We start from the raw sequence: 126,221 nt of genomic DNA on the forward strand, positions 1-126,221 counted from the left end.
ATGTTCCTTTGTAAATGCTAATCCATTGTTAAACGGTTAAATAGAATTGGGGTACTAATCACTGGATTCCTAAAATTGAATGGGAATACAGTCAGTGAAAGTTCTAGGGAATACCCCTGAGGGTACTAGAGAAGAGAGGTTGGTGAAATAACAAAAAAAAAAAAATGACAGTTATCTCAGAACTAGCCTTGAGAGGGGTCGGGAAAGACTTCTTGTAGAAGGTGGGATTTTAGCTGAAACCTGAAAGAGGCCAGGGGGCCATAAACTAAGAGGAATAGAATTCGAAGCATGGGGACAGCTAGTGGAAATGTAACGAGTTGGGAGACACAGTGCCTTATTCAAGGAATAACCAGTAGGCCAGTATTCCTGGATAACAGAGTAAGTGCAAAGAAGTAGAAGAGTGGAAAGGTAGGATCAGGTTATGAAGCGCTTTAAAAGTCAAACAGAGGATTTTACATCTGGTTCTATAGATAAAAAGGAGTTTTTTTGGGTAAAGGGTGTGTATGGAGACTTGGTCAGAACACTAATTTAGGAAGATCACTTTGGCTATAGAATGAAGGATGGACTAGAGTGCAGACAAGGAGACCAACCAGAAGGTCACTGCGACAGTCCAGGCATGAGCTGATGGAGGACGTGTTAGATACAGTAAACACCTAGCATTTACACAGCTCTGGTGTGCAGGCTCGCCGAGCCCTTTTCAGAGCTGCACCAGCTTTGGTGTCTACCTTCACCCAACTTTCACTAGTCGCTCCAAGAAGCTGTAGCGTGTGCAGCAGCTGCTCCTTGGTTAAAATGGTCGTGGCACACGGGTTAAACCAGGTTGAGGGTAATGGACAGGCCTCAAACCCTTCAGTGAGTTAGGGGGGTGTCTACCCTACGCATGTGAAGACTTCCCTGGCAGAATGGGAGGGTGAGAACAATCTGTTCCAATGGCCGGGAAGGCCGCTGAAGCAGGTGTTAGTGGACACTAAGAGCTTGGTCACACATTGAAGACACTGAGGTCATCCACTGGATCCCGGGCCATAGCCCAGCCGCTAGACTTCGATGATTCTGAAAGAACGAGGCTGAAGACTTTGTGCTACTCTGGCTTACTTAAATCCAATTTACCCACAAGTCAAGACTATCCCATGATGTCATTGGTCTGCTTAGAAAATGAAAAAAAAAAAAAAAAGAAAGAAAATGAAAATTAAAAATGAACATTTCTTTGAGGTTTGCAAAGTGCTTCATAAATTCAACCCTAATCTATCCCCACAACAACCCTGTAAGGTAAATGCTATTATTATGTCCATCTTATAGATAAGAAAAGTGAGGCACAGAGGTTAGGGACTTACTCAGGATCACATAGTTATTAAGTGTCTGATGCAAGATTTGAACTTGTTTCATTCACACTAAATCCAGCACTTTTTCTTAACTATGGCTATGGGTAGGAAAGATGTTGAGAAGGTAGAATCAACAACAGATGGGTGTGGTGGTGAGAGCAGGAGAGATTTGTCTACTGAATTAGAATGGAAGATCCCTGAGGGCAGTACTTGAATTGTATCCCTAGTACAAAGTCTGGAATATAGTAAATATTTAATAAATGTTTGTTAAGTGATATTATGCATTTTCAGTTTATGTTAAATTGGTTTGGCCCTTAGGCAAAGCTAGAAAATAAAAGCTTCTAATCCACTGAATCTTACTGCATTTTCAAAAAAGTTTCTTTTAGGGCAAACCTAGAAGAAGAAGAAGAAGAAAAAAAACAGGTTTGGTTTTGCTAATTTACACATGACAATTTTTCAACGCTCCAGTCAACTTTCAAATATTTTTAATTCAGTCAATATGGAAATATTAGGAACTTTCAAGGTATAGAAATCTATTAATTCACCAAGCCACAAATTAACTTTTCAGTTTTCCTACAAATTCATTATAAGTACCCTCAATTATATGATAGTTGAAAACCTCTAGATTGTAACAGTATGAATCATGGTTTATTCCTCTCTCTCTCTCTCAGCTTATTGCATATTTGTTCTAGATTTCCACACAATCACATTAAAAAATACTCAACATGAAACATGCAAAAAATGGAAAGCAGTTTGTATGAATATCAAGTTGTAATGATAATGAGCTCACATTGATCTAAGCTTTGCAATCTAGAAAGTGCTTTCCTTGAAACAATCCAATGCAGTAGATAGTAAAAATATTATCACCTCCACGTCAAAGATCAAGAAATTGAGGTCCAGAAAGGGCAAAAGACTTTCCCAAAGTTTTAGAGCTACCAAGGACTGCTGTGAGGCCTCGGAGCCCAAATTAATGCAATGAAGCAGGAAGAGCTCTTTGGAGAGAAATTTGCAAAGAGATCACAAAATAAATCTCTGTCATATACAGCCATTCTTTTCATTGGAAAGGTTCTCAAAAGTTGAAAGATTACACTGAGTCTGATACCAGTATGCCTGTAGCACCTGAATATTCTTTCTAAGTCCAAAAATGATCTAACAGTAATGATCTAACAGAGCTCTAGATTTGAGTGAAAGGTCCCTATCGTATCAGATGAAATATCGATGACCCTTGATCCTCTGCCTCTATCTCTGGGGGGTTAACCGAGACCTCTCTGTGGTTTGGGGGGCCCCTATACATGGATAACTGACTAAGCCAAAGTTTACCACCTACTCACCTGAGATGACAACTTCTTTCTCATTGGCTCCTTCTAGTGATAGCGAAGCTGTGATAGCGCCATAGCGATAGCACCCCGCCAAAATCGATTGGCCCTCTCACCCACATCCCCAGGGGCCGTGCTCTGTTAGCAAAGTGGATTGGTCCTTCTAATTCTGTTTATGACATTATTGACTTAAGGCGACCAGAAGTCATGTGTTACTCCAGAAAGTTCAATATTCTAACTGGCCACCCCTTCCCACTAAATGCTGCCTTCGGTATGCTTCTGTTTCTTCCTTTTTTAGGATCTTTCTTTGACTAAAACAGACCCCTTTCCAGAAACATTTATGTTCCTCCCCCTGTCCAGGACTATGTCCTTTCTTGGCCCCAACAACCTTTTCTAGATGTATCTTAAATAAGAGAAATGAAACTGGTGTCTCTTAAGACATTAACCATCAGGCCTTGGCGAGCCAGCTCTAGCATTTTCAGTCATTTCCTAAGATCGAGCTCTGTTGCGGAAAATCAGATTCATGAAGTCATGCTTCTTTCTTTTTCCTGTTTTGCATCACCCTCTAGTGTTCAATACAATGTCCTGCACATAGGAGCTTTCAATAATTGTTTTTTAAAATCATTTGCTTCTGTTTCCATATCTCTCCTTGAGGAAGTTCATCCATCCTAATCCATTCCTTCAGCAAACATAACCTGAGATTGCATAGCAATGATCGGAACATTGACCCACCTTAGTACCTCTGTTTGTGCTATTTTCGATTTTTGCACTGCTCTTCTCCCTACCTTTGCTTATGGATCTCAACTCAAATGCTATCTCTTCTCTGATGGTTCATTTCCCCCAGATCCCCAAGTTCATTAATAACCCTTGCCCTCAGCCTTCATATAGTATGTTGATCTGTAACTTTTAATGCACTTGTAGCCTCCTCCTACGGTTCCAATCTTCTTATACCTTACTCCTCATCACACTCATCCATCCAGTGACACTGGTCTCTTGGCTGTTCCATGAACAAGACACTCCATCTCAGCTCTGGGCATTTTCTCTGGCTGTCTCTCAAGTCTGGAATGTTCTCCCTCCTCATCTCTGCCTACTTACCTCCTTGCCTTCCCTTGAGTCTCAACTAAATTCCCATCTCCTACAGGGACACTTTCTCAAACCCTCCTAATTATAGTGTCTTCCCTTTTTTAATTATTTCCTATTTCTCCTGTATATAGCTTATATACATATATATATACTTGTTGGCTTGTTGTTTCCCCCATTAGAGTAAGAACTCTTTGAGTAATACAGGGATTGTCTTTTGCCTCTTTTTTAAATCCCCCAAGTTTAGCACAGTGCCTGGTACACAGTAGGTGCTTAATAAATGTTTATTAACTGACTGATTTAGCTACTTACTAGACTGCAAGGTGCTTAAAGGTGAGAATCTTCTTTATGGATATTTTGTCTGTCCCTGACAGCACTCTACACACAACAGGCAGCTTTTGGGCACAGATCTTTAGGTCTTGTGTTTTATTATTGTACATTCTATCATTTCTACCATAATAATACTGATAATATAACTCTATGCTTAAGCAGTCAACTAGATCTGTGATCTCATAATTTTAGAAGTTCCCTCCATTCATACAGATTGCAGTTGACTCATGTCTGAAACTCTTATCCATATTCTTTCAAAAGTTTACAAGAGGTCTATCCAATGTGCCTGATGCCTTCTTTGTTTTCTTACAGCATCTCAAGAGTACACAGGTCATCCTTCAATCTCAAATGTGACCAGCCCATCTTATCTCTGCCAGACAATTCCTTGATGATCCCTCCACTCCTGTTTTTCCTCCTTGGTTATAGGTTGTAGCCTGCTCACACCCACCATATGCCTCTCTAGACCCTCTGTGTGATATTCACCTTTATTTCATTGAAGCTGGTGGTGTTTTATTTCATGCTGTCATATAGCAATGGTGGTAAAATGTTAGTGTTGAGAAGATGGGCCTTTGCTTTCCTGGAACGCATAGGTCAGTAAAAGAGCTTTACAAATTCCAGCCTCCTCTACTCTTCCTGTTCAACTCTGGACCCAGCTCATTGCTTATCTGTATTGTCTGTCTCAGATATACATACTGATGGATGAGCTCTGTGGGATGTCTACTCAGATGAAATCCAAGCAATAGACATCTTTCATATGCTTCATCTTTCCTGTGTGGATGGACAGGACAAGTTCCTTTGAAGGATTACAGATCTGGTCCAGGAGGTTCTGCAGCGTCTTGAGGCTTGATACAATCTGCACAATGTCAGGTATAAACAGGAGTATCTGGAGGATACTAACCACAGGGAATCCTGGACTTTGCCCTGGATCTCCTCCAATACATTAGGTGAGGCCCAAGTCAGCAAGATGTATGTTTGCCAAAGATAGTCCCCATTGTGATGACAAGATGCAGATTGTCTTCAGGTCTTTGGTATCTAACCCTCTCTTGGCTGTCTTGTATATGCTTATTCTGCATTAAAATCCTACTTGGAAGTATCGTGGTGTACTGGTAAAGTTCTAGCAACAGAACACATTTACTGGCAGGTCCCATAAAGCTGGAAAGGGTTTTCATACAAACCCAACAATGGACTGTGTGTCTTTTGTCTGCAGATCAGCCTAGCTAAGCTCTGAGAGGCTCACTATTAACCAGGAAGAGATCAATATTTTTGACTCTTTTTAATAGTTTAACTCTTATTTAGTTTTTAAACAAATAATAATTAAATATTTTAACTCTTTGAAAACCATCTACTAAAGCACAGAGGGATTGTGGTCTGTGTAGATGGGGATGTAGGCATCACAGGGGATGGTGCTCTAGACATTGGAATCAGAGAGAACAGAATTCAAATCCAGGCTCAGACACTTATAACCTTAAGTAAGTCATTTAACTTCTGTTTACCTCAGGATTGCTGTGAGGATCAAATGAGATATTATTTGTAAAGCGCTGGCACATAAAAGGCACCAAGTAAATGTTAGCTAGTATTTTTTTTAGAAGAACCAGTATTGTTATTCTAGATATTCCCTCCATCAGGACAGTTCATAGCCCGTCCATGCTTTGTGGTCCTATGCTACCTTGTTGAAGTCTTTCTGTAGAGAAGACAAAAGTCAAGCGGAATATGATTGACGATTTGGGGAGAGCAGATTTCAAATGATTCTGAGGAATGAGTCTAAAATTAAAATTCTAAAGGAGAAATCATCCCTGGTGCCATCCAAGAATGAAATTCTTTGTGCATGATAAGAAATGATGAGCTCGAAGATCTTAGAAAAACATGGAGAGAATTGTATGAAATAGCAAAGAGCGAAATGAGCAGACGCATGAGACCGCTGTAACAGCACTATTGTTTTAAGAATGACTTTGAGGGGCAGCTAGGTGGCACAGTGGATAGAACACCGGCCCTGAACCTGAGTTCAAATCCAGCCTTAAATCAAAACACTTATCACTTACTAGTTGTGTGACCCTGGGCAAGTCACTTAACCCCAATTGCCTTTTAAAAAAAAATGACTTTGAGCAACTAAGTCTTTCTGATGATTATAAATACCCAAATTAACTACAAAGGACTTAGGAATGAAGACGCTATCTGAATTCAGAGAAGGAACTGATAAACAGAAGCATGTATAAAATGATTTTACGTGTGTGTGTGTGTGTGTGTACACACATTTGTGTCTTGAATGGTAGCCATCTCTTGGGAGAGAAAGCAGAGGAAGAAAAAGGAAAAAAACTATGTTACATGATAACTTTATTATATGTTTAAAATACAAATAGATATTTAATATAAATTCATTTAATATATATATTTTTAAAGGAATAGCAAGTTGTACATAAGAGATACGCAGTTTCATGTGCAGTCATCTTTTTTCCTATTCTGTATTACGGAACTGCTTGCTTTATTTCTTAAGTTCTTAAGTTAAAAAGAGTGAAATTCTGAGAAAACAAAGAAAGACAGTTCTGAGGAGGAGGAAAAATAGGAATTATCTAAAGAGATTGATGTGAATACACAGGGAACTCACCAAACAACACAAAACCATGCCAACCTGGCACACTACCAATTTATGCTGCATAACTACAACTGGGTTCTCACTTTGTACCTCCCTAATCAATTCACTATCCTACTCACCATGGTTACTCTTCCAAACCTTTTCATCTCTTACCAAACCTCCCATGGTTCCCCCTACCCCTATTCTTTCAGCCAAGAACTTTGCCTCTTATTTTACTGAAAAAGTTGAGACCCTTTGCCATGAGCTCCCCTTTCTTCCCTTCTGCTCATATCACTTCACCCAGATGTCTTTTGCCACTATCTCTATCATCACCCCATCTCACATGAAGAGTCCTTCTCTTTGCCAAGGCAAACCCATCTACAATGCACAAAACAACCTCTCTACCAAATTCCCCCTTCCATCATCCTCACTCTTTCACTTCAATCTCTCCCTGTCTACTAGCTGCTTCCTTACTACCTACAAATATGTGTCTCCTCCATCCTCAAAATAGTTTTCCTTAAGCCATCAAATCTACTTGTCTAGTTATATGCTCTCTGCTGACCTCTAGATTCTCATCTCCAGCCACTTATTGGATATTTTGAACTGGATTACCAGACATCTTCAAAACTGAACTCCCTGGGACAGCTAGGTGGCGCAGTGGATAGAGTATTGGCCATGAAGTCAGGAGAACTTGAGTTCAAATTTGGCCTCAGACCAAACACTTGACACTTACTAGCTGTGTGACCCTGGGCAAATCACTTAACCCCAATTGCCAAAAAGAAAAAAAAAAAAAGAAAAAGAAAAAGAAAGAAAAGAAAAACTGAACTCCCTAAATCTTTGCCTCTGCCTAACTTTTTTAATACTGTACCCATCATCTTCCCAGTCACCCAGGTTTACAACCCAAGCGTCATCCTCAACTCCTCAATCTCTCTCAATCCCCATATCCAATCTGTTGCCATGGCTTATGGATTTTACCTTTGTAAAATCTCTTGCACATACCTCCTTCTCTCCTCTGACACTGTCACCACTTTGATGCAGGCTCTTATCACCTCACACCTGGACTATTGCAATAAATGCCTGAGTCTCTCCTAACTTACCTATCAAAGTGATCTTCTTAAATTGCAGGTCTGATTGTATTACCCCACCCCTTATTAAACTCTAGTGGCTGCCTATCACCTTCAATATAAAATATTAAAAATCCTCTGGTGTTCAAAGCCCTTCATCACCTGCCCTCCCCACCTCTCCAATTTTCTTATACCTTACCTCCCCCTCCCACCCTATTTATTCTCCCATCCAGTAACACTGACGTCTTTGCTGTTCTTTCAACAAGAAACTCCACATCCCCAGTCTTGAGTATTTTAACTTGCTTTCCCCTATGCCTAAAGTGTTCTCCCTCCTCATCTCTACCTTCTGGCTTCCCCAGCTTCCTTCAAGTGCCAGCAACTTACAAGAAGCCTTTCCTGATTCCCCTTAATTCTAGTGCCTTCTCTCTCTTATCTCCAATTTATCCCGTCCATTGCTTGTTTAAACAGATTTTTGCCTTTTTCTCCCCCATTAGACTATGGGAGCAGGAACCATCTTTTGCCTTTCTTTGTAGCCCTAGCACCTACCACAGCATTTTAAAAAAGAAGAAATTATTAAGGGATAGTGGTTGAAGTTGGAGATCCTACCAATGGCTTATACAGGCCAACTCTATCAGTCTATGGTTTATCATATTGCATAGCATATCAAATCCCATTGCTTGACCTAAACTAAGACATACATAATTAATAAACTTTGAAGATTACATAGTCACGTCACATATTCATATTAGCATATGGCTTATTAATATTTATGCAGCATTAATAATTGTGAAAATAAGTGGCCTGGTCATGCTGTAGGTGTGAAGGCTAACAAATGGACAGCCCAAGAACCACACTGATATTCATGTGTTACAGAAGTAGATCTAGACCAGGAGCCATTACAGTTTTCCTAGCTGGCAAGCATCACCCCAATCCTGGGAATATCCCTGATATTTGACTCTAGGGTAGAGAAAACACTCTGCAGGCTAAGCAGTTCCTGGACCAGACTGAGCTCCAAACAAGAACCCTCTACATGTGCTCCTTCGCTTGGAGGAAGAACTTGGTGTAATTAGCCTGGAAAAACAAGCTGAAGCCAGTTTGTAAAGTCCTTTAAATGTCAAATGGGAGAGTTTATATTTTAACCTAAAGGCAATGGGGAGCCACTGAATTTTCTTGAGCAGAGAAGCGATACACGGTCAGAATTGTGTTTTGGGAATAACAATTTGACATGACTTAGAGAAGCAAGAGACTGGATGCAGGGAGACCAATAGGGAGGGTTCTGGGTATTGCAATAGTCCAGATAAGAATGGATGAGAACCTGAACTAGGGTAGTTGTGATATAAGTAGAGAGGAGGACAGATACCAGAGATATTGGGGAAATAGAATCAACAATAATTGGCAACTACAAGGTGAGAGTAGAAGATTCTTTAGTTGTGATGTTGGGTAACTGGAAGAAATAGAAATAGAGAAGTTAGGAGGAAGAAAGCATTTAATAAGAAAGATAATGAATTTTGTTTTGGACTTAGGCAGCTAGGGGGCACAGTGGGTAGAGACTCAGGTTTGGAGTTAAGGAAGACAAGTCCTCAAAATCTGCCTCAGGCATTTACTTGCTATATAATACTGGGCAAGTCACTTAACCTTTCTCTGCCTGTTTCTTCATCCACCAAATGAGGGTAATACGATACCCTTGACCCTATCTAGACCCCACTCTCGACTGCCCAGTCACACCCATCAAGATCCTCCCTAGATCCCTCCCACAGTCTTTCTGTATATAAGGTCTACCTTGCCTCCATTAAGGTGTTCAGATTCTTATAATCTAGCCAACAGCTCACAAATGTTCAGATTCCTTAAGAGTTAGGCCAATATGGCGGATCTTTAATAAACCTTGTCTTTGGCTAAAAAAATAAATGGGGGTAATAGCACTACCTCTCAAGGTTTTTATGAGGATCAACATTTTGCAAACCTGAAAATGATATAAAATGCCAACTAGTGTTACTATTACGTGTTGAGTTTGAGATCTCTATGGCATATCCAGACAGAGATGTTAAGAGATGAGAGCTTCATTTGTGAGTGTGGAAGTCATCTGTCTAGAGATGATAGCTGAGTCCATGGAAGTTAATAAGATCACTAAGGAAATTGTAGAAAGAGGAGGGGACCCAGGGAAATGTTGCCACATACATGAGCGGGACATGGATGATGGAAGTGAGAATTGGTCCAACAAGTCAAAACAAAATCACAATAGAGCAGCGTCATGAAAATCCAGGAAGAGGAGAGTATCCAGAGGTAGTGGCCAACCATGTTAAATGTTGCTGAGGTTAAGAAAGATAAGACCTGACAATAAGTCACTGGATTTCATAAGAGGTCATTGCTGGCCATGAAGAATAGTTTATCCAGTGTTGTGGACAGAAGTCTAATTGAAAAGGGCTTAAAAAGTGGGAGGCAAGAACATAGACAGAGCTTCTTCTAGGCAAGAAATCATAAGGTCATGATGTAGGGGAGTATAAATATTTATATTTATATAAACATAAAGGAGTATAAATACTGTACAAAGAACAAAACAATCCTTACTGACAAGATTATATTCTAATGGGGGAACCAAGTTCATATACACACAACATATGTGCTTGTGTATCTCACGAATACAAAATGAATAAATACAATTACATATAAAGTAGTTAAAAACAAAGAAGTTTGGGAAGGCGGATCCTAATAGTTGGGCATGATCAGGAAGGGTTTCACAAAGAAGACGATGCGATGCTTGAGCCAAATCTTAAAGGGAGGGACTCTGAATCAGACGCAAGGATAAAGATTCCAGGTTTGGGGGACCTTCAAAGCCATGGACACAGGAAGTTTTCTATGAGATGAAGAGAGGCCAGGTTGGCCAGACCACAGAAGGGGAGTGATGTGCAATTAGGCTGGAATGAGAGATTAGAGCTTGTGTAAGACTCATGTAGCAGTTTGTTTATATTTTATTCTAGAGAAATAGGAAGCCACTGAAACTAGTTGAGGAGAGTCATAAGATCAGATCTTTATTTAAGGAAAATGGCTTTTGCAGTAGCACGTAAGGTGGACTGGTGACTCCCAGGATTACATCCAAGCCAGGCACATCTTCATTCCTCTCCAGGATGCCTTCATGAACCTGGACTTTCTCTCTCTGATTTGTTGGCTTTTCCCACAACTTCCATTTTAGGGAGGAGACCCAGGCCAGACATAGCTTCCTTTCCAGACTGTACCCTGAATTCTCCAGGCTTTCTCTACCCTACCCCCTGGGAGGGCAGCCTCCCCATCTTTTTTTGTGTTGTCTTCATCCATTAGGATGTTACCTCCTTGAGGGCAGGTACTACATTTCTGCTTCTATTTGTATTTTTAGGAATTAGCAAGGCCTAGGTATACAGTAAGCAGTTAAAAAATGTTTGTTGACAATTTGACTTGAAGCAGGGAAACTATTTAGGAGGTAATTGGAATACAGAACAGAAGTGATGAGGGCCTGAACTAAGGGGATAAGGTGTGAGTAGAGAAGGGATTGGATTCAAGAGATGTGAAAGTAGAAATAACAAAATTTGGCAATTTTTTGGCAATATGGGAAGAGGGAAGGTGAAGAGCCCAGGGTAATCCAAGGTTACAAAATGGGACACTACAAAGATGGTGACACTTTCAACAATAATAGAGAATCTGGAAGAGATGCGGACTGGAGGGAAAATAAGTTCAGTTTTGAACTTGTTGAACTAAAGATATCTCTGTAACACTCAGTTTAAAACATAGACAAATTGTACATTTGACAATCTCAGCATTATAAGAAATCTATGTATAATATGTATCTCTGAGTCATATGCAAGGCAAGTTAAACCCATGAGAAGTTACCAAAAGTGTACAGGAAGAAAGCCTATGACAAGTGTGAAATGGGCATTAAGTCACAAAGCAGACTGATGAGGAGGCAGGCAGCTAGGAGAAACAGATGAGAGCATTTTTAAGACCATAGATTTAGAGTTTGGAAGGAAGCCTAGAAGTGACCTGCCCAAGACCACAAAGGTAGTGAGCATCAAAGCTGGTAGTAGTCAACAAACAGATCCTCTGACTCCAAGTCCTGGGTTCTTTCCATTAACTACAATGTTACAGAAACCAAGAAAAGGAGTAAGCAGGAAGACACGGTATAAGCGAATAGAGGAGTGATAGCAATTAACATCAAAAGAAACCACTGACATCAAGAATGATGGTTTGAGAAAAGGCCATTGGTTTCACCAGTTGCTGACCTTGCAGGTGAGGTAAAAGTTAAGAATCCAGATTTTAAGGGGTAAAGTAAATAAGAGGCAAGGAAGTGGAGGTAATACTGGTTTTTTCTAGTTCATTAGTGAGATGACAACTGAATCAAATGAAGAACTGTGTCCTGAGCATGTAAGCATCAGTAGACTGAAGATGAAGATGATTAAAGGGCAAGCCCCTGAAAGGGAAGGGATAGAATCTGGGGTAGAGGGGTTGGCCTTGGCAGGACAACTGGAGTGCAGGAGTGTTGAACAGTAGTTTTAATGTATAAAGTTGGGGATTCTCAGGGTGTTCACTTTGATGGCGTGTTTTTTGGGTTGTTTTCTTTTTTTCAGTTAAGAAAACAAGATTCTTGTAAGAGAGTAGGGGAGGGTATCAGTGTAAAGAATTCTTAGGGGGAAGTCACAACTCCAAATGTTTCGTCTATAAAATAGAAGAGTTGGAATGGTTTGTAAACTCAGCACCTAGCTAGGTGATACAGAAGGTATTTAATGTTTACTGACTATTGACAAGCGGCCAGCTCTAAATTCTGTAATTTTAGGATGTGACCTAAGGCACTAATGAAAAATATTGAACACAAAAAGGCCAAAGGCAGATCCATGGAACACTCGTTTACTAAGTTCTAGATAGGTTGACATCTATTGAAGTAACTAACAAAATTTGGATCCATCTCCACCTTGTTCATGAGGATATAACAACTTTGTCAAATGCCTTTTTGTAATCTAGGTGTATACTATAGCCTCCCAAAGGCACAGCAAGCTTGTCAAAAGAAATCAGGCTAGTCGAGCAGCCTAACCAGTTTTTGGTAAATCCATGCTAGCTCCTATTAGTGCTCATCATCAATTCCCTTCCCAAATGCTAACAAAGCCTAAATTGCAAATTCACTCATCTGCAATACTGTGGCACTTGTCCTCCTTTCTATTTTTCAAAGATCTGTGAAAATTCAGCAGCCACATGTGCCAGTTAGAGATTGAATGTCTCCTATTTTTATTTCCCCAGTAGTAAAAGTAGCTAATTTTCCCAAATGAATTTTAAAAACTATCCAGTAGGCCTAACAAGTTATATTTAAAACAAAATTACAAATGTACTGTTATTTGCATGTACGTGTGTGTGTGTGTGTGTGTGTGTATAGGAATGGTTTTCTTATTATATTATTTCATATTATATAAGGGAAACTAATTATATTGAAATAAAGATGTAATTTTACCATGTTTACCAAGTTCATGGACCCCCTGAACATCCAAAGACCCTAGGATACAAGCCTGTACTTTAACTTCATCTGTTAAGAAAAATGTTGTTTCCTTCAACTCTTATAGACAAATGATTTTAACAAATCAGTTGTAGAATACTAAAGAACACTGGGCTCAGAACTGAGACTTAATATTAATGTTAATATATGGCGCCCTCAGATTTACAAAGCACTTTACAAATAACATTGTAGTTTGTGATGACCGTCCAACTCTCCAATGCATGTTTAATTATTGTGATTCTCTGTATAGGTTGGTCCTTTCTCTCCAATCACCAAATTCCATGAGAAAACAGAACCATGTATTTCCACCACCTTCAACCCCAGCTTAATTTAAACACTTACTCTGTACTAACCAAATATTTGCAAACAAATTATGAATAGGTTCAAAGAATGACTATTAAGAACCAAAGTGATTTTTAGTCCATAAATTAACACATTTATTGTTGGACTATGGGCTACAGATATTTGACAAGAAGATTTTACTGGTCTTTCAATTCCTTCAGTCTTCTGATGGCAGATTTGACTGTGACTGCAGAGGTGGTACTGGAAAGGAAAGCAACAAAGTCAGATTTTCCAACATAAACAGCTACCTTAACATAAGAAAGAACATTATGAAATCCCAACTAGAAATCTTGGAAGAAATTCTGGCTTTGCTAGTCTCATCTTAAGTTAAGATTTCTTGTGGGAGATGCAAAATTACACTCAGAAATAATCCGTTCCTGGAGACTACATCTTTAAAAGCACTTTGCAGAAAGGTGAAATCTTGACCATGCAGCATAGGCTACTATTACTTCTGATGGTTTAGATACCAGCAGAAAACAAATCAAGAAACAGGTAAAAGGGAGACATCAATTTTATGAGCTAATGCTGAAAGAGCACTGTGGTAAAAAAGTCTGCCTTTAATATTTTATTGTTAGTTTGACTCTTATAACAGTACCCTATAAAAGCAATTCATTTACATCTTGACCCCTGTTGTAGTGCCCAGGTTATGTCCTGTTGTGTTGAATATACATGAATGCTAAGAGAACTGAAGTGGGACAAGGCCATTCCCAACAGAGCTTAAAAAAATTTCTAGTGTTCAGCAGTCACAAAAAGCTTTCTCATTCACACCTCAATGTTTCCTAATTTCTGAGCAATTTAAACAATCCTGGGCATCTTATTTATCAGACCAGAATAGAGAAGTGGCAAATTGGAATGAAAAGAGCGTAAGAGAGGCAGGTCTGCATACAGAAGAGGAAGAATTGTTAGTGCATGGCATTAGCAATCACTTTTAAATGTTTTGTCTAAAAAAAACCAATTTAAAAAATTCTCAACAGTTTAACTAAGGAAGACTTCATTTTCCATACACTATCAGCCTTACTCTGACAGTTGTCAGCTTAGAAAGCTTCAACACTAAGCTGGCAAAAAAGTGTTGAATGTCTCTGAAAATGTTTTAAAACTGCCCAAATTTACATGTTATTGACACACATTCTTAAGAAAATGGTCATGCTGATCCCTCAGTTACCAAAACTTAAGTTACGTAACTATGTAATAAGTTTGACAGATATTTCCAACAAAAAAATGGTTAGAATTAAGTTTTTCCAGTTTAAAATGGCTTGTCTTACTTATCAAGGACTCCACTCCATATGAATATATAACCTATTTCCACTGATGTGCCAACTGTCTCCAGCGTTCTTTTCCCTGCTATGTAACCAGCAGAGGGGGCACCTTTCTCCTTTCCTTTCCACTTAAATGGAGTCCCCCAAAATTTCTCAGTCATTAAATTGTGATCAACTCTAAATCTTTCACAAGTGTTCTTATTTAAAGATTAACAAAACTGCCAACAACATATATTCTGTATGTCATAAGAATTCTGACTTGCTGGGATTTCAGGATTCAACTGAATCCTATTAAAGTTAGTACTGTCTCAGTCCCCTGACCTCTTGATTTCTTAATATAACTAAAACATGAGAGCTAAAGACCAAGCTTCCTACACCAACGTGCATGGCAATCTATCTGTAATTTAAAGGCTTCAAGGCCTGTCTAGCATAAATTGTCTACTGTCATAATGCTGATATGGATCCTGACAGGCTACTTAAGAGACAATCAACAAGCATGTGTTACTAATGCGTTAATATAGGTGCTAAGGATACAAAAACAAAAGTATCTTTACCCTGAAAAGAACATATGAAATACAATACATACACATTTAAGTAACATACAAAACATTTACCAAGCAAATAAAGGTAATTTCAGGCAGTGAACAGTACAGAAACCAATAAAGGCCTCATGTAACAGGTGAAGACGGGAAGGAAGCGCATTGCAGACACAGACAGCCTATACAAAACAATTTCCAAAGGAGTCTAGGTTCTGACCCATGTAAACTCTCCTACAGCTTCCCATCTACAGCCCTCCACAACAGCCTCCTTACATTCACAATGATGACATCCTTCTTCTCAGGGCCCAAAGCATGTATATGTATGTGAATAAGTGCAATCTCGGAAAAACACCGCCTGACTGCTGGCTGTGTAATCTGTGGCCACTGAACATAGTAGGTACAAATGACTTTTGTGGGTATCAAAACTGGACTAACCTTAGCACTGCCCACTACAGACACACTATACACACACACACACACACACACACACACACACACACACACACACACACACACTCCTCCCCTGGGCAAACTGACTTACTTGTAGGTCCATGCACCACCAGCTACTGTCTTCATACAGGATCCACAATGCCAGATACCCACAGCCCGTCTCTTCATTTTGGTCTACAAAAAAGAAATTTCCCACATGAACTAACCTCTACCCTTAAACAATTAAGACACTGAATTTAACTGTTTCAGACCTCTAAAAGTTGTCAGGTGTAATGCTCAGTTCACGGCAACACTGCATGTCCTTTAGAATGTTTCTTCTTCCCACACCTCCAAATTAAGTATCTTGTTTTTCTAAACTTCTAGTCAACAAATGTTTATTATTATAACTTCTCTGCAAATATTTTTTTTGCTATTTTCCATTTAAGTCTTTAGGCAGGTAGCATCATTATGTCCACTTTACAGAAGAAACTGAAGCTTTACCCAATGACTTTATCCAAGGCCACATATATGGCAAGGACAGAGCTGGAATTTAAGAACAGCAAACTTTCTTATACACTGCCTCACCTTTCACATCTGGCAATTAAAAGACACAGAGAACTAAGAGCAAAAAAGCTCTAACCTAGGCAACCCTGGCCATTTGCTCGTGCCCCTTTATCACGTTCCACCTCCCACTTCCATGCCTTTGCTCAGTGCCCCTGCCCTCGGTGCTCCCTCCTGTTCACCACCCCACTTCCCCCCAAATTCCTAGTCCCTATCAAGGTTCTGTACAAATGTTACCACAGGATCTTTCCTAATTCCCCCAAGTAATTTGTGATCCTTCCCCAAATTCATATTTATTTTTCTCTGCCCTAGAATGTAAGTTCCTTCAGGGCAAGGACTATTTAGGGCAAGAATTTTTCCTTCTATCCCTAGGGCTTAGTACAATGTCAGGCACCAAGAAGGCATTGATAACTTAGTTTTAAGGATTAAAAACAAGGAGGGCAAAACACAGGGCAGGAAAACAATACTTTGGGAAAAGTCCTAAGGACAGTTAAGACAGCTACTCACCTTGCCACAGAAGGAGCAGGTATACTTGGCATGCTGGCTAATTTCAATTTTCTTCACCATTTTTCTGAGGGATGCACCATAACGTGTTCCATATTTACCAACAATTCCGACCTTCTTGGTACGTTTAGCCTGTGATGGTCCAATTTCAATAAAATATTTAAACAGTGAACATACTAACCACTGGGTACAGAAATGAACATTTCTCTCCTCAAGAAATTTATAATTTAATGAGATTAAGACAATTCAACAATCCTGTGTAATCTAGGGCTGAGAACCATGTTCTAGGTGTCACCCTAAGTTAAAAGTGATGCATCTAGAATCAGGAAGATCTGAGGTCAAACACAGCCTCAAGCACTTAAATGGCAGACCCTGGGCGAGTCTCTTAATCTGTTTGCCTCAATCTCCTTAGCAAAATGGGAATAGCACCTACCTCCCAGGTTACCGTAAGGATCAAATAAAGTATTTGTAATAAGCTTTATAAACCTTAAAGCACTGTAAGTGCTGGCTATTATTTCATTTCATTAGCAACCAGAATAAAGCATGACATAGTGGAAAGTAACAATGGAAAGTGGGTCAGTCAGCAGAGACTTCAGTTCAAATTCTGCCTTTGATCCATACTGGGCTATGTGACCCTAGTAGGCTAGTCATTTTGACCTCTCAGTGCCCCCACCTAACTCTACTAGTAACAAAAGTAGAAATCTGAATTGAAGGGAAAGTTCAGGAGCTAATCAATCAATCAATCAACACTTATTAAGCACCAAAGCATCAGGCACTTAACTAAGTGCTATGACGATACAAGCAAAAAAAACCAGTCCCTGCCCTCAAGGAGCTTACATTCACAGCTGAAATCAAAAGCTACTCATGTCACAGGAGTTCTTGGGAGGGTCAAATGAATGTAATATACTTTGTACACCTTAAACTAGCACTAAGTATGAGTATTACCTGATCCTAAAAGGGACCCAGAAAAGACAAGCGTGCCACAACTCTAAGGAATCTAGTGATAGACTTTTTTTTTAAAGAGCTCCAAATGTTAACAACTTTTACATTTCATATAATCATTCTTATATTTACATAAACAATGTATTTATGTAAACTTATAAAAAACAATTTATATAAACAACCCATAACAATTTATATAATCGTTTATGGTTTAGTCAGTCAAGGCCCAAAGCAGTACCTGTCAATTATCTCCAATTCTATGGTGTATGTATGCATATAGTTGGTGGCATAGTCTCCTCTATTAGTCCGTGGGCTCCTTGAGAAGACGGTTTTTCCTAGCCCCGGTGCAGCTCTTTTACAAATATCTCATTTGATCCTAACAACTCTGGGAGGTCAGTGCTATTATCACCCCCATTTCTATTGTTCACCATGTCCCACCCTTCATGAACTCATTTGTGGTTTTCCTGCCGTAGGAAATCGGCTCATTTTAAAGATGAGGAAACTGAGGCAGAATCAAACGACTTCGCCCAGGGTCACACAGATAATAAAAGTGTCTGGGGGCTGATTTAAACTCGGGAAGAGGAGTCTTCCTGACCCCTGGCCCGGCACTTTATCCACTTCACCTATCATTCCCATTTTACAGATGGGTAAACTGAGGCTGACAGGGAAGAGACTCGCCCAGCATCGAAAAACTCAGGTTCTCTCTTTTTCACTCGGGGCCTCTTAACACGGCGCAGCTACAAACGCCTCTAGACCGGCAGACGCTGGCACACGGACCTGCCCACGCAGGGGCCGGGGCCGGGCTCCCTTCCGCTCCCCCACCCGCCCCCGGACGCCGGGGTCCGCTCCCCGCCGCTGCCACTGCCCCCAAAGCCCACCAGGGCCCCGCGCGCTCCGCGGACGCCCCCCTCCCTCCCCTTCTCCTCCCTCCCGGAGGCGCACGCGCAGGCCTCCCTCCTTCCAGGCTGTGCAGGCCGCGCGCGCCTCCCCGAGCCCGGCCCCCGCGCCAGGTCCCGGGGCAAAGGCCACCCCGGCGGCAGAGGGCCCGGTAGGGGAAACGCGAGTGAGGCAGAGGCCAAAGAATTAGGACGGGGGTGTTCTGGGTCAGAAAGGGGCCAGTGATGGGGTAGATGGCGGCGGATGCAGGGAGGCCTAAGGGCAGGAGGGGGCCAGCTTACCATGTTGCCAGTTGCGGGCCCAGAGCTCGGAGAGGAAAGAAGGCAGTGCGCATGCGCGCTTTCAGGGCCTGAGACCGGAAGTGAAAGTCGTGGGGGTGGGGCTAGATAGCAAAAGAACTCTATGGTTGGGAGGTAAAGTCTAAACATGAGTCCTCCAGGATGCTCTTCAGTTCCCTGTGGAGAAGGCTGGGAGTGTTTGGAATACAATCACAGAATGTTATATCTGGAAGAGTTTTCATAGGAATATAGGATTTAAAAGGAGGAGGAGACTATACAGTCACACAATACTAGATCTGGAATAGATTTCATAGGAATATAGGATTTAAAAGTAGGAAGGTACTTTTAAGTCCATCTGTATTTTACAGATCATAGGATCATAGATATAGATCAAGAGTTCTTAACTTTTTTGTGTGTCGTGGGCACCTTTGACGGTCTTGTCGAGGCTATGGACCTCTTTTTAGAATAATATTTTAAAATGCATAAAATAAAATACATAGGATTACAAAACAAATCAATAACATTGAAATACACTTATCAAAATATTAAACAATAATAATAATAGCAGACATTTACATAGCTAAAATGCAGGTCCATTGCTCTGTTCACTGCTTCATCTTGGTGTTAGGGAGTTTTAAACCTACATCAAGTTTAAATTTACCTCATTGAAACTTTTACCATTGTTTTTGGTTCTGTCCTGTGGAGCAAGTAGTAATTCCACTTCTTTGGAGATCCTCAAGCAAATTCTGGATGGATGATCTTTTGTTAGGGGTGTTGCAGAGAGGATTCTTTTTCACAAATAGGCTGAGATCCTTTTCAGCTCTGAACTTCTGTGATTCTTTAATTCTGCTCAGAGGACAGTTTTTTCCCTCTGTGTCGTTTTCATTCACTCTCATGCATTCAATTTACTACCTTTATATGCAGATGATGCCCAAATCCAGCCTTATTTAAATCCAACTCCAGAATTCTAGACCCATATCACCAACTGCCCATTGACTACCTCCATTTGGATATATTGTTGGCATTTAAACTTAGAGTGTCTAAAATGAAAGTGATCAACTTTCTCCCTAAACTTGTCCCTCCTTCAAGCTTATCTTTTCAGCCTGAAACATCAAGATAATTTTGACTCCTCTTACCCCTCCTCTGCCACTTATATCCAAGTCTTAGAGACTCTAGCTCCATAAGAGCTTTGGTATTCATCTTCTTGTCTCTACTCACACTATCACTAACTGCCTTAGTTCAGACTCTTCTAATCTCTCAGTTGGGCTATTGTATTGTAACTAGTATCTCCAACTCTAGTATCTCTCCTCTCTAATCCATCCTTCACACAACTGTCTTTCCAAATAATAATTCCTAGCTTTTGTTATTCACCTGTTTTTCAGTCATGTCCGACTCTTCATGATCCCATTTGGGGTTTTCTTGGCAAAGATACTGGAGTGGTTTGCTATTTCTTTCTCCAGCTCATTTTACAGATGAGGAAACTGAGGCAAACTGGGTGAAGTGACTTTCCCAGGGTCACATAGCTACTAAGTGTCTGAGGCCATATTTGAATTCATGAAAATAAGTCTTCCTGACTCCAGGCCTGGCACTCTATCCACTGTGTTACCTAACAGGTCTTCTTAAACTTTTTCCACTCTTGACCCCTAAGTGCTTCTTAAATTGTGGGTCGAAATCCCATGAAGAGCAATTGATGGGGAGCAACCCTTGTGAAAAATGGGCCTACCTTTCCTGTTACTGACCCACTGCAACCATTGGGCTGATAAGTCCAAGAACCCAGGGAATAGCAGTGTCCCCTAGACCAGTGGCATCAAATTCAAACAGAAACAGGGACCACTAATTCATACATAAGGATCCCTGTGGGCTGCCTACTGAAGCAACTTTAAATGTGGTATTACTTAGGTTTTATTGTATTTTTGTTTGTTTTGTTAAACATTTCCCAATTACATTTTAATCTAGTTTGGTCCAACTTTCCAGCACTGTTGTGAGCTGCATGCAGGCCATTTTGACATTTCTGACTTAGACCGCCAAACTTGCTATCGTATTTTACTTTCCCCCATCTAGAAGAAGAAATATCTTTGGTATTGCACATGGTTCAATAACAGAAAGAGATATGGCTTTATCCACGGAAATTACTTTAAAGATACATTGCCATCTGCTGTATCACTGCACCCTATGGACAACTGGGACTTTCCATCTAACTTGCAGCTGAAACCTCTTCCTAGACACATTGTCTGCCCCTTTTAGAATATGAGTTCCTTGAGAGAAGAGAATGTCTTGTATCCCCACCTGTATCCCCAGAACTTAGCAACAATAATAGCATTTAAATAGTGCTTGCTCCATGCCAGGCACTGTGCTAAGCAATTTACAATTATTATCTCATTTGATTCTCACAACAACAATCCTGGGAAGTAGGTGATATTATTATCTCCCTTTTACAGATGAGGAAACTGAAGCAAAAAGAGGTTAAACAACTTGCTCAAGGTCACACAGGTAGTTAGTGTCTGAGGCTGGATTTGAACCCAAGTCATCCTGACTTTGTACATAGTAAGGGCTTAATAAATGCTTTTTAAATTCATTTCATGCTCTTCTCAAAAACCTTCAGAGTGTCCCAATTACCTCTAGGATAAAATACAATTTTGCATAACATTTAAAGCCCTTTATGATATGGTTCCAATCTTCCTTGACACCCTTATTTCATAGTATTCCTCTTAATGGATTCCTCTTTTCAGTTGATTAGACAATTGGATTTTTTACCAATCTCAACTTGCTACTTCCTACCTTCATGCATTCATGAAGGCTCTTGGCATGCATGAAATGCACTCCTTTTTTTTTTATTAAAGTTTTACTTTGCTCTTTTTTTTTTTTTAATGTTACTGTTATGTCCTACTGACTGCCTCACCCCAGTGGAGCCCTCCCTTATAACAAATAAGTACAAACAGACAAAACAAATCCATTATGTTGGCCACATTTGAAAATGTATGCTTCATTCTGCATCTCTTGTCCACCACCTCTTCCAAGAGCTAGTCTTCTGAAATCATGAGTGGATGCTGCATTCTTGAGAATTCTGATGTCTTTTGATATCATGTAATTCAGGGGTTCTTAACCTGGGGTCTGTGAAGTAGTTTTTAAAAATATATATATTGGGGGACAGCTAGGTGGCGTAGTGGATAGAGCACTGGCCCTGAAGTCAGGAGGACCTGAGTTCAAATCCAGCCTCAGACCAAACACTTAACACTTCCTAGCTGTGTGACCCTGGGCAAGTTACTTAACCCCCAATTTCCTAAAAATAAAATATAGATAGATAGCTAGCTAGCTAGATAGCTGTTTCAGTATAATTGATTTCCCCTATAATTCTATCTGTTTTATTCTATGCACTTAAAAACATGATTCTGAGAAGAGGTCCATCAGGCTTTATCAGGGGTCCAAAGACACAAACAAGGTTAAGAAGCCCTGATACAATCCATTCTTCTGGTTCTGCTAACTTTACCCCACATCAGTTCATCAGTACAAGCCTCCCCAAGTTTCTCCGAGTCTGCCATATTCATTATTTCTTATGGCACAATGACATTCTATTACATTTGCAGACCACAATTCTTTAAGCCATCCTCCAACTGATAGACAACCCCCTTAGTTCCTGGTTCTTTGTTAATGCACTCACTTCCCATCTTAGCCTATTCACATCTCTCTCTTCCTTTCTCCCTACTACAAGAACAATACCAAGTTGACACCTCATCTCTAAAGTCTTCTGAGGGACAGAACAGCTCAAAAATTCCCTCCTTCCTCAACTTTTCCTAAAGAACTTTATGGTACCTCTCCTTTCCCCATTATACCTGACCTTGTATTAGGCTTATCTGTATACATACATACTGTATTCCACCTAGTAGGGTATAAGCTCCTTAGGGACAGAATCTGTTATTTTTTTTTTTAGTTGTATACCTAGCATCTACTACAGTGCTTTGCACATACTAAGTACTTTGTATGTGCTTTGCACACAGTAACCTCTTTCTTTATGCTTCTCTTCTTTTTTTTTTTATTTTTTAGGCAACTGGGGCTAAATGACGTGCCCAGGGTCACAAAGCTAGTAAGTGTCAAGTGGTTGGTCTGAGGCCAAATTTGAACTCAGCTCCTCCTGACTTCAGGGCTGGTATTCTATTCCCTGAGCCACCTACCTTCCCCTGCTTCTCTTCTTTAGGTTAAATTATCCCAGTTCCTTCAAACTGACCAGAAAATCAATCTGTCAATCCACAAACATTTTATTGAGTGCTTACCACGTGCCAGGCACTGTGCTAAATATTGAGGATATAAGAAGAAGCAAGAGTAACCCTTGCCTTCCACAAACTTTTGTTCTAATGGGGGAAAGAACATATCCGTACACTGATACATACAAAGTAACCAGAAGAGATAGAAGGTAGCCTTTGATGATGGGAACAAGAAGCTAAGGGTGGGGGAAAGGGCCTGAGGAAGGCTATTTGTATTTGGTGTTTTGGGTTTTTTTTTACATTTTAATTTATTTTTAATATTCTTTCCTTTTTAAATTTTAAGACTGAAATTCTCTCCCACCCCTTTCTCCACCCACTGAGAAGGCAAGTAATATGATATCAGTTATACATGTGAAATCATGCCGAATATTTACATATTAGCCATATTTTTAAAAGAGCAAGAAAAATAAAGTGAGAAAATTATATTTCAATTTGCACTCAGAATTCATCGGTTCTCTCTCTGGAGGTGGATAGCATTTTTTCATCATATTGTTGTTGTTCAGTCATGTCTGACTCTTCATGACCCTGTGGACCAACATGAACATGGGGTTTTCTTTGGGCAAAGATACTGGGGTGGTTTGCCATTTCCTTCTTCAGTTTTATGTAAGCAGGGGTTAAGTGACTTACCCAGGGTCACACATGTAGTAAATGTCTGAGGTCACATTTGAACTCTGGTCTTTCTGACTTTAGATCCAGTGCTCTTGCCTATTGCACCATCTAGTTTTACCCCTTTTCATCATGAGTCCTTTGGATTGTCTTGGATCAGAGTAGCGAAGTCTTTCACAGTTCATCATTATAGCATTGCTGTTACTCTGCACAATGATCTCCTGGTTCTTCTCACTTGACTTTGCATTAGTTCATATAGGTTTTGCCACTTTTTTTTTCCTGAAACCATAGTCCTCATCATTTCTTTTAGCACGATAGTATTCCATTGCAATCATATGCCACAACTTGCTCAGTCATTCCTCAATTGATGGGCATCCCCAAATTTCCAATTCTTTGCCACCACAAAAAGAACTGCTTAAATATTTTTGTACCTTTAAGTCATTTTCCTTTGATCTCTTTGGGATACAGATCTAGTAATAGTATTACTGTGTCAAAGGGTATGCACAGTTTTATAGACCTTTGGGCACAGTTCCAAATTGTTTTCAAGAATGGTTGGACCAGTTCACTACTCCACCAGCAGTTCATTAGTGTACCTGTTTTTTTCTCATCCCCTCCAGCATTTGTCATTTCTGACAGGTGTGAGGTAGTACCTTGGAGTACTTTAATTTGCATTTCTCTAACCAATAATGATTTAGAGCATTTTTATATGACTATTGATAGCTTTGATTTCTTCTTCTGAAAACAACCTATTTATATCCTTTGACCATTTATCAGTTGTGGAATGGCTCTCATTTCTATAAATTTGACTCAGTTCTATATTAAGTATATATTTGAGAAATGAGGACTTTATCAGAGAAAATTGCTGTGAAATTTTTTTATATTATTTCATTGTCTATGTTACCTTTTAGGATAATGTAGTTTCCCCCATAATCTCTTTTTAATTAGGTCTATTTTTGCTTTTGATTTGTCTGAGATGTCACTACCCCTGACTTCAGCTGAAGTGTAACAAATTCTGCTCCAGCCCTTTATTTCAAATATGTGTGTGTCCTTCTGTTTCAAATGTGTCTCTTGGAAACAACATATTATTGGATTCTTGTTTCTACTTGTTTCTATATTTGTTCTTATTTGTTCTTATTTCTAAATTTGATCTTAGAGACAATAGGGAGCCATTAGGATTTATATAGTACGAGCTTACACAGCCAGACCTACATTTTAGGAAAATAGGCCAAGTAAATAGAAATCAGGGTTCCTTGTTGTTTGCCACTTGTTCCCAGGAAGGATGTATGAGATGAGACCTCCACTGTGTGTACTCTTATCTGCCACTGCCGACTTTACACACCATGAGACCTAGGCAGATTCTGCTCTAGTCAGGGTGGAAGGATTGGAGAGATGGATGCTCCTTTGGGGACAAGTGCAAGACAGAAAATTCTGTTCCCTTAGAAATTTCTTTTTGAGAATTGGAAAGTAAAAGCCCTTGACACACAAGGGTCCTAATTCTTTCTCCCCACAAAAATAAATTCTGGATGTTGTCAGTATCTCTCTGCAAGAACAGAGAAGGCCAAGAGGAACAAATACCTGCTAATGTCCAAGTTTCATAAAATAAATCCCTTTATTGAGGGGATTCATTTTGTGAAGTTTGGATTCAGTCAAAGGGCTGCACTTGAGGACCTAGAGGGCCGCATGTGGCTCCCTACCCCTGATCTAGCCCCTCAATCTCTATCCCTTGATGGGAATGATTTCGGCTCACCCCCAAACTCACTCAGTGCCCGCAAAATTTCAAAAGACCATAGATCTATAGCTTGAAGTCACTTCAGGGGCCAACCCACTCATTTTATTTATTTTTTCTTTTCTTCTTTCTTTCTTTGAGGCAATCAAGGTTAAATGACTTGCCCAGGGTCACACAGGTACTAAGTGTCTGAGGCTGCATTTTAACTCAGGTCCTCCTGACTCCAAGGCCAATGCTCTATCCACTGAACCACCAAGCTGCCCCAACCCATTCATTTTGAAGATAAGGAAACAGAGGCCCAGAGAGGTTGTGACTTATCCAAGGTTGTTGTTCAGTCATTTAGTCGTGTTCAACTTTGTGACCCCATATGGGGTTTTCTTGGCAAGGATACTGGAGTGATTTGCCATTTCCTTCTCCAGCTCATTTTATAGATGAGGAAACTGAGGCAAATAGGGTTAAGTGACTTGCCTAAGGTCACACAGCTAGTACATGACTGAGGCCAGATATGAACTTAGGTCTTTCTGACTCCAAGCCCAGGACTCTATCCAGTGAGCCACCTAGCTGTCTTGTCCAAGGTTAAACAGGTAATAATCATTAGAGGAAGGATTTGAACCCAGGTCCTCTGAATCCAAAACCAGTTCTCTTTCCACTGTAGCATACTGCAATCTCTCAAGAAACCAGCCAAAGCAGTACTGCCCAGACAGTCAACAGAGACATCTTCAAACCCTGGAACTGTCTTATCATTGCATCATTTATTTAGAAGTGGAAGGAGCTCTCCACAGATAAGGAAACTGAAGACAAGGGAGGTGATTTGGCCCAAACAACACAAGCATTAGGTGGTAGACCCAGGATTTGAATTAACTCCCTTATTCATGGCTCTTTCTGTTATTCCACACTGCCTTTAAGTCAGCACCCAGCAACTGTTCAGGAGAGACTGATGGAGAAGTGTAGAACAAATGAGAGGATAAGAGTGAAGGGAGGAGAGAAACAGACAGAAAGAGATAGAGGAAGAAAGAAAGAAAGAAAGAGATCCTGAGAAAAAGGAGAGACAGAGATAGAAGACAGGGATAGAGGGAAAAAAAGAGACAGACAGAGACAAAGAGGGAGACAGAGATAGAGCAAAAAAGACAGAGACAGTGAAAGAGCCAGAGAGGGAGACAGAGACAGAGATAGAAGAGAGGGATAGAGCAAAAGAGACAGAAACAGTGAGAAAGAGAGAGAGACAGAAACAGAAAGAAGAAAGAGAGAGAGAAAGAAAGAAAGAGATCCCAAGATAGAGGAGAGACAGAGATAAAGGGATAGAGCAAAAAAAAGAGACAGAGACAGAGACAAAGAGGGAGACAGAGATAGAGCAAAAGAGACAGACTGAGAAAGACAGAGAGACAGAGACAGAGATAGAGCAAAACAGACAGAGACAGTGAGAGAGACAGAGAGAACCAGAGAGAGAGAGAGAGGATTAGAGAGGGAGACAGAGATAGAGGAAAGGGATAGAGCAAGAAAGAGAGTGCAACAGAGAGAGAGAGAGAGAGAGAGAGAGAGAGAGAGAGAGAGAGAGAGAAGGAGAGAGAGAGAGTGAGAGCAAGAGCACTCTTGAAGTCCAGCATTGGAATGGCAGAAAATGAAACACTCCATACTTGGAAACATTTTTTTCACATCCTGAGTAATTTTGTCAAAGTTGAACAATTTCCTTTAAACAGCAGACTAGAGGAAGGGGGAATGGCACTGTGATGAAATCAGCTCTAAGGGTCTTCAGAGAATTCCGCCTCTCATAAAATCTCAATTTATCTTCTCTACACACAGATAAATCTTGAATCCCATTAAAGAGCTGTCAGGTATACACTTTATCTATAATGCGTCCCCATAAAAACCTTGGCATAATCTCTGCTGAGTCACCTCGAGTCTTCAAGAACACTCAAAATTCACTTTCCCTTTATAAAAATAAATAAATTAATTAAAAACTGGCCCCCAGAGAGAGAGAGAAGTTCTTTTAGCTGGTGAGTCAAAGGAATTCTCCAGCGGCATACAGAACATTTTCCCCTTGAAAGTATTCACAGCTGCCACCATCATCCCCAATGCACGTCCTGCTTGGAGACGGGAAGCAGTTGATATCAGACTGTCACAGTCTCAATAATCAGGTTCTCTCCACTGCGTCCTCTTCACTTCTGGTTTGAAGAGCTCTCAAGCTTCATTAAAACTCCAAGTAACCTCATGCATGCGTGAGGCCAGCAGAAGAAAGGAAACCAGAGATTTGAGGCTCCAAAGCTCAGTAGAAAAAAAAATTCAACAGCCAAGAAGAAAAGTCAAGTTCCATCAAGGGTTAGCCTTTCTTGTTTTCCTCAAGCTCCAGTGACTGGATCTGAGGGTATATATGGCTCAAAGATAAACTACAAATTCAGCTTGACATATAAAGTCTGGATGAAATTCTCTGGTTTATTGTACCTCATTCCTCTTCTTGTTCTCTCTCTTCAGGCCAGTTGCCTTCTTCCCATTGCCTGAATGTCACACTCCTGCCTCCGTGCCTGGGACACATTCCTTCCTCATCTCTAGGAATTCTCAGCTTCCTCCAGGGCTCAGGTCATGGGTCATCTTCTAAAGGTAACCTTTCCTGAACCTTATTTAGTGGTGAGTGTTGCCTCCCTCCTCAAGTTATGTTATTATGTATATATTTTGTCTATTTATATGTTGGAGAGGCAGCTTGGTGTAGAGTAAAGAGAGCTGGTTTTAAAGCCAGGAAGACCTGGGTTCAAGACTTGCCTCTGGCACATACAGCTTTGTGGTCCTGGGCTAGTCACCTAACTTTTCAAAGCCTCTGGTAATTCTCTAAGACCATGAAATTGAAGAGCAGGTGCAGACCTATATTGGTAGAGAGTTGTCCTTGCCCTGCATTCCCTATACCAATGAAATTACAGGTCTGTTTAAAAAAAAAATGACATGTATTACCTCCAAGATCATATGTAAAATCCTGTTTCATTTTTAAGCTTCACAACCTGTCCCCTTTCTACCAATCCAGTCTTCTTACAATTAATTTCCTTCCACATACTCTGTGACTCAATGACACTGGTCTTCTTTTGTTGTTGAGTCATTTTAGTCATGTCTAACTTCCATGACCCCATTTGGGGTTTTCTTGGCAAAGATACCAGAGTGGTTTGCCATTTCCTTCTCCAGCTCATTTTACAGATGAGGAAACTGAGGTGGACACGGTTAAGTGACTTGTCATTTAGTCACATAGCTAATGTCTGAGGCCACATTTGAACTCCGGTCTTCCTGACTCTAGGCCTGGCACTTTCTCTCTTGACTCCATGCATTTGCATTGCTTGTCTCTTAAACCTAAAAGGCTATTCTCCATCTCTTGCCTTCCCTGGATTTCTTCAAGACTGAGCTCAAATTCGACTTTCTGCAGGAGGCCTTCCCGGTTCTCAACCCTATCCCTACCCCTTTACCACCAGTGCCTTCTCTCGGAGATAACCTTCCATTGATACCACATTCACACCTTCTGTGTACAATTTTGTGCATGTTGTCTCTCCCATTACAACATGACCTCTCTGTGAGCAAGGACTGTGTTTTTTACTTTCTTTGTATCTCCAATGCTTGGCACATGGTAAACTGACTGTATATGCCCCTTGTAGAAAGCAGACTCCTTGAGGGCAGGGACAATTTTTCATTTTGCCTGTATCTCCAGTACCTAGCACACTGTCTTCCACATAGATTGGATATAACCAAGCCAAACAAATTTATTTCTATTTTGAGCACTGGCCCTTGGTCTTTATTTTGTAGAAACATCACTATGGAGACAGCTCAGCTCCCACCCAGACCCCTTTCTTATTGGTCTCAACAGTCAATAAGCAGAATTTAGCTGGCAATCTCTTGTTAATACAAGAGATTCATACCTCTTAGCCTAGTAATCCTAGAACTCAATAAGAAAGAAGGGGATGGGAGAGGCACCTGTAGTTTGGGGGCAGATCACTAAAGCAGTAGCATGTAAGATGAACTGGTGATTCCCAGGATTGCACCTAAGCCAGGCACATCTTCATTCCTCTCTGGGATGTGTTCATGACCCTGGACTTTTCTCTCGTTCTGATTGGCTGGTTTTCCCCACAATCTCCATTTTAGGGAGGATGCTCAGGGTAGACATAGCTTCCTTTCTAGGTTGTATTCTGGATTCTCCAGACTTTCTCTACCATGCCTCTGGGAGAATAGCCTACTCACCTTTTTTGCACTCTCCTCAGCCATTAGAATGTAAGCTCCTTGAACACTGTACACAGTAACAGCAACATTGTGTGATGATTTACTATGACTGATTTAGCTCTTCTCAGCAATACAATGATCCAAGACAATTCCAAAAGACTCGTGATGGAAAATGCTATTCTCCTCCAGAGAAAGAACTGATGGAGTTTGAATGTAGATTAAAGCATACTATTTTCACTTTCTCTGTTTTTATTCATGGTTTTTCCTTTTGTTCTGTTTCTTCTTTCACAACATGACTAAAGTTCAAAATCTTATAAAAAATGAATATTGAAAATTGTCTTTACGTGTAATAAGAAAAAATAAAATACTATTTACATAAATAAAGGAATGCAAGCTCCTTGAAGGCAGAGATTACATTTCTGCTTTTATTTGTATTCTCAAGTGGCAAGGGCACTATACTTGTAGTCAAGGTACCTGGCTTTGAATTCCAGCTCTATTACTTAATACCAACATGACCTGAGGCACTTCCCAAGTTCCTCATCTGTAAAATTTGGAGGGTTAGAGCACTAAATCCCATAACCCTAAGAAATGGGGTTGGAGTTACTATTATTATTTACCCCACCATTTTGCAATTTGCTCCTTGGCTCTGAGAGAATACAAATTCTCACAGAGCCAAGGAGCAAAGATTTTAAAGGACATGGAGCCTCTGGTGCTGAGTTCACTGGGACAGCCAGGGGTTTGGAAAGGACTCCTGATGCTTAATGTTTGACAGTGACCTTGAAAAAGCCTCATCTGGAGCCAAGAAGGAAGTGAAAACAGCTATTCCAAACACTATGCCATCAGTCCTAATTGGATCACCTGCAGACACCCGAAGGTGGCTTCCTGAACCCAGCTCCAGAGGCAAGAGCTGGATGAGGTTATACTGGGAACACAAAGGCACTTCGCTTTAGAGGCCCTGGACAGGTGAGATGACAGACCAGCTCCTGGAGTTCTATGAGTGCTGAGATGAACCTTCTGAAAGTTCATTTAAGGAGACCTAATAAAAGAACAAAAGTGATTTTAAAAAGAATCATTGTTCAAGGTTTCACAAAAATCCCATTTTTTTGCCCTAGGTCCTTAACTAAACAAGTCAACAAAAACTTGAACATGAATTCATAGCAATTGTTCTTGGGGGGCGGGGGAGAGGACAGCAGAAACGATCTGTTGGGTGTCAAACACCCCACTCTAGATAAGGGAGAGGCAACTGATGTTAATTTATGGACTCTAACGTTGTTATTCAGTTGTGTTTTCCCTCTCATTGGCCAGTACTTCCCATAACCTCCATTTTCAGGAGGAGACCTAGGCCAGCCAGGTCTGAATTCCTGTCTAGGATTTTCCCTACAGAGCCCCCAGGCTGCTTAACACAGTACCTGGCATAAACCACGTGCTTAATAAACACTTGTTGACTTGGCTGTGGATTTAATTTTACAAACATCACATGTGCCCCAAACGCGAGGAATTGTGCACCTGTTCCATCCCCCTAACTAGGTTGTAAAATTCCACAAAGATGGGGACTGTGACTCATCTCAGCTTGGGATCTGCCTCAGAGCTTAGCACAGAAGTCTGAACACAGTAGATGCTTAATATATGTTTATTGATTTGAGAGTCTAGGTGAGGACCTTGATGATCTCATACCTGAATACAATGATATGAGATTTCCTCAGTTCTGGTATGAGAACACAGATCAAAACCCATCTATGACTTAGTTGAGCAACCGTAGGGGAGGAATTATTTGTGCCACAAAGAGGATAAATGACTTGTCTAGGGTCACACAGTAGTAGGTATGAGAGGCAGAATCTGAACCCAGGTCTCATCCAGCCCAGCATTTTATCTACTGCTTGATGGTGTCTAGTCAGAACAGCAGAAATTAAATCCAGAAACTGCCATGAAATGAAGTGAAAACAGGCTGAAAAAACAGAAGACAACTTGCTTTATTTTACTGTGTGTATTTTTTAACTATCAGTGATTTTCTTTTAAGGCCTTCTGAGAGCCAAATGACGAGTCTTTCCTGTCATTTTGGATCAAAAAAGTCAGTAATTCGCCTCTTCTTAGGCGAGCTCTCTTCCCAGAGACTGGCTCCATCCGGGTAAATACTCTCTGACGTCTCTAAGGAGGCTCCTCTCTCACAGGCTTCCGCTGCCTCCAGGAGCATAGCCTCGTCTATATCATCTCCATCCGAATCATCCGAGAAGGATGCCCGAAAGAGGTCATAGATTTTCTTCTGCTTTGGGTCCTTTGACGGAAAAGGAAAGCAGGATAATTCAGCCACCAGGGTAAGAAATAACACACCCTGACTCCCAGTTTTCCTAGGCACTTGAAGATGTGGGCAAACTGAGGGCCTAGATCATTCACAACAATAGTATTATCATTCTCACTCCTATTTTTACAGACTCACACAGACTTGCCCCAAGTCATAAAGCCCTTTATTAAAGGGCAGAGTGAGACTGAAATTCACAGGATCATGGATTTAGAACTGAAAGAGACCTTAAGAACATCAAATCTACCCTTTTCATTTTACAGATGAGGAAATAGGCCTCAGAGGGGCTGGTCACACAGACAGCAAGTGGTAGGCCTGTAACCCTAAATGTGCTTTGAACCAAGGCCTTCAGGCCCTCAAACCAGTGTGCTTACCACACACTGGGCTGTACCTGAAGAAGTCCTTCAATCCCTTAAACTATCTGAGCTCTGTACTGAGATCTCAGGAAATCTCTTCTCACGAAAGCACTTACCTACTGAGTATCTGACTCTTAAACACCTTTGTTCCCTTTCTTACCCCTCCACCCATTAAAACAAAACAAAACAAAACAAGACAAAACAAAACAAAACAGATGCTGATAGTTTTGGGAAAAATAAAAGAATGCAAGGAATGAGATGGGGGGCAGTGAAAGGTCTTCTCCCAGGCCACTTTTTCATGCCCCATGGACTTCCCCACCTCCCAGCTCACCAGGTCTCAGCCAACATTCAAAGGGTTAAAATTGCACAAAGCCTTCCCCAAGTGTGTTTAAGATATGAGGTTCCTATGCAACTATCCAAGGCCCTGATACTTTACTGCATTCCTTACCACTTAATGCCCTCTATGCACTCTTGGCTATACAAAATACTAAGTCATTTATAGATTCTGACATGGCCCACTTCTCTGGTTTCTTTTCTTTCCATATCCTAACTGCAGGTACTCCCCAGGGATCAATGCCTCTCCTACGCTCTCTATGTGCTCACTCGCTAGAGCCTGTCCACTCCAGCTTTGCACTTCCAAGGGCCTAAAGAACATCTCCCCTTATGGAGACCCTCTGCAGTACAAGGGGCTCTTTCTCTCAAGCCCCCTGACACATTGGAACAGGAAGAGGAGTAGAAAGAAACACATTTGTTCCTCAGTGCCATTTCTAGACCATCTCTTTGCTAAAATCACTCAGCAATCAATCAACTGATCAACAAGTATTTGCTAAGTCCTACTATGGACAAATAAATGCAAAGAATGAAAATTTCATCATCTTTACCGTTCAATCCACGATCTTTGTCGCCTGAGTCAGATCCCTGTCTCAGTCAACTACTGGTATCCAGGCTATGCTCTGTTGTCTGTCCTTTGTTCCTTCTTGAAGACGACCAATGACACCACGAGGTGTCATTGTGTATGAATTGGATTTAAGTGAGACAAAGCTGTACAAAGTCATCAGTCTCACTGACCCTCTCTCTACTTTCTTAAGGTGTTCCAATTCTGGTTTAGTGTACTTCTCCACCTCAAATGCTGTCTTCATATTGTGAACTCTGATATACATGCTGATGTCCCACTGTACACTCTGATCTCCAAGTCCATCAATTTCCTCAACTCCCAGGTCCCATATCTTCATTCTCCCTCAGCCTCCCAGGGGACAGTCATATCACAGTAGACTTTGAGGAAGTCTACTATCATAGTAGAGTTGGAAGGACCCTCAGAGCTAACCAGTCCAGCTCATACCCAAAAGAGTCCCTACTATAACATATCCAACCAGATCATCACACATCACTAAGCTACCTCTATAATAATGAACTCTGAAATTCCCTTTTCTGATCATAGCCTATCCTGACTTTCTTGTCTCACTCTTCCTAAGCCTACTCACCTTTGATCTCTCCTTATCTTCCAGAACCTTCCATACTGCCTACAAACATGCCCGGGCCTCTCTCATCTTTAATAATCCTTCACTTAACCTTGCTGTCAAGTTATGGTCCTACATCTGTTCTCCTTTTCACTGCCAAAATCCTAGAGAGACTGTCAACACTGGTGTCTCTACTGCTTCACCTCCCACTCACTTCTCCAATTCTTAAAATCTGTCTTCTGATCCTACTATTTGACTGAAACTGCTCTCCAAGGTTACTAATGATTTCTTAACTGCTAAATCTTTTTTCCCAATTTTCATTTGTTGCTTCTGATACTGTCAATCTCTGTCTTCTCAATATTCCTGACCCCCCCCGGCTTCCAAGACACTGCTCTCTCCTGGTTCTCCTCCCTGTTTTATAATTCCATCTTGGGGTCCTTGGCTAGATCATCACTCTATCTGCTAATCAGTCTCAAGATTCAGGGAAGCCAGGAATCACTGGCCTGGGCTCTATTATTTTTCTCCATATACACTTTTAGTGGTGATCTCATTGGCTCCTATCATTTCTAAGCAGATATCTCCATATTCTATACACTAATCCCAATCTCTCCCCTAAACTCTAGTTCTTTTTTTAAAAATCAACTGCCTGTTGTGTTATCTCCACATGGCTGTTCTGCAGGCATCTCAAACTTGATAGCCCTTAAGAAGATTCCTGTCTTTTCCACAATACTTCCAACCCTTCCTCCAAACCTTCCTAATTCTCAATAGGGCAAAGAAATCCCTCTCATCCTCTAGGTTTACAACCTCTCTAGGTTTACAACCTTGGTAACATCACTGACTCATCTTTCCTTCTTCCTCACCTTCCAGATTCGATCAATTGCTGAGACTTATGAATTCTGCTTCCATACCATCATTTTTCCTGGTCCCCTTTTCTTCTGTTAACATAGCTGCTACTATTATTCAAACCCTCCTTATCTCTTGCCTTTACTATTGAAACAGCCTCCTGCTTGGAGTCTCTCTCCCCTCTTCAATCTATCTTCCATAAAACCGTCAACATAATTTGCTAAAAGTCTCGCCATGTCACTCTTTTGCTCAAGCTCTTTAGTATCTCCCTATTACCTTTAGAATAGTATACAGGTTCTTCAGCCTGGCATTGAAAGTCCTCCACAATCTGGCTTCAACATGTAGTTTTCAGACATATTTCATATTATTACTCTTTACACATTCTACATTCCAGCGAAGTTGGCCTATTTGTTGTTTTATAAACCTGACATTCCATTTCCGCCCCTTTGCAAAGGCGTGTCTAGAATTCCCTCCTTACTCATTTCCACCTCTTCAAATCCCTAGCTTTTTGCAAGAAGCCCCCTCATAACTTTCCTGATTCCTCAGGCGTTGGTGGCCTCTCTCTTTTCAAATCACTCTCCCATGCCTTTCTTCTCTAAGACTATATGCTCCCCAACAGCAGAATTATTTCATTTTTTTTCCTTTGTACCCTAGTGGTCTAAATATAGTAGGCGTTTAATCAGCATTGGTGGAACTGAAATTTCACCATCATGTCAAACTCAAGGATGTACAAAACTAAAGTCACCCCCTATTTCCCAAACTGGTGCCTTCCCCTTTCTAACTCCTTAATTTCTTTGAGTGGCATTAATATTCTTCTGCAATACATATATGGTGTCAATAGCAACTCTTTTCTATAGTATGTAGATGACATATAAGGTAACTCTGAGTTAGCTAGAATAGTCATTCACTTAATTTAAACCCTATACTTTCTCTTTCTGGATAAATCAAACTTTATGGCCAGTACTTATCTCACAAGAAAGATAAGACACGCTGATTCTATGAATTTTACCAAGTTTCCCAAATCAGAGTTTTTTAATTCAGTCTCATTTAGTAGGATTATTATCTAAAGAGAATAACTCCTTTTAAAATCTGTCTCCCAAACAGAAAAGGTTGCTTTCGACTTATTAATATATTTCTTTTAATAATGAGAGATCTACTAGCCCCAACTTACTTTAATTAAAAAAGAAAATTAATGAAGTGATCTATTGAAATGCAGGTGGATAAGATGCCTTTTGCAAAGGATTTCATGGTGAGGCTTTGATTCTTTCCATGGTAAAACTTAATTTAGACTAACTGGGGAAGGGCAAACTAAATTCATAAACTGTCTGAATTATGAATTACTTTTCAAAGACAAATGAGGTTTTACTATTTTTCAAGTAGTTATATTTCCACTTAGCAAGTTTATATGCAGCACTTAGCACAGTGATGGCACACAGTAGGTGCTTAATAAATGTTTACTGATTGACTGTTTGAGATATAGCAACTTAAACTTGGGTAACCAAGTTCATATATTCATAAGACCAAAGAATTCTTAGAGGACCTTTTTAAAAATAAGATTAATTAACATAATATTGGGGTCTGGAACTGTGAGTTCATAGGGAAAATAACCACTTTACTAATACAGATGGGCAACATGTCTATAATTTACCATCTCAAAGAGTTGTCTGGGGCACTGAAGTTAAGTGAGAGGTCACACAACTAGTATTTATCCCAGGTCTTTCTGATCCTGGGAGTGGCTCTTCTCCAGGTATTTTAGATATTCACCCTGCAGTCTTTCTTACAATGTTAATTTTCACGTCTAAAAGAGTACTTACCAAGTAGATGTAATAAACTATAGCCTAGCCTTACAATTACAGGCTTTAATTGTAATAGGAAATGAGAGCCACAAACTCTCCATCCCACCTGCAATAATACAGTGTTTTGATGGTCTAATTCATCTTCCCAAGCATGAAAGAACCTGCCACTAGAGGTCCTAAGAGGAAGAGAAAGTTTGTTTGTCCTTACTATGTTAAAACTCCACAACCTTTCCAGAGAGGTTGATAAAAATCATCCTTTAATACCACAGTACACCTTCAAAAGCAGACTCATGAAAAAGACCCAGGAGATGGGCCTGAAGGAAGAGAGAAACAGGAATCCATCATAAAGTAACGGCTCTTATTTCTTACTTCCAGTCATCCATTTGGTAGGAAAAGAATTCCTGATGATGCCCTTGAGTTTCTTGCCTCACTAGTTCCAGAGAAATGAGTAAGCAGCATTTTGTTAATTGAAAAAAATTAAATTAAAAAAAAATTTTAAAGATAAAAAAATAGAGAGAGTAGGAAGTACTTGTCCAAGTAGGTGCCTGAATATGAAACAGACACCAAAGCAGAATGCTTCCCTATCCAGGGAATAAATTTTTTCTTCAGCCCTTTCAATACTGCTGTCTCTGGAATGATACTGACTCAAGAACAGTGAGAATCACCTTATGGGAATGTCTATGGCTCTCTGGCTCTCAGGAAGAAGAAAGGAAACTGGGCTACAAGGTGACAAACCATCTAATTTAATTTTCACTCAGTCTGTGACTTTAGGTTAGCTACTATGGGAACAGTTTACCCATCTATAAAATAGGTACAACTAACTACTCAGAGCAACAACACCGTGCCGACTGGGTGAAGCAACGGGGATGAAAGGACCTCAGAAATGAAACACATTAGTATTAATGGTCCTCCCACTTGCTGTTGCCCATGAGCATTTCCACGGGGGGGCCCAAAACCCAGAGGGCGATTCTTGTCTCTCAGATCTCAACACAAGTTGAGGAAGATTCTAGAGCTCTCGGGAGAATATTTCTGTCAGCTTCTAGTTGCTGTTGATATAGGCAGGGAAGGCATCCCTGCTTTGTGACCATCACAGATATTCATAAAGTGGCAGGGGGTTAAGTGCATCATGCTTCCCAAAAGGGATGTACACACAGATTGAAATGAGTACCCATGTCTGCACCATCTCTTCTTCTACTGCCAGGCTAGGATAAGTTAGGAAGAGTGATTCGTACTATCCTACTGTTAACAAAACAGCCTCAAAGCAGCTCAAAGCCTTCTCCTATCTTGGCATCAAGGGAACCATACCCCAGTGTTACCTTGTGGAAATAATCAGTGGCTTCGGTCAGTTCTGAAAAATTGGTCTCAGATAGCCCAGCTTGGCCTAAGACTTTAATCTTCTCTTGAATCAGAGGCCTGCAGGGGGAAAATGAAAGGCAGTGAGTGATCATAATCTGAAAAAAATTATTGGCCATTTGAAATTGGAGCTGCCAATTTCCCTCCCCAAGGTGGTTACTATATACTTCATTTGTTTTGCAAATGTCGAGGCAGGAAGGTGACCTTGAACATAGCTGCCCCTCTCAATTTGAATACTAATCCTCTGTATATTTCTCATAAAATAATTAGAGTGAAGTTCTTTCTAACTGAGATGGCTAAGAAATATTGTCACATTGCAGAAAAGGACAAAAAATTAGAGGGCAGATTTTTTTCTAGATAGAGCTGGGCCTTTAAAATCACTGGCTCTTAGACCAGTGTATTCACAGACTTGTTATGCCCTGAAATGTCCTGCCTCAGTGCCCAGCAACTATGGATAGAAGGGCTATTGAGAGTTGTCACATTTCTGTATGCCTGGTATATAACCCCTCAATCAATGAAAAGCAACCCATTGGCCAAAAGCAAACTGGCCGATCTAAGCGTAGCAATCCTTATTACTTGGGGAAAGGAATTCTACAGATTATGTCATATTGGGATTGAAGACATGAGGAATATATGTGGGTGGAATAGCAGATTAACTCTCTAAAGAGGGGTTCTTAACCTTTTATTGTGTGATGGACCCTTGTAGCAGTCTGGTGAAGCCTATGGACCCCTTCTCAAAATAATATTTTTAAAATGCATACAATAAAACACACAGACTTATAGAGAAAACCAATTATATTGAAATATAGTTATCAAAATACATTTAAAAAAACAAATCCAAGTTCATGAACCCCAGCTGAAGAAGTTTTGCTCTAAAGCTAAGATGGTAGTGGGTGGTTTTTGGAGCCATAATATCCTAGAAGGGTTACAAATGGGAGGGAGCATGAGTGGTACTAATGGGTAAGGAGAACAGAGACAACTGGTTCAGTAGTAAAGGGTATGGCAAAGAAACCAAAGGTATCCACATGTACAAAAATATACAGCTCTTTTTGTAGTGGCAAAGAATTGGAAATTGAGGGGATGCTCATCCACTGGGGAATGGCTGAATAAGTTGTGATATATGAATGTAATGGAATACTATTGTGCTATAAGAAATGATGAGCAGGTAGATTTCAGAAAAATCTGGGCTTGTATGAACTGATGCTAACTAAAATGAGCAGAACCAGGAGAACACTGTACACAGTAACAGCCACATTATGCGATGGATGACTTTGATAGACAGCTCTTCTCAGCAATACAAAAATCTAAGATAACTCCAAAAGACTCATAATAGAAAAAGCTATCCACATCCAGAGAAAGAACTACGGAGTCTGAATGCAGTTGAAAGCATACTATTTGCTCTCCTTTTCTTTTGTTGTTTTGTTTTGTTTTGTTTCTTTCTCGTGGTTCCTCCCATTAGTTCTAATTCTTCTTTACATCATGACTAATGTGAAAATATGCTTAACATGAATGTATAAGTAGAGCCTATATCAGATTACACGCCATCTTGGGGAAGGTGGAGGAGAAGGAAGGGGAGAAAATGTAAAACTCAAAATCTTATGGAAGTGAATGTTGAAAACTAAAAATAAATAAATAAATTACTAAAGAAAAAAAAAGAAACCAAGGATATCAGCCTTGAAGAATGGACAGAGGGCAGGAACCATTTTCACAAAACTTAGTAATAATAAAAAAGATTAGGTGGAGATAGTTTGGGAACCTTTGGTTAAGCAACAGACCAACTCAGAGGCTATAAAGTTTTATTCTTTGCTTGGCTCCCCCATGCATCCCCCAAACCCCTCCAAATGTCCATGATATCTATGGAGGATCTAAGGAAGAACACATACAAGAAATATACAGGATTAGAAGGCCAAGGTAGGTCTATGACCTATCCTTATAGAATTTTCCACTTGGAAGGGACCTCATTGGACATCTAGTTCAACACATAGACAGAGAATCTTCACTATTACATGCTGAGATTGATGAGATCCATGGCCTATTCTAGGGTGAGTCATTTCTTCATGGACAATAACGCTAGATGATCTTCCTTATACATTCTGGTCTGGATATTTATGCTCAGGGCTTTAAAGAATTCAAAAAAAAATTACAAACAAAATCCTATGTATATTTTTGTTAGATTGGATCCCTTTGGATTATTAACAACTTGAGGATAGGGACCACATTTTTTTCACACTCCATTGTGCTTAGGATAAGGGCCTTGAACCAGTAGCCTATCACTAAGGGTGAGAATGGTACTAAAGCTGAAGAGAGACAGCATTGATAAGTGGACTCTTTATAGAAAGTCCCTTCCCCCAACTGATAAATGGTCAAATGATATGAACAAGCAGTTTTCAGAGGAAGAAACTAAAGCTATCTATAGTCATATGAAAAAAATGTTCTAAGTCACTATTGATTAGAGAAATGCAAATCAAAACAGCTCTGAGGTACCACATCACACCTATAAGATTGGCTAAGATGATAAAACAGGACAATAATAAATATTGGAGAAGATGTGGGAAAATTGGAACACTAATATGTTGTTGGTGAAATTGTGAAATGATCCAACCATTTTGGACAGCAATTTGGAACTATGGTCAAAAGGCTACAAAATTGTGCATACCTTTTGACCCAGCAATACCACTTCCTAGGTGGTATTGTATGTATCCCAAAGAGATCATAAAAATGGGAAAAAGACCCACATGTACAAAGATATTTATTGCAGCTCTTACTGTTGTGGCGATGAACTGGAAATTGAGGAGATACCCATCAACTGGGGAATGGCTGAACAAGTTGTGGTATATGAATGTAAAGGAATACTATTGTGCTGTAAGAAATGATGAGCAGGTAGACTTCAAAAAAACCTGGAAAGACTTGTACGGACTGTCGCTGAGTGAAGTGAGCAGAACCAGGAGAACAATGTACACAGGAACAGCTACATTGTGGCATGACTGATTTTGACAGGCTGGCTTTTCACAGCAATGCAAGAATCTAAGACAACTCCAAAAGACTCATAACAGAAAATGCTATCCACATCCAGCAAAATAACAATGGAGTCTGAATGCAGATGGAAGCATACTATCTGCTCTCCTTTTCCTTTGTTGTTTTGTTTCTTCTTTCTCGTGGTTCCTCCCATTAGTTCTAACTCTTCTTTACATCATGACTAATGTGAAAATATGCTTAATATGAATGTATAAGTAGAGCCTATATCAGACTGTAAGCAGTCTTGGGGAGGGGAGAGGAGTGGGAGGGGGAGAAAATTTAAAACTCAAAATCTTATGTAAGTGAATGTTGAAAACTAAAAATAAATTAATTATCAAGAAAAAAAAGTCCCAGAGTCCTCCACCAAATGAGAAAGCTCTTGGGGAATCAACAAGGTATTCCACCAGTGTTGGCCCCTGACCCAAACCAGATATGCTAAATTCCCTGCGCTGGTCAATCCATACCATAGGTAATCATCTGCTGTGTCTCTTGCTACCAGGTAATGAATGCTCACAGAGCTGGTCTGCCCAATGCGATGCACGCGGTCTTCAGCTTGGATCAATACCTAGGTTTCCCAAAGAATAAGAGGACCCAAATCAATTGTAGCATGTGATTATTTTTTTTTTAAATCACTTCTTGCCACTTCCATTTTTCTCAAAGAGCTTTTGCTGATATACAATAAAGCACAGTCTTCTCAGCTGCCACACTGCATCAGCATAGTGCTTTACAAGAAAGTGCTTTGGAATCACAGCCTATATTGCTTGATCCTCACAAATTCTTGAGGTCAACAGGACAGGTAATATCACGTCCATTTTACAAAGAAAGGACCTGAAGCTCAGAAAGGTTAAAGGATTTGCCCAAGGTCACACAGCTAGTAAAAAGTGGTGCTGGGACTAGGTTCCTAGGTCTTCTGACTTCTCTTTCAGTGTTCTTTCCACAATCCAATCCTTCCCTGGATCATCTGTTACTTAATAGACTTAATTGTTGCAGTCATGGTACATGAGTGGCATAAAAGTAACTCCACCTCTCTAGGTGTCGTCCATGATACACAAGTCAGTGGAAGCTTTCTCTCTAGTAGTGGAAGCTCTCTGTAGGGAGTAATGGCTAAATATATGCCCAAGTGGAGAATCTAATGACCTTTTGGGAAGACTAGTTTGCCAGTAGAGTCCCCAGTTTTTTTGTTGTTGTTGTTGTTGTTTTTAAAACTAATAACCCAGAATTTGATGGTGTTCTTTCATGAGTGTATGACCTAGAGAGTCATTTGTCGCTGACTTATAAATGTCAATCTTAATTAAACCACTACAATTGTATTTCATAAATGCTACATGGGAATTGAGAGAAGAAATATGACTACTTTCTCAGAAGTTCAGGGGAAAATTTAATGAGGCTGAAAAGATTCCTCATCGCAGAAGTGATAGTTGAGATGAGGCCAACAGGAGTAGTAACAGTACTCAGAGTAAAAAAACAACAACCCCAAAACAGTACAAAAACCCCCTGCATCCTTTATTGGCTGAAAAGATTATAGCAAGCCACAGTGCGGTCCAAGAGAAAGAGCATACGGCTGAGTCAAAGACTCAGGATTTAGTCCTTGCTTGGCTTCTAACCAACCAGCTACACAGTCTTAGACAGCTAGCTGACCTTGGACAAGTTAATTTCCCAGTTTCTTATAGCTATGTAAAATGTAAAACAAGCCCATGTACTTTATTCATCTATTAAATGAGAGCTGGACTCGGTGGTTTCTAAAGTTCCCTGAAGCTGTCTGAATGTCTATGATTCTAAATCTCTCAACTAGTCTGTGTGTTTTTGAGTTTTCCCCATCTGGGAAGCGGGGATAATGATTCCTATTTTATCTGGGCCGTTGTGAAAGTAATAGGAGACAATAGATTATTGCTTTAGGAGATTAAAACATATCCCAACATAAAGCTCTATTATTATTCTTATACCCTGACAGTCTATGGAGGAACATGTGCTATCAAGACCCCAGAGAAGATCGAAGAAATTCAGCCTCCCCTTTTCAAAATGACTTCTTCCTTTGCCCTTTCCACAATGCACAGGGAACCCAGGTCTTTGCCATGACATACCCCTGGATTCCAGAAGAGCTCTGCAAACACCACCAGGTCAGCAGCAGAAAAGGTGAGCCCCATGTTGGCTGCTGTGATCGAGAGGACCGCCACAGCGTACCTCCCAGACAGCTGGAACTGCTGGCATAGGGCCTGGCGGTCGGCCGAGGGTGTGGCCCCATCGATGCGGACGTAGCCTATGTGCTAAAGAGAAAAGGAAAGAGATGCATCACTCACAGGCCTCTCAATCATCCTTCTCACAGCAATAGCATCCTCTTGGGAGATGTCTGAAAAAAGGCAAAGACCCATGTTTCCATTTCAACTCAAATTCTCACTTGAAACCTGATGTTGTTTTAGGCACGGTTGAAGTTTTCCAGAAACTGTGTTTTTCCTCTCTGAGATTTGGGGATGAGTGTCAAGGATATGCTCCTTCATATGAACTTAATTCTGTAAGAGCAGATGCTTTTTAAAAAAAGTTTCAAATACCCTCCATTGTATAAAGCACCACCAGCAAAGCTTTCCAAGGTCGCAGGACTGCAGATTTAAGGCTTGCAGAGACTTTTGGCAGTCATCTAGTCCAAAAATGAGGAAACTGAGGCCCAGGGAGGAAAAATGACTATGCCGGTAATAAAGAGCAGAGCTGGAATTTGAACCAAGGCCCTACAAACCAAAATCCAATGCTCTATGACAGCATGCTGTCTTCAACAAAGGGATGCTCCTTAGACGTTCTCTCTCTTACCAGAGACACTAGAGCAGTGCACTTCCAATTATTCTGGTCATAGAATACTTTTTGGACTTGAAATATATTAATGGGTACCAGAAAAATCTGGGGGGTACAGAAAGCCCTTGAGAAAGACCAGCGTCTGAAGAAGTTTTGCAGCAAAAAAGGGAGGAAATGAAGCCCTCTTATTCACAAAGAAAAATGGTCATACATAAGTGTTTTTGATATATACATACAGTTAGGTCCTGATGAGTGAGAATAATGAATCCCCCAAAGTAGTTTCATTACTTGAGCTCTTACGGTATATTTCCACTGGGTTGGAACTAACGACCATATTATACACAATGATAACTTCAAATAGTGCAAAATTGGATGCATGAAACCACTTTAAGAGGTTTCATTATCTGCACTAATTGAGAGCTTTGTTGTTGCTAAGGTTCAGTTGTTTCAGTCGTGTCTGACTCTTCGTGACCCCATTTGGGGTTTTCTTGGCAGAGATACTGGAGTAGTTGCCAGTTCCTTCTCCAGCTTACTTTACAGATGAGGAAACTGAGGCAAACAGAGTGAAGCGAATTGCCCAGGGTCATGTAGCTAGTAAATGTGTGAGGCCACATTTCAACTCAAATCTTCCTGACTCTAGGCCTGGCACTCTATCCACTGCGCCACCTAGCTGCCCAAGGTGGGAGCTAGCTATAGTTTTTAATAGTTACAATTTTAGAAAGGGAAATATTCATAGCATCAAACTTTTTTTCAAAGAAATCCCTATTCACAGCATATGGAATACCAGAGTTGCACAGAATACAATTTTGGACACACTGCTAAGTTCAATGGTTTTCAACACAATCCATCAGAAGAGTTAGACAGTTGAATACATATAACTCACTTTTAGGAAAGATGTAGGGAAGGGGAGTGGGGGGACGGTGAGGGAGAGAGAGAAGTTGCTTCAATAATCAGGAAGAGTACAACACCAGATGTGCTACTATCTTGGTGGGAATAAACTGTGCCTGACTGTTAGGGAGTAAGAACGTCTCGGGGAGTCTCTTTATTTATTTAAGACAAGGAAAAACACATAATTGGAAAGGAAAAATAATCTACAAAGTGTTGCCATCTAGTGAGACAAAGGAATCCTTTGAGGGGAGTTCTGAAAGCCAAGCACTTTGGCTTTCCATTAAGTCATTTTACTTTTTTTTAGGGGAAATGATGCCTCTAGAACTTACCACAGGTGCAAAGGGTAACGAGGGGTGGATGTTTGGTTTAAATGGCACATCCCCCATAATATATTTCTGGTGATTCCTCCTATTGATTCTAATTCGTACTTACAACATCACTAATGTGAAAATATGTTTAATAGGAATGTATATGTATAGCCTATATCAGATTGTGTGCTGTGTTGGGGAGGGGGGTGAGGAGGAGGGGGAGAAAATTTTAAACTCAAAAGCATATGGAAGTGATTGTTGATAAATCAAAATAAATAAATTTTAAAAAGAATCCTCGTTCTAAGGAAGCATGACTTTGGGGGTCACCTCATTATAGCCCACAAAGAAGTGCCTCAAGATTCTTTTAAAATGTTATGGCTAGCAAGAGACCTTGAGCCAGTGATTTCCAAAAGCAAAATTTGAGACTCGTCTCTGGAAATCTTTATAAGAACATTTTTATAAGCTCACTGATGCATCTCTAAAAATGCATGGGAGGGAAGTTCAGAGGGAAACACAGACAAGCCAGACAGCTCTGAAAGTAATATATTGAATTTATTTTATAATTTAAAAAAAGTTGCATGTAATAGAGATTCACGGCTTCTTATATCTTTTCTGTTCTACTTTGCATATGGAAATAGTCTCTCCTCTTCCCTCCCCCCGCCTTGGTGATCATTAAGTACAGAACAAAAAAGAGGGCACTTTATTAATGTTAATAAAATATGTTAATAATATTAATAAATGGGAATGTTAATTAAAAAATAAAGAACTATTATTATATGGTTTCAGAGAAACTTGGGAAGATTTGTATGAACTGATGTAAAGTGAAGTGACCTAGGAAAACAATTTACACAATAACAACAATATCATAAAGACAAAGGACTCTGATCAACCTGGAGGAATCAGAGGAATCAGGATGAAACATGCTACCCATCTTCTGACAGAGAGGAGATGGACTCAATGGGGGGTGTGTGTGTGTGTGTGTGTGTGTGTGTGTGTGTGTGTGTGTAGGACATGACTAATGTGGGATTTCATTTTGTTTGATTATACATTATTTCTAATGGGTTTTGTTTTTCTTGCTTTTTCGGTTGGGGTAGAAGGAGGTGGGAAGGGAAAAATTTGAAGCTGAAAATGAAATAATTTTTTTTTATTAAGAACAACCACTACAGACCTCTGTTTAGGTCTAGGGCCACCTGAATAGCAAGAACTATGTCAGATTTTACTGCTCACTTACCTTTCTCTCCAGCTTATCACTGATGGCATCCAGGACTAGCTTGTGGTGTGCAAATACTAGGAGCTTCTCTCTCCCACTTTCCAATAAATCCAGGATATAGTCACTGCATTTTACAACAACAACAAAATCCTCGTCATGGAACTGTTCATCTGTTGAGGGCTGATCACTGATATGGTAGGAGGCTAAAGAATTAGGATGTGGTCCCTGCCTGGGGGGCGACATCCAAGTCTCTAGTGATAACACCTCAGCTAAGCTAACACCTCCCACTGAAAGCAGAAAAGCAGACAGCAAGAAGGAGCGGCTTACTAACCTATAAGAACATAAGCTAGAAAGGCACATCAGATGTTTGCTTTCCTTGCGTAGTTGGACCAGTGATAGACAGTGGCTTTCTGAAAGTTTTGCTCTAGGATACAGAAAGTAATAACAATGAAGACACACAAAGGGTATTGAGATCCAGAGGGTCCCGAAGTCATCACCTAGGTCCTTTAGTTAGCTAGTAGGGGAGCAAAGGTAAAATTATCAGTAGACAATCCTTCGTTCTTTCTAACCTTCTCCTTTCCTTACCCCTGGTTCTCCTTAATTAAATTGTAATCTCTTTCAGAGCTGGTTCTGTGTCCTATAAATATCTGTCACCAGCACCTAACACTGTGCCCTGTACATAACAGGTGCTCAATGTTTGCTGAACAAATGCCCCAGAATAAAATTTAGTTGTGGTTGGTTGGGCTAGCAGCCAAATCATTTGAGCATTAAGGAGGAGACCTGTGGCAGATCCCTCAACTTCGTGGCCCTGAATTTCTTTATCTATAAAGCAAGGTAGTTAGATTACCTGGGAGTTCCCTTCCCAGCTCTAAATCCTACGATAAGGATAGAGGACAAGACCTGGTCCATCCAATCAGCTCCCAAACTAAAGGCTTTCCCTTCTTTCTAACTACTTAAGAAAGTGCTGGAGAGTTTTTTAAAAGGTCACAGAGCCCTCCAGATTCTAGGCTCACCCCAAAGTACTGCCACGGGCTTCTCCTCCCTAGTTCATTTGCCTGTCTCCTCAATACCGTCAGATGTCCCACAGACTCAGGTTCCCATGAAAAGAAAGGCGGAAAGGAGGAGAGGCAGAAATAATGACATTTTTTGAAGGTTCACTGCCCAGTTTCCATTAGGCTGAGGGTATTTAGGTCACACATATTTTCACAAATTCATTCCTAAGAATGGTAACTATCTTATACATGCCAAGTTATTTATGACTTTAGGCCAATGGCTGAATTAAAAACTTCTAAGGGAATGATGTGGCTCTGGGCCCAGGGCTGGGGGAGGAAGATACCAACATGACACCAGGGTTTGTAGGTCATTAGCTAGGGAAGGAGAGAGCACATATCCTTACCATCTGTTGTTCAGTAGCCTATGAGAAATGGGACAGTGGGGGCAAGTCAAATCAGTTTCTAGTGGATAAATTCCCACACTATAAAAACCACATCTGGAGTTCATTAGTATCCTAATGGTGTCATAAATGAAAAGGACATTGTGCAAAGGGTGAAGGAGAAGTGGCTAAAACTCACAGGCCTCTTTATGGAGAGCTATAGGTATAAACATCATGGGGAACTCTCTTCTCACCACCTGGAGAAGATGGAGGAAGAGGTCATCGGGACCAAAAGTAATAGGTTTTGGGTGGTGAGAGAGGCCACCACTGGGGGTTCTTCCATTTATCCACAGACAGCAGACCTTCCAGCTGTCGCTCTGGCATTACTCACCCATGTTTAATTCACAATTTCATTGTTTGGATCATTAGGGTTCCAGAACTTTGTGTGACTTCTAAACAATAAAAAGCCAGCCAAATTGCACATCGATAGAACACCCCCAAGTTTCTATCACACTGAGAGTGAAAGAGTGTAGGTTTCCTCTTTTCTTAAGAGCAGAAAATTGGGGAGGATTCAGAACAGAACGCCAAAGACAGGTGAATAATTCCAAGACAAAATCTGTATTACTTGTACTTCATGAGGACGGCTGATTTTAATTGCCCGTAAGGAAATGGTAATTTACTGTTTAGATCAATACTTCGTCTGTCTAGGGTGCTTTTTAAGTCTGATAAGGTTGTGTACCTCACAGAAACAAAGCATCGACAAAAAGAATGTCCACCAGCCTTGCTCTTAACTCACAGAAAGGTTTTTCTTTTAATCTCAGGTCTAAATTGGGCAGGCATGGAGAAAGGGGAAAGAAAGGTTACGGGGCAGGAAATGGAGCAAAGACTATATGGGGAGTGTCTTTTGGCTCTTTTTACTTCGCCAGCACTTAGCACAGTCCCTGGCACATAGTAGATGCTTAATAAATGCTGACTGCTTGCTTGACAGAAATGGCAATGGAGAGCTATGAACAAAAAAATATTAACAGAAAAAGGGCAGGAAAAAATACACAACCAGGTACAGGACTGAACTATCCAGGTTTCCAGGATGGGTGCTGTCAGATGGTCCTCGGACATGATGAAAGTTATAAGACAGCTTTCTGCCCCGCTCCCTGCACCATCCCTCCCATGCAGGCAGCCTGTCCTGGCTATGGTACTCTGCTATATCCTTGTCCCACTGACAGTGTCAGCATCCATCCCCACTCCCCATCCCTGAGATGGAACAAGACTTCTGGCAAGCAAGAGTTGGTGGCCACAAGATCGCACCCCCAGACTAGCCAGAAAGGTAGAGCTGAGCAGTTGGCAATATCCCAGTTCTGTCTCTGGTAGATGAGGGCATGGTCATCTAACACTTGTTTTCAAGTGAAGATGGAATATTCTTTAACGGACAGGAACACGAACCAGACAACACGATCCTTTTTAAAAGGCACCCGATGCTTGCCTGAGTACTTACATGGCAGGCTGGATTTTCGCTTCTGCCGTCCTGTTGAAGAAAAGGAGCAGGGCTTCCTTCTGCTGCCGCTTCTGTGGACAGAAAGATCCAGAGCTTAACATCCACCGAGATTCCTGGTCCTCAGGTAAGCTGACTTAATCATCTTTGCTGTGTGTGCTACCAATGACCAACCATGGCACAGAGATACAGCGGCCACTTTCCTGGGTGCAGGCCCTCGTCACCTCGTGCCTGCATGATTGCAATAGCCTGCTGGTTGGTCTCCCTGCTTTAAGTCCCTCCCCATTCGAGTCTAGCCCCCCTACTCAACTGCCAAATGATCTTAAAGTGCAAAGATGAACAGGTGCGTGCCGACGAGGAAAAAAGAATGTGCCCCTGATTGTGTACGTTTTTCATCTGCATTACTTTATCATGCATTGGATAATGCAGGTTAATCTGCATTATTAACATTTTCCCTCCATCATTCTAAGTCTAGATAATCAATAAAACAATAGATCAAGCCCTGATTTATAGTATTTGCCAATTTCTGAGGTATAAATGCTCACAATAGCTCTTGCAAGATGGTTTGAATTGATTCCAGCAAACATGAGTATAACTATCTGAATCTCCCTGCCTCCCTCCCTTTGATGAATTCTACTGGCTCCCCATCACTTCTGGGATCAAACATAGAATCTTGTTTGGCATTCAAAGCCTTTCATAAGCCGGCCCCCTCCTTGTCTTTCTAATTTCCTTACAACTTACTCCCCATCTGAGATCCAGTGACCCCGGCCTTCTTGCAGCTCTGCACACACAATACTCAATCTCCCAGCTCCAGGCATTTTCACTGGCTGTCCTCCAGGACTGGCATTCTCTCCTTCCTCATCTCTGTCTTCTGGCTTCCTTGGTTTCATTTAAATTCATCAATCAATAAGCATTTATTAAACACTTACTAAGTACCAGACACCATGCTAAGTGCTGAGGATACAAAGAAAGGCAAACGATAGTCCCTGCTCTCAGGGGGCTCAGGATCTACTATCTCTTCAGTGCTGGCTAAAATCTTACCTTCTACAGGAAGCCTTTCCCAATCCACCTTAATTCTAATTGGTTGATTATCTCTAGTTTTTCCTACATCTATATATATATATCTTGTTTGTACATATTGTCTGTATGTTGTCTCCTCCATTAGATTGGGAGCTCTTTTGGTGTGTGTGGGAGGGAGGGGGGGCCTGGGTTTTTTCCCCTTTCTTTATATCCCCAGCACTTAGTCTAGTACCTGGCACACAGTAGGTGTTTAATAAATGCTTGCTGCTTTGACTTGAAGGGACCTAGGTTCTAATGTTGGATCTGACAATGACACGGTATGACCTTGGGCAAGTTACTGGACTTCTGGGCAGTTAATTCTCTCTTCCACAAAATGGGGATACCAACTACTCCACCTCACTCATGGGCAGGGTGGTTTGAATGATCATATATGATGAAGAACATGGAAGAGCGTTGAGAGGCAGGATGTGTAAGCTATCATTGTTACTAAATACCTTCACCATCTGCCATTCTCCAGTTCATCTTGCTCTCCAAGCAAATCCATGTGTCATTCCTGCCCTTAAAGGGTTCATTAAAGTAATTCAGCAAGCGAGGAGAGAGAGGAGCTGTCGACACAGAGCCTAGAATAGGGCTCTACACAGTAGGATGTGTCTTACTCACCTATAATGTGTTTCCTCCTACACTGACTAAGCAGTCAATTTTCCAAGTCATTTTAGACTAAAATTTCCACTATCACTCCTTTGGAGGTTGTCATGTTCCTGTCTAGTCCAGCTCAGTAGAACATAAACTCCTTGAGGTCAAAGGAGGACTGCGGCGTGTTTGCGGTTATAACCCCAGGACCTAGCACAGAGCCACATGCATTTTTCTTAGGGTGACTTCACAGGTTGGACACAAACAATCCATATTAACATCTGAAATAGAGAGGTCTCTAAATCCATGCATCTCACGTTTCTACAGTTTTAAAATACACATCGTCCAATTTGTGTCCATCTTTCTATTATTATTATTTTTTAGATAATACATTACTTGCCTTGGTATAGTGGCTTATGCTTTTAGAAATACACATTATCTCATTTGGTCCTCACAATAACTCTGTGAAGAGGATACAACATGTACTTTTCCCATTTTGCAGATGGAGAAACTGGGTCTTCAGGAAGATGAAGGCACTTAAGTGGTGGACCTGGGACTTAAATTCGTGTCTTCTGACTCCAAATCCACTGTTCCCTCCTCTACACTTAAAGCTGTTCCCTTAGGAATTCAATAAGATTAATTCAAGGCAAAGATTTTTTTTTTAAATGCCAGAAATTTGAATCTATTGCCAAGTGGCTAAGGGGTTACAATGGTATAATTGCCACCGAGGAAGATGTGTGGCCAGTTTCCATTTTTCAGCCATTGGTCTTACTGATCAAAAACTGGCTTTCGACAAAAGTTGATGATACTCAGCTTTGCTCCAGCTTGTGAAATGATACCTATTATTTCAGCAGAGATATAAAAAAGCCTTTCATTATACATGATATTTTATAAATTGGCTGCTTCACCTTGGCTTCTGGGATTTAGAGCTTTTTAAAAAATGTCTTCTTCCCAGATGGAAGAGCATGAGACAACAAAGAAAGAATGGATTCTTGACAGGTTTGCCAGGCTCTGTTAGAACAAATGTGATGAGCAAAATTGCAGGGAGATTTTGGACTTAAAAAAGCTACCGTAAAATAGGAGGTGGGATGAGGTGGGGAATAGTCTTCCATAGATTCATAATGGCACCTTATTTGGCCAAAAACCATGAGTCCCTTTGTTTTTTTAACCCTTTCAACCCTGGATCTCAAGGTCTTTCATTACCACCACTAAGAAGCAATGTTCTAGCTCAAATTTTCTGGGGCCCAGCACTGAGTACCCTACAGAAGGACTTTAAACTGACACAGTTTCCTTGCCCTCTGAGGATCTGTAATTATTAAACTTTAATAAGACTCTTAGGAAGTAGGAAACATTACCCAATAAATCTTGGAACGATCAATTAATGATTAACAATAAATGTTGGCTGATGGATCGCAGTTACCCCTCTGCATGATAATGTGAACTTTATTTCAAATGTTTCTATATGCATATGTTGCTTCCTCTCTGCCAAAAAATAAGATCTTTAAGGGTAAAGCCTGTTTAATTTTTCCCTTTGTGTCCCAAGTTCCAGGCACATTGAGGCAACTGGAGAGGCCAGTAGATAAAGCCTTAGCCAGGAAGTTCTGAGTTCACATCTGGTCTTAGACATTTCTTGGCTGTGCGACTCTGGGCAAGTCACTTAATCTGTCTGCCTCAGTTTCTTCATCTGTAATATGAGAATAATAATAACATCTATCTCCCAGAATTGTGAAGACCAATCGAGATAATAACTGTAAAGCATTTAGCACAGTGCCTGGCACACTGTAGATGCTTAATAAATGCATGTTTCCTTCCTTCCTATTTAACAAATTCTTGGTGATGGCTTGATTCTTATTTATTTCTTGAGTCTCGGGATGGTTTTGGTTTTTTTTTTTTTTTGGTTGTCTTTATGTCTACATCCATGTTGCTGGAATTAGGCTATAAACACCACAGGATAGAACCCTGTTCATTCTGGGCTGCAGTGAAGGGAGCACTGAATTTGGAGATTGAGGACCTGAATTCAAAGCCAAGATCTGCTTCTTGCTGCCTGTGTGACCCTGGGCAGGTCAGTTCACCCCTCTGGCTCTGTTTCCTCATCTGCTGAACGAGGGGCTTGGCCTGCATCACTTCTCATCACTCACAGAGCAGTTACCCGGGCCTGTGGAATTCTCTGCAGCACAAATTAAATCTGTTTTGAAGAGTATCTAGAGTGCTTCCCATTTTCCTTCTAGCCTGTTCTGCCTGCCAGAGGACTAAAAGAAAGAATGAAGAAGAGGAATTGGAGGGGTTCCGCATCCGGCCCATTTGTCTTGTAATCAGCCAGAAGGCTGGGTCCCTGTAGGTCTAAGTTACGCTGCACACAGTGTCAAGCACAGTCAAGCACTGAATGAATGTTTTTTGGTGAAACAGAGAGGAAGGTTGAGTCAAGACTGTTATTTTACTAAAGCAAACTCCTGTCATCCATCATGCCTGAGGAGCGGGGTGTCCTGCTTTCGCAAATACTGTGGTGGACAGAATGACCATATGCAAGACTGACACATTCTTAAGGAATTAGGCCACCGCTCAGTATCCCTTAACAGGAAAACTACACTGCAGATGATTTTACATTTCTTTGATAATTCATAATCATAGGGCAGGATCCAATACTGAACGCTTCAAGAATATCACTGAGAGTATCAGTCAGCACTGTCCTGTGGGAACAAGGACTGGCTGGTTAACAGAATCTTGGACAAGCTAGTACATCTTACAGAAGGATGGAAGCTGGGAAACAAGACGTGTTTTCTGGTAAAATACTGGAACTCAGATGGAAAGCTTTTTCTTTGTTTTGTTTTTTTGGCGAGGCAATTGGGGTTAAGTGACTTGCCCAGGGTCACACAGCTAGTAAGTGTCAAGTGTCTGGTCTGAGACCAGATTTGAACTCGGGCGCTCCTGACTCCAGGGCCAGTGCTCTACCCACTGCGCCACCTAGCTGTCCCCGGAAAGCTTTTTCAAACCATGTTCAGTCCTAGGAAAAGGGATAAGAAAAAGAATGCCCCCTGAACCATGGACTCACACTCTTCTTTTCTGTGGTCATTTCCTTTGCTGCAGCAGCCAGGACAGCTCTGGTTTTAGCATCCATCTGCCCTGGGGCAACCACCACCATCTTGCGCTGCTTGGCTGGGAGTTGGGAGAGAACATCGGACTTAAGCCGTCGGAGCATGACAGATTCTTCAAGGAGAAGCTTCAGTTCTCCAAGATTGGAAGAGCCAGAATAATCCCATCCCCAGGGTGACTATGGAGAATCAAGGCAGAGAAATACTGGAGGTTAAAAGGACAGAGGCCAAATGAACAAAATTCACTTTGTCTTCCTCTCCCTCTCACCACCCCACCCCCCAAAAAGAAAGAAAAACAAAACCCTTGTTACAATTATACATAGTCAAGCAAAACAAATTCCCACGTTGGCCATGTCCAAAAAGAAGCTTCCATTCTCCAAGACTGGAAGTGCCAGAATAGTCCCATCCCCATGTAGCCAAAGTTCATCACCTCCCTCTGTGTCAGGAGGTAGGCTGCATTATTTCATCTGGAATCATGGTTAGGCCAAACCATTCTTAAGGATCAGAAACACTACCCTAAAAACCAAGTGAAAGTCCACAGGGAGTCCCTTCGGACACCTCTTTGGTACAATAACTTCTCCCTTCTGATGTCTAGAAACACATACACAGTGCTGGCCATGAAAGTAGCACTGGTCTACTGGACATAGGGAGAGTTTATAATAAAAAATGGGAGAGATGGCCCAAAGTCCTCCTCTAAAGCGTTAGTGAGGCTTGGAGGTGATACTAGGTTCTTACAAGCATTTTGGTGATAACTCCAGTAGGTCAAAACAATGCGAGTCACACGTGCACTTGCGCGTATACATACACACATGTGCATACACACCCCTACACCTCAACTTATTCCTACACAACTTTGATTTCTTCTCCTACATCTCTATATTTTGAAATTTTCCATTCCACACAGTTTAGAGATAACGAATATTTCATAGGACATTTATTTAAACTACTCTTAAATTCTTATGGATCAAGGGTACATCCAGGCAGTTGTGGACGGGTTCCATCTGTGATAATGGTCTGGTTTCAGTAGTTATTGTTGACTCCTCAAGAATACTTTGAAGTCTATATTTGTAGCATGGGGCTGACTTTGTCAGCTGTTAAATTTATAAAAAACAGTGAGCTTCTGATGTATAATTCTGGCCATCAGGTTGTGTCTGGCTATCAGAGGCTAAACTTTTTCAGATTGAAGTGATGTATCATTATACAGTTTCCTTGCATAATCTGCAGTGATCTACTGTTTCTTGATCCTTAAAGATAATCTTTCTATAATTTCTGATAGCAATGACCCAATTCTGAATTGCCAACACAAACTCCTCCATTTTTATAACTGAATCGAAATGATTCAGCCAGTTGTTCAACGTTTCTTTGTTGATATACTACTGGTTGGGTTTAGGTGGATGCCACCCACGGAAGACCTTTTGATTCAATTCTCTTATTACTAACCTTAGTGTTATTGTTATTGTTGTTGTTTTTATTATTAACAACATTTGGTTTCATGATGTACACATTGCACACTGGGAACCGTTCCCTTCCATGTCTGGCCCTTACCTCTTCCTGGATCAACCCCACCAACAGGAGGTTAAGCTTTGCCTAGAAAATGACAAAATTTGGATGGGTACGTAATAGCTATCTTCAGAGGAATTCAGAACTGGTCACAAGGAAGAAGAATGAGGCAGTCTTTGTGGCTCCAGAGGGCAAAACTAGGACTGACAGGTGGAAGCGACAGGGCGGCAGATTTCATTTCACCATGAAAAGCTTCCCCACAACTAGGGCTGCTTCGGGGCAGAGGGCTCCCGGGGTGGGGAACGTGCGGTCTCAACGCCACACGTGGCCCTCTAGGTCCTCAAGAACAAATCGGACTCAGTCAACAGGCCACACTTGAAGTTCACAAAACTATGCATGCCCTTTGACCTAGCTATACCACTACTAGGCCCAAACCCCAAAGAAAGAAGAAAACAGTTAGCATTTACATAGTGCTTTAAGGTTTGCAAAGCACTTTAAAAGTATTATCTCATTTTAACCTTCCAACAACCTGGGAGGTAGTCATTATTATTCCCATTTTATTACTATTCCCATCTGAGGCATAAAGAGGTTACATGACTTGCCTAGTGTCACATGGCTAGTAATTATTTGAGGCTAGATTTGAACTCTGGTCTTCCTGACTCCAGGTCAAATGCTCTATCCTCTATGCCAGGTGTGGGGAATCTGGGGCTTTGAGGCCACATGTGGCCGTCGAGGTCCTCAAGGGCAGCCCTTTGACTGAATCCAAACTTCACAGAACAAACCCCCTTAATAAAAGCATTTGTTCTGTAAAACTTGGACTCAGTCAAAAGATTGGACCCAAGGACCTAGAAGGCCACATGTGGCCTCGAGACCACAGGTTTCCAAACCCTACTCTTTACCATCAGATGCCTTCTGTAGACAAGGATCTATAGAAACAAAAATGCAGTAGCTCTTTTCATGGAGTTAAAAATTAGAAACTAAAGGGGTAACTTCCTACTGGAAAATGGCTAAACAAAGTGTGGTACATGAATGTGATGGATTATTATGCCATCAGAAACAGTGAACTGGGCAATTTCAGAGGAAGATGGGAAGATCTCTATGAACTGACACGGAGTGAAGAGATGAGGACTGAAAGAACCACTTATACAATGATAAAGTTACAGAGGAAAACAATTTTGAAAGACTTTAGAATTCGGATCCACATGATGGCAAGCCCAGGTCCAAAAGAACGAAGCTGGAACAGCCACTCGCCTCCTGACAGGGGGAGATGACGTGGCCAACGTGGGCATTTGTTTTGCTGGGTTATGCAGCGATGGTCTGAGGTCTTTTTCTTTCTTTTCTAAAATCGTTCAGTGAGGAACGGGAGAAGAGGAAGGGCAGATTAATAAAAATGCTTAATTGAAAAATAAACTTCAAAACAACAACAACTCCTGATTGAAAGAGAAAAACCGCCTTTTGTCCTCATGCTGCGGGACAGCTGAAGAGGCCTTATGGGGCCATCCTGAAAAGCTGACAAAAGGAAACAGAAACCTGCTCACTTGGTGCTTTTCACTGGGCTTGAGCGCTTATTACCATCATTTGCAAACCAGATAGTCTACTTTTTTTCTACTGAAAATGGAGGAAAGGTGAAGAGGTACTTTCTCTGCCAGACAACACACCTGATGTCCATTAACATTCTCCCAAGGTCCCAACACAGCAAACCGCTCCTCTTGCCTAAAATGGTTTTAATGACCCGGGGGAGCTAGGAAAGCCTTTATGCCGTTAACAAAAATCTCCCAAGCCCAGGCTCTTTGGTCCATCCTGGCTGATGAATTATTCCTTTTTGCCAATGAGCTTTTTAGTACTTACTGTCAATCAGCCTGAAAAACAGCCCCCTCATGAAAAGCTAGGGAAAAGGCATACACAAAACAGGGGAACAGATAGCAGGTTGTTTTTGGATGCTGAAGAGACAAGAAGTTGACCCAGAAGCCAGAAAGTACTTTATTTTGTATGTGTTCTGGCTACACCTGCCAAAGACACCTGGGTATTTTGCACTTGGAGATGTAACAATCCTTCCAGGAGGTAAATGGCCAGAATTAGAGAACATCGATGTCTACTGTATACAGTGTCAAGACTGTGAGGAACAGGAAATTTTGGAATGAGGGACTCTGGGGCACTGGAGAATTTCTCCCCCTAGAGATATTTTTAAAAATCTCAACTTCTTGTCCTTTGTTGTATTTTTTTTAATTCTTTTTTTTTTTTTTTTTTTTTAAGTGAGGCAGTTGGGGTTAAGTAACTTGCCCAGAGTCACACAGCTAGGAAGCATTATGGGTCTGAGCCTGGATTTGAACTCAAGTCCTCCTGACTCCAGGGCTGGTGCTCTATCCACTGTGCCACCTAGCTGCCCCCCTTTATTGTATTTTTAAGAAAGCATTTCAGTTTTTAATATTTCATTTTCAGATATTAACCCTCCTTCACCTCCACCCTCACCAAATGAGCTTTCTTGGACCAATGAAAAACAGTTAAATAAAACAAGCACAGCATTGTGACATTTTTGGCAACATTCTGCACTCACAGTTCATTGCATCTCCAAGAGAAGGAAGGGGGATGCATTTATTTATCTCTTCTCCAAGTCTAGATTGGTTATTGCAATTATAAGCCATCTTGCTTTGTTTTTGTTCTCTCTGTCTCCTCAACTACAAAATAAGGATAATAATAGCAACAACCTTTGAGATTTGATGGTAAGCACTATATAAAATGCTAGCCATTATTATTTTGTTTAAAGAGCTTTATAAATCTTAAAGAGCTATGCCCTATTATTATTACTGATGATAATGTTACTGTATTTTTCTCCTAGTTTTATTTATTTCACTCTGCATCAGTTAATACAAGTCTTCCCATATTTCTATGAATTCCTCATATTTGCCATTTCTTGCAGTACAATAATATTTGGTTACTTTCACTCACCACAATTTGTTTAGCTAGATTCAAAGGTATCTACTGTTTCCAGATTTTTATCGCCATAAAAAAGTGCTGCACTGGGACACATACATTGGGATATTTAAAGTCTCCATTTCTATCTCTGACCTCCTTTGGGATCCCTTCCAGGGATCAATCAGTCAAAGAAAGCATTATGCTGTAGTCACATTGAAAAAAAAAAAAGAATTAATTCTAAATCATTTTCCAGAATTGCTGGACCATGTCATAGCTCCACCAACAGTATATGAATGTGTCTTATCTTCCCACAGCCTTTCCAATATGAACTACTTCTGTCCTTTATCCTCTTCGACAATTTGCTGGGTATGAACTAAAACCTCAGGGTTTTAGATAATTTTCATTTGCCTCATTAGTGATTGGAGCAAACTTTCACATGATGGCTGACAGTCTATATTTCTTTAAAAAATTTTATTCATACATTTTGATTATTAAGCTATTGGGGAATGGCTTTGGGGCATTATATATTCAAGTTCTTTAAATATCTTGGATGTCAGATGTTTATTAGAAATATCTGAAGCAAAGAGTATTTTCCCAAATGACAGCTTCCTTGAGAAGAAGGAGGAAGAAAGGTAGTAGCAGCAGTAGCGGTAGCGTTAGCAGTAGCGGCAGCAGTAGCGGTAGCGGCAGCGGCAGCAGTAGTAATAGTAGTAGTAGTAGTAGTAGTAGTAGTAGTAGTAGTAGTAGTAGTAGTAGTTATTGTTGCTGTTGCTCTTGGGTTTATCAAACACTGGGCTACTAAATTTGACTGTTTCTGGAAACCACATGTCTAATCTGTTTCATGGGCCCATTTTGCTATTTTTAAACTAGCACCAAACAATTTTAATGATTACAACTTGATTTTATAATTTGAGGTCTGAAAGCACTATTTTCCATGCATTCAGCCATCCATCATTTCCCTTGAGATTCTAGACCTTTTGTTCTTCCAAGTGAATTTTATTTTGTCTAATTCTCTAAAGAAACAAAGTGATAGTTGGATCAACATAGTATTAAATCCATAAATTAATTTAGGTAGTATTGATATTTTTATTATACTGACATGTCCAAATGATGAGCAATGGCAATAAATGATGAACAATGACAATCCTTCCAGTTCCTAAGTCACCTTTAGTTCTGCAACAAGTGTTTTGTAACTGTAGTTATAAAAATCTTGAGTGTGTCTTGGTAGGTTGACTCTTCTACATTTAATGAAATTTGTAGTTACTCTGAACAGGAGTTCACTTTCTATCCCTTTCTCTTGGTTTTTGTTATTGTTACACACCAATGCTATTATTTACAATGCATTTGTTTTGTATATAGATATTACTTCTGTTACTTTGCTAAAGTTACTAATTATCTCAGTAAATTTCTTTGCTGATTTTCTAAGTCATCCTATTATCTACAAATATGGACGACCTCATTTCCCCTTGGCTAATGTTCATACCTTTAATTTATTTCTCATTTTATTGCTATTATTAGCACTTCTGGAACTAAGTCAAATAGTGAAGATAGGGGTAATTCTTGACTGATATTCATATGGGTTAAGCTTCTAGTATTTCTCCATTGCAAATGATGCCGGCTTTTGTTTGTTCGATATGTATTTTGTATCATATTAATAAAAGAAGCCCTTATTTAACCATGTTTTTAGGGGTTTTGACATGTGTTATATTTTGTCAAAGACTCTATTGATATAATCATATGGTTTTTTGCTTTGTTTTTAATATGATTAATTATGCTACTTGTTTCACCCTCTATGGTGCCTTCAAGCATAATTTCCCTATTTATCTCTCCTGACTTTCTGAATTTTCATTTTTGCCTTCTCTGACAGAATGATAACAATTCCTGCTTTTTGGAATCGCCTAATACACAGTAAATTTTGTTCCAATCTTTCATCTTTCATTCTGTTTGTGCTTTTATTTTTGGATGTATTTTTTTTGTACGTGGCAGATTAAATTTTGTTTTCTTATCTAGTTTTCCTTTTTTTTTTTTCCATTTTCTTTAGTTGTTGAATCCATTCACACTTAATGTGATAATTACTAGGTGTGCATTTTCCTCCATTTATTTATTTTTGTATTGATTTTTACCTCCTTCTTCTTTTAAGTAACCATTTTGCTTACATTAATTTGATTCTAGTACATTCCCACAGGCTCTACCCTCATTCTCATTTACCTGAAAGATTCCAAGCTCCCTGAATTTTCTTATTAATTTTACTCCGTGGCCAGTTGCCTCCCCACCTACAGCCCTGGTTGATATGCTCGTTGATGATATAGAATGGACTTATTAGCGTCTACACTGGGTGACGCCAAGGAAAGGTACAAGCCTGGCGAGGAAAGTAGTATTTGACATATGATAATGGCAGAAGGAAGAAGTACCTTTTTGGCATCACAGTAGCGTAACCCAAAGTCATGGAACCGAGGAAAAAAGTGTGGCTTGACGGCCACAATCTGCGTGTAGAGTTCCGCGGGCCGTGACATGGCTGGGGTCCCAGACAGTAGGATTACTCTCTTGGCAGCCTGGAAAACACAGCATAGAGCTGGGTGAGCATACGATCGGGAGACTACGGATGGGCCTTAATTGGACAAATTAGAAAAAGTAACCTAAGATGATGCAAGAATTTTCACCTGGTGGACACATCACCTTCTGACAGTCCTTGGGTTTTCACCCTACTCATCCTAGGGAGGAATCTTGGTTAAGGACGTCAAACTTAAAACCAGCTCGGCTCAAGAGATCTGGTTAACTCAAAGATGAGAAGTTGTCTCCGAAGCGAAAAGACTCAGAAAAGAAGACACAAGCGAGGATGGCCCTACACAGGCCCAACTCTGAGTGACATAAATTCTGAGAGACAGCAGAGTCCCTCTAAGCAGTAAGGCTCTGTCATAGCTTTTTTCCTTTAGCTTGCCAAAATGTGTTCAACAGTGAAAAACAGTTCCAGGGGGTTTCAGACAAGTCCTTATATTAACTTGCTGTATGATTTGTATAAAATGGGGATGTAGGCATTATCCAAATCTGGGAACAGCAGTAGATACATAAGGAAAGATGAACAATCTCCTTTCAAGAGACACATTATAGGGTTGGTTGACTGCTGAGCCTGAAGTCTTTGTTTGAAGCTAATAGAGATGGCCTAATGATGATAATAATAATAATAACAACAACAATAATAATAACAATGATGATAATGATGATGATGATGACAGCTAGTATGTATATAGCACTTTAAAATTTGCAAAGAACTTTATCTCGTTTGAGCCTCACTATAACCTAGAAAGGTTGGTGCTATTATTATCTCTGTTTTACCGATGAGGACACTGAGTCAAACAGAGGTTAAGTAATTTACATGGAGTCACAAAGGCAGTAAGTATCTGAGGCGGGATTCTTCCGGACTCACAGCCCAGTGCTCTATCCACCACGGTGCCCCCCTTGTTTAATTGTTTTCAGTTGAGTCAGACTCTTTATGACCCCATTTGGGGTTTTCTTGGCAAAGATACTGGAGTGGTTTGCCATTTCCTTCTCTAGCTCATTTTACAGATGAGGAAACTGAGGCAAACACAGTTAAGGGACTTGTTCAGGGTCCCACAGCTAGTAAGTATCTGAAGCCAGATCTGAACTCTGGTCTTCCTGACTCCAGACCTGGCAGTATATTCACTGTACCACCTAGCTGCTGGTGCTCCCCTAGCTGCCTAGTTAGATAACTGTTCAAGGTTTCTTCTATTTTACAAGTTTTGGATAAACAGAGACTGACCATAAAATTCTGTATTACTATAAAATGTTACAGAAATTTAGAATGATGATAAAGAAAATTTTTAGGGCAGCTAGATGGCACAGTGGATACAGCACTGGCCCTGGAATCAGGAGGACCTGAGTTCAAATCCAGCCTCAGACACTTGACACTTACTAGCTATGTGACCCTGGGCAAGTCACTTAAATCCACTGCTTAGCCAAAAAAAAAAAAAAGTTTCCATTTTCTTATTCTTTCCAAAAAATGTGACAGTAATTTCTGGATTGAGTCCTTCCCCACATCAAACTCTCCCTTGTATAAAGAAAACCAGTTACACAAAACTTATTGACAAAGCAATAATGTTTGGCAATGTACTGTAGTAAACTGAATTCCAATGGTCCAGGGTTTGAAGGGAAAAAAAACCTCATCAGAGGAACCAACTTCCCCTTGGAATGGGGAAGAAGAACAAAGAAATTGAGAGTGCAAAGATACCGAAAGGTTATTTTTCCTTTCTGAAAAGGGATGTTAGCAGACACAGGTGTGAACCAATCTCTCCTGTCTTTTCTGGGACAAAAACTTCAGTAACTTGTTTCTACAATGCCAACAACTGTGAGGAGCAGGGAGGAGGAGCCATGGCCTGAAAAACAGGATACAAAGGCTCTCAGAGCTCTCAGAGGTTCCTAACTTATCTGGCCTACCATCACTCAGCACTTTCTTTAACCCTTTAGTGGTTTTTTTTAAAAAATTTGCACCATTTCAAAAAATACAAAGTATTTTTTTAAAAAATGACATATTTTAAATTTAATAATTTATTGTAAATTTGTGGGTTTTTTCCCTGCATTGAAATTTTGATGATGCAATATTGCATCATGTAACAATATAGTATCATATTATAAACAAGCATGTTACATGCACATTTTCCTGCATATGCATGTTGGACTTCCTGACAATGCACGACAGTCTCACCTGCCAACACTTGCTTGTTAAGACCTGTCAGGGGACTTGACCACTGATCGATTACAACTTGCATTTTGTGTGTTTATTTGTCAAAGAATATAATCCATATGACTTTAACTCTATCACACAACAGATGAAACATGTATAAATGCTTTGTCGAAATTTCTTCTCTTCTTTCCTTACTCTTCTGCTGCCCTGTGCTTTTTACTCAATGCCCCCCAGTTGCACTTGAGGCTACTCTCACCCTCCTGGATTATTCCAGTGCCTCCCACGGGCGCGATCACCCTACTTTGGAAACCTATGCTAGAGATAGTAGGGACTGGTCTATTCTAGTTCCTGCTTTGTCCAGATCTCTGGCAGCTAGGGCAGCATTATATATGGCAGAGTCATAGGGCAGGTAAGTAACAATGATGATCTCTATGCATAGTTCAGCACTGGCCTTCCATCACCATCAACCTCATCCTCTTAAAACTGTCATACATAGGATGAGCTACATGTTCGCGGACCTGGCCAATGTAGGAATTTGTTTTGAATATGCATATTTATTACAAGGATTTTCTTTCTTTCTTCCTTTTTTTTTTTAAAGTATATGGGGAGGTGGGATGGGAAAAAAAATGCTTGTTAATTGAAAGAAGTTAATTAAAAAATAAAAGCAGTTACTAAATAACCCTCACACCTTGGGAAATCAAATTCACCCAAGGAAGTCAGACCCAGATACTCTACCTGCTACCAAGAGAGGAGGGCCAGACTCAAAAAAAGGAGAAACTCTCTACTAAATAGGACTAAAGAATAATACCTTCAGGGAAAAGGCCTAACTGTAGATCTTGGTAGCTTCGGTGACAGCTTGTTAACTACTTAAAACCTTGGGTAAATATTGGTACTGACAGAAAATCACACACAACAAATCACCAGAAAGGGGGAAAAAATGGGAGGCTTCCAATGGAAAAGATGCTTCATAAAATAAACAAACAAGCCTGTAACACAGAGAGAGGGAAGACAAAAGGAGGTCTTTATAAATACCCGATCCTTAAAAATGCACTTTTGTCCTCTTGGGAACCACTGAAACTTAATTCCATTATGACAGGAGAGCTATGAATTTCTCCAGCAATAATTTCCCATAGTTAAATTACCCAGGCCTAGTAATTTCCTGCATGGTTTAAGGCAGACTCATTAACATAACAATGAGTTTCTTGAACGACATCTGTAGTGGCTGCATGCCTGGCTTCCACCTATTTCAGTGAAAAGGGGGAAATATGGAAAAGTCTGTTATCAGCAGGAGAAAATCTGCCTATCATCCGGTACCCTATTCATGTTCTGCTGGCTCATGGACCCTGGGTATAATGCCAGGCCTTGCTGTCAGATATTTATAGGTTGGTGCTAAGACTGAGTCAGTCTTCCCTTTGGCTATTCAAGCTGCAGTGGGATGGGATCCTAACTGCTGGAAAGGTCAGAAAATATTTGGAGGGGTGAGAAAGCAGATGCTGCATTACTATAAAAGAAAACAGAAAAAAGGCCTGCAATGGATACCCTTGAAGAAAAGCTTGAGCCTCTAGTGTGTGGAGACTAGGGAGGCCTTAGCATCTGGTTTACATATCTGACACTATCATCTTTTGTGGCTAATTTGCCATCTGTATGTGGTGCTGTGCAAAGTGTCTTCCCTGACTCCCAAAAGCTTCCAATTTAGGGTAATACCAATGTTTATACGACAAAGAAAGATAAACAGCTATATATTACTGACACACAGGGGATGGATGATTTCATCAATGTTAGGAACCCTCAGTGTGAGAAGTCCCACTTCAGATGGGGATCCCCAGCCCTCTTATATGTACTATGAGCACTGTAATGAGATGAACAAACATGCCATAAAATGATGTTTTTGCTGCCTTTGGACACCCACAAAACCAACCCTGTAAATGACTTTTTTCCTCTTAATTTATTTTATTTTGAACTTACTGAACCCCAAATAAATGGGTATTTTCATAAATATAGTAAGACAGAAAAAGAGGATTGTAGAGGAAATTGCAGATCTACGGAATCCTGCCAAGTCCTTTATATGTCTCTCTAAGAAGGGCAAGTGGACCATCCTTCCATTTAGCTGCAACTTCTTTCTGGCTTCTGGCTTCCTTTGTAAGGAGAAAACCCAGATGGAGACAGGTCAGTTCCTCTACCAGCAGATCCACTTGCTGGTCACCGAACAAGGACCTCACATTTAGAGCATGAGCAGCGAAGTGAATGTCTAGAAATGGCATAAAGGCTGTGACTGTCATTTCCTCCATTCTCTTTTCTGCTACTCTGTCACCATCATGGGCAAAGGGCTGCAAAATTATGAGAGTCGCCATTTTGAATTTTTTTTGTTTTTGTTTCAAGGATGGCCATTGCCAAAGAATGTGGCACCAAGCGGTTGGCCTGTTGTTGATGAGTGCCAATTTGGGCTGGTCCTCAAAAACTGCCCCTGTCTTTCTAACCACATTGTCAAAGCTCTTCCATTACAGAACCAGTCAGAGCTTGCCCTCCAGTGACACAGCCTTCAAGAACCAGGGGTCACCTCAGCACTATTATGTGTATTATGTGGCATCAGAGAAAGAGTCTGTGGAGACTACAAATAGCCATTAACTTAAACAATTAATGATAATAGGGTCAACTTTATTAATTTAATGAGGGAAGTAGTGGTACAAGTAATTCATCAACATTCACCCTCCAAAAATAAATAAACTCCTTGGATTTCTCTTCCTTATTTAGATTAGGTTAATATTGAAATGTGTATTTGCCAGGCATTGTAGCACAAGCCTGTTGCCAGAGAGGCTGTGGCTATTGGATCTCATGAACTCAGGAGTTCTGAGCTCCATGTCTACATTAAGTCCAGCATCAGTATGGTTAGCCCCTAGACAGAGGGAAGAGGAGCACACACATCATGTTGCCCAAGAAGGAGCAAACCAGTCTACATGAGAAACAGAATAGATTTTAAGCTTCCAAGTCAATTAGTAGTGGGATTGGGACCAACAGTCTCTATTTAAAAAACCAAACCAAACCAAACCAAAAACATATTCCCCTTGGGCACATACATCAGTTAAATGGCAGAGGGATGTGGGGAAGGTGGTATGAAAGTAAGGTGCATGATAAAAAAGAAGAGAGATTGAGATTTTAAAATTTGCTATAGTAACTCACACAGAGTTATCTAGAGTGAATAACTGCATTCGGATAATCAAAAAGCCAGGTACAGTTACATGACATAAAAACATATTCCAAGTGAATATACTACGATATAAAGTACAATGGAAGCCATCCCATCTCTCCCAGAAATCAACTACTCTACCTCCCTATGCTTTGCTATCTCAGAGCTACTATCTCCAGTAATATGCCAATACTCAAATATGAATTTTGCTAGTCCATCCCACCAGTGAACCCTCTGAGAACCTTTATTTTTGTTTTGCAATCTTTTTTTAAACTTTTGAGTTCCAAATTCTCTCCCTGCCTCCTGTTCCTCCCCGCTCCTTGACAAGACAAGCACTCTGATTCTATTACACATGTGACATCATGCCATACATATTTCCATATTAGCTAGGGTGCAAAAGAAAACACAAACAAAATAAAATAATAAAAATAAAGAAAGTAAAAAACTATGCTTCAATCTGCATTCAGAGTTCATCAGTTCTCTGAGAACTTTTAAAATGTCCAAAAGTTAAACATTCCAAATTCAATTCAGAAGTGCTTCTCCAATGGGAGAGTGAAAGATGAAAAGAACCCAGCAAGGGTGCCTAGAACGACACAAACGCTACCAGTTGAGGACTCTCAGACAAGTACAAATTAATACTAACTACAGGGAATAAAAAGAAAAATAATGGCTGCAAAGAAAAGATGTAAGACCTGAAAGATGGCCCTAAATTTGTAAATGTTACAGAGGAACTAAGCACAATGATGGAGGTTGGTGGAGAAGAGCTGATGCAGGAGATCAAAGAACCATCAATGATGAGGTTGTGGTATGCGAATGTAATGGAATACTAGTGTGCTATAAGAAATGATGAGCAGGTGGACTTCAGAAAAACCTGGAAAGACTTATATGAACTGATGCAGAGTGAAATGAGCAGAACCAGGAGAACATTGTACACAGTAACAACCACACTGTGTGATGACTGACTGTGATAGACTTGGCTCTTCTCAGCAATGCAAGGATTTAAGACAGCTCCAAAAGAATCACGATGGAAACTGCTATCCACATCCACAGAAAGAACCATGGAGTCCGACTGCAGATGGAAGCATACCATTTGCTCTCCTTTTCCTTTTTTGTTTTGTTTTATTGCTTCATTCTCGTGATTACTCCCATTAGTTCTAATTGTTCTTTACATCATGACTAATGGGAAAATATGCTTAATATGAATGTGTAAGTAGAGCCTATATCAGATTGCACACAGTCTGGGGTGGGGGGGTGAGGGGATAAAGGGAGAGGGAGAAAATTTAAAACTCAAAATCTTATGGAAGTGAATGCTGAAAACTAAAAATTAATTAATTAATTATTAAAAAAAAAAGAACCATCAATGATGAGGCTACACAGGCACAGCAAACCTGACTGAGCACTAATAATGAGGCTAATTTATTGCTAATAATTATGCTAATAATTGCTAATAATGCATAAGAAACTCACAGACAAAAAAAAAGACAAAGATCATATGATCCACCCTACAGGAATACTGGAAGAACCAGATAAGGCCATATCCCACAACATGGAATCAGGGAAATAACTGGGGGGGGACTGTATGAAAGGAAGGAAAATCTTATCATAGATATAAAGGAGATGTGAAAAAAAATCTTATTCCAGTATAGTCCTAAAAGAAAGTCCCTACTTCCCACCCTCACACATGCCTACCTGTCAAGTTTATAAAGACAAATATAAGCTCTTATGAGCCTCTAGAGAAAAGTATTTAGAAATGCAAGGATAAGAATGATTTCAGACCTGGCCCCTGAGATTCTGACAAAGAAAGGGCTACCTATCCAAAGCTAAGAGAAACGAGCCTATGACTAAGCAAGCCCAGGCTAAGCTTACATTTATCTTTGAATCCTTACAAAGGTCAGCAGAAACCAAGAACACCCATCTGAGAGCAACTGAGAGTAAGAAGAGATCGACTCAATTCAGGATACATTAAGTACCTACTATGTACTACCATGACAGTAAGGAAATGACCAAAACCCAAAGAGTGCCTGTTTTCAAGAAGCTTCTGCCTTGCTAGGGGTAATGAGTATGGATGTAATTAGCTAAGTAGGTAGGTAGAGGAGGGTCAGAAAAGGTTTGGGGAGGCAGGGACACCTGAGCTGAGCCTCAAAACAAAAGCTAAGGACTAGAGGAGGCAGAGATGGGGTGGGAGGATGCCGAAGGCACGAGATGGTCTAGGCAAAGGCAGAGACAAGTGATGGAACTTTGATGGACTTTGGAACACAGTCAGATGGCCAGTTGGGGGTTTGCAGGGCTCATGAATGGGGACACCGTGAAAATGATCCAGTAGGTAAGTGGGAAACAGATTGTGGAGGCCTTTAAAGGCCCGGCTGGAGATTCCATATTTTAGCCTAGCAACAACAGGGAGCTACCGAAGATTTTTGAGCAAGGAAATGACCTCATCAGATTTATGCTTTAGGAATATTAAATTTGGCAGCTGTGTGGAAAAGAAACTGGAAGCAGGGAGTCCACTCAGGAGGCTACTGGAGAAAATCTCATGATAATAGAGCAAAATCAATCTCTAAGTTAGACAAAACAGCCGCAAATTAATTGTAAGGTTTACATGGAATTTCATAAATTCAACAAACATCTGTTAAAGGCATTACAATATGTAACACGAAAAATAACACCCCACTACCAGGGCTGTAAGGTTACAAACTGCTCTATACTCATCATAGAGATAGGGTGGTACCCTGTAAAATGTGATGGACTTGGAGCCAGAGGGTCTGGGTTTAAATTGGTTGTTTATTAAGCTATGTGACCTTGGGCAATGTTACTTAACCCCTCTGGGATTCACTTGCCTTTATCTGTAAAATGAGATTGGTCCCTAAGGTTGCCCCAGTTCTAAATCAATGATCATCTGATTCTCATGACAGAGGACTTTATAGGGGTATGATCCCCATTTTACAGATGGTGAAACCGAAGCTCAGACACGTGAATGACCTGCCTAGGGTCACAAAGCTCTACAAGCCCAGGTCTCTACCTAATCCAAATCTAGCGCTGACCAAAGTGTGGGCGGCGGTGAGGAGGAGGAAGCCTAAAAAGAGAGACTGGATATCACTTTGAAAAGGAAGGTTAAGGTTTATTTATTTAATAAAAAGTTGTAGGAAGATGGTAATAGTTATGTTGATGTTAAAAAGTTAGAAAAAATTTACTTAAGGTTATGCTACCTTCAAATCTCATGAATTTTTTAAATTAATTTTTTTCCAGTAACAAAAATTTCTTTTTCTCTCTCTCCCACATCTCTTAGCCCCAATGGGGGAAAAAACAGAACCCTCATAACAAATATGCACAGTCAAGCTAAACAAATTGCCACATTGGCTGCGTCCAAAAAATACATGCCTCAATCTCTGCACCCCAAGTCTTTCCAATCCACTCTAAAAGGAACTATAAAATATTAAGTTCACACTAGAAATCACATAAATGAAGACAGAAAGCAAAGAACAGTTAACAACTAAGGGTAGAGAAAGAGAGCAAATGGAGACTGCACAGATGTGTCAATAACATTTATTTTAAAAGATCCGACTTCCCCTAATAAAAAGAAGGGTCATTGATGATTAAAAAATAAAAAACTAAGCAACAGCTCATGAAATACAAACAGACTAAAGTCAAGGGATGGTCTGTGGTTTACTAGGCCCATGCAAATATACAAAAAGCAGAGGAACGGGCTATCAGAGCATCATATAAATCAAATTTCATAGTGAAAACATTAAGAGATGTAAACAAGAACCCCCCAAAGACAAAAGCAACAAAAACATGCCAATAATGAATGTATATATCCCAAACAACATGGGGAAAAAAATACACTGGGGCAGAGATTCGAAGTAGATGGAAATATAATTGAATTCTATATCTATATCTATAGAGCCCTTTAAGGCTTGGAAAGCTCTTCACACATATTATCTAATTTAATTTTCCCAACCACCCTGTAAGGCAGGTGCTTATTAATGGTGCTTAATTAATAAAGGTGCTTATTATTAATGGGGATTATTATCCCCATTTTACAGATGAGAAAATGAAGACAATTATAGCACCTAATTCCCAGAGTTGTTCTGAGGCTCAAATTACTATGGGATTATGATAAATTAAATAATTAATAAATAAATTATGTAGTTGGGAATGGCTAAACAAGTTGATATGGGAAAATGTGATGAAATACTATTTTGTTGTGTGCTTTAGAAATGAAAGGGAAGGTTTCAGAAGAACCTGGGAAGATTTGTATGAAATTACTCCAAGTGAAGTGAGCAGAATGAGAAGAAAAATTTATGCAACAACAACAACAACATTAATATTGTAAAGAAACACAACTTTGAAAGACTTAGGAACGCTGATCGATGCAATGATTGACCATGATTCCAGAGATCTGAGGAAGGAGGCAAGTAGGGGAGGTGGGTGCTACCCACATCCTGAGAGAAGCAGTAGACTCAAGAGTGGAGAACTTATTTTTTTTTTTACATGGCCAATGTAAGAATTTATTTGCTTGACTATACATTTTTGTAACAAGAGTTTTGTTTTCTTTTCTTCTTTAATGTGAGGGGTGGGGAGTAAAGAGGGAGGGAGAGTTGATTTTTGTTAATTGAAAAAAAAAATTTATTTTTAAAAAACCATGGAGGTGAACGAAATTTTGGCACAAAACAAACTAACATAATATAGCCTGATCAACACTGTACATTAGATCACCATACTTATCTAGTTCAAGAAAAAAGGATTCTGGGAAATGAAATTGTTCTTGGTTCCAGTGAAACGCAGCTGATGCAAGCTGTCCTTTAGGGCTCTGCCATTTTTTATGGAGCTCGTCATCACTCGTGGCCCTGTCCTAGTCAGGACCTGGCTGTGACTTAATTTACCTCTCTCATCATGCAGCAGCTGATACTGGTTTTTAGTGCCTGGTACTAGAACACACAAAATCAGATGGCTAATCACATAGCATTAGGATGGGTCTTTTTTTTTTTTCTTTCATCATAGTTTCTTTTATTTACCCTCCAGGCTGAACACTCCCAATCCCTTCAAGTGATTCTTGTACAATATCAATTCAAAACCTTTCCTCATCCTAGTAAACATGTTGGGGTCTTTTTTTTTTCATTTTAAATATTTATATATTTATTATTAATATTTTATTTTTTCCAATTACATGTAAAACAATTTTTAACATTTGCTTTTTTTAAAAAATTTTGCATTAGGATGAGCTTTTAGGGGGAACTTAATGCTATGCTTGATTAGGGTGTCCTTTTACCTACTTTCTCAATCCAAGAATATTCAGATGATTCTCAAGAGCATCGAGACTGAAATAAGGGCAAAAGATGAGTCTGGCCAACAGGAGAAAGACAATCCCAGCTACAACCCATAGAACAGTGCATTTGAAAGCAAAGGTGAAGATACAGGAGAGATTGATTTCAAGAAACCCTCATAAATGGCAGCAACATAATTCACAGGACATATTCCTGGGTCCTGTTTAAAAGTACTCATCTATCAGTGTCCCAAACCAAAACCAGAACCATATATATGAATTAGCAGTTAAGAGATTAGTTGTAACAGTGTCACTCTGAAAAACATTCAACTACAACAAGATATTAAAAATTCAAACACCACTTTAAAGGGTAGAGATCGCAATCGTATATTTTGGAGAAAGCAATATGCAGCACCGTTTAGGCTAACAAGGAGATGTCAACATTAATAAGGCTAATGCTAAGAAGATTTCATATTATAACTTTAATGATGTAATTTATCTATTATGCCATTTCTTTTGTCTAAACAATCAAGCCAGGCAAATTTAATTTTAGTTATAGCTGTAATATTAGAACCACAGTACCCTGCTCCAGTAAGATTTTTCTAAAAAGGCATATTAAGTGCTCTCCAAAGAAGGATCGTCACCCTGGGAAAAATGCTGCATTTAAACATGTCCATAATGGTTATGGACATACAAATATTTATAAGAAGTGGGAATCAAGGCTTTTGATGAAGAATTTTTTATTTTTATTTTTTAATTTACAGCACACGAAATAATCTAGCCTTGCAAGAGGGATGATGTTACTTGCTATTCCAAAGGACATCCTTTAAAAAGCACTTTAAGGGTAAAAATTTAAATCAGTTTAACCAATATTTAGTGTGTCATCTGGCTTTCCAATTTTCATTTTACACAAAATGTAAGCCTTCTCTTAAGCAGCAAAAACTGAATTTTACAAAAAAAAAAGTAGTTGTAAAATGAAATCTTCCTTAACAAAATGGAAATCAAAATCAGAAAAGGATGCTTTTGTGAATTTGATTTACAACTCAAGTGGGTTCCTTTGGAAATATTATGGATGAGAAAGTGAAGAACTCATCACACAACCTGACATAGAAAAAAAAAATTTTTTTTGTCGCAGAAGTGACATTAAAAAATTCATCCCTAAAAGACTTGCAGACCTTCTGTCCATTATGTGGGAGACAAACCTGTATAATTTCTTAGGGCACATCATCATATTGATAAAAATATCACGCACTACCCTCCTTGTTTTCTGAATATGTGAATGGCCCTATAGATAAGCCACAAAAAAATTTAGACTAGAACAGATGGAAATATAGATGACTGAGGCTTATCTAGAACACCCAGGCTTGGGGCAAGGCATACTCTGTCAAGCCAAGGGCCAGTTTAGGGACTTCTCTATCTCTTCCAGTGATGGGCATGATCCACTGACTCCAACGTTTCCCGTGAGAGTGCAGAAGGCAGAGCTTGATTCTAATTCAGTACAATTTGCCTACATGAGAAATGAGAGATGCATGGAAAACACCTACCAAAGCTTAAGTGCCACAATAATGCCAACTATTATTATCATTGTGGTTGATGGGTCATGATAACAATGACAATGATCTAAATAACTGTTATTGCTGTAATTTCTGTTAGTAGTTAACAACTACAATGATAATAAAAATAATGATTACTATAATAATGCTTCTGGAGAAGCATTACGTCACAGGGGATAGAGTACTGAATTCAGAGTCAGAAAGGCCTCAGGGTGAAATCTGTTCTTTGATAATCACTGGCTGGATGACCACAAGCAAGTGCCTTAGTTTCTCTGAGCCTCAATGACCTCACTTGTACAATGGGAATAATATCTGTTGTAATTTCCTCGTAGGGTCATTGTGAGATTCCGAAGAGAAAAGGTAAACAAACCACTTTGTAAATGTCAATGTCAGTTATTATTTTATCTTATTACTCTATTATTCGGCTGTCAATTGGCCGGGAAGGAAGGAAGAAGGAACTGTTTCTCCCTATTGGTTAGCCCTCCTTCAACATGTCACCCTGAGCTACTGCCTTGGTGTCTGGAGTCCCAGCTTTAACACAGAGATGAACGCATCAGGCACACACTTACCCGTAATGACAAAGGAGGTAAGAGACTTGAAGGGGCTAAATAAACACAAGGTAGCTTAGTCTGGGCAGGCGGGGCTACGTCAGGTCTAAAACCCAGACTCCGTCTCTGGGCCTCGGGTCACAGCTGGTGTGTCTCCAGCTTCCCTCACCTCAGTGATGACCCAGCCCGCTGGCTGGGTGTGGGAGCACATACAAACCTTGAGGAGAGGCATGGCAGCTCGACAGCGGGCGGTCTTCATGTTCTTCAGGAAATGCGACTCGTCCTGAGAAGAAACAAGCAGAATTCGCAGTTCACACAAGGGCCAGCTCCACAAACATCCCCTTATCTGACTCTCACAACAACTCTGGGAAATGGGGGAGCAGGGGTGGCATTATCATCCAACCCAGAACCCCCTCCACAAGACTGAGGAAAACGAGGACCATTCAGCAAATTTAAGTGGATTCCTCCAGGTCTCCCTTCTAAACAATGGCAGGGCTGAGAAGCTCAGCCCAGGTGTGCACATTCATTCTACATCAAGGGCTCTTTCCCACACACCCTGGTATCTCCCCTAAATAAGAGTTCATAGGAGCAAATATGTATAGAGTGCTTGAAAGTCTGCAAAGCACTGTACGTATTTTCCCTCATCAAATCCTCGCAACAATGCTGGGAAATTAGGAATTATTATTATGCCCATTTTACAAGAAGAAACTGAGGCAGAAAGAGGTGGAGTGACTTGTGCAAGGTTACACGAATAATAAGGACCAGAGGCAGGTCCTCTGACTCCAGGGCCAGTGCTCTTTCCATAGTAACCACTGCTTCCTCGTAGTTATAACTTCTATAATTATGGCTCTCAAGAAACAGGCCTAATTCCTGGGGCTTGCAGACCCAAAGACGGCTCTTCTCTTTAAAGCACTTTTCTTGGTTAAGGGATGTGATTTGAGCAGAGTTAGCGGTTAGAAGCCTGGAGGTCAGGCTGCTGCTATCAGCACAGTGCTGCTCCACAGTAGGCACTTCATAAATGTTTATTGATTGGCTGATTGTTACTCACGATGCTGGCACAGCAACAGCAAACAAAGTTTTATTGACCTGACTACATTGTTGGAACTCTCCCCTGGAACCACTCCAGAGTCCACAGTATCGTCTTCCCAACACCCTCAATGATGGTGAATCTTTACCTTTTGAGGGTGGATTTAATTAATTGTTGGTGACAATAGATACAAACTATTCAAAGTCAAGAATCATGACTAAGGGAGATGAAGAGATGCTGTAACAAAATTCCAAATTATAAAAGGGGAGTGGGGTAAAACGTACCCCCTGTATCTGGCAAAGAGACTGTGGGGCTGGTCAACTGGCTCTGAAGACCTTCCCAAACTGCTCCAAAAGAGGTCTGAGCAATATCAGCCAATCTCTGGAATAAGTGCATAACCTTCCAAGGTGACTATTAAGAAGTCAAACACTCAAAATTCTAGTCCAATTTTTTTTAAGTGTCATGTCATGGTCACATATGCTGTTTTTTTTTTTTTTTTTTAATGTCTTCATACCCAAAGCAGGCAGTAAACTCCTTGTGGGTGAACACCTGGTATTCCTCAATGTATCACTTACAGTGGTGGACACTCAAGAAAAACTTGATTAATTAATTAGGACCTGGGTTGCTCAGAGGAGGTTTTACTCATATCATCTTGGACAAATTGGGAGCAATTGTCCAGGCCAAGGAAGGAAACAACATTCATTATGCTTCTCCTAATGAAATGAGAAACTAATCTTTATGATGAAGTTTGTAAATCATCACTTGCAAAAGGCTGTTACACAGCAGTAAATGGTTACAGTAACCTTGTGTTCGACAAATATAAAGATTTAAGCTTTTGGGACAAGAATTCACTATTTGGAAAGTAGTCTGGCAGAAACTGGGTACAGACCAATATCTTACACCATTTACCAAGATAAGGTCAAAATGGAGATGTGACCTTGATATAAAGGGAGATAAGTAAATTAGAAGAACATGAAACATATTATCTCCCAGACTTATAGACAGGAAAAGAGTTTTTGAATAACAAGAGACAAAAAGCATTTGTGAGTTGAAAATGGATACTTTTGATTAAATTAAATTAAAAATGTTTTGTACAAATAAAACCAATAATTAGAAGGAGAGCAGAAAATTAGGAAAAAAAACTTTTCTAGACAGTTTCTTGGATAAAAGTCTCCTATCTCAAATATATAGAGAACTCTGTCAAATTTATAAGGATATGAGTCATTCCAAATTTGATAAATGGGCAAAGGATATGAACAGGCAGTTTTCTAATGAATAAATAAAAGTTATACGTAGTCATATAAAAAAATATTCTAAATCATTACTGATTAGAGAAATGCAAATTAAAACAACTTTGAGATATCATCTCATACCTATCAGATTGGCTAAAGTAGTGGAAAGGGAAAATGACAAATGTTGGAGGAGACGTGTGAAAATTGGGACATTAATACATTGTTAAGTGAACTGTGAACTGATCCAACCATTATGAAGAGCAAAGTGGAATTATGCCCAGAGTTATAAAACTGTGTATACCCTTTGATGCAGCAATTAGGTCCGTTCTCCATGGCGATTAGGGGAAAAGGAGAAGAACCTGTATGTTCTAAAATATTTATAGCAGCTCTCTTTTTGGCGATAAAGAAGTGGAAATTGAGGGGATGCCCATCAATTGGGGAATGGATAAACAAGCTGTGGTATATGATTATGATGGAATACTTACTGTCCTGTAAGAAATGATGAGCAGGTTGATTTTGGAAAAACATGGAAAAACTTACGTGAAAGAGTGAAATAAGAAAAACCAAGAGAACATTGTATATAGTAACAGCAATACTGTTCAAAGAATAACGGTGAATGACTAAGCTATTCTGAGTATTATAAATACTCAAATCAACTACAAAGATGCTATGAAGATGCTATCCACTTCAAAAGAAAGAAGTTATAAATATAAGTATGGTTTATTTATATATATATATATATATAGTATGGTTTTACACACACTCACACACACACACACACACACACACACACACACACACACCTGTGCCAAATGGTGGCCTGCTCTACTGTGGGATAGGGAGGGATGAAAGTAAACAATTTGGAACTTAAAATCTAACAAAAAAAATTAAATTTTAAAAAAAGAAAGCAAAACTCTAGTAATGAGAAACTAGGGCAAGCAGCAAAAATCTTTTCAGTTCTTTGATTCAGTCCACTGTTACATGGGTCGGGGGAAGAAGAATGGGCTGGAAAATTTGAGGACTTTCAGTAAGGTTGCTTTAGTCGGACAATGGAAAGGCCTGGGCTAGGCTTAGAGGAGGGTGTATGGAGGTCTAATTCCTCCCTTTTCTATTATAATTCACTGTTACCTAATGTAAGATCTGTTTCTACCCAATGTTAGCTTGTTTTTCTCCTCCCTTGGCTTCTGGACAGCCCTAGAGAGGGAACTGATATCAGCAGAAATGCCTTAAAAAGACAAGACAGCCAGGTGCAGGTTACATCCTTGGAATACAGTTATCTCAGGGCTACATATTTTCAGCACAAGAAAATGTGGCTTTCCTTTAAAGGAAGGAGAATAAGCAGACCCCAGGAACAAAACAAACAAGCAAACAAAAACCAGACACAGCTGTCCCCTCCTCCTGTGAATGAGCTGATTAAAGAAGGGGAAAAAATCCTGACAATCTAGGGAGGAAACTGCTCTCCTGATGATGGATCCTGACAGGTAGAGCCTGACTGCAGACAGGAGAAGACCCTCTTGTCAGAGATGCCCTTTTTAGGTAGGAAAGTGGAAGGAAGAGTCAGGAGGACTGGAGTTCAAATACCACTTCTTCTTCTTCTTTTTTTTTTTTTAGGCAATTGGGGTTAAGTGACTTGCCCAGGGTCACACAGCTAGTAAGTGTCAAGTGCAAATCCCACTTCTACTATGACCTTGAGCAGGTAAGTAACTTTATCCCTCTGACTTTCCGCTCCCTCCTTTTATTTTATTTTATATTATTGTATGTCTTTCTAAAAAAAATATTTATTTGGTATTTTATTTTTCCCCAATTACATGTAAAAACAATTTTCAGCATTCGTTTTTTAAAATTTTGAGTTCAAAATTCTCTCCCTCCATCCCCTCTCCCCTCATTGAGAAGGCAAGCAATTTGATACACATTTTATATACAATTTGATATACATGATATACCTATATACATAGATTATACATGTGTCCTGCAAAACATGTTTCTATACGTCATGCTGTAAAAGACAAGAAAGACAAAAAAAACCCCAAGAAAAATAAAGTAAAAAAAAGTATGCATCAATCTGCATTCAAACTCCATCAATTTTTATTTTCCCCCTGGGGATGGATAGCATTTTTCATCATAAGTCATTCAAAATTGTCTGGGGTCATTGTATTGCCGAGAATAGCTAAGTCATTCACCGTTGATCATCTTACAATATTGTTGTTACTGTGAACAGTGTTCTTCCAGTTCTTCTCATTTCACTTTGCATCAGTTCATGTAAGTCTTTCCAGACTTCTCTGAGGTCATCCTGCTCCTCAGTTCTTACAGAAAAATAGTATTCCACCACAATCATATACCACAACTTGTTCAACCATTCTCCAATTGATGGGCATCCTCTCAGTTTCCAATTCTTTGCCACCAAAAAATATCTGTTATAAATATTTTTGTACATATAGGTCCTTTTCCTTTTTATTTTTCATCTCTTTGGGATACAGACCTAGTAGTGGTATTACTGGGTCAAGCACGGTTTCACAGCCCTTTGGGTATTGCTCCAAACTGCTCTTCAGAATGGTCAAATCAGTTCACAACTCTTCCAACAGTGCATCAGTGTCTCCGCTTTCCCACAACCCCTCCAATATCTGTCATTTTCCTCTTCCATCATGTTAGCCAATATAATAGGTGTGAGGTAGTACCTCAGAGTTGTTTTCATTTGCATTTCTCCAATTAATAATGATTTAAAGCATTTTTTCATATGGATGTAGATCTGCTCCCTCATTTTAAAAATGAGTACAACTTTAGGCAAGTCAATTCACCTTAGTCTTCTTCTCCTCCTCCTCCTCTCTAAATGATGAAACTACACTAAATCATCTCCCAGGACCCATCCAGCTTTGGACCTTAAGATGCTGATGCTCATTACATCTAACCATCACAAACATCTCCTATCACAAAATGAAAAATCTTTTCTTAAAAACACCCTCAACATGTCATACAAGCATCGCCTTACTCTTGGATACAATATATCTGTGAAGTCAGAAAGGGATAGAGGTTGTCGTCTCATTTAACACTGTGAAAACTGGGACGCAGACAAAGCCAGAGGCCTGCCTGAAATCTCACATGCAGATCAGCGGCTGAACCACTAATGACGAGAAGGGGTGGAATCTTTCAGTTTCAATCCAAAACTGTCTCCCCTATGCTCGAGACTTTTAACCCAAGTCATCTATCTGTGTAAAATAAATGGAAAGCTTTTTTTCTTTAATTCAAAATTACAATTGAATGTGTACCAAATCAGGAACTGTTCAGAAGGCTAAACACTAATGAATTACTTGTCGAGCCTTAGAAAACATAACTTGGAAAATTATATAAAAATAAAACATGCCTTTTTTTTTTTTGCAAAGATAGGGAGATGCCACATATGACCTGGTATTTGTGAACAAAACAGAATGTTAAATTAAAGGAGATCCAGTCTTCTTTTTTGCAGCTTCCCCAGAATGTTTGGCACAATTCTCAACAGACAGGAAGAGCAATCAATGGGTGACTTGTGAAACCATATGGAAGGCTATGTTTTATCAACATCCCAAAAATAAAAATTGGAAAAATCTCACCATCCTTTGATGGGTTTTGTGTAAGACATAGCAAATGATTTTTGGAGTGCAAACTATGAGCACCCAATATCATTAGAGGATGGTATGGTTGAGAAGAAATGGCTTTTCTGAATTTTACTTTTGTTAGGGAACAGCAGGCCCCCACATATCATTATGTTCATTCATAAAACGAAGGAGCTGAACCACTGAGGAACAGCCAGACAAATTGCGGCATTAGAATAGACTGCGATATATTGTGCCATAAGAAAAGAGAGCACCAGAGGAAACTGGGAAGATCTTTATGAACTGATGTAGAGTGAACGGAGCAGATGTAGGAGAACAACGTATAAAATAACATTATAAAGGAAAATAACTTTGAAAGACTTTAGAACTCTGATCAAGGCAATGACAAATCATGAGTCCAGAAGACTAAAGATGAAGCATGTCACCTACCTCCTGCCAAAAACATGATGAACCTAAACAACAGAATGAGGCAGACAATTATGGATGTGGCCAATGTGGGAATGTGTTTTGCTGGGTTATACACATTTATTATAAGGTTTTGCTTTTAATTTTTTTTATTGTTCAGTAAGGGTAGAAGAGTGGGGAGAGATACAAAATAATTATAAAATTATTATTTTTTTAAATGAAGGGGTTAAACAAGATGACCATAGAGGTCCCACTAAACCGAGGGTCCTATGAGGAGGGGTTAGGTTGTTCTGTTCATGCAAATGGAGAGCAGGAGAAATTTTTATTGAAAACTGATAACCACAGGCTATATTATTAAAGCATTCCTATTAAGACCAGATTGAGCATGGGCAGTGCTGGCTGGGCACAGAGAGTCTGGGGAGTCAAAGAAGGAGAGAGATACACTGAGAGATACTTTGTCAAACACCAATGCAGCCAGGGTGGCTTTGCTGAAATTTTAACTAGAGTGCTCCTTGAGGATAAAGCATTCCTACTGATCTCTAGAAATTACGCAAATTCTGAATCACTATTGATGAGAGAAATGCAAATTAAAACAACTCTGAGGTACCACCTCACACCTATCAGATTGGCTCATATTACAGAAAAGGAAAATGATAAATGGTGGAGAGGATGGGGGATAATGGGACACTAATGCATTGTTGATGGAGAAACTGATGCAACTATTCTGGAGGGCAATTTGGAACTATGTCCAAAAAGCTATAAAACTTTGCATACCCTTTGATCCAGGAATACCAATATCAAAGAGATCCAATAAGGGGAAAGGACCTATTTGTACAAAAATATTTACAGCAGCTCTTTTTGTGGTGGTTAAGAATTGGAAATTGAGAAAATGCCCATCAACTGGGGAATGGTTGAACAAGTTGTGATGTATGATTGTAATGGAATACTGTTGTGCTATAAGAAATGACAAATATGATGCTCTCAGAAAAAGCTAGAAAGATGTACATGAACTGATGCTTAGTGAAGTGAGCAGAACCAGGAAAACATCGTACACAGTATCAGCAACATTGTATGACGATCAACTACGACTGACTTAGCTCTCCTTAGCAATACAATGATCCAAGTCAATTCTAAAAGACTCACAATGAAAAATGCTGTCCACCTCCAGAGAAAGAACTGATGGAGTCTGAATGCAGATCCAAGCATACTATTTTTACTTTATCTTTTTTGTAGTTTTCTCCTTTTGTTCTGTTTCTTCTTTCACACCATGACTAACATGGAAATATGTTTTACATGATTGCACACGTATAAGCTATATCAAGTTGCTTACCATCTTGGGGAGGAAGGAGGGAGAAAAATTTGGAACTCAAAATCATATAAAAAAAATGTTAAAAATTGTTTTTACATGTAATTGGAAAAAAATAAAATACTATTTAAAAAGGGGGGGAAATGACCTATTAGTACAAAAATATTTATAGCAGCTCTTTTTGTGGTGGCTAAGAATTGGAAATCAGGGGGATGCTCATCAATTGGGAAATGGCTGAACAAGTTGTCGTACATGAATGTAAAGGAATACTATTGTTCTATAAGAAATAAGGAGCAGGATGCTCTGAGAAAAACCTGGAAAGACTTACGTGAGCTGATGCAAAGTGAAATGAGCAGAACCAGGAGGGCATTGTACACAGTAAGAGCAATACCGTATGATGAAAAACTATGAATAACTTGGTTATTCTCAGCAATACAGTGATGCAAGACAATCCCATAGGACTCATGATGAAAAATGTTATCTGCCTCCAGAGAAAGAAATGTTGTCTGAACACAGACTGAAACACACTATTTTTCTCTTCCTTCCTTACTTTTTTTCTTCCTTTCTTGTTCGAATTTTCTTGCACAAAATGACTAATTTGGAAATGTTTTACATGATTGCACATGTATAACCTGTATCAGATTGCTTACTGTTTATGGGTAGGGAGTGGAGGGAGGAACAGAATTTGCAACTCAAAACTTTAAAAAGAAGAGTGTTTTTACATGTAACTGAGGGGAAAATAAAATATTTTTAAAAAATGGAATTAAGCCATTCAAATGTAACAGAAAATGGAGATAGCTTGAGTGGACACCATCCTAGCACCCTGGGCTGAGGACATACACTATGAACAGTTGTAGGGCAGGCTGCTGAGGCTCTGGCCACTCTAGGGTCCCTTCTATGATGGCTCCCATCAGACTACAGAGGGATGAACTGCCCATTGTCCAAATAGAGAAAACAATTTCCGACTCTCCCAGAGACACAGAGGAGGCTCAAGGAGCTATGAATGAACTTTGAGTTCTGGAGGAGAAAGGAACCACAAAGACACAAGGCCACTTACAATAATGATTACTTGGAAGGAAGTTTTTCCTTGTTTTTTCAACTTGCTCAGGAGGTCAAAACTACAGATGTTGATCAAGCCAGCTGTCAAACTGTCCTTCCCAGTCTCTACCACGTTGATGCTATCTGGGCTGAGGGAAGGCAGCCATCGGTGGAATGCCTAAATAGGAAAGGAGAAGCAAATCCAATTGAGATGGTCTATACAAGGAGGTAACAGCCCAGAAAGTGTAATCTGGTCATCTCATCTCCCTTTTTCCATCCCCCATCTGCCACTACTGTTTATCACCTCTTCTTGGCCACCCATCACTTATCTCTAAATTTCCCCTTTAAACAAGCCTGAAATTCCCATAAAAATGGGCCTTTCTTTCTCAGAATGAGTACCCTGGCTTTGTTATTCATATTTGTTTCATCTCGGTTGCCTCTAAAGCAACAGTGAGCTCATCAAGGAATGTCACTCTTATTAAGCACATCTCACAGAGTACCTACCACAGCCCCTTTTATTCAAAAAAAAAGAAAAAAAAAGATAAGCTGTAAATACTGAGGCATGGTGAGGATGAAGATAATTGAGGGTAAACATTCTTTAGGAAGCCATCTGCTTACTGCAGATATCCTCTCATGTTTGCCTCAACCTGTCAAACCCATATGTGGAGCCAAAGGAAAGCCATCTGGGGATCCTACATAGGTCAGGGTGCAGGATCTGTGCATTCCCAGTATCTGCCTGGTGCTATCCAACACCCCAGGACCACTATGTTTTGCCTGTTTCCCCTCTTTCCCTCCTTCTCTTCCTATCCCTCCTTCCCTCCCGTCCCTCCCCAAGCTTTTCTGTGTCTTTTGACAACAGCGGTCCCACTTGCAGATTTCAGGAGAGTCTGTGAACTTGAATGGGAAAAAGTTATTTCAGTACTACCGGTTTCCTTTATAATCCTAGGTATCTTATACATTTAAAAACATTATTCTGAGAACTAGTGTGTTGGCTTCAGCAGAAGCCAAAGGGTGCAGGCCCCACAGATGGTTAAGGACCCTTGCCACAGAATTTGTGCAGTCTGAGATGGTTTCAACTCTTCCTCTGAGAAGCACCCTGGCTCGTTCAGGGGAATGGTACTACATACGGTGATCTAACAAGCAGCACAAAATAAACAAATGGGAAATGCTTAGTTACGAGAAGCAATGAAAGAATCCAATCGACAGGAAGAAAGATAGAATGACTGGTCTTTTAGGTATAAACTAGAAAGTTCTGCTTCTCCCTATCAGAAAAGAACATGACATCTGGATGCTTGTGTAGACATTGGGCTAGCCCAGAACAGAACGCTGTTGCCTCGATCAGGGAGGACTTGGGAAAGGACCAAGTTGTTGGGAAGCCAAAATAATTATCAAAGAGCTGGCTGAAGACACAGACCTTTAATCTGTACTTTCTTGTTCTTACACTGTAGTGCGTCGTCAATGAAGTAGTTCAGACTTTCCTAGTTGGTGGGTGGAGAAGTCTGGCAGAAGACTTAGGTGTTAGTCCCCCGAGAAAGTTCTCAGTTTTTTATGGGTTGCTAGCTTCATCACCTGTCAGGAATTTGAATGTAAGCCTCTGAAGGGCAGGGGTAGTTTTACTCCAGTCTTTGTATCTAGGATAGATTCCAGATGACTGATTAGCTAACTGACTGCCTAATTTTCTGTTACTGTTCCTCCTTTGTTCACTATTGAGGGGAGCAGAGCTATGCTCAGTGGCTAAGTCATCAGCCTCACTCTCTCCTCCAGTCGTGGAAGCCCAGTGGTAAAACAAAGGTTAAGAGGCCTGGCAATGGCCCAGGATGCAATGGGTGACCTTGGCCTTTCTAAATTAAGGTCTTCCTTAGGTTTTAGTTTATCTGAGGACTCGCCCATTCAATGACTAAGGGCTGCTTAAGAGTGGAGACAAACTATGGCTCAATTTAGCATCACAAAGATAGCAATCTGGGAGGGGAAGACCCTGAGTTTCTAGCCAGAATAGAAAACAAATGCTATCTGCACTCATTCTAAGCCATCAAAAGCTAAACAAGGAGTCAGGGAGGCCTGGATTGGGGCTATTACTGGCCATTCAAGGAAAGCCAGAGTGGTATGGGTTTTAAGGTGGAATCAAGTAGCTCCATTTAAAACATAGGTTTTTGAAAAACCTGTCTTTCCAGAGCTATATTTCAAGAAATCAAAAATGAAAACCATGAAGGATAAAAAAAAAATTGTCCCACCTTCTGAAAAAACATTAACAAAAATAAATTTCTTCATAAATAGAATGTAAATAAATACAAGTAAATTGGGTTCTTAGAACCCAATTTCCTAACCTGATATAGATAGAACAAAGAATGATAAACATAAGATAGATAATCTAGATAGGACTATTCCCTAAGCCAGCCAAGAGAGGACTTTATTCTTTCCTTAAAAGCCTTTAGGGAAGGAATTGTACAAACTCATTTTGTTACACATGTCACTGTCACCCAGTCCCTCCCGCCGGAATGTCTTCCTTACTAACACACATACACATATGAAGAATTAACCTGTTCCCAGGTGAACCGCACTGATGATGGCGTGACCACTAACAGAGGCCACTCTTTCCGGTAATATGCGGCAATACAGATGGCCTGAATCGTTTTTCCCAAACCCATATCATCTGCAAGAAGCAAACGGCCTCCCTTGGATACAGCAAAACTGCAAAGAGACAAAGCCATGATTAGGGCAGCCTCAACCTATCAATGACTTTCATTGTATATAATAATAATAACACTAAGATGAACTGGCATTTACATAGCACTTTAAGATTTCAAAGTGCTTTATAAATATTATTTCTTTTATCCTCTCAACAACCCTGGGGAGTAGATACTATTATTATCGTCTCCATTTTATAAATTTGCAAACTGAGGCAGACAGCGGTTAAGTGATTTGCCTAGGATCACACAGCTACTAGTCCTTGAGGCTGGATTTGAACTTCGGTCTATCCACTTTGCAAATAAACATGATGTTGAGCGTACAGTTCATAATTTAAGTAAATGCCAAGCCTAAATCAATTCACCTAAAATCAAGTTGCCTGTGAAACCCCATCTTAACAGCACTGGATATAATACTGTAGCCAAAGAGGGGAAGAGAGTCTTGGGGAGTCCCAGTTAACTATTTCAAACTGACAAAATTATGAAAACCAAAACACACCGAAGATGAACCATGAGATGAACCGTTTTGAAGCAAAATGGCTTTAGATGAATGATGCAGGCCAGTTACAACAGGCTACTATTCCCCAGGAAGAGAGAGACATGCAGCAAGGGCAGAGGACCTTGACCTGAGATTCATGAACTTTTTTTTAAAACATTTTGATAACTATATTTCAATAGAATTGCCTTCCTTTATAATCTTGCCCATCTTATTTTTAACATTTTAATAACTATATTTCAGTACCAGAGGTTTCCATTGTAATCTCATGGTTTTGTTTTTTATAATGTATTTAAAAAATATTCTTCTGAGAAGAGGTCCAGAGGTTTTATCAGTCAGCCAGGAGGCCATGACCCACAGAAAGGTTAAGAGCTAGGCTAGAAGCAGCTAGAAAGATTGTTGACTGTGAGGGCAGCCCAACTCTCAAGCAGTAGGGAATTTTACCGAATTTTGTGTTTAAGGTTATTAGGCCCATTCCCAACTGGTGTATTCATGATTTGTTTTTTTGTTCACCCTAGATTGGAGCATTCAGCTCCCTTTGTCTACCTCAGTATAAAACTGCACAGCAGAGACACTGCCATCTGCAAATGGTGGCTTGAACCCGGGTAGACGCCTGAGTTTCTATTTCATCAGGCCTTAATTTCCAGAATCAGGCCAAGACAAGGACCTGGGAGGCGAATGAGACGCTAGGGCACACAGGTCCTGCACCGTTTTTGTAGAAATGAATACATCCACTAAAATGGTTTGTATTGTATCTATAAATCCTATACTTTGATCAGTTTAGTGTGGGACTTTGTCTACATTCCTTGAAATCCCAACCCTAACTCACACAGCAACTAACTGTCTTGTTTCTGCATAAGAACTCAAGCCCAACAACAATCTGCAATTACTAGATCCTTCCCAGATCCTAAAGCACTTAGCAATCCTCCTAACCAAGTTCCAAATGGGCTGGGAAGTCTAGAAGACGTGGAGGCAGAGAGAACAGAAGTGACTTGCCAAAGATTTCTGGTGAAGCACGTAGGAGTCATAGAGAACCCAGGATCCCAGATTCCCATCTCAGTCTCCTATTGTTTGGATTAATGAAAAACAACATATCCTTTGGTCTGAAGCCTCAGCACACACTACACAATTAGCTAGCTGGCTACCAACAAACTGAGAAAAATGATGTATGCCACCCCACATAGCTAGGTCTTAGCTTGTTCCTGAGCAATGCCATGTCATAGATTGCCTTCCCAAAGAGCCTTTTGAGGGCAGATGTGAGAACTCTGAGAAGTACAATACTGACAGATGCCTAAGAGGCAGCTAGGCAGCCCCAGTGGATAGAGTACCAGACCTGGAATCTGGAAGACCTGAATTCAAATCTGGGCTTAGAAACTTATGAGCTGTGTCACAGATGCTGGGTAAGTCACTTGACATATGTCTGGATCAGTTTCCTCATCTGTAAGGTTGTTGTTTAGTCAATTAGTCATGTCCGACTCTTCATGATCCCATTTGGGGTTTCCTTGGCAAAGATAGTGGAGTGGTTGGCCATTTCCTTCTCCAGCTCAATTTACAGTTGAGGAAACTGAGGCAAAGAGGGCTAAACGATTTGCCCAGGGGCAACAGAGGCAGGTCTTCCATGTTGTTCTACTCCCTTTATATTCTCAGCAGCCACAACAACTGATCACTGCCTAGGAGAAAGAGACAACCTTCTTCCTAGCACTCCCCATGAACTCTCCACTCCTCTCCATGCTGCAGCCCCATCCAAGTGGATACATGGTGGGAAGTGACAACAGAAGGAAGCCAGAGCTGCTCAAATATTATTTTGCTTCCGTTTTTGTTTTTTTTTTCCTGCTAAGAATGACCTTTGGATGAATGGGAAAGAACAATAATGGCTAAGAGAGGAATGACACCAAAGATAAACAAGGAAATAATGAGAGAAGACCAAGGCTGCCAATAAAAGTTCAGTTCACCTGAAACAGATGAAACATGTCTTCTTCAAGGGCTGGTGAAATCATTCTCCATGACAAACGAAAGACTGGGGAGAACAGGAGAGGCCCCACAGGATGAGAAAAGGACAAACATTGTTATGGCTGCCAAGAGAAGGAAGAGAATGGCATCGGCAAGAAGTAGGCTGGTGAGCTTGGACTTGACTCCATTGCGGCCACATGCTAGAACGTATATTATTGAAGGCGTGGTTAGTGAACATCCAGGTGTCTGGAGTGGGCTGGCTAAGTTAGGACACCATGTCAATGACATTAGTCCCAATTTTAACACCCACGAGGGCCAATTGCCTTTGCTTTGGGTTCCATGGCCATGGAAGGCACGGCCAACAGTCAAGGGCAATCCACAGAAAAACTCTATGTTCATTCAAAGTGGTACTTTGGGCCCAGGGAGAGTTAAAAGTGGTGATCACTGGGAATGTGAAGAGACGATTATGCAGTACTGGAGATGTGAAGGCCATAGGAGATTTGGCATGAGTTCTACACTGAAGGCATGACATAGAGCAAAGTCCTTTTTGCATCTTTGGTCTGTGTGACAAATCAGTATTTACTCATCTGCCATTTCCTAGATGGCAAAGGCTGTCCTTCACAACCAGAATAATCACAGCTGGTACTTCGAGAGCCCATTAAGGGTTGCAATGCACTTTATAAATATTATTTTATCCTCTCAACAACCTTGGGAAGTAGATGCTATTATTCTACCCTTTTTACAGATGAAGAAACTGAAGCAGGTGGATGTGACATACCCACGCTCACAAAGCTGTAAGTGCATGAGGTCAGACTTGAACTCAGGCCTTCCTGATTCCGGGTCCTGCATTGCATCCAATGTATCATCCAGCTGCCTAGGAAGGTACTCCCTTCTTACCTCCTCCACTGAGAATCTCTAACTTCTTCCAAAGAAGCACAGCCCAGTCGCCACCTCTTAGGAAAGACCTTTCTTGATCTGCCCTTTCTAGCTGCTGGTGTTGCCCTGGCCCCTCCTAAAATTACCCCATATTTACTTTTTATATATTCTGAATACACTTACATGGACATATACATACTGCTTCTCCCTACAGAATGTAAGCTCCCTGAGGACAAGAACTGTTATAGAGGAAACTGATCACAGAAAGCCAATGTGGATGGTTTCATCAAGTACAGGACATGCCAAATAAACCTCATTTCCTTTTCTGAAAAGGTTATTGAACTCACAGAGCAGGGGAATGCTTTAGATCTGGTTTCTGGACGTTTTAGTAAAGTCTTTGCTAAAGTCTCTCTTGCAGAAAATACGGAGGAGTTTGGAATAGATGGAAGTAGGATCAGAAGGAACGGGAGCCGGGTGAACAGCTGGATCCAAAAGAAACCATCATTAGCTTGGTATTATCGTGGAGGCCTCCAAGGGAGGTTCTGAGGGGCCTTTCTTGGCCTTATACCATTGAGCATTTTTATCAATGGCTTGGAAGAGGGCACAGATGGTGGCATGCTCATCCCATATCACAAAAGCTGGGAGGAACGGCTGACACTCCACGGCAGAGTCAGGAGACAAAATGATCTTGGCACATTAGGAGAGTGAGCTGAACCTAACAAGGTGAAGTTTAATATGAATAAATATAAAGTCTTATGTCTGGATTCAGAAAACTGACTTCACAAATACAAGATGGAGAAGGCACTGCTAGAGAGCTATTTGTCTGAAAAAGATCTGGGAGTCTTAGTGGTCTTTATTAACACCGTGTTCAAACAAGGCTCAGGTAGGCACGGGCTTCCTTAAGAGCCTGCAAGAGAAACTTTACCAAGACTTCACTAAAACATAGAGAAACCAGATCTACAGCATTCCTCTGTTCTACCAGTTCAATAACTTCTTCAGAAAAGGAAATAAGGTTAATTTGGCATGACCCGTACCTGATGAAACCATCCACACTGGTTTTCTATGATCAGTTTCCTTTATAACAGTTCTTGTCCTCAGGGAGCTTACATTCTATAGGAAGAAACAATGTGTTTATATACATGTAAGTATAGTTTCCAGGGGAAAGGACGTGAGAGGCTCTAGGCACTCTGCACTGGCCAGACCACATCTGGAGTACTGTGCTGGTTCTGGGCGCTACAGCATAGGCAGGACATTGGTGAGCTAGAGAACATAAAGAAGGGGGCAACTAGAATGATGAAAAGCCTAGAGACCAGCCCATGAGGACTGGGGAAGATCAGAAATGGGGATCTTTAAGGTGGAAAAGAGAAGACTTGGGGTGAGGAGTGAAGTTGGGGAGGGGGAACATGGTGGCACTCTTCAAGTCCTTGAAAGGTTTCCACGTGGAGGGGGCATTGAACTTATTCCTCCTCGCCACAGAAGGTAGAATTGGGAGCACCAGATGAAAGCTACAAAATGTGAGGAAACCCTTCTCATCCAACAGAGCTACGCGGAAGCAGAATGGGCTGCCCCAGGATCGCTGGGTTCCCCTTGTCCCTGAAGGTCTTCAAGCAAAAGGCTAGATGAGCCCTTGGTGGGGATGTCACACAGGGAATCCTCTGGGGGAAGCAGGGGACAGCAGTTGGATTAAATGGCTGCTGGGGTATCCTCCCCTCAGGGCCTTCGACTTCTGCCTAACTCTTCCTCCCTATTTCTTGAACAACCTCAGAACAAACAACTTGGCTGAGGATAAGTTTAATTCCATTTAATTCAATAAACATTAATCAAGCATCTACCATACACAAGACAGTGACTGAGGGTCATCGAGGAGTGCAGGGAACTTACCGCTGACAAACAGCACTGCTCTCGAGTTTGGGCTGCCCAGTCATTACCGGAGTAAGAGGTCCGGGTTCCAGTTCTGGCTCCAGCCGGTTCTAGCTGTCTGATCCTGGGGAAGTCTCTTCACCTATCGTGCCTGTGTTTCTATGTAAAGTGAAGGATCGTAAGGTAACAGATCTCCCACTGGAAGGCAGCACACAGGCCATCTGTCTCAATTTCCCTTATACCTGCAGAGACTAAGACCCAGGTAGATACAGTGATTTGCTCAGGGCCACACCAGGAGTAAGCGACCAAAGCAGGATTTGGACCCAGATTTGGTTTTCTGATTCTAAAGACAATATTCTCTCCACCATCCTACAAATGCTGTGTTGGGCTTGACTGATCTCTGAGGTCCTTCTGGGCACTTAATCTCTGACGCTGGGTTCTAATTCCTTTCCTTCTCCCTGTCTAATCCAGGGTGCAGGCACTTGTAGGTGGGAGAGTTGTTAAGAAAGAGGAAGAGGAGGATGAAGAAGCCTGGACTGCCAACAAACTGGACTACTGTTTCCTAAGTAACTGCTGACCATGATCGCCTGTAGCACAGGGAAATGAACAGCATGGGGGATGGACTCCTCTCCCAATTTCTGCCCTCAAGTCTGGATTTGAATCAGAAAGAGAGGAAGAAAGGCCAAGAACACCATTAGTAGCTTCAGCACCTGCCTTTTCAAAGAGAGGACAAAAGATCAAGAGTTACCAAGATTCCAGTTTGCCAAGCCGACCCAGGCGAGGTGCACCTTATCCCCAGGCACCCTCAGAAATTGGTTTAATGCAAATAGAGATGAGGTTAATAGACAGCCCCGGCTTGAGGAGCTCCAAAGGACCTGATGAAGTGCTGGTATTCTAAGAAGGGAGCTTGGCACAGTAGGGGATGGGTAATCTCTATCAGCCTTAATGAAAAAACCATAGGAAGAAAGATTAAAGGAATGAACTGCACAGAAAGAAATTGGTTAAAACAAGGCCCAAAGGGGGTCTTAAATAGATAAAGGATAGAAATGCCAAGGAGAGATAAGAATTGTTTCAAAGTAGTTGGGGTTTTATTTGGGGGGTGGGGGGGACTATGGTGGTGATGAGAGGATATGAAAGGGAAAGAAATAGATGACAGACACAGCTGGAAGCAAAGGGATATAATGGGGATGGGTTCCCAGATTCAGAAGAATATCTGACAGCTATCTATCCAAATTAAGATACATTTTCTTAATGGATATGGCTTCTTGTTAGGAGCTGATAGGCTATTTCTAAACAGTCAAGGATTCAGGTGCTACTTCTTCCCATCTCTCACCTGTACAGAAATATCTTTTTTTTTTATTTTTTCAATATTCTTTTTTTAAATTTTAAGTTCCAAATTCTTTCCCTCTCACCAGCCCCTCCCCCATCCATTGAGAAGGCAACATGATACCCATCATACACGCAAAACATTTCCCTACTAGTCACACTGCCAAAAAAAAAAAAAGGCAAGGAAAATTTTTAAAATTACAAATATGCTTCAATCTGCACTCAGAGTTCATCAGTTCTCTCTCCAGAAATACCTTTCTAACCATACTGCCTGATAAAATCCACTTTATTATTCTGGGGCTGGTTATTCAAGCTCTCCAATTTCTAGTCTCTTGCCTTCCTTTTGGTCATTTTGTAGATTATTAGAATCTAAACAGAAGATGGATTGGGATAGGAAGATTCAATTCAAACCAACTAATTTTGCTATTTGTAAGCAAATATTCCAGGAGGGCCAAAGCACTGCCACCACCTCCCAGTACCTCCCATGGTAGAGGCAGCTTAGGCTCTGAACCCAAGAGATCTTGAGTAACCCTTCTTCCCAGGGCATCCCCTTGCTTCCAAATTCATTGCTCCCTTCCCTCTGAGCTCTCCCATTTACACCGTACATATCTTATATCTACATAGCTGTTTGCATGTTGTCTCCCCAACGGACTGTGAGCTCCTCGACAAGGGGGGACTGTTTCTGCCTTTCTTTGTACCCCCAGTGTATAGCACAGTACCTGACACATAGTAAGTGCTTAGTAATAAATGTTGCTGACTGACTGGCCTCTGAAAGCTCTTATCCAGAGGAGCAACTCTTGACCTGTCCCAGCAATCCCTTTGTAGGTCCCCTGTCCCAACCTCCTCAGCAGCCTCAGCTACTGAAATCCCACCAAAGTCCTGGGCACAGTCACATGCATCAGCGTCTGAATGGAGATGACATTAGAAAAGATGAAATACCACCAGTCTTGTCATATAATCAAAAGACCGTTGGGCCTTTCCAGTTGCCCTGCGCCCGAACCTTCCCATATGTGTTTTGTCCTCTATCAGAAAGTGAGCTCCTTAACAGCTTGATTTTTTATCTATATTCCCAGGCAACTTAATTTTTTAAAAATTAATTCAAGTAGGAGATTTTTTATCTATATTCCCAGGCAATTTAATTTTTTAAAAATTAATTCAAGTAGGAGAAAAAGGCCATGCAAAGGAGGTTAAAATTAATGGTTAAAATAAGACTTTAGCATCATTTGTAGATTATGGACTCACTCTAAGATCACAGATAATCACAATAATCAATAATTAAATGTTTCCAAAAGAAATTAATAGGGATAAGCCTCTATTATGGGTGACTGGGACAGCACCCATCTTATAGAATGAAATCACAGTAGTGATCTGCCTGACCCAAGATAGAGGCACCTACTTGACTCCAGTTCTCTGGAAGGGCATCAAACCAGACACAAGTTTTGAATCCACTGTGGAGAGGTCGGCCTCGGGGACTTCATCTGGGCGAGGAGACTTCTTCTCAAGATGGGCAGCAAAAGCCTGGAGAACCACCTTGGGCAAAGGTTCCAGCTGGACGCCCAGAAGCTTGCAAACCTCTTCCACTAAGAAGAAGAAAAAAGGCGTATTAGCTAGAGAATATGCAGGATAAAGGGGTGTGTGGGGTGGGGGGTGGGGGGGAACGAATGCCTCAAAGGTTAGAGAGGACAGGGTATAATTTTTAATAAGAAGTTATCTACTATAGTTTAGCTTCCCAAAAGGCTTCATTAGCCCTTGGAGAGTTCCACAGCTGCAGAAACAGTTCTCATTTTATGTAAATTCTCATTATGCAAATTCAACTTTGTAGAATTCTGAAGGAAATCCACATTCCAAAAAAATACCTGTGTTAATTTTACTGTACAGCACTCTGCTCTCTCTCTGCTTCTGCCCCTCGGCTCAGCTCAGAGCTCCACAGCTTCCCACTCCCCACCAAAAAACAAAACAAAACCCTTAAAAATGCTCTCCAAGTCAAAGCAGAAGAAGAGATACTAGGACAGACTGCCACTGCCCCTGCTGCTGGATGAGGGGTTTGGCTTGAGGCCTCTGATGCCAAGAGGAGACCTTTGTCCTCTTCTGACCACGTGTCTGCCCCCTACATACCGCAGGTCTATCCCTGGCTCCCATGTGGCCAGTCCTCTCCTGTCTCTGGCCCTCATGTGTCTGCCCCCGGGGTATTCTTCCTCTTAGTTCCATCGAGGCCCCCATGTGGCTGGCCACAACCCCCATTTCTCTATCCCTAGCCCCCACATATCCTTTAACCATGTACCAGCCCCCTCCTTCCCCTGACACTCAGCCCTCTTCCTGACTCCCTCCCTTTTCCCTTTGCCATATCCACAGACAAATCTGCATTTTATAGAAATTGCTTTACGTAGAGGTCTGTGGAATGTCCATTTATGTAAAGTGAGAACTGTCTGTACTTCCATCCACCATGTTGTTCCTAATAGCCTAGATATCTGGACCAGAACCAATGCCCTGGAGGTTTTAACCCATTCATCTCAGAACTTCTGCTCCAGTGGTCCCCCTGTCTTGGTTGACGAGTGCCCGCCCCCCCCCCAGCCCACTAGTTCAAGCAGGGCCCAGCCATGTTTCAATTCACACCCTGCTCCCTGGTTCTCTTCTGGACAGCCTAGACACTGATGAGATAACTTTCCCACCCACTTCAGTTCTAGAATCATTATCAAATCAACTCTACATTGTTCCTTGAAGGGATCTGTTAAATCTATTCCTAAATCCAGTGTGCTGTCTCCTCCATTAGAATTTAAGCTCACCTTACATTCCCTAACCAGGGAATATCTTTGCTGTTGTATTTTTATCCTCAATACTCAGCAGGGTGCTACATAGTAATAAGTACTTAAAAAATGTTTTTTCATTCATTCTCTATCCTTCAATTTCCTCAACCAGGGGCAGCTAGGTGGCGTAGTAGATACAGTACCAGCCCTGAAGTCAGGAGGACCTGAGTTCAAATCTGACCTCAGATATATAACACTTACTAGCCCCAAGTGCCTCGCCAAAAAAAAAAAATTTCCTTAACCATAGAATATGGACAAAAAGACTATAAGACTATAAAGGCAATGAATACTTCACTTTTTGTGTCACAGCAGGAAAAATACATTAGTTTAAATAGGACAGAGGCCTGCCCTCAAGGAGTTTACAAAGCCAACATGACAGGTAACCACATGCCAACACCAAAAAGGAGACCAGAATGACGGGATGAAAAACTGAGCCGTGCATCTTTAAAAATCGGAATGAGCTGCTAGATTTGTTTGGGATTTGAGGGTTAACAGACAAGGTCAGTTACAGATAAGTAAGATAATCAAACAGGTAAGAGATATTTATTTGGTTTGATGAGATCAGAACTAGAAGGGAGGGAACCCACTAGGGGCAGTGGGAAAGTAGTTTAAAATGTAAATGTGGGAGGAGGGGAGGGGGTTCTGGGGCAAAAAAAAAATATATACATATATATATATGTGCATATCAAATTGCTTACTGTCCCAGGGAGGAGGGAGGAAAGGGAGGGAAAGAGCAAATTTGGAACTCAAAAAATTTGTTAAATGAATGTTAAAAAGTAGCTTTACATGTAACTGGGAAAAAAATACTTTATATAAAAAAGGAAACTTTTAAAAATATAAACATGTATATGTGTGTGTTGTCCCAAAAGTTTTAAGCTTTAATAAGCATTCATACATACATATATGTGTGTGTCTATCTATCTTTATGTACGTGTGTATATACATACACAGAGAGAGAGAGAGAGAGAGAGAGAGAGAGAGAGAAAGAGAGAGAGAGAGAGAGAGAGAGAGAGAGGAGATATAACTCAAGAAGCCTGGTTGACTAGAGGCTACGTTCCTATCTTCTCTTAAAAAAAGATGTCACTGTTATTCCCTTGCAGTCATCATCACTATGGTTAAGAGGCTTGAAAAGAAACATTCTTGGAGGCTGGGAGAAAATGCATGACTAGTTCATCACCTAAAGCTATTATTAGAGGAGCCATCATTTTCCTTCCTGCTTTACCAGTGAATTACTCAGAGTTTTGGCTTTTGTTTATGTTTTTTCTCTTAGTGATATGGTCCTAAATCCATAGGCCGGGGGTAGGAAGAGGATGAGAATTACTGACTTGTAGCAAAAAAAAAAAAAAAAAAAAAAAAAAATCTATCAAGGTCCACGTGGAACTGAAAATTTTTTTGAGGCTTTGTTCTAATTATTTTTTGAGAGAAAGGTTACTCTTCCTTGATTCTCTCATTAAGAGGGAACATAATGTTTTATTCAGCAAACATGATGGACATTTAAAAACATATTTCAATATCATATTTTGAAGGAAAAGAAGAAAAAAGAGGAAGAACAAGAGACAGAATAGAAGGGGAAAGAGCAGACAACAAAAACAAGGCACTGAGAAATAGTCACAGTGGTAAAGAGGTGAGGAGGGGGGAGGGGAGGGCCATAAAGAAAGGGAAAGAAAGGGATTTTGGATGATCCAAGACCAGTAAGCTATGTAGAATCCTAGAATCTCAGAGGTGGAAGGGGCCTTGGGAGCCACTCAATCATATAACAGAGGCAGTGTGGCATACTGAATTAAGAACCAGCCTCTCAGAGCTCTAAGCAGCCCTCTAAGACTACAGGGAAGAGAAGGTGCCACCCTGCAGTGGAAGAGAGAGTTTTCTCACCAGGGAAATACTCGGCCCAACGAAATCACACATTCAGTCCCAGCTTCTATCTATGACATACTTGACAAATCCTCATCCGGTTTTTCCTTAAAGACCTCCAATTGCTTCCTGAGGCAGCCTATTCCACTTGGGGTAGCTCTCATTAGGAAGCTTTTCCTTCTATCAGAGAAAAAGTTGCCTCAATGTGCCCCTTTGCAACTTCCACCCACCACTTCCAGATCAGCCTTCTAGGACCATCTTTTCATGTCAGTCTTTAGAGCGCATGGAAACAGCCAACCACCCCCTGTCCTCACCTCCCTTTAACTGATGTTCAAATGATGTGAACTTGAGACCTTTCCTTCAACTCACTGCCCTCTGCATGTTCTCTAGAACATCTCCACATCCTTCTTTCTTTTTCACTCTTATAGAACACTTTATATTTTTTAAATTTATTTTTGTTTTCAATATTCACTTCCAGAAGCTTTTGAGTTTTCAATTTTCTTCCCCTCCCTCCACTCCCCACTCCCCAAGAGGGCAAGCAATCTGCCACAGGCTCTACATATACATTCATATTAAGTATTAAACATATTTTCACATTAGTCACGTCCAACATCCTTCTTAAAACACAACACTGAGGTAGTAGCCTTACCTGGGCTTCCACCTTCTTCATGCCTGGAACCTAAGCCCTCTTAATGTAATCCCAGGATGCATGAGTTTTTTCTGGCTACCATATCACACTGTTGACTCATGATGTGTTTGCAGTCTCTTAAAACTCCCAGATTTTTTTTTTCAGACAAACTATGCCTAATCATGCCTCCCCCATTTGGTACTTTCTCAACCCACGCATATGCCATTACATTGTTCCCCACTGAGTTTCATCATACTAGATTTGGCTCCACATTCTAGCCCATGAAGATCTTTTTAGTTCCTGACTTGGTCATCTAGGGTACCTGCTGTCCTTTCCAGCTTTGTGCCATTTGCAAATTTGATAAGCATGCCACCAAACTGTCGATAACAATGTCAAGACAGTACAAAGTTAACAGCCATTCCCCAAACAATAAATGGTTAAATGACAGGAACAAATAGTTCTCAAGAGAAGAAATGCAAAGTATTCACAAGCACATGAAAATAGACCAAGATGATAAAAAATAGCAACAGGCAATGTTAGAGGGGTTGTAGGATGATGACGGGCATATTAATATATTGTTGCTGGAGCTATGAAATGGCACAACCACTGTGGAAATCAATTTAGAATTATGCAAATAAAGAGACTAAAATGTCCTTGCCCTTTCAACCCAGAAATTCCATTGCTGGGCTTACATTACAAGCAAGCCATCAATAAGAACAAAGTCATCTAGTACAGCAAAATACTTAAAGCAGTACTTTTTGCAATAGCAAAAAATTATAAACAAAGTAGATGCCCATCCATTGGGGAACAGTTCAACAAACAGAGGGACAGGAATATAATGGAATGTTATGGTGTTGTAAGAAATGATGTGTGAGATAAATACAGAGAAGCATGGAAAGATCTATATGAACTGATGCAGAGTGAAGTAAGCAGAGCCAGAAAGAAAATATACACAATGACTACAACAACCATGGACACAAAAGTAAAAAAGTGAATATAGCCAAAGTATAAAGATCAAGCATGACTTGAATGAAGAATGAAGAGGTATGAGAGGACACCACTAATTCACCCCTTCATCAGAGGTGGTAGGTCCACATTACATATTTTTACATTTGCATTACATATTGACATTTCACATTTTTCAGACTTTTTCAATTAATTGATCAGTTGTACTCATTTTCTTCCTTTTTCTTTTTTTAATCTTAAAAATACTACTTGTTATATGGGATGTCTCTTGGGGAGGGAAAAAGAGAGGAATACTGGGGAAAACTATGATGACATAAAAAAATAAGATATCAATAAAAATGTATTTTTTTTTAATGACAGGACAAAGGACAAGCATAAATCCCTTGGGCAATCCACTGGAATTCCCCATCCAAGATGATACTGAACCATTAGTGACGACTTTTAGGGTCTCTCCATTCAACCAGGTCTCAATCTGCGTACTTGTATCATCACAGCCTCAGCTCTCATCACTCTATCTTTTCCACAAGAATGGAATGAGAGAATTTAGCAAATGTTTTACTAAAATATAGGTTTACAAACAACAACAAAACAACACAGCATTTCCCTGATCTAACAGTTGAGTAAATTTCCAAAGAAGGACATCAGCTTAGTGTGCCATGATACGCTCTTGACGAATGCCAGCTCCATGTTTGCACCATTTTTTCTTTTCCCAGACAATCACTAACCATTTCCTCAAGCACAGATTCTAGAAGTTTGCCAGAAATTGAAGTCAACCTCACTGACCTAGAGTTTGCAGAGTCTATTCACCTCCAACTTTGAATATCAGGAAATCTGCCTTTCTCTCATCCTGTGGCACCTCTTCTCTTCTTCATCGTCTTCCATAGTGGCTCAGCAATTACGGCCTCGGATTCCTTCAGAACCCAAGGGACAGAAGATGACTTGAACCAAAGGAAGTTCAGTACTCTTTTACTATCTCCAGTGAGAAGGGGGGTTGGGCTTGCGATGTTTCATATTCTCTTTCCTTTTATTTTTTGTTATGAGATGGCTCATATTTAATTCTTTAGAATTAAAGGGAAGGGAGAGATATATATTAAAGAAATAAAGTTGATATAAAAATGATAGCTATATATATACATATATTTTTTTAAAAATAGAATAGCATTTCCCTTTGTTGGTCCCTCCAATTTTTTGAAGATGAAATTTGTATTAAGGCAAGAAATAATCAGCTGTGCTGTTTTTGTGAGAGAAAAATCTCCATTGAATGTTCAGATAACTGAAGGCTCACATGAGTACTATATCATACCTCAGGGCTAGGCTTGTGATTTCTTTCCTGAACTCCTCATCTAGTTCCTACTTCTGTCCAGGTGGTCTGTGGTATACTCCTAAGACAAAAATCACCTCTGTTAAGATCACCTCGGCTTCTGCCTCCATCCATCATCACCCCAAGGCTTCTTCCCTCTGATTCTCTGGTCTTTTTCACATAAGCATATATTCTAAATATTTGCAACCCCTAATCCTCACCCCTTCCCTCCACCCCTGCCACATGCATACTCATTTCTTTAGAATAAGATACACATAGCCAACCATTCAGAGACATATTTCAGTCATGGGGTTCACGCTATCAAGCCTCAGTGATAACTAGGAAGGCTTCCTTGTGATAGAACCTCAAGGTCAAGGGCTCCTTACCTGGAGGCCATGAACTTACTTTTTTTTGGAGGGGGCAGGGCAATTAGGATTAAGTGACTTGCCCAGGGTCACACAGCGAGTAAATGTCTGAGACCAGATTTGAACTCAGATCCTCCTGACTCCAGGGCTGGTCCTCTGTCCCCTGCACCACCTAGCTGCCTCTGAACTTATTTTTTCAATATTTTGCTAACTATACTTCAGTGGAATTGGGTTTCCTTTGTAATCCTAGGTATTTTATGCATTTAAGAACATAATTCTGTGGAGGCTTCCCCTAGGCTTCAAGTATTCTATTTCAAAAGGAACCAGACTGCTCTGGTTCATCTTCCTTGGGATCACAGAGTTAGAATTGGAAGGGGGCTCAGAGAACATTAAGTCTAACCCCCTCATTTTACAGATGGGGAAACTGAGGCCCAGAGAAGTGATGTGCATTTAGCAGCACAGTGCCGAGCACATAGTAGGTACTTTAAAAAATGCTTGTGTCTTCCTTCCTTGCCCAAGGTCACACACATAAGTTAGAAAAGCAAGATTTGAGCTTATATCCTCTGATTTCAAAATCAGTATTCTTCCCACTCTACCATGCTTGTCACTTATACAGGGTGTCCCAAAATGGCTGGTGCAGTTTTAAGCTCCATGGTGATGCTATCATAGTACACGGAAGGGTGGGCCTGGAGTCAGGAGTTCCAATTTGGCCTCAGACACTCACCAGCTGTGTGACCCTGGACAAATCTCTTAGGTTTGTTTGTCTCATTTTCCTAACAGTAAATTGATGATAGCAAGCTCTTGGGGTTGTGGTAAGGATCAATGAGATAATATATGTAAAAGAATGCTTCGGCAGACAGTAGGCGTTATCTAATTTACTGCCTGATGGCATAAAACTACACTGAGACACTCTGTACTTTATGTGAGGCCACGGGTGTCACTGCAAGTTCACTCTTTGATTTTGTCTCCTAGGAAGAGGAGGTCTTAAGAGCTACTCTTCTTCCTACATTGGCATTACTACACAAACACCAGCTTTCTTCCTCCCTGCTTTTCAGTTTAAAACCCTTTTGATGAGACATGCAAGAGTCTGTGCAAATATATTCTTAGTAGTTAAGGGCATTCTATCACTAACCAAGAGCCTATCATTCCTCTATTTCAAACTTTCTTTGAGAAATCCAGACCCTATTTTCTGTTGCTACTTTCTTAAACAGCTGTTCACTCCCCAAATCTGTTCTTTTCTTGTGAATCCCTTGCCCCTGACAAGTAGCAGTAGCAAAAAACCCAAGAGCCTTGAGGTCTTTGGGCTTCTGGCTGAAGACTCCCAAATCTTTTCTGTGCTGTGTGGGCTTCCTTTGGCGGGATCATATGTGACCACATGAATCATTAGAAGAGAGCATTAACTTTGACAAGGTTTTCTGTCATGTCCAGGACATGTGCCCCAGGAAACTAATAGACCTCTCTACTGTTCTTATCAAAACAACCAGTGGCTACTCTGCTGTCCTTTGTCGGGGAGTCATCCACCACACTGGCTCTTTTCTCTTCTTCCTCTGACCCTTGCAAGATGATTTCTTACAAGAAGCAGTCACTGGTCTTCTTTATCATTCCTTAAGAGTATAAGTCCCTACGTTCTCCTAAGAGCACCCAGCTCCCTCCTCTCCAGAAGAAACTCCAGATTTCCTTTTTAGCTCAAATGCCTCCTCTGTGTGACATTCTTCTACTCTCTGGCCTCCTGACAGAAGTCAAGATTCCTCTCTGCCTCTTCAGATCCCCTTACTTCTTCCTTTCCTACTAAATTCCCACCTCCAGCCTATCTCACTTGAGCTGTGGGATTCCTAGAATCACCACTGATCATTTCCATTTTGGAATGCTAATCAGTTGGTTAACTGCTGTTCACAACTCTTGAATTATCCTTTATCCTTAAAAACCTTCAGGATTTCCTAGGGATAATGATGACAGCCTGCTGGAAGGAAGGAGGTGGAGGGGAAGGAGAAAAGGGTCAAGATCATTCTCTGGATTTCAACTGATAAGAGCAGTATTACCCAAGCAGTGCAGAGTACTGAAGAGGCAAAAGAAATCCCACCTTCATCACTTACTAGCAGCCTTGAGCCAATCACTTAATCTCTTTGAGCCTGTTTCCTCAACTGTAAAACGGGAATAATATTTATAGTACCTACTGCATAGGGTTGCTGTAAATCACTTTGTAATGTTATATAAATGTCAGCTATTATCATCATCATTATTATTAAATCAAGACAGAAAACCAGATGTCCCTCCCCATGTTCCTATACAAAAGAATCAGTCCTGAGTATGCTGCTTTGAATTTTCTAGGTTGGTTCTCTGTTTTTTTTTTTATAATCTTCTTTTCTTTCACTGTTCCACAAGACCTTAGAACAAGTCAGACAAAAAAATTCCTTCACACCAAACACCAAATAGATACCCATTATAAATATTAATGCGAAAGTGGAAGGCTGACCCATCTATTGCCATCTTAAATTGGGTTGTGTTTCCAATTTACTTAAGCCCTTTTATAGAGAAATCAAAACACATTTCTGTTCTCTACAAAACACAAGCACCAGTTATTCCTGGAAGCAGTATTCACATACCAAATTCACTGTGATGTGAAATTGGGCAAGGCTTAAGGCATTAATGTAACAGTCCATCCATCTTGATGCAGAACTGCACTTTACACCTCCAAATTAAATCTGAGCATGCTGGTTTCTACATACTTCAACAGACTAGGCACTCTATGTGCCTTCAGAAACAGTTTTCATTTTAATCCTGGTGATCACCAGCACTCAAATAGCAGATGAAAATCAAGGCAGGATTGATGATCTATCTGGCTTGAAGGATGGTGCTTCATAAGCATAATTTTTTGGCATCCAGTTTTTTACAGCCATCCAATTCTCTACAACCATCCTCTCCACAACATAGGCTCCCAATTCAACTACTCAAGTGTGCCACTGAGGAACACTGTGTTTTCTGAGCTTATTGACTATCTCCACTGTCCTTTCCCTAGTGCAGGGGAAATGATGATGGTAAGCTCTCTGGCAAATGGGAATCATCTGAGGGCCATTTTTATGAAAGAGCTTTTCAGTTAAGACCAATTGAATCACATGTTTCCAAACAGTATGTGACAGAGGGAAATCAGTCCCTGAAAGGGATGGCGCTGGTCCATACTAGCACAAAAACCATAGCCCAATGCTGATTTCATATCGGGAAAAAGGTACTAGTCCCTTAAAAGTCAGAGAAGAGGAAGGTATTCTCTAAAGGCAACCTGTCATAGAGTATGTTGAGATCACCTTCATCAGTGAGAAATCATGTATTGTCATAGTTTTAATGTCATTACTCTCATATACTGGCATATACATTCATATTGTTAGCACAGTATATTGTCTTTTCTCTATTTTTCAAAGGACGGCAAACTATGGCCTGGGGGGGCCAAATATAGTCTGCTGCTTATTTCTGTATAGCCAGCAAGCTAAGAATAGGTTTTTTTTTACATTCTTTAATACAATAAAATTTATTTTAAAATATAAAAACCATTTTTAGCTGATGGACCATACAAAAAAAGGCCTTGGTTTGTTAGACCCTGATCTAGAGTAAGGACCCTTCCAGGTCCTTTGTTCAGAGATTACAACCCCCAAACTCCCCAGTACTGGTGAGCTGGATTAAAATATAAATGGGAAATGTTTACCAAGATAAATAAAAATACAACATTGATAATGTTAACCTGTGGTTTTCTAAGTCAATACGCAGCCTGCAGGGATGCATTTCTGTTTGAGTTTGACAAGACTGCTCCAACTGAACCTTCTTCTTTTACAGAGGAGGAAACTAAGGCCTAGAGAGGTGAAATAACTTTGCTGAAGTCATGGAGATAGTAAATGGCAGAGTTGAGATTAGAACTCGGGTTCTATGACATCACTGAATCCAGAATTCTTTTGGGTTCTAATGAATCTTCGCATGCAAGGACCAACAGAAATTAGCACTCCCCAGAAGTCCTTGCACACAATGATTCCTTAGAGCATTGACCTTATTTCATAGAAAAGGTGAGGGAGATCCAAGGGGAGAAATGCAGTGAGTCCAGGATCCCAGACGTGTCAGGTGCCATCCGGGGTTTATGGCACTTTGTCTCCACACCATCAAAGCCAATTTACCACCCCCTCTAGATTCCACCTTCTTTCAACAAATGCCAGGTAAGACCCCAAGTCCTGGGCCAGGGAGGGGTTCTAGCCCCAGCTCTGCCTCTAACTTACTGGAGGGCTTTGAACAAGCTGCTTCCCTTCTCAGGACCTCAGGAAGAATTAATTGTCTTTGCCGGGAGGTAGCTGAGCTCATATAGAAGACAACACTTCCATTTCTTTAAAGGCAGCAAAAGAGCAAGATGAAAGATGGCTATATCGCAGCAGAAAGAAGCCATTCAGCTTACACTCAAATTTGTCCTTGGCTAAGGATTCCACAGAAGTCCTAAATGGCTGTGGTCAGAGGACAGTAACAGTTCCACAGACAGCAGGTCACCTTTTGGTTTCAGTCTGCTTATGGATACTAAATATTTTATAATACAATTTGATCTTACTATTTACCTTGGTCCTTCCTACGAAGAAGCTATATATATGTCACTGACAGTTGATTTACATCCCTATGAGGGTAGGCAGAGACAAGGGACCTTACCACTTAAACAGAGGAAAAAGGAGGTCCAGAGGACTCCCCCACTAACTACGTGAGCACAGAGGCTGTAAGAGAAGGCAGGTTTTCACTGTGGCCTAAGTAAAACTAAGGTCTTCCTATCTCAAGCTCCAGGTCTCATGTCCGAGTTATGTCCATGGACCCACTTGATGCTAACAAATGACTCCTCCTACTAGACGGAGGAAGTGACAGGGCTCACTCCAGGCATAATCAATGCCATCAGTGGAACAATCACAGCAGAACCTTAATGGCCTGGGACCTAGAGACAGAGATAGGGACGCTTAAAATTACTATCAGAAACAATTATAAGGTGACACAGTCAGAATCTTGTAGAGTTACAAAACACTTTTACATCTATCACCTCAACGGACTCTTGTAACAACCATGTGAGGTAGGTAGCTGGTACAAGGATTAACAAAAATTAACAGGATTAATTTTATAGATTAAAAAAATGAGGGTCAGAGGGGTTCAAGAATTTGTTCATGGTCACACAGCTAAGCAAGGGGCAGAGATGAGACTAGAACCCAAGAGTGCTGATTCTGAATCCAGGATTGGTCCCACATCTCCTCTTCTTCTTGATGAGAAGAAATAGCAAGCTTTGGGACTGGATTCCCAGGGAAAGGATTAGATTAGACCAAGCTCCCCTCTTAGAGACAAAATCAGCATTCGTTCCTATAGCCACGTGGGTCAAAATAGAAAAAAAAAAAGTGACAAACTGTAAATGACTTATTCTCCTTGTAATTAGTGACCTTTGCATCAGGAGCATCCCTATCCTCTCCTTATCTGGTCGATTCCATATCTGTCTAACAAAATGGCCAAGGTGCCCAGGTGCAAATTCTGGTGCAGTGTTTGGCATATTGTGAGCAATCCCAGAACTTAAAACCTGAAAGGGCCTCCAACAGCTCACTTGAGAAAGCCTTTCACAGAAAGAGAAACTACAACCTTCCTTGGTCAGTTGATAACTGGGTTTAACTGGGATCACTGGATTTAGGGCTAGAAGGAACCTTAGAGAGAGTCCAAACCCCTCATGCTGCAAATGAAGAAACTGAGACCCAGGGAATTTAAGAGACTTGCTCAAGGTCACACATATAGCAATAGCGATTGATACTTATTTGAGCTTCTAAGGTTTACATTTTTCTTTTTAAAAAAAAAAAACAACAACCCTATGAGATAGTGCAAATATTTTATCCTCATTTTACCGATGAGGAAACTGAGGCTCAGAGAGAGTATCTATGGTCACACAGCTGGTAAGGAACAGAGCTGGCATTCTAAACCAGGTTCTTGACCTCCAAATCCAAGAGAGCTCTGCCTCACTTAAATCTAATTCATGCACATGTCAGGGCATCATCCTTATGATGTTCTCGGTCTTCTCTGACCTCTAGGACTCATGACAAACAACAACAGGGCAGATATGCCCAAACTCAGCCACTGGTGCATATGGTGAAGGTGTTTAAACTTCTTTGGCAGCCAAAAAGACTGCCCAGCTTGCCTTGGTAATCTTACAACTGCTTCCTGATCCTTACAGAGAAAAAAGAACCTGTCTTTCCTAGTCACGGCTACAAACAGGGCCTAGGATTGAACCCCACTTGGGCTGTTCCCTCCCTGTATGACCCTGACATCTGAGTCTGTTACCTTAGCTGCAAATGAGGGAGTTGGACTAGAGGTCCCACCCAGCTCCGGGGTCCCTTCCAGCTTTAAATCTATGCTCTTAAGACACATACTAGAAGAAAGCTGCCCCAGCTTCACTTGCCCAGCACCCTGTGTCCTCGGCCACGGATGTCAAAGACAAGACAAATTAAATAACGACCAAAAATCCCAACAACCTTCAAACACATAAATTATGGCGAAACAATATTAAGTCAGCTGCTTGGGCATCTCACTTAGTCTTTTGTGATCCTCCAAATGAAAATTCCAGTTCCTGGTCTTCACATCTGCAAAAGAAAAAACACAAATGTCAACGCCTCCCTGCCACACCCTTGAAAGCTCTCCTAACCTGATCAGGATGCCCCTCCAAGGTCCAACAATGGTCCCAAAATGTTAGGGTGGGAATAAAGCCCCTAGTGGATGATATCCCAAAGAGAGATGCCCAGGGAATCTTGGACTCCACAAGTGGAGCCATCTGGGCTCAAACTGATTGATCTTGGTACTGAGACCAACTAGTCCTTAATGGTGAAACAAAGGAAGGTGGCTGGAAGATCTGTGGCCAAAAGGAAAGCACAGCCTCCTAAAAAAAGAAACAAACAAACAAACAAACCAACAAAAAACGGTGAGCTGTGGACTGCTGCAGTAAATAGCAAAAAGAAAAGGGATAGCACTAATACTTGATGCTATGTGATCTGACCAACACCTAGTGAATGCCCGCTGTTAGGTGCAAAAGTACAAAGACAGCCTTTGTAAATATGAAATACAGGAAGGATTATTAATTTCAACAAAGATTTACTGAGTACCTATTACATTCAAGGCACTGTGCTGGGTGCCATGTGCTCTATTTTCAGCAATCCCAAAAAATAGCAATCAGTGTAAGCATCACCATTTCAAAGACAAAGACAATGATCTGGGAAGATGATTCATATTTGTCTTTCAAGGATAAACAAAAAACAAAACAAAACCCACGACTGAGCTGGGACTGTTGAATTAAAAATAAATGCATCAGAGCTATCAGAAAAGAATGAAGGCTCTTATTGGAGATGCCCTCAGACCCTCTTTTGAGGTACTTTATGAAAGCTGTTCATGAATCCAGCCAATCTTCGTATTTCTATAGAATTCTTCACTCATTCATTCAAACCAATGACAAAGCACTGGGTTAGACCTGCTAGGTCTCAAACACCCTTGCTGCTTTTGTGGTTTGTATGTTCGCTGAATAAGGGGCTCTAACCTGTCTTTTCTTAAGCAGGGAAAGAGACAAAGCCCTGGGAAAGCTAAGCGATTTTTGAAAGCCAATGTGTCTGAGCTGAGATGCTGGCCTAGAAGCCCAGGATTCTGGTGTCCTGTTTTCCTTCTTACAAACCTAAAAGCTGGCTGTGAAAATCAAGTACAACTGATATTATTTAACCTATGGAAGAGCTGCAGGAAGAATTAATTATCTTCAAGTCTCTGAAGGATTAGACAGAGGACTGTAACCAGCTGTTCCCTGATCCCACTGGGCCCAGAACAGGGGAGGATGGATGAAATGGAAAGGTGGGGGAATTTGGATGAGATCTGGACAATGAAAGTTGGAAGACACAGCCCCGGTGCCTGAGGGAAGTTCTAGAGCTTACTTTATGGGAATTACAAGAATACTCCAGGCTGCCCTATATATTCTCCATTTGGAATAATTTAAGCAAGCCTTCTAGAAGCAAAAGGAAATGAAAAAGGTTCCAGCAGTCTGACACTTTGAAGACATTCAATGAGAAGGAAGGCCAAACTCAATAGACGGGGTACACTCTGCTACCTCCACGTCACTTAATTAAAGCTGCAAACTTGCCATACTTCCTGGAACCCATCTGTTTAAATATCGCAATCATATCTTCCGCAAAGCCAATGTCTGCCTCAAAGCGGGTTCGGGAGATGAGCACACATCGGCCTTTGATGCTGGCAAAGTCCTTGTTCTGGGGTTGGAGCTGCTGTGGAGGTACTTCACTGGTGGGATCTGACCCTGAAGACTTTGAGGCAGAAGCAGTGGTATCAGGTCCTTCGAGGGGCTGCAATGTGACTGTGCGAAGGTCCTGGATGGCTTTCACTGCAAAAGAAGAAACACTACTATAGCCAGCTCCTGAATTGTACAAGGAGGCTCTTAATATAACTAAGCAAGGAAAAGTGTCTTAGGAGAGAAAGAGAAGTTGGAGGTGAGGTAAGGATGAAACAGGGAGGAGATGTTGGAAGTGATTAATTAGATAGGCAAAAAAAGGAATTAATAAAAAAAAGCATTTACTATGTAACAAGCACTATGCTAAGCACTGGGAAGACAAATAGAAAAAGCTAGACTGTCTCAGCTCTCAAGAAGTTTACATTCTATAATGGAATACTATTGCTCCATAAGAAACGGTGAGCAGGCAGACTTCAGAAAAACCTGGAAAGAAATGAATGACTTCCCCAAGTTCACCCAGGTAAGTAAGTGGTAGGACCAGTATTCAAATCCGGGTCTTTTGATTCCAAAGCCAGTTCTCCTTCTATCGGCCCACATATCGCCCTCCAGCTACCACCCAAATCCTTATCTCTATGGGATCCAGATAATCCAACACTATAGTTTAGTTCTGTATCCAGGACATGCTCAGGGTGCTCCATACTGGCGTCATAGAATCACAGCATTCTACAATCAGTATGACATAAACATAGGTTCAGAGCTGGAAGGGACTCCAGAGGACATCTACTCCAGAGGTGTCAAACGCATGAACTCTCCAGGGGGCCTGAACCACATTAAAAATGTAACTAGGAAATGTTTAACAAAATAAACAGAAGTATAATACAACACAGATGATGTTAATCTGTGGTTTTCTAAGTCAATGGAATCCAATGCCTTCCTTTCACAGATGAGGAAATGTCTCAGAAAGAGTAAGTGATTTATCCAATTGTTGCTGCTGCTGCTTGACCTTGAACAGGACCATGACATCAGGGCGGTGATGCCATGACATGCAAGTGAGTTGGATTTAAGTGAGGGAGGGCTGCGCAAAGTCACCAGCCTCACTTTCTCCTCCACAGCCATCTGGGTCCAGTGGTCAGATATGGATCAGGACAACTGGAGCTGTATCCAGGATGCAGTGGGAGACCTTGGCCTTTTTAAGCTAAGGTCTTTAACAGGTCTCAGTTTGACTTGAAGCAAAGCCCATTCAGTGATTAAGGCTAAATAAGAAATAAATAAGTAAGAAATAAAGAGGCAGAGAATGGCCTCTTTACCTAGTCCAAAAAAAATAAAATAAAAAAAAATAAAAATCCATCTGGGAGGGGAAGACCCTCAGGGTTTCTGGGCAAAACAGAAACAACTGCTACTTACATTCACTCTGAGCCAATCTGGGCCCAAACAATGATCAAGGAGGGCTTTTTGTTGACCAGTCTATGAGAATGCTCTGCCTGGGATTTACCCAGTCACACAGGAAATAAATATCAGAGCTGAGATCCAAACCCAGGTCCTCTGACTGAAGTCAGAGCATGCTCTCTCACTTCCCCAGACTGACTCTGGGAGAGACTGAATCCCATCACTTTATGGCCAGGAGAGTGAGGCTCAGGGACATTAACAGTTGATAAATCACAAGGCCAGGATTAGAAGCCAGAACCCATGTTTTTTCATTATAGCCACACTAATTGTTTTGTCGTTATTCTGTACTGAACAGCCCCTTGCCCCTGCCCCCAGGCTCAACACAAGGGGCTCTGCATCCGTGATCACAATGACCTTACCCTAATGTGGGGTTGCCACACAAAGGAAAAAAGGCCGATAAGCAACTACCACACCTACAAATGATGACAGGGTAAGTCTAAAAACTTCCAAAACCAAGGTCTCTCAAACAACCAAGGACAATGACTGGTTTACTTACTTAGAGGCCTGTAGTCTTTTAGGCTGAAATCCCACCTTTTAGTAACAGGATCTGAAATGAAGCATAAACCACTTAATGGGACCATGATGAGGATAATTACTGTCATTACAATCATTTGTACTAACAAATAGCCTTTCAGCCAGAGTTCAAAATGCTTTACTGATGAGCTCTCTCGGTGACTCACACACTATTGCTAAGAAGTGGATAGCAAATATGTACAGGGACAATTCTTGAGTCTATATTTAGGATGAAAAAATAGGACCAGGAAGATGACAAGCCTTGTCTTGGATGATATGAGGTAGGCCTAGAACTCAGACTTTCCAATTCCTAGGGCAGAGCCATCTCCATAAGGCCATTTTGTTAGATAACAAATTTGGAGGCTCATTAAGGGAATAGCCCAGGAGGCACACACCAAGGATGCAAAACTAGGAGGTTAATAGTGGGATACAGGGAAGTTACAAACACAATCCCTTGGGAGATGCAAAGAACAGTCAAAATGGCGGATGAATGAAAGGAAACCCATATGGAAAACAGGACAGGCAAGTCATTTACCATACTTTCTGCTGGGCAGACTCTTAAACACCGCAAGGAGCTCTGAATTATATCCAATCTCCACCTGGAAACGGCCTCCTCCTTTCTTTGTGCATTTCCCCTTCTGAGAGTTGAACGCTTTCTGAGGAGAGGCCTGAAGAGCCTGCTGAAGCTTTCCATTCTTCTCCTCAGGCTGACTCCCTGAGTCAGAAAAGTTCTTAGGGACGGAACTGGATTGTCCAATTGTTTCCTGACATTCAGGATGAGGGGTGGAGAGGCTCACGGTGGCACTGAGCGACTGTCTTCCTGGGTCATTCACTAGTCCGGAAGCAGCAGCCTGTAAATGCTCTGAGTGCCCTGGCTCACCCAAAGGTCCATGGACAGAGCTGGTTGAGGCTGCAGGCTTGGCCTGGTGAGAGGTGCATGGATGACCTTGAGCTAGCTTACCAGAAATCTGCTGCCTGTTGTTCTGGACAGAGTCCTGAGCTACAGGATGAGAGATCTTACTGAAAGCTACTGGGCTTGAAATGAGGACCGGGCCGGCTGAACTGATCTTCTCTTCCCTCTCTCGAATTGCTGTCGTTGACTCCGGCACGTCAGGAGGAAAACTTCTGGAAACGTGCTGTGCCATGGCTTCAGTCCGTGAGACGTGGGGATTCTGTTGACTGGTGCCAGCAGCATCGCGGCCTCCACGAGAGGACTCTTGTGCTAAGCTCTCTGGGCCGCCTGAATGTCCGGGGTTGTTCTGGGGGACTGTCCTGGGGAGGGAGGTGGGGCCTGACGCTATGCTTTTACTTTGCTGGGCTAACTTCTCAGCCCTTCTAGCGAGAGCCTTCAGCCGATTCTCTTCTATCTTTTTCTTCTGTTCTTCAGTGAGGGTTAAGGACATCTTAACTGGGCATTAAGGTGGAGTTGAAAATGGAGAAATACCTGCTGGAGGAAAAAAGGATTCAAAAATAAGCATTAACCTTGTCCATCTGCCAGTCTCTGTCTGAGAGATCTTGAAAAGAGCAAACAGGACTGATACACAATTTTTTTGTGGGACTCTAATGGTGCATGTATGTATGCCATAGGGTCCTATATTCTAGTGTGTATATATGCTAGATTATATAACAGGTGAAGGGAATAAGCATTTATTAAACACCTACTATGTACCAGGCAATATATTAGGTATTTTATAGATATATCTAATATGACCCAAACAATAACCATGCGGGGGGGGGGGGTGCTATTATTATCCCCACTTTACAGTTGAGGAAACTGAGGCAGAAAGAGATTAAATGATTTTCCCAGGGACACACAGTTGGTATGGGTCTGAGGCTGGATTTGAACTCAGGCCTCCTGACTCCAGGCCCACTGCTCTATCCAGTACGTACCTAGCTGCCTCAAACAGCACAAAGCCCCCAAACTGCTCCACAGCCTAATGCTCGCCATCCTCCCAGCCTGCTGCCATATCATTCCCCTCCTTGCACGTTGTTCCAGCCACACTGGACAGCTCTCTCCCCACCATCACCCCAAGGAAGCACCTACCATTCTCTTAGACCCGGAAGCCTCTTCCCAGAAATCTTCCTTGATGCCCTTTGGCTAACAAACTTTCCTTCAGACCTCCCACACTTTATTCTGCAACTTTTCAATTGTGAGAAATAATTTATTTGGACTCCTACTCTATGCCAATTGGTATTAATCAGTCTGATATGATTCCATAGGGGTAGTGATTATAAGTTCTCTATATTAGGCCCCAGAATTGAGAGCTGCAGATTGTAAGTTCATTTGCTTAATCACAAGGCCCTCCATCCTTGTTTCTTCCTTGTCATGGTGACCAAGCCCAGGGTGGTCAAAGTGACTCGATTACATGGAAAGTCCTCCAAATTGTTTCTGTACTTCTGGACCACTCTATCTTGCCCAACATGAGCAGGTGACCATCTTATGACCTCAACCTGAGACACCTCCCCCCACCCCTGCCGACATACTATTTCTAGCTGATGCATCATTTTTTTTGGCCCACAAAGTAAGATCTATCAACCAATGGAATTCTGTACTTTGTATTGCCTCTTTCTGGTATCAAGTCTTATAAACATAAGGCCCTGGAAGAAAGGGGCATCTCAGATCATGAGAAGATCTGGGATCCACTTCATTGGAGGGGAAACTCATCTGGAAAACAGAACAGGCAAGTCATTTACCATACTTTCTGCTGGGCAGACTCTTAAAACACCGCAAGGAGCTCTGAATTATATCCAATCTCCACCTGGAAACGGTGTGGTCCCCTTAATAAAGTGCTATTAGCTCAGAGCTCTAACTCAACTCTCTTTTGTTACAGGTTGGACAATTTTAATCTCCACACAATGTATGCATTCTGGTCATCTGTACTTGTCTTTCACCCCTTCCTCAGCAGGCCCTAAACTCCATGAAGACAGGGAAGGAGTCTAATCTAAACATCACACTTCCCCAGTACTTAGCATTAAGCTCTGCATCTAATGTTTGCTGAATCAAAGACCAAATCAGTTGTTGTGAGGCTCCAATGAGATAATTCACGTAAAACCTTTTGCAAACTTTAAAAGCTCTACGTAAATGTCAGCCAGTGAAATTCTTCCACAGTCAGTCATCTGGCTCTCATTCATCTTTGCAGCTCTAGTCCATACTGGCCTGCTGGCTGTTTTCCACGTGGGACGTAACATGACATTCCATTTCCTGTTTCCCCTTTCGGTGTCTTTGCAAAAGTGGTCTGCCTAGTTTGGAATGCACCCCTTCACTCTTGTTTGTGAAAGCCTTTAAAAAAACAGCTCAGGCACCAACTCTAACAGGAAGCCTCACCTGATTGCCCCTCCCCCCAAACAGCAATCAAATCCATGGAAGCATTGCCCAAAGACTTCAATGGAACCTCCCCTCCCCCACCCAGTGATTTCCCAGGCCAAAACACGAGGCCTACTGCCCCACTGGGGACCCAAATGGGACTGGCTAGTTGGGCAACACAGTGCTTTCTTTCTTTCTTTTTTACTTTCTTTCTGCTCACCTAAGGTTTGATACCTTTACCTGTGGGTGCCCTGCCCAAAGGAATGTACATTTTCATCGATGAAACCCTGAAGGATATCTTGAGGTTTACTGGCTAGATTTTTTTTCTTAAGGACCATACCTTAAACCCAAATCATTCTGGCTCTCATTGATTGGCCAACAATAGGTCCCAGGCCAAGCCCTACTTAATCACGGTTTTGGCCCTGATTGGCCCAGAGTGAATGTAAATAGCAATTGTTTCTGTTCTGCCTAGAAACTCAGAGGATCTTCCCCTCCCACATCTATTTTTCTTTATAAGAAATAAGGCCATTCTCTGCCTCATTTCTTATTTAGTCTTGATCACCAAATGGGCTTTGCCTCAGTCAAACTGAGACCTGTTAAAGAACTTGGCTTAAAAAGCCCACTGGCTCCCACTGCATCCAAGGTCATCTCCTGTCATCCTGATCTGTATCTCACCACTGAACCCAGATGGCTCTGAAGGAGAAAGTGAGGCTGTTGACTTTGTACAACCCTCCCTCACTTAAATCCAATTCACCTGCAAGTCATGGCATCACCTCTCTGATGTGCCGGCTCTCTTCAAGAAGAAAGGACAAACAACAATAATGACCAGGGTAATATAAGAAGCCAAACACTATCTTTGTGTTTTTGGACTCCGGAGATCTAGCCCTACATCTGGCACAAAGTGCCAAATAAATCCTTTCTCATTCATTCACTATTTCAACTCATTCATGTTACATCTCCTCAGTAGCAAGTAGCATCAGCTAAAACAGTTACAATTTCATCTTGGCTTTTTAAAGCCAGTGACTAGCACTCAGCAGATGCTTAATAAAGGCTGGATGAATTGCATTCACTTTATCTACTTTCAGCACAGGGGAAGTTGGGCTATAGAACAGAGAATCACCAGAAAAGGAGAAAGAAAGCATCTTAAGCTGAAAAGGATGAGATTAGACTGAAATAGCTGAAAACACAACACACCCCGGTGTAACATCTGCTGAAAAAGCCTGTTTCCAACCTAGAGGAGCCAAAAATAAATGAGCATCTAGATCAATTACAGACAAAATTAACACATCCTCATTCAATCCTTTCAACATCAGGCATCGCTAAATAAATCAACTCTCTGCATGTGGCACTGGGCTGGTCAATACACAAAACCACTTAGACATAGTCCTAGACCTGCAAGATATGAATATAGAAGGGAACCGCCACACCTAGAGTTCTGCAGAGACTCAGTAACAGTGCCAATGGTCTACTTCACCCTCATAGACACCACAGAAGCAAAGCTCTGAAGGCATCTCAAGAATCAAACCATACTACTTGCCCTCTCTTTGCTTCAAGGACCCAGTTTCTCCCTAGTTAGGGTGAGAGGCCTCAACCCTTCTGTCCAAAATGGCTCCCCATGGCCAATGGCACACATCCACATAAAAAGATGGAAATGAGATGGGTTTTACAAACCCTGCCACCTTCTACTTTTAGAAAGCCAAAGGAGATGGAGTAGAGGAAATAGGTTTCTCATATGCAAGGCATTCGCTGGAATGCCTGGACTCTACCCTTCCTCCAACCCCCACCTCTCATTTCATTGTTTAGCTTTAATCTCCCATCCTTCCCAGTACACAATGGACCTTGGTTTTGGAGTCAAGGGACCTAAATGCAAGTCTTACCATTTATGCTCATGGATTGAGAGGAGGGAATTTAACAATCTGTGTCACCTTGGACAAGTCATTTCCCCAATTTTGTAAATTCTTCTACTATGTCTCAGATGAACTCTATCTGGCCAAGTCACTTAACCTCTGAACCTTATTTGTAAAATGAGAGGGTTAGAATATGTGACTCTAAGGTCTTTTCAGCTCTAAATCTTGTAATTCCATGGAATCACATGACTTTATTATTAGTGTGTGCCCCTGTCAACTCCTCTCTGTGGCACTCAGTCTCCCCATCTGTAAAATGGGAAAGGGGATGGGGGGAGTGTTGCATAAGTTAGCAGTGTAGTACAGTGAAAAGAGAACCAGATTGGAGTTACTGGCTCTTGGCTCAAACTCAGTTTCCATACCTGTATAATAAGTGTGTGTTTGTGTGTTGCATGGATAGGACGGGCCAAATGGCTGCAAAGGTCCCTTCCAGCTTTAAACCTATGATCCTCACAACTCCAAAGTCCCTTCTCGCTCCCACATTCTGTTATTGATCCGGGGACTCGGTGGCTGGCTTACCAATCTACTTCTACTCGATGGAATATGAGGTCCGGTGGTGGGAAGCCAGGGCCTGGGCCCATGAGAGGCTTGAGGGGAACACAAACTCATCCATTTCGAACTGGAGAACCCCAATCCCTCATTTTAGGAATGAAAAAACTGTGGCCCAGAAAGGCTTTGACTTGCCCAAGGTCACACTGCAATTGAGTGGCAGACGTGGCATTTGAACTCTGGTCCTGTGCCAAGCCACCTCCAACGGTCCTACAGCAAAGTAGCGCGGTGGCCCGCAGCAGTGCCACGGGAAGGTGGTCCTCTGGAGCGGATGCTTAGAGATAAGGCTCTTCTCTGCCCCTACTCTTCCGTGCCCTCCTTCCCCAGGTAGGACTCGCTAGGGATTTTTCCCGTCCCCCCCGCCTCGCCCCTCTTTGGATTCAACCTCTCCGCGCTCCCCCCTCCCCCGCAGTTGGTCCACTCCCCACTTCCCACTCCCTCCTCTCTTGGGTGGGTCTAGAGCGATATTATATCCGGTGTCTGACCCTGCTACTGGCTCGTCGCCTGAAGTCCCCCCTCACCCACATGCCCCCAGGCTAGGCTTGGCCTTCAAACGCTCGATACCTGGTGTTCAGCTTCGTCGTTTCGTTACTGCAGGTGCCCAGCTTCGCTGCTCCATTACTGAAGGTGCCCAGCTTCCCCCGCTCACTCACCCCGACCCCACCCGGAGCCCCAAACCCATCCGCCCATGTTGCGCAGTGAGTGTCCGAAGAACTACACCTCCCAAGAGCCAGCGCGGCCCCGACGCACTGGCTAACTGTGGGAGCGAGGCTCCGTGAGAACGCGAAGGTTCCGGGCAAGGAACTCTGGGATTTGAGGTTCTGGCGCTGCTAGTCGAGAGACAGGCGTGGCGTTCCGGTCGAGGACGGGGCAGTGTTGCGTATTGGGAGTTGTAGTTCATGGAGTTCGGAACTCGGAGCAACGTAGCTTCCGAGTTCCTAACCATCCTAGGGCTCCTAGCACGGGGCCCTTGGGACTTAAAGATAGAAACCTTGACATTGTCGCCAATAAATCTACCACATGTCACACCCTGGTTCATTGAGGGGTGCATTAGATTTAGAGTCAGAGGACCTTTTTCTCGGATTTTATGGCAGTGATTCCTTCCTGGGCAAACTCTCTGGGTCCTCAGTTTCCTCATTTGCAAGGTAAGGAGGCTGGACTATGATGTCCTTTCCAGCTCCAAATCTACGGTCCTCTCTGTAAGACAGGCATTTAAGAATCATAGGATCATAAATTTGGAGTTGGAAGGAACCCTAGAAACCACCGGTCATACCTCCTCATTTTAAGGATGGAGAGACTGAGTCCTAAGAAGTTAAGTGATTTACCCAAGGTCATGCAGGTATAAGTGGTAGGGTAGAGCCAGGATGGGAACCAGGGTCCTGTTATTCCGGTTCCGTTGAACCACACTGCCTCTTCATTAAAGGTCTTCAAAAGAAGAGTTCCACCATGGCTATCTTGGTCACCCATTCCTAGGTCCCTCATGTTTCCGGGTCTTCATGGATCTGCTGGAGTCTAATGTTAATTTCTGCCACCAACCCTCTAGCTCCCACTCCTTCTCTAGAACTACCCCACCTGAAGGCAGGCTAACACTTATGAGTAGTTTGCCCCTCCAGTCTCTACAGTCTCCATCCACTGTACCCATTAACCTTTCTGAAGAAGAAAGTTCTCAATTTGGAACTACGCCCAAAGGGCAATAAAATTGTGCATACCCTTTGACCCAGCAAAACCACTTCTAGGGCTGTATCCCAAAGAGATCATAAAAATGGGAAAAGGACTCACATGTACAAAAATATTTATAGCAGCTCTTATCATAGTGGCAAAGAATTGGAAATTGAGGGGATGCCCATCATTTGGGGAATGGTCGAGCAAGTTGTGGTATATGAATGTAATGGAATACTATTGTGCTATAAGAAATGATGAACAGGCAGACTTCAGAAAAACCTGGAAAGACCAATATGAACTGATGCTGAGTGAAATGAGCAGAACCAGGAGAATGTTGTACACAGTAACAGCCACACTGTGCGATGACTGACTTTGATAGACTTGGCTCTTCTCAGTAATTCAAGGCTCTAAGACAGCTCTGAAAGATTCAGGATGGAAAATGCTATCCATATCCAGAGAAAAAACTCTGGAGTCTGAATGCAGATGGAAGCATACTATTTGCTCTCCCTTTCCTTTGTTGTTTTGTTTTATTGCTTCATTCTCCTGGTTCCTCCTATTGGTTCTAATTGTTCTTTACATCATGACTAATGGGAAAATATGCTTAAAATGAATGTATAAGTAGAGCCTATATCAGACTGTAAGCAGTCTTGGGGAGGGGAGAGGAGTGGGAGGGGGAGGAAATTTAAAACTCAAAATCTTATGGAAGTGAATGTTGAAAACTAAAAATAAATTAATTATTTAAAAAAAGAAGAAGAAGAAAGCTCTCCCATCATCAAATTTTTAACCTCTTAAAATGTCAGTATAAAGGCTGCTAATGTTCTTGGGTTTTTTAAGTGACATTTTATTAGTATGTGTAGGAAATCTTTTTCATTGGTCTTTCTTTGCCCCCATATGTAATTATCCTTCATGGAAAAGAAATAAAAAGGAAAACAAAATTAGCCTACTTACAAAGAAGCTGGGAATTAGGACATCTGAATGTTACAACTCAATTCAGATCTGTCTAGTTTCCCCCCACCACCACACACTAGTATGGGATTCAATTTTCTTTTCCGTGAAATGGGTGCAGTGTCACCTCACAGAAACTGAAGGACATGGAAAATGAGAATCATATTATCATACTGACCCTTACATATGTATGTGTGTGTGTATGTATGTATGTATATGAAAAAGAAACAGTACACTGGAACATGGGATTCACTTGTGTTTAGAGTAACAGTGACTGGCTTATACTGACTGAGCTGACATTCACAATAGAGAATTTTTCTCGGTCCAAAGTTAGTGGGGCCATTTGGAGATGAAATCCCTAACATTAGAATCTGTTACTTTTAAGTAACAGTTTTAGGAGATACTGCTACTTTCAGAACAGGTATGCACAGATCAAAATGTACTGAATTTGGGGTCAATGTAATTAGATATTTTAGGCCATCAAATGATTTTTTTTTCTAATTATCTGGGTAATTTAGACAGTCATCTCTTAATTGAATTCCTTCTTTAATGGGAAAAAGCACAGATAACACACCCTAAAACAAATATATGTGAGAAATAATTCATTTGGACCCCTACTCTATTCCAATCAGTATCAATCAATATGATATGATACCATAGGGGTAGTGATTATAAGTTCTGTCTAATAGGCCCCAAAGCTGTGAACTGCAGATTATAAATTCACTTGCTTAATCATAAGAAGCTAACTAGAGGCCTTTTACTCTTTCTTTTTATAAATTCACTTGCTTAATCATAAGAAGTTAACTAGAGGCCTTTTACTCTTTCTTTTTTTCCTTGTCATGGTGACCAAGCCCAGCATGTCAGAGGTGACCAGATGACATGGAAAGTCCCCCAACTTATTTTTGTATCTCGGACAGTTCTGTTTTGTCCAATATGAGCTGGTGACCATCTTATGACCACTTAGTAGAGATGTCCCATGCTTCACTGAACTGGAGACCCCTCCACTGACATACCATTTCTAGCTGATGCGTCATTTTTTGGCCCATGAAGCAAGATCTATCAACCAATGGGATTCTTCCTTTGTATAGCTTCTTTAGAATGTTCAGGTATCAGATCTGGTATCAAGCCTTATAAAAATAAGGCCCTGGAAGAAGGGGCCATCTCAGATCATGAGAAAGATCTGAGGTCCACTTCATTAGAGGGGAACATGGACCCTTTAATAAAGTGCCATTAACTCAGAGCTCTGCCTCAGTCTCTTTTATTGTAGGTTGGACAATTTTAATTCCCACATTATTGACACCCCAAGATGGGACTTCGATGCATGGACCTCAACCTTTTCTAGGCTGGCCCCTGCAAGAGATCCAAAAAGGAGGTGCACACTGAGTTGAATTTTCACCAATGGCTCCCCCATGGACACTGGCCCTGGGAGATCAGACCCCCCTTACTGTCTGTACCCAAATTCTCTGAACCAGAGGTAATTTCTTCAAGATTGGTAACTCTGCCTTACTTTACCCTAAATTTATTTTCTTTAAGAAGGGTCCCTGATTGGGCTAAGAGGGACTGTTTGAATTTGTGACTAATCTGTCCAAATTTATAAGTTCCAGAGCATTCATATCTATTTTTATAAAAATTATATGGCCATAATTTAAACTTTTAAACATGGGCTACTGTTTTGTTTTGTTTTGTTTTTCTTATTTTCGTTTTACTAAGACTAGAGAGATTCAGTGGTGGAATTGCTAGTTCCTCATTTTCAGCCAGCTAGCCATCTAGCTAATTTTGAAACTTCCTCTTGGCAGGGTTAAAATAGATGTTTTTTGCCTTTAAATCCTTTTAACAAGGAGTAATTGAATCATTTTTGTCATCAGTAGAGAAATCTCTCAGACTTATTGAAGGGCAGATCAAATTAAAATGAGTATATAGCTTATAAAAGCATAAGATGCTGAAATTTTGTGAGGGAAAAGCAGAACTTGCAAATTATTTACCAATATCTGTGCCATTCCTGTGCCATTGTTGGGCTTTGGCTGATTCCCCCCGGCCATTGTCAGAATGACTGGATAAATGCTTTTCCAGCATAAAAGAAGTTAACTTTGAGAAGGAGATAAATGATTTCTTCTCCAAAGTTATCCTGCTTACTGAAATCTGTGATACCCTAAAATGAGGAACTTGTTCTGCTGAGTGAGTCGTTTTTAAGTCTATTTGTCTATTGCCCAAAAGCCCTTAAAGAAATTGGTTTGAACTATGCATTTATAGCCACTCACGGTTTGAAAGTAAAGGGTTCTGGAGTTTTGAAAAGGAGATTTCAGAGAGGGTCTTAATCCCTCTGAAATAAAAAAAAAAAGATTTAGGAATTTTTTTAAAGCAGTGCCCTTTGATAGTTACTGCATGTCTTCCTTCCCAATCAATATAAGACTACAAAATCAGTTTCATAAAATGCATGTTAATTAATTGATCGATAGAGAAAGGATTAACTCTTTGCTCTGGTTTAAATAGTTATGCTAAAGGATTACTAATTTAGAAAATGTAAAGGAATTGGTTTGGCTCTTTGGGTAACTCAAAGAAACAAAGAAACAGTAATAGAAAGTTGGGAGTGTAACCATGAATTTTTTTAATATAAGTCAACTAAAAATAATGAAACTGTGCAAAATGAAGTTTAGTTGTTGCCACTCGTCATTATCAATCAAAATTGATTGGGTTGAAAATATCGTAATGGTAGTAAATTAGAGAATCTAATCAGTCCTTAATGTACTAAAGGAATAATAAATATTTACATGTATCTCCCAGGTTTGTTGGGAGAAACATATAGGTGTGAAGTGCTTAACGCAGTGCCTGGCTTGTGTAAAGGAGAATGACCTTGCAAAGATGAAGGTAGTATTCTCTTGACCTATCCCTATCTTAGTAAATAAGACATTTTCCCACCTGGCTAATTCCAAGGGTGGCTATGATATCCTGTCATATAGTTTGGCATCCTATGACTGGAAATCAAACAGAGCTAATGCTGCCGTGTCCCTGCCTTTCTCCTCACATAGCCAATTTCATTGATAAGGGCAAGGGTAAAAGAAGATGAACCGTATTGGTGATTTTTTATTAAGTTATACATGTGACTGTAGTGAGGGATCATTTTGAATTGTCATGTGAATCACAAATAATAGAGACCACGAAGCCTTACAAATGATGGGTGATGTAGTTTATAAGAAATCATCCTATAACATTCTTTCATTGTGATAATGTTTAGTGAGAGATGTCACTTAGTGAAAAATGTGACACACCTTTCAACATTGGATGAAGAATTTTACTTGTAAAAATTGTTTGAAATATCTAATAATATTAAGAGAGATAAAGACTCATTTTCCAATTCAGGCCTCATAATGCAACAATTGAAATCCTCTCAACTTTCAGGTGAATTGTGTATTCTCAATATAATGATTCTTTTTATAGCTCTATTTTATATTGAGTTTGTGTTAAGTCTTGAAACTTGAGAAGGAGGAAGCCGCTTCAAAGCTGACCTTAGAATGTGGCTTATTTTAGAAATATAAAATTATGGCCCTTGAACTTTTTTTTCATCTACATCACAGATATGTGATCCTTAATAACTCAATCTACTTAAAGCTATAAAGCTATGATTATTGGAACTTGCTGTTAGACTCATGGGAATATAATTGATATTATTCTGAGTCTGATTCCAGGTATGATCATCAAGGAATCCTAGTAGGTAAATGATCCATGATGCCAGTAACCCTATGGGATTGATATCCATGAATTACAGGTGGAGTTCTCATGGGGAAGGCTGGGAAAATGACTCTTAGCATGGGCTGAGGTAGAATTTGCCTGACTCAATTTCCGCAGTAGATAATTTCCTCTCGAATGAAAAATATCCAAACTTTTAAGCCTGGCTCAGTAAAATTGACTGTCTATGTGACTTTAGGCTGGAATTGACATGAAGTTAGGGAAGCATTTTTCCCCTACTAAACAATGTCTCTATTTTTTTTCCCTATGACAAATTTCTATAATCATGACAGGTTATCAGAATAAATACAATATTAAATCCTTATTTCATAGGTTAATGCTGGAGCACATCTGAGTTTTTATAATAAGATACAGGTATAAGATTTGAGCTATTCAGTCTAAAATTTAATCCTTCTTAAAATTAATGTGAGGATAATTGGGTACTGATGGAACAGTTTATGGGACCAAACTGTTGTTCTACTAATTATGAAGCCTGAAACAGATATATCTTCAGTTTTGGTTTAAAAAAATGATAGAATATCTTGTGTTACCTAAATGAGAAAAGCCAATTTTATTTGGGTCTATTACTACCAACTAAACACTGAGGATATCTTGGAAGGCAAACATGTTTTATTATAAATAACTTATTTGATCTACACTGTCTTGAAACTGACTACTCAATATATTTATACATCCCAATCCAGAACTTTTTGTTGCAACTACGATTATTTTGGCAACTTTTAAATGAATTTGGTTGTGTATCAGGGGTCATCATCTTATAAAAAAAAAAGTGTTCTGTTAATAGTTCCCCAGCAGAATCTCATCCTTCTAAGGGAGGAAACAAGGGGAGGGATGAGGAGCTAAAAGAAAATAGCTAGAAAAGAAAATAACTGGAGTGAAAAATTTGCAGTTGGTTTTAATAAATAGTTGTAACAAGATTAGGTAATTATATATGACAAATGTAAAATTTAGGTTCAGAATTTTTTTTTTAATTTTTCAGTTCTCATTTGAATTTGCCAACCTAAAAATGTAAATTCTCTGATATAGTGATGTTCATATTAGTGCTATTAAGGTTTGAGCTAGCTCTCACTACCTGACCTGGTTATTGGAATAGCAAACTAGAATTGTATTAAGATCTGTTTTGTCAGGGAATTTCGAACAGAGAAGGGAATCTTTGCAAGTGACCTGAACTGAAGAAGCAAATCCACTAGAAGCTGCTTTGAAGTCCCATTCATTCCAATATTCCTAACAGGAGAGATCTCCAGAAGACCACAGGACTGCATCAGAAGATGTTTCAGAGATTGGACAACTGTATGAGATGTGATGGGTAAGTATGACACCTTCATCATCATCATCATCCCCTCCATAAATGATTCCTAGTCCACTTGTTCCTGAGCCTGCAGTGACTGGAACCTCAAATTTTCCTTTTTCGTCTCCTACTTCAGCTTTTGCTCTACCACCAACAGCAATGACTGATAATTATTTTGTTCTTGGAATTCAACATATTCCTTGTTTTCCTCGATTACCTATGCTACAGCCATCTAGATCTGTATGTGTTGTCTGCAAGGACGTTGCCTCTTATCACCATAATGGGGTGGCTATTTGTCAAAATTGCTTAAATCATTTTCATAAACTCAAAAGATGTCCGGAACCTGTATGTAGGGCAAACAATATTTGCACTTCTGTGCCCTATGGTCCCCTATTTTTATATCTTAATAGGGCATGTTTTTCTGGGGGGTACTTGTGCCTCATGGTTCTTGGTTAGTGAGAGAGTCACCTCAGACATTTATTGTATATTTAGTATATTATGAGTTAATGTTAAATCAAATGGAATACAATCAGTATTTATAAGTTGTGCCCTTTTCCCTCTTCACTAATGTCACCTTTGCACCTCAGTAAGGGGACTGCCATCTTCTGGTTTTGCATTGCTCATGGAAGACTGCCTTCCATGCATTTAGATTGTAATGCTCCAAAGAAAGACTGTGGTCTTATTCTAGATCAAAGAGGGGGAATGTGAGAAATAGTTCATTTGGACTACCACTCTATTCCAATCAGTATCAATCAATTTGATATGATTCCATAGGAATAGTGATTATAAGTTCTGTCTAATAGGCCCCAAAGCTGTGAACTGCAGATTGGAAGTTACATGCTTAATTATAGGAAGCTAATTAGAGGTCCTCCACCCTTATTTTTCCTTGTTATGGTGACCAAGTCCAACATGGCACAGGTGACTAAATGACATGGAAAGTCCCTCAACTTATTTTTGTATCTCTAGTTAATTCTCTCTTGTACAACATGAGCTGGTGACCATCTTATGACCACTTAGTGAAGGTGCCCCATGCTTTGCCCAACCCAGGACTCCCCCCACTGATACATCATTTCTAGCTGATGCATCATTTTTTTTTGGCAAGATCAGTCAATCAATGAGATTCTGTACTTTGTATGGCCTCTTTAGAATGTTTAAGTATCAAATCTGGTATCAAACCTTATAAAAATAAGGCCCTGAAAGAAGGTGGCATCTCAGATTGTGAGGAAGATCTGAGGTCTACTTCATTGAAAGGGACCATGAACCCTTTAATAAAGTGCCATTGGCTCAGAGCTCTGCCTCAGTCTCTTTTATTGCAGGTTGGACAATTCTGATTCCCATGTATACAATTTTTTAAAAAAAAATTATATTTGGCTTTGAAATTCCAATCAATCTGATAACCACATTTATACACTTTCCCAGCAATGTACCTGACCTGGAAATCCCTAATCTTTCTATGTCTCAACTCAACTATCAGTAACTTGGCATCCAGCTGAGAAATGGAGGATATATACATGGGCATGTGGGCAGAATTTTAGAGCAGGAAAGGACCTTTGAGATCATTTATTCCTCATTTTATGGATGAGGAAGTCAAGAAATTAAGCACCTTACCCAAAGGCACACCACTAATTAGTGTCACAGTAAGGACTGAGACCCAGATCTAACTCCCAGATCAATGTCCTTCTTCCTTTTGGTTGAGAATTGAGAGTTCATTGTGAAACTACAAAAAGCATGGGAATTTTTTGATGTATAATAGAGTTTTTTTCTCTAATTTGACCTCAAATTCAATTCAACTTGACAGTCATTAAGTTCTAACAGTATGCAAGACACTTTGCTAGGTGATATGTCAAAGGTTAGGGGTACAAAGATTTTTTTTTAATGTCCTGCCTTCAAGGAGCTTACATCAAACTATGGTCCTATACCATCTCATCTGGGTTGGTTCCCCACTAGGACTGGAAGGAAAAAATGAAACAGACCCTGCCCTCAAAGAACTTACATTCTACTGGAGGCATGAAACATGTTTACAAACAAGTAAATACAGGTTACATACAAAATAAATACGCTACTTGGGCTGGGGCACTAACAACCAGGAGAATCAGCAAAGAGTGATGAAGGAGGTGGCATTTAAGCTGAATCTTGAAGGAACCTGGGGATTCTTCAGGGTTCCTTCGAGGAGGAGGAGGTGAGAAGGGAGAGCTTTCTAAGCATGGAGGTTTAAAATTGTGCAAAGATATGGAGGCTGGAGATGCATAAGGAACAACAAGTAAGCCAGTTTGGCTGTATCTTTTTTTTTTTTTTCCTTTTTTTTTTGGTGAGGCAGTCGGGGTTAAGTTACTTGCCCAATGTCACACAGCTAGCAAGCGTCAAGTGTCTGAGGCCGGAATTGGTTTGGTTGTATCTTACGGCATGTAAGGGAGGAACATGTAATCGCCCTGAAAAGAGATGTTGGTGTTAGATTGTAAAGGGCTTTAAATGCCAAGTAGAGGAGTCTATAGTTTATCCTAAAGACAATACAACAGGGAGTCACTAAGGCTGTTTGAGAAGGGTAGCAACAAGTCAGACCTGTGCTTTAGGAATATCAATTTTGTAGCTGTGTGTGGATAAACTGGGGAGGCTAGAGAGACAAGTCAGGGAGATCAATTAGGAGGCTTGTGTGATAATTCAGGTTAGAGGTGATCAGGGTTTGAATGAGGATGGCTGTAATGTGATTGGAGAGAAGGGGATATATGTAAAAGATGCCAAGGAGGTAGAATCAATAAGATTTGGCAATTGATTAGCTATAGAGGGAGGTGGAGTGAGTGAATAATAGAGAAGATAAATCCTTGGTTCTGAACTTGATAACTGGAAGAACAGTGGCACCCTCAACAGAAGAGGGGGAGGGAAGAGGAGGATAATATTTGGAGGGAAAGATAATCAATTCATTTTGGGACATGGTGAATTTGAGATGTCTCAGAGACATACAGGCAGAGATGGAAAGCAGGCAGTTGGAGAAAAAGAAATCAGAACTCAGGAGAGAGATGAGAGCTGGATACATAGATTTGGGAGTCATTTGCATGGAGATGAGGGTTGAATCCATGGGAGCTAATAGTGAGATCACCAGGAGAGATTAGAGAGAGAAAAGGAGAGGGCCCTGGGGTGCTCTCCCGCAGAGGGTGGGATAGAGATGATGATCTTACCAAGGAGACTGAGAAGCATCAGTCAGACAAGCAGGAAGAGAACCATGATAGTGGAGTGTTTAAACAACAACACAGCCAGGGAGGAGAACAGAGTCTGCAAACTTTAGACCAGTGAGCTTGTCTTAGACTCCTGGGAAAATTCTAGAACACATCATTAATGAGATGGTTAGCAAACCTTCTCTTCTAGGAAGAGAAATGGTCATTACAAAGAGCCAGCATGGCTTCACCCAGATCAGGTCATGTCAGACTGACCTCGTTTTCTTTTTTACAGGATTCTAAAACTAGTAAATGAAGGAATGTTGTGGCCGTAGCTTACCTGGATTTTAGCTTTTGATAAAGTGTCTCATCAGGTTGTGGAGAAGAGATATGGATCAGACAGTCACATGGATAGATTCAAAACTAGCTGGGTGGCTGCACTCAAAGAGCAGTTGGATGGATGGATGGATGGATGGATGGATGGATGGATGGATGGATGG

The 126,221-nt window shown here is 40.8% G+C and overlaps 2 protein-coding genes across 4 annotated transcripts; both read right to left on the reverse strand.

Annotated features, from left to right (window-relative positions):
- Positions 1 to 13,594: 13,594 nt before the first annotated feature.
- RPL37A (ribosomal protein L37a) lies at positions 13,595 to 19,095 on the reverse strand. Its single transcript, XM_027873447.1, has 4 exons — positions 18,936 to 19,095; positions 16,819 to 16,947; positions 15,863 to 15,945; positions 13,595 to 13,727 (listed from the first exon to the last, which is right to left on the reverse strand). The coding sequence occupies exons 1-4, from the start codon at positions 19,080 to 19,082 to the stop codon at positions 13,664 to 13,666; spliced, it is 423 nt and encodes a 140-aa protein (XP_027729248.1). The 5' UTR covers positions 19,083 to 19,095; the 3' UTR covers positions 13,595 to 13,663.
- A 12,559-nt stretch (positions 19,096 to 31,654) lies between these two features.
- Positions 31,655 to 116,142, reverse strand: SMARCAL1 (SWI/SNF related, matrix associated, actin dependent regulator of chromatin, subfamily a like 1). Of its 3 annotated transcripts, none has more exons than XM_027873563.1 (17): positions 115,498 to 116,142; positions 109,712 to 110,620; positions 109,160 to 109,210; positions 107,116 to 107,370; positions 105,533 to 105,583; positions 92,452 to 92,635; positions 84,401 to 84,551; positions 81,883 to 82,041; positions 73,486 to 73,551; positions 60,436 to 60,576; positions 53,572 to 53,790; positions 48,876 to 48,946; positions 46,033 to 46,135; positions 42,906 to 43,088; positions 41,289 to 41,389; positions 37,773 to 37,869; positions 31,655 to 31,980 (listed from the first exon to the last, which is right to left on the reverse strand). In XM_027873563.1, exons 2-17 carry the CDS (start codon positions 110,577 to 110,579, stop codon positions 31,759 to 31,761), a joined length of 2,922 nt encoding a protein of 973 aa, XP_027729364.1. In that variant the 5' UTR covers positions 110,580 to 110,620; positions 115,498 to 116,142; the 3' UTR covers positions 31,655 to 31,758. The 3 variants fall into 3 exon arrangements, with proteins under 3 accessions (XP_027729364.1, XP_027729363.1, XP_027729365.1); XM_027873562.1 differs by having other exon boundaries at positions 109,712 to 110,623; XM_027873564.1 differs by lacking the exon at positions 115,498 to 116,142 and adding an exon at positions 114,904 to 115,038 and having other exon boundaries at positions 109,712 to 110,623.
- Positions 116,143 to 126,221: the final 10,079 nt, after the last annotated feature.

This window comes from Vombatus ursinus, unplaced genomic scaffold, assembly GCF_900497805.2.
Source record: "Vombatus ursinus unplaced genomic scaffold, bare-nosed wombat genome assembly UNPS02014802.1, whole genome shotgun sequence".
NCBI classification, from domain to species: domain Eukaryota; kingdom Metazoa; phylum Chordata; class Mammalia; order Diprotodontia; family Vombatidae; genus Vombatus; species Vombatus ursinus.

Coding starts and splice junctions, on each gene's coding strand:
- SMARCAL1 (XM_027873563.1), bottom strand. CDS start 110,579: ATGTCCTTAACCCTCACTGAAGAACAGAAGAAAAAGATAGAAGAGAAT. Junction 105,584..107,115: donor GATGGGTTCCAGGAAGTATG/GCAAGTTTGCAG, acceptor TTTCTTTTGCAG/ATGTGAAGACCAGGAACTGG. Junction 73,552..81,882: donor CCTTCCAAGTAATCATTATT/GTAAGTGGCCTT, acceptor GTTTCTTCTCAG/GACGAGTCGCATTTCCTGAA.
- RPL37A (XM_027873447.1), bottom strand. CDS start 19,082: ATGTTTAGACTTTACCTCCCAACCATAGAGTTCTTTTGCTATCTAGCC. Junction 16,948..18,935: donor GGCCCGCAACTGGCAACATG/GTAAGCTGGCCC, acceptor GGACCATCACAG/GCTAAACGTACCAAGAAGGT. Junction 15,946..16,818: donor CCTGCTCCTTCTGTGGCAAG/GTGAGTAGCTGT, acceptor TCTTTTTTGTAG/ACCAAAATGAAGAGACGGGC.